General features: G+C 44.4%; 2 protein-coding genes and 2 pseudogenes across 4 annotated transcripts in view; 2 read left to right on the top strand and 2 right to left on the bottom strand.

Annotated features, from left to right (window-relative positions):
* Window positions 1–15,923: 15,923 nt before the first annotated feature.
* On the top strand, window positions 15,924–78,974 carry MUC16 (mucin 16, cell surface associated). 2 transcript variants are annotated; one of them, XM_081504406.1, is made up of 39 exons: window positions 15,924–16,093; window positions 16,521–18,239; window positions 19,953–20,077; window positions 20,171–20,238; window positions 23,792–23,964; window positions 26,761–26,796; window positions 27,018–27,083; window positions 29,966–30,096; window positions 30,193–30,260; window positions 31,361–31,533; window positions 34,587–34,622; window positions 35,274–35,339; window positions 38,198–38,322; window positions 38,405–38,472; window positions 40,425–40,597; window positions 43,284–43,319; window positions 43,542–43,607; window positions 47,131–47,255; window positions 47,347–47,414; window positions 48,289–48,461; window positions 50,158–50,193; window positions 52,916–53,040; window positions 53,134–53,201; window positions 56,229–56,401; window positions 60,475–60,510; window positions 61,427–61,492; window positions 62,636–62,757; window positions 62,859–62,926; window positions 63,085–63,257; window positions 65,377–65,507; window positions 66,210–66,277; window positions 67,296–67,444; window positions 70,182–70,345; window positions 71,278–71,345; window positions 72,822–72,988; window positions 75,157–75,198; window positions 75,414–75,490; window positions 78,206–78,577; window positions 78,774–78,974. In XM_081504406.1, exons 2-38 carry the CDS (start codon window positions 16,532–16,534, stop codon window positions 78,371–78,373), a joined length of 5,385 nt encoding a protein of 1,794 aa, XP_081360532.1. In that variant the 5' UTR covers window positions 15,924–16,093; window positions 16,521–16,531; the 3' UTR covers window positions 78,374–78,577; window positions 78,774–78,974. The 2 variants fall into 2 exon arrangements, with proteins under 2 accessions (XP_081360532.1, XP_081360533.1); XM_081504407.1 differs by lacking the exon at window positions 15,924–16,093 and having other exon boundaries at window positions 17,650–18,239; window positions 20,176–20,238.
* Window positions 78,975–79,554: 580 nt separating this feature from the next.
* Window positions 79,555–89,123, bottom strand: LOC145511360 (uncharacterized; annotated as a pseudogene). The gene is made up of 5 exons (XR_014057824.1): window positions 88,976–89,123; window positions 84,924–85,086; window positions 84,114–84,174; window positions 83,305–83,688; window positions 79,555–82,890 (listed from the first exon to the last, which is right to left on the bottom strand). The product of XR_014057824.1 is annotated as an uncharacterized LOC145511360 (transcript).
* Window positions 89,124–110,072: 20,949 nt separating this feature from the next.
* LOC145510841 (transcription factor E2F3 pseudogene) lies at window positions 110,073–111,998 on the bottom strand (annotated as a pseudogene).
* A 1,772-nt stretch (window positions 111,999–113,770) lies between these two features.
* The window catches only part of LOC145508755 (uncharacterized), a 9,335-nt gene continuing 8,270 nt past the window's right edge, over window positions 113,771–114,835 (top strand). The window contains exon 1 of the mRNA XM_081496056.1: window positions 113,771–113,884. Within this exon, the coding sequence (XP_081352182.1) occupies window positions 113,882–113,884 (3 nt within the window). The 5' untranslated portion in view covers window positions 113,771–113,881. The remainder of the gene's footprint in view (window positions 113,885–114,835) is intronic.

Below are 114,835 nucleotides of genomic sequence, written 5' to 3'. Positions count from 1 at the left end.
TGGGAGAACAAAGCTCAAGCACATCTCTGATCCATGAGGTCTCTTTTGTCTCAGGAGGGACTATCAAGGAGGTTACTGACTCCCCAGGCTCCTTAAGGATCACAGATCTACTGGGCATAAGCATGGAATCTGGGACAACTTCATCTCCAATTTGGAAAAACCACCCATCTGAGAGAAGAGCAACTTCTGAACCTACCACCGACAAAGAGGTAATTCACCCATCTACAAACACAGTAGATACAACAGTATGGCCCTCGAGTTCTGAGCATCATCTTCATTCCACTGTCCCCACTCACTCAGAGTCATCCATGGGCACATACCTAATGAACACTACCTCCATCATGGGGAATAACATTGTTTCGGCACCAGCAACCACCTGGCCAGAATCCACAGGGGCTGGAAGAGAGCTTGATTACCCTCTGACCACTGAACTGAGGGAGTCCAGTACTTTCATGGATACCAACTCAACCACAGATATTGGCACTGTCCATTCCCCAGGTCATTTTGCTACTACTGGGGGGTCCAGGACAGAAGTCACTACCTCTGACAGAATTTTCATCCCAGATCTAACTCAGTCCACAAGGTCATCAGACATCACCAGGCCCTCTACCTTCCCTGACATGATGGAATCTGAAAGGACCATCACCATGCAAACAAGTCTTTCTAGGGCTACATCACTGGGTACACCTACCTTGGACACATTAGCCACAGCTTCCTCATCAGGGACTCACTTGGCTGTGACTCAGGGATTTCCACAGTCAAAGATGACCACTCTAATGAGCCAAGGTCCTGAAGATGTATCACAAACAAATCCTCCTTCTGTGGAAGAAACCACATCTTTGTCTTCTGTGACACCTATCTCTGCCACAACCTCATCCTCTCATGTTGTGTTGACATTACAAAGGCAAAGTACCTCCTCTCCTCTACCTGTAACCTCACATGTCTTCCCTGAGAACTCTGGCTTGGGAAAGATCACAGACACATTGAGGCCCAGCCTGGAACCTCACGCCACTTTGCCACCAAATTTGAGCAGCAGCTCACTTGAGATGCTGGTCACCACAGAAACAAAAGCAATGTATCCTTCCACAAACACAGCAATGACACCTGTAGGGACTACCAGTTCTGGACGTGAATCACACTCTCCTGTCCTGGCCCCCACACAGCCATCCAAATCTACATCTTCAATGGTTACCTCCTCTACCATGGGGGACATAACTGCTTTCACATCAATATCTGGCTCATCTGAGACTATAAAGATTGAGAGAGAGTCAGTGTCCTCTCTGAATACTGGGTTTAGGGAAACAAGTACCTACCAGAAGAACATCTCTGCTACAGAAATAAGCACTGCCATTTCTAATGTGTCTACAAATGATGCTACTACTGAGGTCACCAGGACACAAGCTACCTCATCTAGCAGGATATTCATTCCAAGTCCTTCTCACTTCAAAACTTTTCCAAACACACCTACAGAAAGCAGAACCAGCCCCTCTACATCCATGTTCATGACAGAATCTTCAGAAATGACCAACACCACCCAAACAGGTCCTCCAAGCATGACAATACAAAGTACCCTGACCTTGGACACATCAACTCCGGCCTCCAGGGAAGGAACCCACTTAGCTGTGACTCAGAAATTTCCACAATCAGAGATGACCACTGTCATGAGCAAAGGTCCTGAAGATACATCTTGGACAAGCCCTGCCTCCATGGGGGAGACCAACTCTCCATCTTACCTAGAACCCATTTTTGCCACAACCTCACCTTCTGTACCTTTCATGTTACAAAGGAACAGTACCTTCTCTCCTGTGTCCACAACCTCAGTTCTCAACTCTGACTTGGGAAAAGCCACAGAAGTTTTGGGCACAAGCTTGGAACCTGTGACCAGTATACCTGAAAGTGTGAACAGCATCTCACAGGAAATACTAACCACTTCAGAAGCTACCAGAGATACAGAAACAACTCATTCTTCAAGAATCACAGCAGTAACTGATATGGGGATCACTAGTTCAGCACACAAATCACAATTCACAGTCCCAGCCAACACAAAGGCACACAAAGCCACATCTGAAATGGTTACCTCTTCTATCATAAGAGACACCAGGATCTCCACATCAACTCCAGACTCTTCCAAAACTGCAGAGATTGAGACAGAGCCAACATCCTCCTTGAGGGCTGGACTGAGGGATACCAGCACCCATCAGGAGGAAAGCTTAAGTAGAGATCCTTCCAAAAACACAGCAGTAACCAAAATGAGGACCACCGATGATGAACACGAATCACATTCCTTTGTCTCAGCTGACTCAGAACCATCCAAAACTGTATTCCCAATGAATACAGCCATCACAATAGGGAAAACCACTATTTCCACACAAATGTCTAGCTTCTCTGAGACTCCAAGAATTGAAGTTGAGACAAGTTCCTCCTGGATGTTCGAAATGAGGGAACACAGCACCTCCAAGGAAACCAGCTCATCCGTGGAGAAAACTACTATCCGTCCTGTTATGAACACTGGTTCTGTTACTGAGGTGACAAGGATGGAAGACCTCTCCTCTGGTGGTGTGCTCAGTCCAAGCCGTGCCATTTCTACCGTGTCACCAGTAATCTCCAAAGAAACTATCACAAGGCTTTCTACTTTCCCCACAATGACACAATCAACACAAATAACTGTCACCATTGAACACGGTCCTTCAGCGGATACATCACAGAGTACCCTTGATGGGGACACATCAACCACATCATCCAGGGTGGGAACCCACACAGCTGTGACTCAGGGACTTCAACACGCAGCGCTGATGACTCACATGAGCACAGCTCCTGAGGAGGGGTCTTGGACAAGCCTCGACTCTGTGGAAGAAACCAGTTCTCCATCTTCCCTGACGATTTTATCTGCCATGTTATCACCCTCGTCTCAGTCTTCCACATTACCAAGGAGGAACACCTCCTCTCCTAACCCTGTGACTACACTTTTCACCCATGGTCTGCTTAAGACGACAGACACATTAGGTACAGGTTCGGGACCTGTGACCAGTTCACCTTCAACTGAGATCACCTCCAAAACTGAGATACTGTCAGCTTCTGGAGACTCCCCAAGCACACAGGTGATTCAGCCTTCTGAAAACACAGCTGAGACCCACGGGGCCAACACAAGTTCTGGACATGAAGCCCATTCCTCTACCCCAGCTGACTCAGAGCCATCCAATGTCACTTCTCCAATCGTTAATCTTTCCACCTCTAGAGAGACCACTGTTTCTCACTTGACTGAAACTATGACCATTGAGACAGACTCCACATCTTCTCTGACGCCTGAACTGAGAGAGGCCAGCACCATCCAGCAGAACACTTCAACCACAGAGAACATCACTCTGCTTTCCAACGTGCCCACTGATGCGACTACTGAGCTATCTAAGACACAACCCCCCTCCTCCACCAGCACGTCCGGCCCTGGCCCCACTGATTCCACCATGTCACCAGATACTCCTAAGGGCATCATCACCAGCCTCTCTACCTCTCCTGTGACCACAGAATCTGCAGAAATGACCATCACCACCCGGACAAGTCCCTCTGAGGCTACATCACAGGGCACACTTACCTTGAACACAGGGATCGAAGCCTCTGGGGCAGGGACTCATTCAGCTGTGACTCAGAGCTTCACACACTCAGAGATGAGCACTCTCAAGAGCAGGGGTCCCCAGGATGTGTCTTGGACAAGCCCTGCCTCGGTGGAAGAAATCAGCTCTCCATCCTCCCCAGTGACTTTATCTGCCGTGACATTACCCTCCACTGAGTCTCTCACATTACCAGGAATGAGCCCCTCCTCTCCTACCCCTGTGACTTCACTTTTCACCCATGGTCTGGCGAAGACCACAGACACATTGGGTACTGGTTCGGGACCTGTGACCAGTTCACTTTCAACTGTCATCAGCTCCACCACTGAGATACTGTCCACTTCTGGAGTCTCCACAAGTACAGAGATGATTCAGCCTTCCAAAAGCACGGCCAGGGCCCATGGGGTCAACACAAGTTCTGGACCTGAAACTCATTCCGCTACCCCAACTGACTCAGAGCCATCCAATGTCACGTCCCCAATCGTTCCTCTTTCCACCTCTAGAGAGACTGCTTTTTCCACACCAATGCCTCATTCGACTGAAACTACGATGACTGAGACAAACTCCACATCCTCTCTGAGCCCTGAACTGAGAGAGACCAGCACCATCCAGCAGAACATTTCAGCCACAGAGAACATCACGCTGCTTTCCAACGTGCCCACTGATGTGACTACTGAGCTCTCTAAGACACAACCCCCCTCCCCCACCAGCACGTCCGGCCCTGACCCCACTCATTCCACCATGTCACCAGACACTCCTAAGGGCATCATCACCAGCCTCTCTGCCTCCCCCATGACAATAGAATCTGCAGAAATGCCCATCACCACCCAGACAGGTCCGTCTGAGGCTATATCACAGGGCACACTTACCTTGAACACAGGGACCGAAGCCTCTGGGGCAGGGACTCATCCAGCTGTGACTCAGAGCTTTACACACTCAGTGACGAGCACTCTCATGAGCAGGGGTCCCCAAGATGTGTCTTGGACAAGCCCTGCCTCTGTGGAAGAAACCAGATCTCTCTCTACCCCAATGACTGTATCTGCGATGACATCACCCTCCTCTGAGTCTCTCACATTACCAGGAACGAGCCCCTCCTCTCCTACCCCTGCGACTTCACTTTTCACCCATGGTCTGGTGAAGACCACAAACACATTGGGTACTCGCTTGCGACATGTGACCAGTTCACCTTCAACTGAGATCAACGCCACCCCTGAGATACTGTCCGCTTCTGGAGCCTCCACAAGTACAGAGATGATTCAGCCTTCTGAAAACACAGTGGAGACACATGGGGCCAACACAAGTTCTGCACATGAAGCCCATTCCTCTACCCCAGCTGACTCAGAGCCATCCAATGTCACGTCTCCAATCGTTCCTCTTTCCACCTCTAGAGAGACCACTGTTTCTCACTCAACTGAAACTACAACCATTGAGACAGACTCCACATCTTCTCTGAGCCCAGAACTGAGAGAGACCAGCACCATCCAGCAGAACACTTCAACCACAGAGAACATCACTCTGCTTTCCAACGTGCCCACTGATGCGACTACTGAGCTCTCTAAGACACAACCCCCCTCCTCCACCAGCACGTCCAGCCCTGGCCCCACTCATTCCACCATGTCACCAGACACTCCTAAGGGCGTCATCACCAGCCTCTCTACCTCCCCTGTGACCACAGAATCTGACAAAATGATGATCACCACCCAGACAGGTCCCTCTGAGGATACATCACAGGGCACACTTACCTTGAACACAGGGACCAAGGCCTCTGGGGCAGGGACTCATCCAGCTGTGACTCAGAGCTTTACACACTCAGTGATGAGCACTCTCATGAGCAGGGGTCCCCAGGATGTGTCTTGGACAAACCCTGCCTCGGTGGAAGAAACCAGATCTCCCTCTACCCCAATGACTTTATCTGCGATGACATCACCCTCCTCTGAGTCTCTCACATTACCAGGAACGAGCCCCTCCTCTCCTACCCCTGCGACTTCACTTTTCACCCATGGTCTGGTGAAGACCACAGACACATTGGGTACTCCTTCAGGACCTGTGACCAGTTCACCTTCAACTGAGATCAGCTCCTCCATTGAGATACTGTCCACTTCTGGAGTCTCCACAAGTACAGAGACGATTCATCCTTCCAAAAGCACAGCCAGGGCCCATGGGGTCAACACAAGTTCTGGACCTGAAACTCATTCCTCTACCCCAGCTGACTCAGAGCCATCCAATGTCACATCTCCAATCGTTCCTCTTTCCACCTCTAGAGAGACTGCTTTTTCCACACCAATGCCTCATTCGACTGAAACTACGATGACTGAGACAAACTCCACATCCTCGCTGAGCCCTGAACTGAGAGAGACCAGCACCATCCAGCAGAACACTTCAACCACAGAGAACATCACTCTGCTTTCCAACGTGCCCACTGATGTGACTACTGAGCTCTCTAAGACACAACCCCCCTCCCCCACCAGCACGTCCGGCCCTGGCCCCACTCATTCCACCATGTCACCAGACACTCCTAAGGGCATCATCACCAGCCTCTCTGCCTCCCCCATGACAATAGAATCTGCAGAAATGCCCATCACCACCCAGACAGGTCCGTCTGAGGCTATATCACAGGGCACACTTACCTTGAACACAGGGACCGAAGCCTCTGGGGCAGGGACTCATCCAGCTGTGACTCAGAGCTTTACACACTCAGTGATGAGCACTCTCATGGGCAGGGGTCCCCAAGATGTGTCTTGGACAAGCCCTGCCTCTGTGGAAGAAACCAGATCTCTCTCTACCCCAATGACTGTATCTGCGATGACATCACCCTCCTCTGAGTCTCTCACATTACCAGGAACGAGCCCCTCCTCTCCTACCCCTGCAACTTCACTTTTCACCCATGGTCTGGTGAAGACCACAGACACATTGGGTACTCGCTTGCGACATGTGACCAGTTCACCTTCAACTGAGATCAACGCCACCCCTGAGATACTGTCCGCCTCTGGAGCCTCCACAAGTACAGAGATGATTCAGCCTTCTGAAAATACAGTGGAGACCCATGGGGCCAACACAAGTTCTGCACATGAAGCCCATTCCTCTACCCCAGCTGACTCAGAGCCATCCAATGTCACGTCTCCAATCGTTCCTCTTTCCACCTCTAGAGAGACCACTGTTTCTCACTCGACTGAAACTACGGCCATTGAGACAGACTCCACATCTTCTCTGAGGCCTGAACTGAGAGAGACCACCACCATCCAGCAGAAGAGTTCAACCACGGAGAACATCACTCTTCTTTCCAATGTGGCTACTGATACGACTACTGAAATCTCTAGCATACAACCCATCTCCTTCAGCAGCACATCCATCCCTGGCCCCACTGAGTCCACCGTGTCACCAGATACTCCTAAGGGCATCATCACCAGCCTCTCTACCTCCCCCATGACCACAGAATCTGCAGAAATGACCATCACCAGCCAGACAGGTGTCCATGAGATTACACAGGGCACACTTACCTTGGACATATCAACCAGCTCTCCATCTTCCTCCGTGCCTTCACCTGCCATGATGTCACCCTCTGTTCAGTCCCCCATAGTACCAGGGAAGAGCCCCTCCTCTCCCACCTCTGGAACTTCACTTCTCACCAGTGTTCTCATGAAGACCACAGAGAAATTGGGCACCATATTTGAACCAGTGACCACTTTACCTCCACCTTTGAGTAATCCTACCATGCAGACACTTTACACTTCTGAATTCTCCATAGATACAGTGAAAATTCTTCCTTCCATACACACCACAATGACCACTGAGGGTTCCAGCAGTTCTGGCCATGAACTTAGTTCTTCTGGCTCAATTTTCTCTGAGTCCTCCAGGATCACATATCCTGCTTCCTCCATGGATGGAACAACTCTTTCTACATCAAAGCCTTCCTCCTTTGAGACCACAACATTTGAAACCAAGAAACCTTCCCATCTGACACCTGGACTGAAGGAGACAAGCATGACCCTGGGTTTCAGCTCTAGCACACTCACAAACACACCTTCATTGGCTCTGTCAACTCATGGTTTGAAGAGCCCCAAGACAGATGTTACCTCTTCTGTGACATCATCAGCCCCAGTTCAGTCTCTGTCTACACAGGATACTGACATTCCAGTGGAAACAGTCACACACTTTCATGCTTCTCCCTCTGTAATAGGGTCTGCTGGCATAACTCTCCCAGAATCCAGTCTTTCTATGCCTGTATCAGCAAGTACTCACCACCTACACATAGATATGCTGTCTTCAGCTGAGCCCATTCTTGCTAACACACTGACATCTCCTGTGTCAGAGGCCATGGCTTCCTTTGCCACATCTGGAGTTCCAGGTACCATCTCAGCTACCTCCTCAGATGGTCCATTTTCTAGGACAGAATCAGACCCCAAGGAGGATACCAGGTCCACCGCTGCAGACAGTCTACCTTCTTCAGCTTCAACACCATTCCCGTCTTCAACCTTACATACCACTGATCCTTCAATGAGCTCCCTTTCCCATTGGATTACTTCCTCCCCAGCCACCCCAAGCACAGTAGACACCAACCTTGACACAGAGAGCAGAAGGACTGATAAATTACCCTTGGTTAAAACCAGTACTCTGCAGACTTGGGCCCAGCCATACAGGACTCCTTTGCCACCCATTATGGACACTAGAATGACAGAGAGTGTTGGTTTGGGAACAGTGACAAGTTCTTTTCAAGTTATTCCACACTCAACACAGTCAACAAGTAAGGACCCACAGCTCCTACACTCTCATTATTTGGGGCTTGGCTTCTTTCCTGAGAGGTAAAAAAAAGGAGTTGGGCTTCCCTGGTGGCTCAGATGGTCAAGAATCTGCCTACAATGTAGAAGACCCAGGTTCGGTTCCTGGGTCAGGAAGATCCCCTGGAGAAGGAAATGGCATTAATTAGGAGTGTGATTGTTTGTTGATGTTTAGTTGCTAAATCATGTCTAACTCTTTTGTGACCCCATGGACTGTAGCCCACCAGGCTCCTCTGTCCATGGCATTTCCCAGGCAAGAATACTCAAGTGGCTTTCCATTTTCTTTTCCAAGGGATCTTCCTGACCCAGGGATTGAACCCACGCCTCCTGCATTGGCAGGCAGATTCTTTACCATTGAGCCACCAGGGAAGCCCTAGGAGTCTATTACTGCACCAGAAATTCCTTTAGAAAAACTATATGTTGATCTGTTTTCATTTCCAGGCACTGAGATGGGCATTGGGGAAACAAAACTAAGTAAGCAAGCAGTTGAGTAATTAGAGTACCATGATGGATGTTCTAACATTACTGCTAATGCTAATGATGACAATAATAATAACAGCAACAAATGTTTATAGAACACTTCTTCTGTGTCAAATGTTATTCTAGTAAGTTGTTTAATTCCCATTGGAACACAGTTTAAGAAGGAATTATTATAAACCCGGTTTACAAATGAGTTATATAGATATAGAGAGAGGTTGAGTAATTTGTTCAAGATAATTAAAGCTGGTAAGTAGTAAGAACTCAGACTATATAAGCAAAAGCATAGCACTAGGAACCATGTTCTTAACCATTAGGCTAGGCAGGAATGGTCAGAGAGGTAGGAGAAGAAGCAGGAGATTCCTAGAAGCCAGAAGTGAGAGTTTTAAGAAGTAATGGTTAGTTCTGTCAAATGCTGCACAAGAGCCAAGTTGAAATAAGGTGAGAAGTTCTTTGACAACATGTGGTCCTCAAAAATTCTAATGAAAGGAGCATCACTGAGTTTTAGAGGACTGAAACAACAGGTAAAACAATACATAAATAAAAGGAGAGATTCCCCCTTTAAACTGAGCCTGTTTCTATATTGAGAACAGAATCAGCAAGGGAAAGAAAAAGGAGTGAATGAAAATTGAGGGAACAAAGTATCTGTGGATATAGGGGGACCTTAAAACCTAGGAGGAGAAATACTACATTCAAAAGAACAGAAGATGTGGGAGGAAACTTAGGGAGATTTCATTCTATGGATAAGTTGAGTTCAACCACAGATTTTGTTCTGGACACAAATCCAATGAGGCCCTCCAACTACTCCAGCACCTGTTCACTAGGCAATATGTACAGGAGGGTGACTTATTTCTCAACTAGCTTTAACAATTCACAACCAAGTTAAACACATTGAATGGGATTGATGCATTCTTAAAACATTGCTTGGTAGTTGAGTAATGGGTGTTCAGAAAGCAAATGATGAATGGAATGGTAAAAAGGTAGAACTATGGTTGGGTGGGAAGAAGGAAGAAAGGGAGAGATGAATGAAGAAAAGTGGGTGTATAGAAGGAAGGGTGAATATATAGTGGGAAGGAAGGATCAAAGGAAATAGAGATTGAAGAAATAGGGATGAAAAATTGCAAAGAAAGAAGAGAGAAAATATGAAAAGAAAGATGCATGGTAGGAAGAAAGGATAAAAGGATGGATGGATGAAAGAATAAATGGGTAGCTATAGGGGTAGATGGGTGGATGACTCTCTGGGTGAATGGAGGGATCTATGAACAGATGTGGCCACTGAAGACATATAGCCCTGGTTCCAGTCCATACAGATGGTTGAGAAGAATTGAGTTGTGTAGTCAAATTAAGTGGATCCATTTAGATCATGTTCTCCTCTGGAAGAGATAAGTTACCTTAGGTTTCTTCCCTACCTTCTCCTTCAGGGACTGATGGCAATGTGAAGCGTATTACAGAGATACCCAATGAAGCAGCCCATGGAGGCACTACCATCCATATTCCCCAAGCATCCACATCTGCTAGTCTTACAGGTAGGTTCAACATTTTATTTCCCAATAATCTGACTTATGCTTTTATTTCTTGCTTGAGAAGGATGAAATGTTTCTTTTTAAAAAATTTAAACTATTTAAAAATTTTTTCTTTCTTTCTTTTATTCATTTATTTTTGGCTCTGTTGGGTCTTTGTTACTGCGCATGCTTTTCTCTGGTTGCAGAGAGCAGGGGATATTCTCTAGTTGTGGTTCTCAGGCTTCTCATCACTGTGACTTCTCTTATAACGGAGTACTGGCTTTAGGGCATGCAGGCTTCAGTAGTTGCCACACAGGGGCTCAGTAGTTGTGGTTCCTGGGCTCTAGAGCACAGGGTCAATAGTTGTGACACAAAGGCTTAGTTGCTCTGCAACATGTGGGATCTTCCAGATCAGGGATGGAACTTGTATCTCCTGCACTGACAGGTGGACTCTTCACCAATGGACTAGGTAAGCCCTGTTTCTTTGGACAAAAAACTATATGGAGTTGCCATGGGCTTCCCTGTCCCAGTTGGATCTTTGTCAAGTAGTTACCAGGTAGATGTTACTTTTCCTTCCCTCCTAAGATGGCTGAGTGAGTTTAGTTCAAGGTTGAATGTGTCAGTTTCACATATTCACTTAATTCTAAAAATGCTTGTTATTAATTTACTGTGTGTTAGAGACTGTGACATAAACTGAGGATACATAGATGAAAATACTTTGACACTGCATCCATGGAGCTCTCTCAGTCCAGTAGAGGAGACAGCAAAGGAACAAAATAATGATGATGTAACTTTTTTCAACTTTTATTGGAGGATAGTTGGTTTACAATGTTGTGTTAGCTTCATACAGCAAAGTGAATGTTTCACGTATCATATACATATATCCACTCTTTAAAAAAACTATTTATTTATCTGTGTCAGGTCTTAGTTGCAGCATGCAAACTCTTAGTCATGGCATGTGGGATCTAGTTCCTGACTAGGGATCAAACTCAGGTCCTCTACACTGGGAGCATGGAGTCTTAGCCATTGGACCACCATGGAAGTCCCTATCCACTCTTTTTCAGATTCTTTTTCCATATAGGCCACTACATAGTATGGACTAGAGTGCCCCCTGCTATAGAATAAGTCCTCATTAGGAGTTTTTTGGCTATGCCATGTAGCATGTGGGATCTTAGTTCCCCAACTAGTGATCAAATCCGCATCCCCAGCATTGGAAGTGCAGCATCTTAACCACAGCTACAGGGCCCAGTCAAAAACAGAAAAAAACAGTGATCTAATTTCCATACCTTTCCTCTCTTCCTTTTTCTACCTTCACTCATTTTAGATTAGAGATTATTCCAATATGGTCCTGAGTTATTTATACTCTCTGGAATTTGGGCAACATGGCTGCCACCTGTGTCTATATTTAATAAAAAGAGCAATTAGATTTATTTGGCTTTCAGAGAGCTCTTTCATTTTATGTGCATGGTTCTTTGTTAAGGAGAATTCATTATGTTTTTAAATTTTGTTTCTGTTTTTTTCTGATTTCTACCTGAGTGGGGGAAAAAAAAAACTTATGTTGGTTTCCATTTTCAATTTTTCATTGTTCTCTTTTTTATTTTCACACCCTTAATATTTATAATTAACTCAGAAACTGATTTTTTTAAATTATGTTCCTACTTTAAATAAATACTTTCAAAAAAACCCACAACAACAAAAAAAGAATTCATGGAGGAGGTGCAGCCCAAGGTGAGTCAGGCAAAGAACATGTATGCTAAGTCGATTCAGTCATAACCAACTCTGCGACCCCATGGACTGAAGCCCGCCAGGGTCCTCTGTCCATGGGATTCTCCAGGCAAGAATATGGGAGTGGGTTGTCATGCTCTCCTCCAGGGGATCTTCCAGACCCAGGAATCAAACCTGCATCTCTTACATCTCCTGCATTGGCAGCCAGGTTCTTTATCACTAGCATCACCTGGGAAGCCCCAGGTAAGGTGAGGGCATTTTCCCATTCCAGAAGGATCTCAGCACATACCAGGCAGAGACATTTCTCTCCCTTTCCTGACGTGGAGACAAAATAAGCAATTTCCAACCCAGTAAATAGTAATCATGTTGTCCCAATTTTGTGTCCATCCTACACTTCACAGGATTATCAACAGTAAGGACAGAGAGGACAGAGATCACTGCCACAGCTCTGAAGACCACCACCATAGTGACAGTGACGACCAGAGTGTCTACTCCCACTTCAGGAAAGCTGCCTCTCCTCAGGACATCAGATAAAAAGGCCAGCACAAGCACAATAGGAACGATCATCACAACCCCAGATAGTCCAAAGATGACAGCCTCTTTCACCACCAGACCTAGAGATGAGACCAGCACCACAGTTCCTATGACAGCCTCATCTATTTTCAGTAGAGGACCAGAGACTATACCCTCACTGGCCCCTAGTTCTGGGGCAGAGACCAGCACTGCAGTTCCCATGATAACTTCATCTATTTTCAGTAGAGGACCAGAGACTGCACCCTCACTGGTCCCTAGTTCTGGGACAGAAACCAGTGCAGTTTTTCCAACTCTGACTGTTTCCTCGGATGAACCAGAGACCACAACCTCATGGGTCACCCATCCTGCAGAGACCAGTCCAACTGTTTCCAGGACAATCTTGAATGTTTCTCATAGTGAATCAGACAGCACACCCCCAACAACTACAAGTTCTGGGAAAGAAGTCAGTACAGCTGTTCCAACTCCAACTGTCTCCCCTGAGGTACTGGGGATGGTGACCTCACTGGTTGCTAGTCATGGGACAGAGACCAGCTCAGCTGATCAAACTCTGGCTGTTTTCCCTGGTAAGTCAGAAACAACAGTCTCCTTGATTACCCATCCTGGGGCACAGGCCAATTTAAGTGTTCCAACTCCAACTATCTCCCCTGTTGTATCAAGGGTGGAAATATCACCTACCAGCAGTTCTGGGGCAGAGACCACCACAACTTTTCCAACTATGACTGATTTCACACATAGACAAGAGACAACAGCCTCATGGGTCACCAACCATGGGATAGAAGCCAGTTCCATTTTCTCAACTTCGATTGTCCCCCCTGATGAACAAGATACAACAACCTCATGGCTCCATTCCACAGAGACCAGCACACATGATTCCAAAACAACTCTGAATTTTTCCCCTAGAGAATTAGATACCACATCTTCAGCAACCACCAGTCCTGGGGCAGAAGCCAGTTCAGCCACTCCAGTGATGACTATCTCACCTAGCAAACCAGTGATGGTGACCTCACTGGTCATTAATTCTGGGACAGACACCAGTACAACATTGCCAACTTTGACTGGGCTCCTGCATGAATCAGAGTCAACAGTGTCCTTGGTCACCCAGCCTCCAGAGTCCGACCCAACTCTTCCCAAGACAATGCCTATTTCCCATAATGGATCATACACCATGCTCTCAGTGGTCACCAGTCTTGGGGAAAAAGTCAGTTCTGCTATGCCAACTATGACTGTTTTCCCTGAGAAGTCAGAAACAACAGTCTCTTTGGTCACCCACCCTGAAGAGACCGGCCCAACTGTTCCCAGGAAAACCTCCAATGTTTCCCATAGTGAATCAGACACCACATTCTCAGTGGCTACAAGTCCTGGGGAAGAATTCAGTTCAGCTGTCCCAGCTACAACTGTCTCACCTGCTGTATCAGGGATAGTGACCTCACAGGTTACCAGTTCTGTGGCACAGACCAGTACAACTTTTCCAACTGTGACTGATTCTATGTACAAATCAGAGACAACAGCCTCAGGGGCCACCCATACTGAGACAGAAGCAAGTTCAGCAATTCCAACCATGACTATTTCCCCTGGGAAGCCAGACACAGCAGTCTCACTGGTCACCCCTCCTGAAGAGACCAGCCAAAGTATTCCCAGGACAACCCCCAATGTTTCCCAGAATGAATTTGACACCACACCTTCAATAGCCACTAGTCCTGGGGCAGAAGGCAGTTCAGCTGTCCCAGTTATGACTATCTCACCTGGTGTACCAGAGATGATGACCTCACTGATTACCAGTTCTGTTGCAGAGGCTAGTACAACTTTCCCAACTTTGACTGATTCCACACACAAACCAGAGACAACAGCCTCAGGGATCATCCACTCTGGGACTGAAACAAGTCCAGCTGTTCCAACTACGACTGTTTCACCTGGGAAGCCAAATACAACAGTCTCAGTGGCCACCCATCCTGAAGAGACAAGTCCAACTTTACCCAGGACAACCCCTAATGTTTCCCATACTGAAACAGACACCACATTCTCAACAGCCACCAGTCCTGGGACAGAATCTAGTTCAGCTGTCCCAGCTACAACTGTCTCACCTAGTGTATCCAAGTTGGTGACCTCTCTGGTTACTAGTTCTGGGGAAGAAATTAGTACCACTCTTCCAACTCTGACTGCTTCTCCAGGTCAAATGGAAACCACAGCCTCATGGGTGACTCATTCTGAGCCAAAAGCCAGTCCAGCTATTCTAACTCCAACTGTTTCCACTAGTGTACCACATACAGTGAACACACAAGCCACCAGTTCTGAGACAAATGCTAGGATTCCAGCTCTGACACTTTCTCCTGTTGAGCCAAAGACCACAGCCTCATTGGTCACTCATCCTGGGGTGCAGGCTAGTTCAGCTACTACAGTTGTCTTTTCTACTATGCCACGGCTGGTGACCTCACTTTTCACAAGTTCTGGGACAGAGACAAGTACAGCTTTTACAATTCCAACTGATTCTTCACATAAACCAGAGACAACAGCCTCATGGGTCATGCATTCTGTGGAGACCAATGCTCCTATTTCTAGAACAACTCCAAGTTTTCCTCATAGTAAATCAGACATCACACCTTCAATGGCTACAAGTTCTGAGGAAGAAGCCATTTCAGCCATTACAACTACAACTATCTCCCCGAGTGTACCAGATGTTATGACTTCTCTGATCACTAGTTCTAGGGCAGAGATCAGTACAACTTTTAGAACTATGACTGATTCTACACACAAACCAGAGGCAACAGCCTTAGCAGTCACCCACTCTGGGACAAAAACAAATTCAGCTATTCTAACTATGACTGTTTCCCCTGGGAAGCCAAATACAACAGTCTCACTGGTCACCCATTCTGAAGAGACCAGCCACACTGTTCCAAGGACAACCTCCAGTGTTTCCCAGAGTGAATCAGACTCCATGCCCTCAGTGACTACCAGTCCTGTTGCAGAAGTCAGTTCAGCTGTCCCACCTACAACTGTCTCATCTGGTGTACCAGGAATGGTGACTTCACTGGTTACTAGTTCCACAGCAGAGACCAGTACAGCTTTTCCAACTCTGACTGATTCCATGAACAAACCAAAGACAACAGCCTCAGGAGTCACTCACACAGAAACAAGTTCAGCTACTCTAACTATGACTGTTTCCCATGGGAAGCCAGATACAACAGTCTCACTGGTCACCCATCCTGAAGAGACCAGCCCAACTGTTCCCAGGACAACCTCCAATGTTTCCCAGAGTGCATCAAACACCACACCCTCAATGACTACCAGTCCTGCAGCAGAAGTCAGTTCAGCTGTCCCAGCTATGACTGTCTCACCCAGTATACCAGGAATGGTGACCTCACTGGTTGCCAGTTCTGAGGCAGAGACCAGTACCACTTTTCCAACTCTGACTGATTCCTTATATGAACCAAAGACCACAACCTCATGGGTCACCCATTCTGAGACAAAAGCCAGTTCAGCTGTTCCAACTTTTCCAATTCTGACTGATCCTACTCACAAACCAGAGACAACAGCCTCAGAGGTCACCCATTCTGGGAAAGAAACAAGTTCAGCTGTTCCAACTATGACTGTTTCCCATGGGAAGTCAGATACAACAGTCTCACTGGTCACCCATCCTGAAGAGACCAGCCCAACTGTTCCCAGGACAACCCCCAGTGTTTCCCATAGTGAATCAAGCACAACACCCTCAACAAACACTAGTCCTGAGGCAGAAACCAGTTCAACTGTCCCAGCTACAACTGTCTCACTTGGTGTACCAGGGCTGGTGACCTCAATGGTTACCAGTTCCATGGCAGAGACCAGTATAGTTTTTCCAACTCTGACTGATTCCATGAACAAACCAGAGACAATAGCCTCAGGGGTCACTGACACAGAAACAAGTTCAGCTGTTCCAACTATGGCTGTTTCCCATGGGAAGCCAGATACAACAGTCTCACTGGTTACTCATCCTGAAGAGACCAGCCCAACTGTTCCCAGGACAACCTCCAATATTTCCCAGAGTGAATCAGATGCCATACCCTCAACAGCCACCAGTCCTAGGGCAGAAACCAGTCCAGCTGTCCCAGCTACAACTGTCTCACCTGGTGTGCCAGGGATGGTGACTTCACTGGTTACCAGTTCTGGGACAGAGACCAGTACAGCTTTTCCAGCTCTGACTGATTCCCTACATGAATCAGAGACCACAACCTCATGGGTCACCCATTCTGAGACAAAAGCCAGTTCAACTGTTGAAGCTATGACTGTTTCTGCTGGGAAGCCAGATACAACAGTCTCACTGGTCACCCATCCTGAAGAAACCAGCCCAACTGTTCCCAGGACAACCTCCAAAATTTTCCAGAGTGAATCAGACACCACACCTTCAACAGCCACCAGTCCTGGGACAGAAACCAGTTCAACTGTCCCAGCTACAACTGTCTCACCTGGTGTATCAGGGCTGGTGACTTCGCTGGTTACCAATTCTGTGACAGAGATCAGTACAACTTTTCCAACTCAGACTAATTCCACACTGAAACCAGAGACTACAGCCTCAGGGGTCACCCACACTGAAACAAGTTCAGCTGTTCAAATTCTGATTGTTTCTCGTGGAAAGCCAGATACAACAGTCTCACTTGTCACCCATCCTGAAGAGACCAGTCCAACTGTTTCCAGGACAACCCCCAGTGTTTCCCATAGTGAATCTGACACCACACCCTCAACGGCCACCAGACCTGGGACAGAAACCAGTTCAGCTGTCCCAGCTACAACTGTCTCCCCTAGTTTACCAGATACAGTGAACTCTGAGACAGACACCACTATGGCTATTCTACCTCTGACTCTTTCTCCTGGTGAACCAGCAACCACAGCCACCTCTTCCAGTGCAGAGACGAGCACCAATTCTCCTGCATCAACTGTTATTCCTCATTTACCAGAAACCACAGCCTCACCACCCATCTTGCCTGAGTTGGAGACTAGTACAGCTCTTACATCTCAGACTGTTTCTCTCAGTCCACCAGAAACATTCTCTCTCTTCACCATACCTGTGACCATGACAGCCAGAGTTGATCTAAATCCAACCGTTTCACTTGGTGTTACTGCAGAAACAGCCTCAGTCTCCACTGAGGAGACAGAACTCAGCACAACTATTGCAATGTCAGCTATTTTCCATGGTTTACCAGAGACCACAGGTTTACTGGCCACCAGTCCTGAAGCCAAGGCCAGTACAAGCCTCCCTGCTCTGACTCTTTCCCCTGGTGGTCTTGGGCCTTCCAGGACCCCTGCAACAACCATTGAGCTTTATACTGTAACTTCTGGGAACACAGAAACCTCACCACCTGCAACCTCAGTTGAACTCTCAGAATTTCCCAAAACTGTGACAGGGGACACTGTGACCTTGAGATCATCAGAGACCACAACGCGACCTAAAACCAGTCATGTGGAAGGATTAAGTACAACCACTATCCTGAAAACCACCACTGTTGAGACCACCCATCTAGCTGCCACAGGTTCGGGCCCCACTGTGGCCGAGACCACAACCACCTTCAACACACTGGCTGGAAATCCTTTTGCCCATGTGACCACACCTGGAACATCTACCTTGGCCTCTGTGACTGTGACTTCAGGAACAAGTAAGAATAGTGTTTTTATTGTGATAAAATATAATATATATGAAATAATATATATATATAATATATACATATATATATATGAAATAATTGGAGTATTATTACCCACTCCAGTATTCTTGCCTGGAAAATCCCATGGGCAGAGGAGCCTGGCAGACTACAGTCCATAGAGTCACAAAGAGTTGGACACGACTAAGCAACTGGGCATATATAAAATAGTATATACATTTACCAATCATATGTAAATGGATAATTCAGCAGCATGAGTTACATTGACACTGTTGTGCAAACATTTCTTCTACCTGTTTTCAAAATTTTTTATCACCCTGAATATGGTCTGTGAACTCATTAGGCAAAAATTCCCCCTTTCCCACTCCTTCCAGCCCATGGTAACATCTAATCTATTCATGGTCTATATGAATTTGCCTATTATAGGTATTTCATGTAAGAGGGATCATACAATGTATGTTTCCTTTTGTGTCTGGCTTATTTTGTTTAGCATGATATCTTCAAGGTTCATCCATGTTGTAGTGTTTATCAGAACTTCATTCCTGTTTGTTGTTGCTGTTTTAGTCACTAAGCCATGTCAGATTCTTTTGAGACCCCATGGACTGTAGCACTCCAGGCTCCTCTTTCCATGAAATTTTCCAGGCAAGAATATTGGAGTGGGTTGACATTTCCTTCTCCAGGGATCTTCTTGACCCAAGGATTGAACTCGCATCTTCTTCATTGGCAGGCAGATTCTTTACCACTGAGCCACCAGATGAATAATATTCCATTTGTATGGATGGACCACATTTTGTCCAGCCATCTGTTGGACACTCAAGCTGCGTTCATCTTTTGGCTATGATGAATAATGCTGCTATGAACTTGGGTGTGCACTGATTTGTCTGAGTCCCTCTTTCCATTCCCTTTGGGTATACACCTAGAATAGAAATTGTTAAGTCGTTTGGTGAATTAGCTTGTTAGGGCTGCCTTCACAAAGTACAACAAACTGAGTGGCTTAAGCAGCAGAAATTTATTGTCTCACAGTTCTGGAGGCTGGAGGGGGACCCTAGGAGAATGCACAAAACATGAGCTGTGGAATTAACCCATCTTGGGTGGGGAGGGAGTTAGGATATTTATCCACCAACTCCCAAGAATCATTGCTACAGGGATGCTCCCTGGGCCTAAGTTCCCTAAGACAAAGACATGCAGGTACTGGTACGTGCTGAAATGGTAAGAGCAAAGGGGAGGCGGAAATAAGGTGATTAATTCTGCATCCCAAGAACCTACATATTGTTGCTGTTGCTTTTGTAGTCACTAAGTCATGTCCGACTCTTCGCGACAACATAGACTATAGCCCACCAGTCTCCTCTGTCCATGAGATTTCCCAGGCAAGAATACTGGAGTGGGTTGCCATATCCTCCTCCAGGGAATCTTCCTGACCCAGGGATTGAACCTATGTCTCCTGCATTGGCAGGCAGGTTCTTTACCACTGAGCCACTAGGGATGCCCTAAGAATCCACGTAATCCCAAGCAAACTGGGATGGTTGGTCAGCTGATATGGGAGGGTCTTGGACAAGGACTGCTGCATGAGGTGTCTCAGGTGGGACAGCCTATGCCAGACCCTCATTTGGGCAATGGAGTTAAGGTGTGTCCTCAGAGCCTTAGCTCCCACCCTCAGCCCAGGCTTGACTCAGGACTGGCCTCATTTTACTTTCCCTGCCATTGCAGCTGCAGTTCCTTTCTTGATGCCTTTTACTGTCAACTTCACCATCACTAACCTGCACTACACAGAGGACCTGGGAAACTCGGACTCTAAGATATTCAAAGCCACTGAGAGACACCTGCAGCTGCTGGTGAGAGACCCGCACCAAAGCCCACCTTGCCTCGACCTCCCAACACCCTGCTCTCTTGTTCCCTCTCACTCATCTCCCTCTCATTCTTCCCAGCTCAGGCCTTTGTTCAGAGACAGCAGCATTGGTTCCCGGTACTCCGGCTGTAGACTGACCTTGCTCAGGTGAGATGTCTTCCAAAACCACTTCCCAGGGAACTAAGATCCCACATGCTACGTGGCATGGCCAGAAGATTAAAAAAGAAGAAGAAGGAGGAGTGAATAATAGCCATATTTCTCCTACCCCCAACCCCCGCCAAAAGAAAAGCATAATGAGGAAGGGGTCATTGTTTCTATTTTTCCACAATATTACTGTCTGGCTTTAGTGGAAGACACAGCAGAATATATGCTTCTGCATTCCATATTTTACAATATTTCACCTTGTGGCCTCTGGAGAAAAAAATACCATTGTATACACTTGGAAGAGTAAAAGTGAAAATAATATGTTAGTATTACTATGAAAATATTTTTCACTTGGTGGATGCCCTGTAAGGTTGAGGAACTCTAGAGGTGTCTGGGCTGCACTTCGAGAACTACTGTACTATGCTATAGGGACATGTGATGGGAATACGTTGGAGAGCATGGATAATAGCAAGCCGAATTCCCAGACAAGAGAGGAATAGGATCTTTCCTCCTTTCTGAAAAAGCTGCTGCTTTGGGTGAATCACCGTAGGGTCAGCTTAAATTCAAGACAAAGATATTTTTTCCCTTTATTTATTTATTTAAAATATGTTTTCATGGAACTAGTTCTTTTTATATGTAACATTTTTAAATTGGAGTATAATTGCTTTTGGAGTAGGAAATGGCAACCCACTCCAGTATTCTTGCCTAGAATATTCCAGGGACAGAGGGGCCTGGCAGGTTCGCAAAGAGTCAGACACGAATGAAACAATTTAGCATGCACACATGCACGAGCAACTCAACACATAATTGCTTTACAATACTGTGTTAGTTTCTGCTGTACAGCAAAGTGAATCAGGTATATGTATACATCTATCCCCTCCCTCTAGGGCCTCCCTCCCACCCCCACCCCCATCCCACCCCTCTAGGTTGTCACAGAACACCAAGCTGAGCTCCCTGTGATATACAGTAGCTTCCCACTAGCTATCTGTTTTACACATGGTAGTGTATACATCAGAGAAGGCAATGGCACCCCACTCCAATGTTCTTGCCTGGAGAACCCCAGGGATGGCGGAGCCTGGTGGGCTGCCATCTATGGGGTCGCACAGAGTCAGACACGACTGAAGTGACTTAGCAGCAGCAGCAGCAGTGTATACATGTCAGTGCTATGCTCTCCATTCATCCTACCCTCCTCTTTCTCCCCTATGTCCGCATGTCCTTTCTCTACATATGCATCTCTATTCCTCCCCTGCAAATAGGTTCATCTATGCCATTTTTCTAAATTCCATATATTAAATTCCCTGCATTAATATATGATAATTTGTTTTTCTCTTTCTGACTTACTTCACTCTACATGACAGACTCTAGGTCCATCCACATGACTACAAATGATCCAATTTTGTTCCTTTTTATGACTGAGTAATATTTCATTGTTTCTATGTACCACATCTTCATTATCCATTCATCTGTCGATGGACATCTAAGTTGCTTCCATAAGACAAAGACATTAAAATATTTTTGAACCATCTTTCCCTTTATTTCTTAACTCATTTTCTCTGTTTTTCTCCAAACTTGGTTGCCCACCCAACATGTGTTCCCAAAGAGGTGACCTCAGCCTTTGGATTTGCCCATGTGAAAATACCCCCCCCCCTTTCAGGCTCCATGAAGATTGTTACACAATGTCACAGCCAGCCATGGGGTGATTCATTCACATTCTCCAAGGTCTGTAATCCTCTTGGGTTTCCCTTCCACATGCTGTTGTTGTTCAGTTGGTAAGTCATGTCCAACTCTTTGGGACCCCATGGACTACAGTACGCTAGGCTCCTCTGTCCTTCAGTATCTCCTGGAGTTTTCTCAGATTTATGTCCATTGAGTCACTGATGCTATCTAACCACCTCAACCTCTGCTGTCCCCTTCTCCTCCTGCCTTCAATCTTTCCCAGCATCAGGGTCTTTTTCCAATGAGTCTGCTCTTCACATCAGGTGGTCAAAGTATTGGAACTCTGGCATCTGTCCTCCCAATGAATATTCAAGGTTGGTTTCCTTTAGAATTAACTGGTTTGATCACCTTGCAGTCCAAGGGACTCTCAGGAGTCTTTTTCAGCACCACAATCCCACATGCTCCCTGTCCTAGGAATCTCTGTTGTCCTCCCTAAGATCTTTACAACCCCAAGGCCCAACCAGGACTCAATGGTTACTGGAGTGGTCACTATCTGTATTTACCTTCATGAGTAGACAGGGAGTATACTAGGGGTTAGTAGGTGAAACAATGAGCTTGAATCAATTAATAAAAAGAATGAGGATAATATTACTGAGCCATAAAAAGGAACAAAATTGGGTCATTTGCAGACATGTGGATGGACCTTGAGAGCATCATACAGAGCGAATAAGTCATAAAGAGAAAAGCAAATATCATAAATTAACACATACGTGGAATCTAGAAAAATGGTATAGATGATTTTATTTGCAAAGCAGAAATACAGACACTGATATAAAGAACAAATAAATGGATACCAAGACAGAAGGAGGGATGGAAGGAATTGAAAGATTCTGATTGACATATATACACTACTGATTTACTATGTATAAAATAGACAACTGATGGGAACATACTGTATAGCACAGGGAACTCTACTTAATGCACTCTGGTGACCTGAATGAGAAGGAAGTCCAAAAGGGAGGGTGCATATGTAAACATATGGCTAATTCACTTTTCTCTCAGTAGAAACTAACAAACGTTGTAAAGCAGCTATACTCCAATAAAAATTAATTTAAAAAATTAAAACTTAAAAAAAAGAATGGGGATGAAAAGAAGAAATTGAGCTAAGGAGTAGCCCTGCAGAGTATTGCACTTAGGAGCTGGAGGGATCTGGAGCCCCACATAAGGTGGAAAAAGATGTGTTTGAAAAAGCAGATGAAACCCAGGGGAGAGTGCTGACCTAGGGACTTCCCTGGTGGTCCAGTGGCTAAAACTCCATACTCCCAATGCAGGGGAGCTGGGTTCCATCCCTGGTCAGGGAACTAGAGCCCACACATGTTTCAATGAAGACCTGGCACAGCCAAAACAATAAAATAAAACAAATCAATATTTTTTTAAAAAACAGCGAAGTGATCTTAAAAAGGGTAAAAATTAACTTATCTACAAAATGAAAATAGAGTTACAGATGTAGAGAACAAACTTATGGTTACCAGCAGGTAAGGTGCAGGGAGGGATAAATTGGGAGATTGGGACTGATATATACACACTACTCTATATAAAACAGATAACTCATTTATATAGATAACTAAGGACCTACTCTATACCACAGGGAACTCTACTCAATACTCTGTAATGGCCTAGGTCTATATGGGAAAAGAATCTTAAAAAGAGTGGATACATGTCTAACTAATTCACTTTGCTGTACAGCAGAAACTAACACAACATTGTAAATCAACTATCCTCCAATAAGAATTTTTTAAAAATAAAAACCAAGGAGTGCAATTGAAGGGGAAGCACTGTTAAGAGCATCCTGCCCTTAAGTGTCCTTCATGTTCCTGTTCCTGTGTCCCTTCTTCCCCAGGGCCGATAAGGATGAAAGAAGCACCAGGATGGATGCGATCTGCACCTACCGCTCAGATCCCACAGGCTTCAGGCTGGACACGGAACGTCTGTATTGGGAACTAAGCCAGCAGACCCAGGGTGTCACTCGGCTGGACCACTACACCCTGGACAGGAACAGTCTCTATGTCAATGGTGAGTAGCTCTGCGCTAGCTGGGGTCTCATCCTGCTCCCCGGATAGGGTCTCCTTGCAGTGTGATTGCTCTGTACTCACTTTCATAGTTCTGGAACAACCTAGAATTTCCATAGGGACTCAGTTCTCTCCCCTCAGAACAACTTAAAAGGAACTTTTCAGGTCTGGAAATAAAGGTTCCCTCCAAAGTCGTCTTCATTCCAATGACCTTTCACAGAAGCCCAAATGGAACATGCAGACATCTAGGAAGAAAACAAGCCCGTGGCGGTCACTGGGGTTAACTCTTCCCTGAGAAACAATGAGTTTACAATGCAGTGACTAATCCTCACGTTTTTATTTTCCCAGTAACAGTTTGTGGTCCTTTACTCACTCCAAGGGCCTGCTGGAACTACACCCCACCCAAGAAACAAAAAACGAAGCTGTTAGTAATGTTTTTAGCAACAAATTCCTTTGCAATTTTGCTCTTAGCAACAATATCTACAATAACACTTGTACTAAAGGCTAGTATTTATTGAGGGACCCATGTTCTAGAGCATTATATGTATTATGCCTTGGTAATCCTGCCTAACATGGAATTTTATGTATATTTGGAGTTTTATGTATATTTTTGAAGTTTTATGTATATTTTACAGAGGAACAAACAAGGCTCAGGAAGAGAAATCCATTTTTCCAAGACCAGATGGACTAATACAAGTGGTAGAATTGGGACTCAAACCTAAATTGACTCTAAAATCTAAGCCTGCCTGATTACTAGGCTACACTGCAGACTAACCCAGCTAAATACCAAGCCTCAAATATTAGGATGGAAAAGCATATTAAAGGACTTCTAGGGACTTCCCTGGTGATCCGGTGGCTAAGACTCCCAACACAGGGGACCAAGGTTCGATCTCTGGTCAGGGAACTAGATCCCACATGCTGCAATTAAGAGTTCACATGCCACAAGTAAAGACCCCATGTGACACAACTAAGCCCCAACACAGCCAAATAAATAAGTAAATAGAAACAAATATTCAAAAAATAAAGGACCTCTAATATGACAATTTAAACTAATTAATTATGTCCTCACTCTACCACCTTGGACAATTTCTTTCTTCTTGGATTAAAATCTGTTTTGTATTTCAATAGTCCTTAAGAGTTACCTAAAAGCAGTAGTTAACTACTATGGGTTTTGGTGAATTACAGGTCTTGCTTCAGTTAAGCCCTGGTCCTGTCTGTGGCCCTGGGCAAGTCATGACCTCTCTAGAATTTTGTGCATTTTTTAGAATGAAGTTCTTTTTTAAAGTCACCTAAGATTAGTGTGAGGGTCAAATGAGATAAAACCTGAATAACTCAAGTTAACTGGGTGCCATGTGGCCCAGTCTCAGAGAGGAGTTTTATTTCAATAAACCCATTCGAACCATCAAATACAAAATAAGTTTCAATTACATTTCTTGGTTGTTGTTGTTTGTTCTCTAAGTCATTTCCGACTTATTTGCAACTCCATGGACTGTAGCCCACCAGGTTCCTCAGTCCATGGAATTTCCCAGGCAGGAATATTAGAGTGGATTGCCATTTCCTTCTCCAGGGGATCTTTCCTACCCAGGGATCAAACTCATGTCTCCTGCGTAGGTGGACAAATTCTTAACCAGTGAGTCACCAAAGAGGATCCTAGCCATGATCCAGAACCATACTTATTCAAATCCTCTTTCTCCCATTTTCTCTTATTCTCCAACTTTATACTCTCTGGCTGACCCCTAAGTCTCTCTCTCTCTTCCTCTCCCTCACTATCTCAATCCCAACATCACAGAAGTCCAAGAACTATGCTGTTAAAGCTCAAGCTTTGTCTTTGGAGAGTTGGGGAGTGGGAGAAACTCAAAGAGCAAGGACAAAATTATATATCATGGATGAAGAAACACAAATAAGGCTGAAAACACTCACAGGAAATTGTTGTCCTTATTGTTCATTTGATAAAGCCCAAGTGGCTCAGAAGGTAAAGAAGATGCCTGCAATGTGGGAGACCCGAGTTCAGCCCCTGGGTCAGGAAGACCCCCTGGAGAAGGGAATGGCAACCCACTCCATTGAGATAGTGACAGAGAGGAAGAGAGAGAGAGATTTGGGAGTCAGCCAGAGAGTATAAAGTTGGAGAATAAGGGAAAATGGGGGACAGAGGATTTGAATAAGTACGGTTCTGGATCATGGATAGGGTCCTCTTTGGTGGTTCAGTGGTAAAGAATCCATCTACCTATGCAGGAGACATGGGTTCAATCCCTGGGTTGGGAAGATCTCCTGGAGAAGGGAATGGCAACCCACTCCTGTTTTCTTGCTTAGAAAATTCCATGGACAGGTCCATGGGATTGCAAAGAGTTGGACATGACTGAGAGACTAACACATTCATTTGGTGAGGTTGATAATATCCCAGGCAGCTGATAAATTCCCAACAATACTGAGAGTGATCTGATCATTGTTTTCTTTGAGGTTAATGGTTATGAGGATGAAATTAATCAGAAGGACCAGAGTACGAGGCAGTTCACTCACAAAGAGTAACCATCAGGACCTCCCCAGTGGTCAAGTGATTAAGACTCTGCCCTCCCAATGCAGGGGGCACAGGTTTGATCTATAGTCAGGGACCTAAGATCCCACATGCTGCACTGTGTGGCCAAAAATAAAAATTTTTTTAAAAAGAACCATCATTATTTATTGGTGAATCTCAAAGAAAATACTCAGGAAGGTCTGTGAGTTTGTGTTTCTAGTTCAACACTTCACTCCTTTCTTAATGTTCTCTCATCATCTTATGCTTTCTTCCTGCCTCTCCTTGCAGGTTACAACCATCGGTACTGGATCCCCACCACCAGCAGTGAGTAATGAGGGCTCAGATGTTTCCATGACCCTGGGACCCTTCCACCCTAAGCCTGCTCCCTGGGAGGAAGGCACGCCCCATTCCCCAAATCCTCAGCCCCACAATAGCCTCAGATCAGCAAAAGTCTCAGGTTAAGCCAAGGAACAGATGCAAGTTTCCATCAACCACTGTAGCCTCTCATAGCTTTATGAAAGGCCCCAACAATTTTATTCTTTCAGCTCCAGTGACCTCCACCTTCTCTCTAGGACCTCCAGCACCTCCGACTTCCATCCCCAGCTCTACCGGTAGGAATCTAATCTTTGGATCTCATGAAACTTCAACTTCCATTCAATGGCTGATGGATTCTTGCATGGTCTGGACCTTGATGCCCACACAGCCTCAGTCCATCCCACTTTCTACCCTGCTCCCTAGTCCAGCCTCATTTCTGTTCCTGTAGGGCCCAAACATCTGCCCATCCTTACTGTTCTTGGAACTCATCTGTGCTTGGTTCTTCCTTGTTCTCCGGATCTCATCTCAGCATGTTCTTGCTCAGACACCACCTTCTAGAACATAGCTTTTCCCTAGCTGATCTCTGTTCTATTTCTATGAACAGTTCCTTCCTGGAAATCACTGCTAATCTGTTACCGAGAATGTGGAGAAAAGGGAACCCTTGTACACTGTTAGTGGGAATGTAAATTGATGTAGCCACTGAGCAAAACAGTATGGAGGTTTCTCAAAAAACTAAAAGTAGAACCACTATATGATCCAGCAGTTTAACTATTGGGTATATATAGCCAAAGAAAACAAAAACACTGATTCGAAAAGACACTGCACCCCTAATGTTCCAGAACAGCACTATGTATAATTGTCAAGTTATGAATGCAACCTAAGTGTCCATCAACAGATGAATGAATAAAGATCTGACAACACACACACACACACACCATGGAATACTACTCCATCTTAAAAAAGAATGAAATTTTTCCATTTGTTAGCAACCTGGATGGACTTGAAGGGCATTATGCTTAGTAAAATAAATCAGACAGAGAAAGACAAGTACTGTATGATATCACTTATATGTGGAATTTAAAAAAATACAACAAACTAGTTTATATAACAAAAAAGAAGCTGACTCACAGGTATAGAGAACAAAGTAGTAGTTATCAGTGGGAGTTGGGGAAGGGCGATACAGAGGTGGAGTGGCGGAGATACAAACTATTGGGTGTAAGATAGATTCAAGGATGTATTGTACAACACAGGGAATGTAGCCAATATTCTGTAATAGCTGTAAATGGAAATAGTTGCAAATTTAAAACTGTATAAAATTTTTTAACTCATTCAAAAAAATTTTAATAAGTGGAGACTTGTCAATGAAATATATAAGATGAACTTTTTTTCAGTTTTTATTAGGATATGTTGTGTTAGTTTCAGGTGTACAGCAAAGTTCTACATATATCTATATCCACTCTTTTTTTAGATTCTTTTCCCGTATAGACCATGTAATGACCCATATAGGTCATTAGAGAGTGCTGAGTTCCCTGTGATATACAGTAGGTCCTTATTTGTGATCTATTTTATATATAGTAGTGTATATATGGCAATTTCAATCTCCCAGTTTATTTCTCCCTCCCTCCTTCCCCCTCTGGTAACCATAAGTTAGGATTAATAGAATATATATAATGCACATTTTAAGAAGTTACTGCTATTTTGATTTTCTTGACTTTTTTCAAGTATTTGTGGCCTAAAGCTTGAGCTCAAAAGGTCGTGGTACCTCCTGTTCCTGCAAAATTGCTCACAGCATGTTAGCCCTTTGGACACTCTGGGTTAAGAGAGTTGAGGTTCCCTTTCTTTTTTTCTTTTTTTTTTGTAAGTCCAAGGCTGCTTTTATTCTTGAAATTTTCACTAATGTGTTTTTATAAATTTTAGAAAGTGGCAAAAATTGAGCAAATACATGTTTAGTATTATCATGAAAATGGTTTGACCTTGTAGACCCTCAAAGGAACTTTGGGGTCCTCAGATACTTTGTGAATCATTTCTGTGACAGTGATGATCTTCTTGGTTGATTAATAGCATTACGGATAGCCTATTATATACTTCATCTTCACCTTACTTGTTTTTCTTTTTTTTTTTTTTTTAATAAATTTATTTATTTTAGTTGGGGGCTAATTACTTTACAATATTGTAATAGTTTTTGCCATACATTGACATGAATCAGCCATGAGTTTACATGTGTTCCCCTTCCTGGATCCCCCACCCACCTCCCTCCCCATCCCATCCCTCTGGGTCATCCCATTGCCCCGGCCCTGAGCCTTTGTCTCATGCATCGAACATGGAATGGTGTTCTGTTTCACATATGATAATATACATGTTTCAATGCTATTCTCCCAGAACGTCCCACCCTCACCTTCTCCCTCAGAGTCCATAAAATTGTTCTATGCATCTGTCTCTTATTCTGTCTCGCATATAGGGTTATCGTTACCATCTTTCAAATTCCACATATATGCATTAGTATACTGTATTGTTTTTCTTTCTGGCTTACTTCACTCTGTATAATGGGCTCCAGTTTCATCCATCTCAGTAGAACCGATTCAAATGTATTTTTTTTAATGGCTGAGTAATATTCCATTGTGTATATGTACCACAGCTTCCTTATCCATTCATCTGCTGATGGACATCTAGGTTGCTTCCATGTCCTGGCTATTGTAAACAGTGCTGCGATGAACATTGGGGTACACGCGTCTCTTTCAATTCTGGTTTCTTCGGTGTGTATGCCCAGCAGTGGGGTTGCTGGATCATATGGCAGTTCTATTCTCAGTTTTTTAAGGAATCTCCACACTGTTCTCCATAGTGGCTGTACTAGTTTGCATTCCCACCAACAGTGTAAGAGGGTTCCCTTTTCTCCACACCCTCTCCAGCATTTATTGCTTGTAGACTTTTGGATAGCAGCCATTCTGACTGGTGTGAAAAGGTTCCCTTTCAAGTTGATGTCACACTTCTAAGACAAAGGTCCCTTCTCCTCCTCTGGCTGACTGAGGAGTGGGAGGGCATCCCAGTGGGCTATCTCAGTCTGACTCACCTACTATACACTATGCCCAGAGAGATGCCACTAGTCCCCCCACACACACACACTCCTTGAACAGCTCAGACCTAAGACTGACAGTTCTCCTCTCTCTCTTTCTCCCTCCAGTTGCAGACACCGGCCCAGCCCTGGTGCCGTTCACCCTTAATTTCACCATCACCAACCTGTTCTATACCCCAGACATGGGGCACCGAGGATCCGAGAAGTTCAACTTCACTGAGAAGGTTCTGAATCACCTGGTAAGAGCCCTGCAGTCCCTGCACTGGCCTGCCTCGTCCTCACCCCACCTAGCACCTCGGCTCCTCCCACTCATCTCCCTCTCACCTCCTCCTCAGCTTGGTCCTCTGCTCAAGAACACCAGTGTCGGCCCACTCTACTCTAACTGCAGACTGACCCTGCTCAGGTAAGGCAAGGCTCCTCGCGCCCCCCCCCCCGCCCCAGAACCTGAAGGGCTGTACTGTTACAGGCCAGCTCACCTGGAGGGGAAGACCTGTGGTTTATGATGTGGTGGGGCCGCTGTTGTTTAGTCGCTCAATCATATCCAACTCTTTGAGACACCATGGACAGTAACCCACCAGGCCCCTCTGTCCATGGGAGTCTCCAGGCAAGAACACTGGAATGGGGAATGGGTTGCCATTTCCTCCCCCAGGGGCTCTTCCCAACCAAGGGATCAAATCTGTACCTCCTCTGTCTCCTGCATTGGCAGGAGGATTCATTAAGAAAGAGACTCTTACCCACCAGGGTTCTTGTCCTTCTTAATAGAAATTGATCAGATGCCAGACAGGAAATTCAGGCAAGGCTTTATTGGAGTTCCCACTGAAGCAGTGGGGGAGTGAGAACAAGCAACAGTTCCCTTGTCTGTTTGCTCCCTGAGGGGTAGAGCAAACCGGTCCCTTATATGTGGTGAGGATAGGGGTGCTTCCAGGGGTCAGGCCAGAGGGGTGACTTGGTGGTCTGCCCACCCGTTTGGTGGTGCTGTGTGCAAGATGCATGTGTAGTACCCTATTTTTGCTCCCAGACCCCTGTTTTTGTTAAGTGGCAGTTGGTTGTTTTTTTTTGTTCTCTTTGTATTATGTTGTCCATAATTTGCCCCAACAGCTGGGGCAGTGGCAGTGGTAAAGAATCTGCCTGCCAATGTAGGAGATGCAAGAAATGTGGGTTCAATCCCTGGGTCAAGAAGATCCCCTGAAGAAGGAAATGACAACCACACCCGTATTCTTGCCTGGGAAATACCATGAACAGAGGAGCCTGGCAGGCTACAATCCATGGGGTCACAGATAGTCAGACACAACTGAGCAACTGAGCACACGTGCACATACACTCAGTTATTCTTAGCCCATTATATTTTCTTCATATTTTGTTGCTGGAGGACACATTTGTCCAAGAGCAAGCCCTGCATCAAAGAGTCTTACATCCCAGGTCCCAGCCTATTTCAAGATGAACAAAGTATGTAACTCACCCACATCTCTGAATGCCCCTATTCCTCTGCTCCTGCCACCCTAGGGCTGAAAAGGATGGAGCAGCAACTGGAGTGGATGCCATCTGCACCTACCATCCTGACCCCACGCGTCCTGGGCTGGACAGAGAAAAGTTGTACCGGGAGCTGAGTCAGCTGACTCATGGTGTCACCAGGATGGGCTACTACACTCTGGACAGTAACAGCCTCTATGTCAATGGTGAGTGTCCGTGTTGCAGCCAGGGTCTCCTACAGTCCCATGTCTCTCTATACCAATAGTTCTCGACCTGGGAAGATTCTGCATCCCAGGGGATATTTGACAATGTCTGGAGACGTTTTCAAGTCATCACTGGAGGGGTGCTAGTGACATCTAGTGGTTAGAGGCCAGAAGTGCTACTAAACATTTCTTGTTCAGTTGCTAAGTCGTGTCTGACTCTTCTCAACCCCATGGACTGCTGCATGCCAGGCTTTCCTGTCCATCACCATCTTCTGGAGTTTGCTCAAGTTCATGTCCATTGAATCAGTGATGCCATCCAACCATCTCATTCTCTGTCGCCCTCTTCTCCTTCTGCCTTCAATCTTTCCCAGCATCAGGGTCTTACTAAACATCCCACAATGCAAAAGGCAGCCTCCCCACCATGAAGAACTCTCTAGACCAGTGGTCCTCAGCCTTTTTGACATCTGGGACTGGTTTTGTGAAGGAAAATTTTTCCACAAACCGGAGTGGAGGTGGAGGGGGGATTGTTTGGGAATGATTCAAGCACATTACATTTATTGTGTACTTTATTTCTATTAATTGTGATATGTAATGAAATATATACCTGGGCTTCCCAGGTAGCTCAGTGGTAAAGAAGTTTCCTGCCAATGCAGGAGATTCGAGTTTGATTCCTGAGTTGGGAAGGTCCCCTGGAGGAGGAAATAGCAACCCACTCCAGTATTCTTGCCTGGAAAATTCCATGGACAGAGGAGCCTGGTGGGCTACAGTCCATGGGGTTGCAAAGAATAGAACATGATAGAGCATGTACGCACACAACACACCACAACAACATTGGCAACAGTGCCCCACCAAGACTAATAACTGCAACCATAGCTAATTCTTACCAAAAGTTTCTTACGTGCCAGGAATTATGATAAGGACTTTATTTATGTAATCTCATATTAATTTTATCCCAAACTCTGTGACTTATTCCACTCATTTTTACAGACAGCCATCATGCATTCAGGCAGGAAATCATTTGCCCCAGATAATCCATCCATAATGCAAAGGAGAGTCAAGACTCAAACGGAAGGTTAAGTCTAAATTCCAAGTTCTGAACCACAAGGCAACACTGTAGACCATCCAGTGCAAGCCTGTCAGGACAGGAAGAGAGAGGGTTTGATGATCTCTAGCCAACAATCCAACCTGATGCTTGATTAGTTATTTCCCTTCTGTGTCAGCTTGGAAATGTCCTTTATATATCGTTTGGAATATACGTTTTACTGGATTGACAGTAGTACATCCTGTTTGGTGTCTATAGAATGTTTAACTCCAGGATTGGGACTAACTGAAAGCATATTAATAGTATGGAGATTGATGAGTGACAGATCTCTGTTTTATGTGATGCTGGACAAGCCATGTGACCTCTCCAGGCTCTAAGGTCCCATCTACAGAATAGACTAAACACACATGCCACAGAGGATTGTCCTGACAATCAAATGAGATGATCTAGCAACAATCCTGGTAAATCACAGAGCTCCCCTTAGTCCACTCTTCACTCGCATCCCTCAGAGTATCAAAGACATGCAATCCATGATGGAAAGAACATCATAAAAAATTCTCTTCTCGACGCACAGACTTAGAGAATGAACTTACGGTTGCCAGGGCGGGGTCAGAGGATGGGTGAAAGGGACAGCCACGGAGTTTGGGATGGACATATACCCTCTGCTATATTTAAAATGGATAACCAACAGGGACCTACTGTATAGCACAGGGAACTCTGCTCAATGTTACCTTGCAGCCTAGATGGGAGGGGAGTTAGGGGGAGAATGGATCCATGTATATGTATGGCTGAGTCCCTTCACTGCTTGCCTGAAACTATCATAACATTGTTAATCCAACATACTCCAATACAAAATAAAAAGTTAAAAAAATAAAATGCATCATCATTGGGGAAAAAAAGAAAGTCTCTTTTCCCCAGTTTCTTTCAGGCTTCAATCTTTATACCATTCATCTGATCTTTGAATCTATTCTCTTTCTCACTGCCCAACCCCAGATGCAAATTTTCTCTATTTTGAACCACATGCATCTCCTTTCTTCCATCTCATTGTACCTTTATCTCCACATACCACTCTCCCCACCTGCCACAATTTTGTCAATTCTACATCACACACACACACACACTCTCAAAGAAAAAACCAGAAACTAAGCCAGAAATGATCATACTATCATAAAAATTTTGTAGTGCCAGAGAAAGTGAAAGAGCAAGGACAAAATTATCTTTAGAGATTGAGAGAGCATGGATAAGGCTTGGAACACACACTCATTCATAAATTTGTCCCATTATCTTTGTAGTGTTGAGCATTATTTCTGATGCATTCTCGATAGAGCCAGATATTATTAATGTGTTTTAATTTTGGCAATAATTTCTACCGTACAACAAAATGAATCAGCAATACGTATTCATGTATCCCCTCCTTTTTGGACCTCCTTCCCATTCAGGTCACCACAGCACCTTGAGTAGAGTTCTCTGTGCTATAAAGTAGGTTCTTATTAGTTATCTATTTTATACATAGTATCAATAGTGTATACATGTCAATCCCTATCTCCCAATTCCTCCCACTCTGCCTTTCCCCCTTGGTGTCCATACACTGGCTGGATGGCATTACTGACTTAATGGACATGTGTCTGAGCAAACTCTGGGAGATAGTGAAGGACAGGAAAGCCTAACGTGCTGCAGTCTGTGCGGCTGCAAAGAGTCAGACACAACTTAGTGACTGAACAACATCTATACATTTGTTTTCTGTATCTGTATACAGTAGAAGCTAACACAACATTGTAAAGCAACTATATTCCAATAAAAAATTAATTTAAAACACTTTGGCAATAACAATAGTGATGATGTTCATTGTTATTTTCAAAAGACAAGGCACAGAAGGGCACAGAATAAGATGTAACCATTATTGTTTACGTGGATCTCAGAAAATTTGTTAATTTCATTTCTAGGTCTGCCATCCAACTCCTTAACTCTAACCCATCTTAACAGTCCTTCTGTACTCTTTTCTCCCTTTCTGCAGGTTATAACCGTCAGTACTGGATGCCCACCACCAGCAGTGAGTATTTCAAACTGCGCCTCTTCAATGCCCACTGGACCCTTATTCCCCAGAGCACATCTTTCAAGAGAGAAGTTCCCAATGCCTCCTCCCTAAATGCCCAGCCATAGCCTCAGAGCAGCTCCTAACCTACCCAAGTTCTTGTCCTGAGTTGAGATAGAAGCACAGGGACTTCCCTCTTGGTCCAGCGGTCAAGACTTCACCTTCCAGTGTAGAGGGTGTGGGTTTGATTCCTGGTCGGGGAGCCTGCATGCTCACTCAGTTGTGTCGAACTCTTTGTGACCCTGTGGACTGTAGCCCACCAGGCTCCTCTGTCCATGGGATTCTCCAGGTGAGGATACTGGAGTGGGTTGTTTTGCCCTTCTCCAGGGGATCTTCCCAACCCAAGGACTGAACCTGCATCTCCTATGTTTCCGGCACTGGCAAGTGGATTCTTTATCACTGAACCACCTGTAGAAGATCCCATATGCCTCATGACCAAAATACTAAAGCAGAAGCAATATTGTAACAAATTCAATAAAGACTTCAAAAATGGTCCACATCAAAAAAAATATTTTTTTTAAGATAGAAATCCAAATTCCAATGAAAAATTTCTGCTTCTACAATCTGTTCCAGATGGAACTCAATTATTTTCCCCATATTTTTCCTCAGCTCCAGTGACTTCTACATTCTCTCTGGAATCTTCCACATCTCTGTCCCCCATTCTCAGCTCTACAGGTAGGACCTGCTCTCTGGGACCTAGGAAACTTCAACTCTGCACTGTCTGGTCCCTATTGGCCACCCGACCTCATCCTGTCCCACATTTTCTCTCACACTTTCTAAGCTTTGGCCACATCAGAGACTTGTCTGTTCTTCTACTGTCCTAACCTCTGTCTTGCCTTTTTAGCAGCCCTTTCTGGAGATCAGGTATGCCTAGCAACTTATTTAACTTTCACATCTCAGCTTGATCATCACCTTCACCAAAAGACCTTCCAAAATCACTGAAATGATACAGCATTTCTCCTGAATCTGTACCTGGCTGATGGGTTTTTCTCTATCATATCACCTTGAGTATTTCTTTCACGGAGTTTACTCCAGTTTGCTTTATTCAGTCTTTGTGTATTTGTCACCCTGGAGCTTAACATCTGATCAGCATTCACTTTATATTTATTGATTGGATGAATGTAGCAACCTTTCTATAGGTTCGAATTTGTGGATTGTATTTGAACATCCAGAAAATCATTTAGGATCTTAGTCTTGAGTTGATTCTTGCTCCATATCCTCGTCTGAGGGCTCCTGAATCTCCTGGTACAGGGACTTGGTTTATACCATAAAACCTGTCTTACCCCAGCCCTTAAGTTTTTGGGTTTTTTTTTTCACTGCCCTGGATCTTCGTTGCTGCATGCGGGCTTTCTTGCGTTGCAGTGCGCAAGCTTCTCATTGCAATGGCTTCTCTTGTTGCAGAGTAAAAGCTCTAGGTGCATGGGCTCGGGAGTTGTGGCACACAGGCTTAGTTGCTCCAAGGCATGTGGAATCTTCGCAGACCAGGAATTGAACCTGTGTCCCCTACACTGACAGGTGGATTCTTAAACCAGGAAAGTCTCAAGATTTTTTTTTATTTGAGTCTTTGGGTCGTTATCATGCTTACATCATGGCCCAGGATGAGCATTGTTATTCAGTCGCTAAATAGCGTCTGACTCTTTGCAACCCCGTGGAATGCAGCACATCAGGCTTCCCTGTCCTTCACCATCTCCCAGAGTTTACTCAAACTCATGTCCATTGAGTCAGTAATGTCATCCAACCATCTCATCCTCTGTTGCCCACTTCTCCTCCTGCCTTCAATATTTCCCAGCATCAAGGTCTTTTCCAATGAGTCAGCACTTCTCATCAGGTGGCCAAAGTATTGGAGCTTCAGTTTCAGTATCAGTCCTTCCAATGAATATTCAGGAATGATTTCCTTTAAGATTGACTGTTTTGAGTCGCTGCAAGCATCTCCTTGCCGTCCAAGGGACTCTCAGGAGTCTTATCTAGCACCACAGTTTGAAAGCATCAATTCTCCGGTGCTGAGCCTTCTTTATGGTCCAACTTTTACATGACAAAACCATAGCTTTGACTATACAGGTCATGGTGGAGGGTGAGCATCCTTGAACCTTAATCCCATCATGTGAATCCAGAGTTAAGAGATACAAACTAATGGTTTGTAATTTGAATTCTGCCTTCAGGAATTCTGTGTTTTGCAAGTCAAGACACTGCAAACTTTTTACACATTTTAGGTGGGATGCATACTTTCTACTTCCTCACTGCTCCACCCTGATCAACTTAACTGTTTATATAACATGTCTAGTTCCTGCAGCCTTTTGAAAATGTGACATATGCTATAAATCAAGTCACTCCATGATTGAGGCTGTCATTTGTCTCTAGATGTATCCACAATTTGTTGTTCATCTTTGGTGTTCAACAGTTTGATCATGATGCATCTGAGCATGGTTTTCTTTGAGTTTCTCCTCTTTGGGATTTTATAAAATTTCCTGAAACTGAAAATGTATGTTTTAAAGAAGTTTGGGAAAGTTTCAGCCACCATGGCTTCAACTTTTTCACTTTGCTGTACAGCAGAAATTCACACAACATTGTAAATAACTGTACTTCAGCTTGAAACTATTGATTAAAAAAATAAAATAAAAAGCACTCTTCAACGATGGTTATTGACACTGAAGGAGGGGTCTTTTTCATGGGGGGAACAGTCTTGACCATTCAGTAACTGCACATTCTCTCCTGATGAAGTCAGAGACTGTGGGAGGTCTCTGCCGCTGGGGGGTGGTCGAGTGACTTTGCTTCTCTTCCTCCCACAGAAATATCTAATAGCTGTTTATCGACACATCAGGCTGAAAAGAGTTGAGGTTCTTTTTCCAGCTAAAATTATCCTTCCAGTATGGAGGCCCCTCGCCTTCTCTAAGTCTGGCTGGATGCAAGGGTGACATGGGTTGGGTATCTTAAGCCTGACTCACTGGATGCTGAGGCTAAGGTGACAACACTGGACCCACCGTTTATAGCCATCCCAGCCAGAAGTCATAATGAGAGAGTCATTTCCTAGGCAAGTTGATAAGAAGTCCAGGGGTCCCCAAGGAGAGAGGGGTCTGGAATTCTCAAGGAGGAAGAAAGGACAAACTTTTTTTCCTTACATTCCTTAGGATTATATAACAATAATGTGTCCTGCTTGAGGACAGTCTCTGGAAAAAACCTTCTGGCTAATCCTGTTATCTTAAAATGTAAATTATGGGAGTAGGTCTAGTGAGGTCTTTACAACCTCGAGACATTCTTTTGATTCAGTGTAATAACTAATTGGAGAGTATATAACTTCACTGCTAACACTAGCAAGGGGGTACTCTTTCTGCCCCCTTCTGATATCTAGATCAGAAGCTTTCTGTATCTCCTTTATACTTTAATAAAACTTTATTACACAAAAGCTCTGAGCAATCAAGCCTCGTCTCTGGCCCCAGATTGAATTCTTCTCCTCTGGAGGCCAAGAATCCCGATGTCTTTTCGTGGTTCAGCAACAACCTTTCAATAATGAACCTCTCTCTCCCTTTCCACTGCAGGCATGAGCCCTTCTCTGGTACCTTTCACTCTTAACTTCACCATCACCAACCTGCACTACACAGAGGACATGAGTCCCCCAGGATCTGAGCTATTCAGCACCACGGAAAGGATCTTCAATCGCCTGGTGAGAACCCCTCCAGTGCCTACCCATGTCCTGCCCAGACCCTTGGGCATCATATGCTCACTTCCCTTTCTTTCATCCCCAGCTCAAACCCTTGTTCCAGAGTAGCAGTATTGGACTCCTGTATTCTGGCTGCCGACTGACCTTGCTCAGGTGAGAATGCCAGAGTAGACACCTGGGTAATGAGGGGAAGAGGGTGGGGTGATGACCAAAACCTAGACCCTCACATCTTATACCCACTATCCCAGGGACAGCTGACCACCAGCTCTCATCCTGCCTCACACTGTGTTTCTGACCAGAAAATGCAAAATCTTCTTAGATTCTCCTTCCCAGGAGATAGGGTAGAACTTTTCAGAAAGACCTTTCTTATGGAACTCATCAAGGAAACAAATAATCATGTCAGCTTCACCACTAGAGAGCAGTAGTTTTCAACCAAGAGTGATTTCACTCCCAGGGGATATCTGGCAATATCTGGAGACATTTTAAAAATCATTTTACGTATTTATTTCTTTTTGGCTGTGCTGGGTCTTCGTTGTTTTGTGCAGGCTTTTCTGTAGTTGCAGTGAGTGGGGGCTACTCGCTAATGGCGGTGCAAAGGCTTCTCACTGAAGTGGCTTCTCTTGTTGTGGAGCACAGGCTCTATGTGCAAGGGTTTCAGTGGTTGCAGCACTCAGGCTCAGTAGTTATGGCTCTTGGGCACTAGAGCACTGGCTTAGCAGTTGTAGTCCACGGGTTTAGGTGCCCTGCAATAGGTGAAATCTTTCCCAACCAGGGATCAAACCCATGTCCCCTGCATTGGCAGGCAGATTCCTATCCACTGTGCCACCAGGGAAGTCCAAGACATTTTTTTGGTTGTCACAATTCAAGAGTGGAGGTTACTACTGGGGGTATCTAGTGAATGAGGCCAGGGATGCTGCTAAATATCCTACCATGCACAGAACAGTCTCCCAAAGCAAAGAATTACCTGACCTGAAATGTTCATGGTGCCAAAGTTAAGAAAGCTTGCTCTAGAGGGTGCATCGTTATACCTATACATGCAATAAATTATTCAAAAATCTTTGTTAATAATTGTATTTATTTATTTTTGGCTATGCTGGATCTTTGTTGCTGTGTATGGGCTTTCTCTGGTTGTGGCAAGTGGGGGTTACTCTCTAGAGCACAGGCTCAGTAGTTGTGGTGCACGGACTTAGTTGCTTCACGACATGCGCAATCTTACTGTATCAGGGATCAAACGAACCTTGACTCCTGCATTAGCAGGCGGATTCCTTACCCCTGAGCCACCAGGGAAGCTCTACAATCTTTTATATATTCAAGTACTGAGAGTAAATTCAGCATGTGGAAGCCCCCATATGTACACTCAGGGTACCTACTTCCTTGTGTGACATCTCCCAGTCACTGACCTTTTGTCAGAGAATGGAATGCCCCCAGCTCCAAAGATAGTCACTCTTGCCCTCCAGACATGATTCTAGGTCTTCCCATTTCCACTGATTCCACTGATCCACTGAGATATTTTTGGCTCTGCGATACCATCCCCCATCCCACCTCCACCCTAGACTGGCAGCTTGACCTCACTGTTTCTTTCAAAAAACTCAGTCTCTCTCATCACAGGGTCCATTCACCAAGAACACTGGCCCTATTAATATGTAGTAAACTTGGCTGCCTTTTATTGAGCTAAATGCTAAGTACTGTGAGGTCTATACTATTACCTCATTTAATGAACGAAAAAAGTTGAGCCACAGAGAGGTTTAGAGACTTAGCCAGAGTCACTCAGCAGTTGAGTGGCAAGGCTGGGATTTAAGGAATTGAACATTGCCTTTTTTAACCTTGTTGAACCCTCAGATTCCTTCCTTCCATCCCTTCTGTCCTGCTTTCGTTTTTACAGTGTGTGATGCCTTGTTATGAGTGCCAGCTTAGCACAAATATCAGCATTTCTAGACACTACATCCTCTGTGTTCAGGGACCTTGGCTGGCATAGTCATTTCCAATTCTCCCCCAACACCAAAACCATTCCAGTTTTCCCTCCTCAGTTCCTTCCCTCAGTGAGGCTTTTCAGAGCCCTTTTCTGGAATTCCCACCTCCCTATGCTTGTGTCCTACCCTACCCAGGCCTGAAAAAAACAGAAGAGCCACTGGAGTTGATGCTGTCTGTACTCACCGACCTGACCCCATGGGCCTTAAACTAGACCGAGAGAGGCTGTACCGGGAACTGAGCCAAAAGACTCACGGTGTCACCCAGCTGGGATCCTTCACTTTGGACAAGGACAGCCTCTATGTCAATGGTGAGCATCTTTTTTTTTAGAAGACAAACCAATGTATTACTCCACCTAAATAATGTTAACATATTTTAAAAGTTTTTTGTTTTAATGCATATCAGACATTTTCAATAGTGTTATCTTTCTTAGGTTGTTATGGTTGTTTTAGTAGCTAAGTTGTGTTGGACTCTTTGCAACCCCATGGACTGTATGTAGCCTACCAGGCTCCTCTGTCCATAGAATTTCCCAGGCAAGAATACTGGAGTGGGTTTCCATTTCCTCCTCCAGGGATCTTCCCAACCCAGGGCTCGAACCCTTGTCTCCTGCATTGGCAGAAGGATTCTTTACCACTGAGCCACCTGGGAAGCCCTTCTTAGGTTTTTATGAATAGTTCTAAGTGGGCTTTCCTGGTAGCTCAGCTGGTAAAGAATCTGCCTGCAATGCAGGAGACCCTGGTTTGATTCCTGGTTGGGAAGATCAGCTGGAGAGGACCCACTCCAGTATTCTTGGGCTTCCCTGGTGGTTCAGCTGGTAAAGAATCCGCCTGCAATGTGGGAGACCTGGGTTTGATCCCTGAGTTGGGAAGATCCCCTGGAGAAGGGAAAGGCTACCCCTTCCAGTATTCTGACCTGGAGAATTCCATTGACTGTATAGTCCATGGGGTCGAAAAGAGTTGGACACGACTGAGTAGTTCTAAGGTAAAGGATGGTGTGAAAGAAGAAATGGAACTCCACAGATTTGGGGTAAAATCAGTCTTGTGACTTAGGATAATTTATTTAATCCCTCTAAGCCTCAGTTTCTTTGTCAGTAAAACTGGGATAAAAGTTTCATATAGAGGGATTAAATTTTGCACACAGAAAATGTCCAGTTAAACACTTATGCAAAAAAAATGAGAGGATGGATAAATTAGAAGTCTGGAGTTAACATACACATACTACTATATAAAAAAATAGAAAGTCAACAAGGACCCACTGTACAGCCCAGGGAACTCCACTCAATACTCTGTGATGATCCATATGGGAAAAGAATCTAAAAAAAGAGTGGATATATATATATGTGTGTGTGTGTAACTGAATCACCCCCACTGCACACCCAAAACCAACACAACATTGCAAATCAACTACACTCATATGGGTTTCCTTGGTGGCTCAGGTGGTAAAGAATCCGCCTGCAATGTGGGAGACCTGGGTTCAGTTCCTGGGTTGGGAAGATCCCCTGGAGAAGGGAAAGGCTATCCACTCCAGTATTCTGGCCTGGAGAATTCCATGGACTGTATGGTCCATGGGGTCACAAAGAATCGGACATGACTGAGCGACTTCACATTTTCACACCAATATAAAATACAAATTTAAAAATACCTTATACATACACATAGGTCACTTACGGAGTGCCTTTGCATTCTAACTGTATGCCAGCTGTCCTGCCGTTTAATGGTCAAAACTCTAGAAAGAATCATTTTCTCCACCTTAGACATAATAGAGGACAGACACTCAAAAATGCTTTCACTGTCAGAGATGGGCAAAATCTGAGTGTCTTTTTTGTAACCACACGTTGAAGCTGAGACTCTGCCCTCCTGGAAGGGATGGGATTCTCCAGTTTGCCACAGGACCCATCTTGTGAATCATTTCCCACTTGAGCAATCTCCCTTGATGACTCAAGAGAGCCCATGGGCTCTTCCGTTTGCATTCCTGCATTCCAGGACTTTGATTTATAAACTTGTCTGAGGCACAGAACCTTTCTCCAGAAGATGAAAGAGACTTGGAACTTCCCTGGTGACCCAGTGGCTGCGACTCTGCATTCCCAATGCAAGGGCCCCAGGTTTGATCCCTGGTCAAGAAACTTCCCTGGTGGTTCAGATGATAAAGAAACTGCCTGCAATGCAGGAGACCCAGCTTCCATCCCTGGGTTGGGAAGATCCCCTGGAGAAGGAAATGGCAACCCACTCCAGTATTCTTGCCTGGAGAATCCCATGGACAGAGGAGCCTGGCTGGCTACAGTCCATGGTAATTGCAAAGAGTTGGACACAATGGAGCAACTAACACTGCTCCTAACAGGGAACTTCATCCCAAATGCTACAACTAAGACCTGGTGCAACCAAATAAATAAATTTAGAAAAAAAAAAAGAAGATGACACACACTATCAATCTGCCTATAGCCAATGGGGACCCAAGAGTCTGACCATTCATCTTCCCCCCGGCAATATCTCAAAATCTCCTCTAGAAAAGCACAAATTTAGAGCCCATGTTCTAGAAATGTCAGTGTATTTATCTTCCCAAATAAATTACAGGGCTCCCCTTGTGCCTCAATGGTAAAGAATCCACCGCAGATTTCATCTCTTCAGGGAAGATCCCCTGGAGCAGGAAATGGCAACTCACTCTCATATTCTAGCCTGGGAAATCCCATGGACAGAGGAGCTTGGCGGACTACAGTCCATGGGGTTGCAAAGAGTTGGACATGACTTAGTAATTAAAAAAACAACAGTAAATTGTGAACCCATGAAGACACATACTGGGTCTTTGATTTCTCAGCCTGGTGGACTATAGTCCATGGGGTCACAAGCCTTTTAAGAACAAGATACAGTTGTTCCTCCATCATAACTGTTGTTTTGTAACTTGAAGTCTCAGTTGAGGGTGGGGCGTGTTGGTCCTTGAGCTCTATCTTGGCCATCTCGTTCCTGCTTGCATCCCAATCCTGTCTCCGTTTCTCATTGCAGGTTACACCCAACGGACCTCAGCCTCCACCCCCAGTGGTGAGTACTCAAGACCTTGATAACCGTGTGCTCCAGGCCCCTGGTGGACAGACACTGATCCCCTCCTTCCAGAGTCTCAGGGAGTAGAAATATGGGAGGACCTGGGTGTCTCATCCAATGCCCGCTAGGTACAGTGGCTCCAAATGGACAGGAAAGATGCACGTGGTGGCATGCGTGCCCCGCTTGGAATCCCTATTCTCACTCCAGACCATTTTTCCTCAGCTTCTGGGACCTCCACACCCTTCCCGGGGACCTCCATGGTGCCAACCCACTTCCCCAGCTCCACAGGTGGGTGACTTCTTTCTCCAGATCTTTCTGTTGCTGTATGCGCTTAGTCACTCAGTCATGTCCGACTCTTTGCAACCCCATGGACTGTAGCCCGCCAGGCTCCTCTGTCCATGGGATTCTCCAGGCAAGAAGACTGGAGTGGGTGGCCATGCCCTCCTCCAGGGATTTTCCCACCCCAAGGACCGAACCCAGGTCTCCCACATTGCAGGTGAATTCTTTACTGTCTGAGCTACCAGGGAAGCCCCCAGATCCTTCTAGGAAGCCTCAAAGCTAGGACCCATGGGTTTCAGAGACAAGTTGCCATGAGACAATCAGAACTACCATGGGCTGACCCTGCACTGTTCTAAATTCCTCAAGGGCATGGAATATGAATTCTTCATCCATACAGCTCTGTTGACCATGGGTAATTTACTTATCCTCTCAGTGCCTCAGTTTCCTCACCTGCCAAGTAAGAATAATAATACTTGGTAGTCATTGTAAAAGTGAAATGAAAATGTACATCAACTATATGCCAATAAAAACAATTAATTTAAAAAGAAAGAAAATGTACATAAAACACCTACCACAGGGAGTACCAAGGATTTTAGTGTGACAAATACTCATCAGATATGTGTTTTGTGCTAGGCAGAGGGGATAAGATTTTAGTCCCCTGCCCCCTCCACTAAGGGCTTTCCTTGTGACTCCGATGGTAAAGAATCTGCCTGCAATGCAGGAAACCTGGGTTTGACCCCTGGGTCAGGAGGCTCCCCTGGAGAAGGAAATGGCTACCCACTCTAGTATTCTTGCCTGGAGAATCCCAAGGACAGAGGAGCCTGGCGGGCTACAGTCCATGGGGTGTCAAACAGTCAGACACGACAAACAACAATCTTTCCCAGTCAAACCCTTGGCAACTACTAATCTGTTTTCCATCTCTATAATTTTGTTATTTTGAGAGTGTTATATAAGTACATGTAACCTTTGAGGACTGGCTCCTTTCATTCAGCATAATATCCTTGAAATGTGTTAACTCTTTTAACAAACAGTCACTTAACCTTCATAATTTCTCTACAATGCATAATTCTCCCCATTTTACAGATAAAGAAATGGAGATAGGCAGACAAGTTCAGTAACATGCCCCTGGTCACATGACTGATGAGGGGCTGAGAGGATTTACTATAGAACCAATAGAATTTACTATTTAAAATTTTTTTAATTTACCATTTTTAAATGTTTATTCACAATGTTGTATAGTCATCACCACCATCCATTTCCAGAAAATTTGCAGCATCCCAAACAGAAACTCCAAGCCCATTAAACATTAAATCCCCTTAACCCCCATGCCCAGCCCTGGTAACCTTTATTCTCTCTTCTGCCTCTGTGAATTAACCTAATCTAGGTAACTTTATGTGAGGAGAATCATACAGTATTTGTCTTTTCATGTTTGATTTATTTCACTTAGCATAATATTTTTAAGATTCATCCATGTTGTAGAAGTATTAGAAGTTCATTCCTTTTATCAGTTCAGTTCAGTCGCTCAGTTGTGTCCGACTCTTTGCAACTCCATGGACTGCAGAACACCAGGCCCCCCTGACTATCACCAACTCCCGGAGCTTGCTCAAACTCATGTCCATCAAGTCAGTGATGCCATCCAACTATCTCATCTTCTGTCATCCCCTTCTCCTGTCTTCAATCTTTCCCAGCATCAGGGTCTTTTCCAATGAGTCAGTTCTTCGCATCAGATGGCCAAAGTATTGGAGCTTCAGCTTCAGTATCAGTCCTTCCAATGAATATTCAGGACTGATTTCCTTTAGGATGGACTGATTGGATCTCCTTTCAGTCCAAGGGACTCTCGAGAGTCTTCTCCAACACCACAGTTCAAAAGCATCAGTTCTTTGGTGCTCAGCTTTCTTTATAGTCCAACACTCACATCCATGCATGACTACTGGAAAAACTATAGCTTTGACTTGAGGGACATTTGTTGGCAAAGTAATGTCTCTCCTTTTTAATATGCTGTCTAGGTTGGTCATAGCTTTCCTTCCAAGGAGCAAGCGTCTTTTAATTTCATGGCTGCAGTCACCATCTGCAGTGATTTTGGAACCCAAAAAATAAAGTCTGTCACTGTTTCCACTGTTTCCCCATCTATTTGCCATGAAGTGATGGGACTGGATGCCATGATCTTAGTTTTCTGAATGTTGAGTTTTAAGCCAGGTCTTTCATTCTTCTCTTTCACTTTCATCAAGAGGCTCTTTAGTTCTTAGCTTTCTTCCATAAGGGTGGTGCCAGCTGGGTATCTGAGGTTATTGATATTTCTCCCAGCAGTCTTGATTCCAGCTTTTGCTTCATCCAGCCCAGCACTTCGCATTGGCAGGTGGCGGACTTTTAACCACTGGACCACCAGGGGAGTCCTAATTCCTCTCATGTAGACAATCTTTGGATGACCCCATCTGGTCTACAAATCAAGGCCAGACCCTTGTCCTGCATAGTCACTGCCTCAGTTTTCTGGGCTCAGAGGATCCCTCCAGTCTCACGTCTACATTCCCCCATGGCCAATGCACTTCATTCTGAGTGTAATTGTTCTGCCCTCCTGCCAGGACTATAGCCACGCTGTTCCCTCTGCTTAACACTTGCTCTGTTCCTATTCACCTCACTCTCACTCATAGGTTTGGTTACACTTAAAATGATGCTTCCTCTAAGAATCTTTCCTCAGTCACTGGCTGGGCGCCCATCCTGGAAATGCACACCATCCCCCATCCCCAGCTTCCCCTGCAGCATAATGACCTGATCACTCCACTGGCCACATTGAGAAACTATGCCCTATTCATCCTTTTTTTTAATATTTTATTTATTTGGCTGCATCAGGTCTTAGTTGTAGCATGTGAACTCTCAGTTGTGGCACACCCGATCTAGTTTCCTGATCAGGGATTGAACCCGGTCCCCCTGCATCGGTAGCGCTGAATCTTAACCACTAGACCACCAGGGAAGTCCCATGCCCTCTTCATCTTTGGGCTACCAGAGTCCAACACAGAACCTCACACACACTAGGTATTCAATAAGTGCTCACGGAATGAATGAACGAAGGTTCCTAATGTCTTGGCAATTCCAGAATGTTCTCTCCTTCAGCTTGAGAAGCCTACAGCTTTCCTTAGTCTGCTTCTGGTGCCTTGAGTAGAGGTCCCTCTGCTGTACAGCTGGTTCTCATTAATTTTCTGTTTTATACGCAGTAGTGTATATATGGGCTTCCCAGGTGGCACTAGTGGTAAAGAACCTGCCTGCCAATGAGGGAGATGTAAGAGATGTGGGTTTGATCCCTGGGTCAGGAAGATCTCCTGGAGGAGGGCATGGTAACCCACTCCAGTATTCTTATGTGGAGGATCCCATGGACAGAGGATTCTGGTGGGCTACAGCCCATAGGGTCTCAAAGAATTAGACATGACTGAAGCAACTTAGCACGCACAGTGTGTATATGTCAGTCTCAGTCTCCCAGGAAACCTTGGCCATGACTGTGGCCCAAACTGGACATCCTTCTCTTCCTCCCTCACTGCAGCCACTGACCTTCACCTGGTGTCCTTCACCCTGAACTTCACCATCACCAGCATGCACTACACGGAGGACATGGGGAGCCCATCTTCTCTGAAGTTCAGCGCCACCGAAAGGAGCTTACAGCATCGAGTGAGAGCCCTTGAACAGCCTCTGTTAGGTCCACCTTGTCCCTGTGTATCCTCTCATCCCTTCTGCTCACCTCCCTCTCTTTCCCCACCAGCTCAGGGTCTTGCTCAGTAAGACCAGTGTCGGCCCCCTCTATGCTGGCTGCAGGCTGGAGTTGCTCAGGTGAGATTCCCCCAGATGGAATGATTCATCTGATCAGTGGACCTTCTTGCACTGGGCACAGGACTCAGCAGCTAGGCATGTCCCTGGAAGTACTGAGCTCCAGTGCCCACCATGACCCCTCATGCCTTCTTCATGCCCAGATGGTGCTATGCTCAATGCTTGGAAACAAGGCATCATGTTATTCACAGAATCTGTATGATATTTTGTTTCAAATGAGAGCTCTCCTCTGCAAAGAAATGGGATAATCAGTGCAAATTCCTATCTGCAAATTCCTTTTTTTAAAGAAATCAATTTATTTATGCTTTCATTTATTTTTGGTTGTGCTGGGTCTTTGTTGCTGTGCGGGCTTTCTCTAGCTGTGGCTAGCTGCTCTCTAGTTGTGGTGCGTGGGCTTCTCTTTGTGGTGGCTTCTCTGGCTGTGGAGCACGGGTTCTAGGGTGCTCTGGCTTCAGTAGTTGTGGCACACGGGCTTAGTTGCTTTGCAGCATGTGAGATCTTCTGAGACCAGGGATCAAACCCACGTCCCCTGCACTGGCAGGCAGATTCTTAACCACTGGATCACCAGAGAAGTCCCTCTATTTTTTTGTCACATCGCATGCATGATTTTAGTTCCTCCACCAGGGATTGAACCCAGGCAGGGCAGTGAAAGCACCAAGTCTTAACCCCTGGACCACCAGGGAATGCCCCTGCAAATTTCTAATTAAAATGTTTTCTGTCCTTAGTTGCTAGGGGCTCGTCTCAGATGAAGGACACTTAGGAGAAACCCTGCAAGCTTCCAAGCTAATGCCTTCAGCAACTCCCTTAGCCTCCTCCCTTTCACACCTAGACGGACTCCTCCTTAGTACTCCACGTTCCTACATCTTTTCTTCTCTAGGTCTGAAAAGAGGGGAGCAGCCACTGGAGTGAATGTAGTCTGCAGCCTCCACTCTGACCCCACAAGACCCGCACTGAACAAACAGCGGCTGTACTGGGAACTGAGCCGTGAGACAGACGGCATCACCCAACTGGGCTCCTTCAGTTTGGACAGAGATAGCCTCTATGTGAATGGTGAGGGACTATATTATAGCCATGGTCTCTCAAGAGGAGGGGGACTTGAGTTGCCATTGTTTTCATTCTTCTTAAGGGAGCTCTGATCTGTCTTTTTCTCCTTCTGGTCTGGGTTGTCTTCATTATGATGAAGTAATAACTTGGTTCCGCCCAATCTTGTTGCCTGCTTGCTTCTTCTTGAACATCCCTCCACCACCTCTTCTCCTCTGCTTTCCCCACATAGGTCCCTAAATCCTCCCTCTTCTTCAATCTTTTTTTTATGTATAATATTTTTTATTTTATTTTTTATATGAAAGTGAAAGTGTCAGTTGTTCAGTCATGTCTGACTCTTCGCAACCCCACGGACTGTAGCCTGCCAGGCTTCTCTGTCCATGGAATCCTCCAGGCAAGAATACTGGAGTGGGTTGCCATTCTCTTCTTCAGGGGATCCTCCCAACCTAGGGATCGAACCCAGGTCTCCTGCATTGCAGGCAGATTCTTTACCATCTGAGACACTACTTTTGCTTAATTTTATTGTTATAATAATAATGACATCAATCCATTAAAATGCTTCAAATTCTCGATAACACGTTTTCAATTTTTCCTTGAAATAACTTCCTTCATTTTTTTTTTTTAATTGGGGTTTCCCTGGTGGTTCAGTGATAAAGAATCTGCCTGGCAATGCAGGAGATACAGAAGAGAGGGTTCAATCCCTGGGTCAGGAAGATTCCCTGGAGAAGGGAATGGCAACCAACTCCAGTATTCTCGCCTATTCCCATAGAGGCCTGGCAAATCTCAGAGGGGCCTGGCAGGCTGTAAAATCCTGTAAAATCCCAGAGGGGCCCGGCAGGCTACAGCCCATGGGGTCACAAAGAGTCAGACATAATTGAGCATGCATGCACATAATTGCTTTACAATGTTGTGTTAGTTTCTGCTGTACAACAATGTGAATCAGCTATAAGTATACATACCCCTCCTCCTTCCAGCCTCCCAGCCCTCCCCCATCCCACCCATCTAGGTCATCACAGAACACTGAGCTGAACTCCCTATGCTATATAGTAGCTTCCCAGTTCAGTTCAGTTGCTCAGTTGTGTCCGACTCTTTGCAACCCCATGGACTGCAGCATGTCAGGCTTCCCTGTCCATCACCAACTCTCTCGGAGCTTGCTAGCTAGCTATTTTACACATAGCAGAGTATATAAGGGCTTCCCAGGTGGCGCTAGTGGTAAAGAACCTGCCTGCCAATGCAGAAGACATAAGAGATGTGGGTTCTATCCCTGAATCAGGAAGATCTCCCGGAGGAGGGCATGGCAACCCACTCCAGTATTCTTGCCTGGAGAATCCCATGGGCAGAGGAACTTGGCTGGCTACAGTCCATAGGGTCACACAGAGTCAGATGAGACTGAAGCAACTCAGCACACACACACAGTGTATAGATGTCAATGCTAATCTCCCAATTCATCCCACCCTGTCCTTCCCAGCTGTGTCCACATGTCTGTTCTCTATGTCTGTGTCTCTATTCCTGCCCTGCAAATAGGTTTTTCAGGACCATTTGCTAGACTCCCCATATATGTGTTTATATACAATATTTGTTTTTCTCTTTTTGACTTACTTAATTTTGTATGACAGTCTGAAAGAGAAGAACAAATTCCATATATCCCTTAATCTTTTATGTTCACCCCAATGCTGATTCAGCTTCTCTCATCTTCTCTCCGCAGGTTACACCTATGCAGCCCTGGCCCCCACTACCACCAGTGAGTATGCCTGGCCTGGATTTCCTGGCCTGCCTCCACTTTGGGGTTGGAAAGCAGTTTTTCTCCTTCACCCTCTGTCCTCCATGAGGGAAGCTTCTGGAAGGTCCCTCCCTCATCCCTTCTCTCTCTTCTGGATCCTGGTGGGACGTTCTTATGTTCTCCCACCTGGCTTCCCTGGTGGCCCAGCAGCAAAGAATCTGCCCACAACGCAGAACTCGTGAATTCAATCCCTGGGTCAGGAATATCCCCTGGAGAATGAAATGGCAACCCACTCCACTGTTCTTTCCTGGAGAATTCCACGGACAGAGGAGCCTGGTGGGTTACAGTCTATGGGGTCACAAAGAGTCGGACATGACTGAGTGGCTGAAAAACAACAACAACGTTATCTACATTCTGATATCAACGTTATCTACGTTACTACATTCTGACCTTCATATGGCTTGCATTTTAATTCTCCTAAAATCATGCCCTTGGTACTCTTTTTTTAATATTTTATTTATTTATTTGACTGCTTCAGGTCCTGGTTATGGCATGCAGGATCTTTAGTTGTGGCATTCAGGACCTTTTTTTAAGTTGCATATGCAGGATCTTTTTTTAGTTGTGGCATGCAGACTCCTAGTTTCGGCATGTGAGATCTTAGTTCCCTGACAAGGGCTCGAACCCGGGTCCCATGCATTGGGAATCTAGCCACTGGACCACCAGGGAGGTCTCCAGTCACCTTCTGAGAAAACTAAGAGTTCAACATATGAATGGGGGGACAATTGATTAAAGTATATAGACTCTATACTTTAATTCTCCTTACAGTCATGTGATTTTGCTCCATTTTACAGTTGAGGAAACTCAGACTCAGAATACCAAGCTACACAGCAGATAAATAAGAAAACCAAGAGTTTGTGCAATTCCAAAACTCATGTTGTCACTTCTTGCTATTTATAGTGAGCTTATCTCAAAAGACATGCTGATTTTTGGTGCACACCTATTATGTTCTAGTTCATGGACCAGACATGATAGGTGTTCACCAAAATGCATTCCCAGCAAATCCTGTAATGAGAACCTCGTAGGTTTTCAAGAATCTACTGCCCTTGTCTTTCTCAGTCACTAAGTCATGTCCAACTTTATGTGCCCCATGGACTGTAGCCCGACAGCCTCCTCTGTCCATGAGACTTTCCAGGCAAGAATACCAGAGTGGATTGTCATTTTCTCCTCCAGGAGATCTTCCCAACCCAGGGATCAAACCCACATATTCTGCATCAGCTGCATGGCAGGCAGACTCTTTACCATTAACGCATCAGGAAAACTCACCCTTGCCATAGGAGTGTGTTATTTCAACACTCTCAAACTGTCCTTGGGCCCATCACTGATCAAAGAAGTGATGAGTGGAAGGAGAGAGAGAGAGAAGATGGATGAGCTGATGAAAGGCAGAAAGATGAATGGAAGAAGGGAAAGTGAAGGGAAGGAGGGAGGATGTATAAACAGATGTGAGGAGGGAAATAAGAATGAATGGAATGAAAGGAGGATGGATGGATGGAAGAAAGGATATGATGGAGGGAGGGAGGGAGCAAGGAAAGATGGATGAATGAAAGCAGGGAATGAAGGAAAGAGGGACAGAAGGATCATAGAGGGAGAGAAGAATGGGAAGAAGGAAGGGAAAGAGTGAGCTAGGAAAGAAGGATGAGTGGATGGATGGATAAGTGGGTAGATAGAAGAAAGAAAAGATAAATGGATAGATGTATGGATAGGTGGGTGAAAAAAGGAGAAAGGATAGAAGGAAGAAGAAAAGACAAATGCTTGGGAAGAAATATGGAAGGATGGAAGGAAAGGTGAACAGAAGGAAACCTGGACGTAGTGATAACATAGAAAGGAGTAAAGGGAAAGGAGGAGAGAGAAGAGATAAACTTTTATCCCAGAGAAAAGTTTTTGCTTAATCACTTAGCTCCTGCTGTGCTTATCTAGTCTGGAATCAAGTCAAGGGGTCTCTGGTCTCACTTGCATCATACATTCATTTATTCTACTTCTCTAGGGAACTATACAAGTCACCCCAACTATTGATCCATCTGTTCCCAGAACTGTGCTTAAATGTCTTACAAAAAGTAACTTGTTGAAACTTCAAAACAACCTTTGAAGCAGAAGTCATTATTTTATTATCTTACACATCAGTTCACTGAGATGAAAGGTTGGTTATAGCTGCTAGATTGTTGGGTTTTTTTAACCAATGCATAAAAGATTGGCACACCTGGCTGTAAGGGGAAGAGAAAGAAAAAGAAACACACACACACACAAACATATATATATATATATATATATATGAAGATATGTATATTTATTTATATATTACATAATATATAAATTACATGTTTATATAGTATACATTCACTTATAAATTTATATTTAAATATAAATAAATGTGCATAGAGAGAGACAGAGACAGAGAGATGGGGAGCGGAGAGACTGTGACAGATGTCTGGAGTCATCAGTGCCCTTTTCTCCTGGGAAAGGACAAAGCCACCAGTGTTTTCACAGAGCCCTCCACACCTACATCAGGGTGCAAAAAACGAGTCCCCAAATCATTAAGCCAACCCTCACTGGTTGCTGGAGCCGTCACATCAGCAAGTGACCTTCAGGTTGATCGGGAAGAGGATACAGGACCCTTGGATGCCCCGCCTGGGTGGACACTGGGACCCAAGCTCCCAGTGAGCCTGGACTCTCTCTCTACCTACTGTAGCTGGGGAGGCCAGTGAGGAGCCCTTCACGCTGAACTTCACCATCAACAACCTGCGCTACTCTGCAGACATGGGTCACCCAGGCTCCCACAAGTTCAACATCACAGACACCCTCATGCAGCACCTGGTGAGATGCCTGCTTCCCCCGCTCACCCCGTCGTGCCCCTCCTTGGACCGATGCCCACATGTAACCACCAATGGCTCTCTCCTTCCTCTCCAGCTCAGCCCATTGTTCCAGAGGAGCAGCCTGGGTGCCCGGTATGCGGGCTGCAGGGTCATCTCCCTAAGGTGAGAACACCCCCACTACCGGCACACCGCCTAAGGACGTGGACTCCTGGCTGTGGGAGCTGCCCCCAGAGGCAGTAGGCTATCCTTGGAGGGTCCTATTCTACATCCATTTTTTTCACATTACATTATTAATTGTTTTAAATTGTTATAACATATTTTTGTTTGTTGTTGTTATTATTGTTTTAGTCCCTAAGCCATGTCCAACTCTTTCATGACCTCATGGACCATAGCCCTCCAGGCTCCTTTGTCCATGGGATCCTCCAGGCAAGACTACCGGAGTGGGTTGTCATTTCCTTCTCCAGAGGATCCTCCCGACCCTGGGATGGAACCCATGTCTCGTGCATTGGCAGGCAGGTTCTTTACCACTGAGCCACTGGGGAAGCCCAATAACATAAATAATATAGATGTAAAATTAGCCTTTTTAGCCATCTTTAAGTGTACGATTCAGTGATATTAATTACGTGCACAATGGTGTGCTAACATCATCACCGTCTACTCCCAAAATTTCTCATCACTCTGAGCAGAAACTCCGTGTCCACTGAGCAGTTAATCTCACTTCTCCTGGTCAGTCTGTAAACTGTTGGTATGGGTGAAGCACTTTTCACTCATATTTTCATTCAACTGACACTGATGGTACAGCCTCTGAGGCAGGTGGTGCTCTGGGTGGCAGGCAGTAGAACTGCCCACAACTAGTCAATAAAACTGATACCTAATAGCAGAATAAATATCTAAGTAAAGTGATTTCAAGGGCAGTGAGAGCATATAGAAATAGAAATGGGAGAGCAGTTTCCCAGGTGGCTCAGTGGTAAAGAGCCCTCCTGCCAATGCAGGAGACATCGGTTCAATCCCTGGGTTGGGAAGATCCCCTGGAGCATGAAATGGCAACCCACTCCAATATTCTTGCCTGGAAACTCCCATGGACAGAGGAGTCTTGCAGGCTGCGATCCATAGGGTCGCAAAGAGTCGGACACGACTAAAGCAACTTAGCACACAAGCACACACATGAATTTATACTGTCCTTTTAAGGAAGACGAATTTTTTCTTTCCTTTTTTCCTTTTGTGTGTCATTTTCATCTTTTCTAGTTTTATTGAGTTGTAATTGACATATAGCATTGTATTATTAACAGTTTAAAGTGTACAACATAAAGATTTGATATATTTGTATATTGTAAAATAATTATTACCACAATACATTTAGTTAACACCCATCAACACATAATTACATTTTTTTCTTGTAATAGGAACATTTTATTAGCATGTCTTTCTTTAGCACTAGACACCTAGTTCTTCTCAGCATTTGTGGAGGTGTAAATGCCACTGCAGGCATGCATTTTTTTAAAAAAGTTTGTTTTTAATTGAAGGATAATTGCTTTACAATATTGCATTGGTTTCTGCCATACATCAACATGAATCAGCCATACATAGGTATACATATACGTACGTATACATGCATAGGTATAGGTATATATATATGTATACATACATAGGTATAGGTATACATATGTCCCTTCTAGGTAGTCACAGAACACGGGTTTGAGCTCCCTGAGTCATACAGAAAATTTCCACTGGCTATCTGTTTTACACATTGTAATGTGTATGTTTCCATGTTACTCTTTCCAGTCATCCCACCCTCTCCTTCCCGCCCTATGTCCACAGGTTTATTCTCTATGTCTGCATCTCCATTGCTGCCCTGCAAGTAGGTTCATCAGCACCATCTTTCTAGATTCCATGTATACATGCATGCATTTTTGAAGTGCTGCTTTTGCAAGAACCTTTTTTAGAGTCTATTGTATCACATTTTGTAGGATTGGTCTCATCAAGGATCAAGGGATTCAGGGGCTAAACAACTCTAAACCCTTCTAATCTCTCCCTACCATAGAGTTCCTAGTAAATGAATATCTACCCTATGTCAAATTGATTTTTTTAATTGTAAAATACACATCACATGAAACTTACATCTGAACCATTTTTAAATGTATAGTTCAGTCGTTGTTTAGTTGATAAGTCATGTCCGACTCTTTTGCAACCCCATGGACTGCAGCCCACCAGGTTCCTTTGCCCATGGGATTTCCTAGGCAAGAATACTGGAGTGGGTTGCCATTTCCCTCTCCAGGGGATCTTCCCAAACCAGGGGTTGAACCTGCATCTCCTGCATTGGCAGGTGGATTCTTAACTGCTCAGCCACCAGGGAAGCCCATATAGCTCAGTGGTGTTACATACATTCACATTTCTGTGCAACTAGGCTCCAGAACTCACAAAACTGAAATTATGCCCATTAAACATTAAACAACAGCTCCTCATTTCCATCTACCCCTAAATGTTGACAACCACCATCCTATTTTCTGTCTCTATGAACTTGACGACTCTGGATACCTCATAGAAGTGTACATTATACAGTATTTTTGTGTGTGTGACTGGCTTAATTCATTTAACATAATGTTCTCAAGGTCCATCTGTGCTGCAGCTTTTGCCATAATTTCCTTCTTTTTAAGGCCAAATAACATCCCACTGTATGGATGAACCACATTTTAAAATCCATTCATCAGGACTTGGGTTTTTACACAGAGCAGGCAGTGTGCTAGGTACGGGTGTTCAACATGAAAAGAGTGAACTAGACTGTCCTATTCCCTGACCTCACGGAGGTCACCATCTGGAGGGAACAGAGACAAATAACATATGCTCACATAGAAGATAACCAGGGTTGTGATTCGACAAGCATGGGATACTGTGGGAACCTGAATGGAACCTGACCCAGTCTGGGAGACTTCTTGGAGGAGGAGGAGGAGGTATGTAAGTGGCGACCTGAAGGATGATCAGGAGATTACATAAGTAAAGAAAGAAGGGGAGAAACTTACAGGCAGAAGTGACTGCATGTGCAAAGATCCTAGGGTAAGAGTATGACTAGGTGAAGAAACTAAGGATGGTTCAATAAGGCTGGAACACAGGAAGTGAGGTATATGTGGTGGCCACAGGTAAAGAAGTGCCAAGTGGACTGCATCTCCCAAAGGTCAACCTCTCCTTCGCCAGGTCTGTGAAGAATGGTGCCAAGACAGGTGTGAACATCCTCTGCACCTACTGGCAGTCCCCCAGTGGCCCCGGTCTGCTGGCCAAGCAGATGTTCCATGAGCTGAGCAGACAGACCCATGGCATCACCCGGCTGGGTCCCTATTCTCTGGACAAGGACAGTCTCTACCTCAATGGTGAGTGGTTCTCAGCCCACCTCACTGGGTCCACACCCTAACTCCAGAAGAGTCTCTATTAGCTAGTCAGTTCTCTAAGGGAATTCCGCCTTGAGACAGACTCCGGTGTGAATCTTGACTCCACACTGAACTCACACAGCCACCCTGCAAAGCTGATCCTTGATCAAACCCATTTTACAGACAAAGAAATCAAGGTTCTGAAAGATTATGTAATTTGCCCAAGTGGGTGTGGCTTGAGAGTGGTAGAGTCAGGGTATAAGACTGGTTTCAGGATCCAACATTATGCTCCATTCTATGCATTTAACTCATAGAAGAATCTTTCTAGGGACTTCCCTAGTGGTCCAGTGGTTAAGACTGCATGCTTCCAATGCAGGGGGCATGGGTTCCATCCCTGGTCAGGGAACTAAAATCCCACATGCTGAGGGGCATGGCCAAAAAAAAAAATCTTTCTAGGGGAGACTTAGGGAAAGAATAGCTCATATTTGTCTCCTTTCTCCACTTCTCACTTTCTTTTTTTAATACACCATGCTTCAGTTCAGTTCAGTTCAGTCGCTCAGTCGTGTCCGACTCTCTGCGACCCCATGAATTGCAGCACGCCAGGCCTCTCTGTCCATCACCAACTCCCGGAGTCTACCCAAACCCATGTTCATCAAGTCGGTGATGCCATCCAACCATCTCATCCTCTGTCGTCCCCTTCTCCTCCCGCCCCCAATCCTACCCAGCATTAGGGTCTTTTCCAATGAGTCAACCCTTCGCATGAGGTGGCCAAAGTATTGGAGCTTCAGCTTCAACATCAGACCTTCCAATGAACACCCAGGATTGATTTCCTTTAGGATGGATTGATTGGATCTCCTTGCAGTCCAAGGGACTCTCAAGAGTCTTCTCCAACACCACAGTTCAAAAGCATCAATTCTGCGGCGCTCAGCTTTCTTCACCGTCCAACTCTCACATCCATACATGACCACTGGAAAAACCATAGTCTTGACTAGACGGACTTTTGTTGGCAAAGTAATGTCTCTGCTTTTAAACATGCTATCTAGGTTGGCCATAACCTTCCTTCCAAGTAGTAAGCGTCTTTTAATTTCATGGCTGCAGTCACCATCAGCAGTGATTCTGGAGCCCAAAAAAGTAAAGTCTGACACTGTTTCCACTGTTTCCCCATCTATTTCCCATGGAGTGATGGGACCAGATGCCATGATCTTAGTTTTCTGAACGTTGAGCTTTAAGCCAACTTTTTCACTCTCCTCCTTCACCTTCATCAAGAGGCTCTTTAGTTCTTCTTCACTTTCTGCCATAAGGGTGGTGTCATCCGCATATCTGAGGTTATTGATATTTCTCCTGGCAATCTTGATTCCAGCTTGTGTTTCTTCCAGCCCAGCGTTTCTCATGATGTACTCTGCATATAAGTTAAATAAGCAGGGTGACAATATACAGCCTTGACGTACTCCTTTTCCTATTTGGAACCAGTCTGTTGTTCCATGTCCAGTTCTAACTGTTGGTTTCTGACCTGCATACAGGTTTCTCAAGAGACAGGTCAGATGGTCTGGTATGCCCATCTCTTTCAGAATTTTCCACAGTTTATTGTGATCCACACAGTCAAAGGCTTTGGCATAGTCAATAAAGCAGAAATAGATGTTTTTCTGGAACTCTCTTGCTTTTTCGATGATCCAGCGGATATCGGCAATTTGATCTCTGGTTCCTCTGCCTTTTCTAAAACCAGCTTGAACATCTGGAAGTTCACGGTTCACGTATTGCTGAAGCCTGGCTTGGAGAATTTTGAGCATTACTTTACTAGCATGTGAGATGAGTGCAATTGTGCAGTAGTTTGAGCATTCTTTGGCATTGCCTTTCTTTGGGATTGGAACGAAGACTGACCTCTTCCAGTCCTGTGGCCACTGCTGAGTTTTCCAAATTTGCTGGCATATCGAGTGCAGCACTTTCACAGCATCACCTTTGAGGATTTGAAATAGCTCAACTGGAATTCCATCACCTCCACTAGCTTTGTTCGTAGTGATGCTTTCTAAGGCCCACTTGACTTCACATTCCAAGATGTCTGGCTCTAGGTGAGTGATCACACCATCGTGATTATCTGTGTTGTGAAGATCTTTTTTGTACAGTTCTTCTGTGTATTCTTGCCACCTCTTCTTAATATCTTCTGCTTCTGTTAGGTCCATACCATTTCTGTCCTTTATCGAGCCTATCTTTGCATGAAATGTTCCCTTGGTATCTCTAATTTTCTTGAAGAGGTCTCTAGTCTTTCCCAATCTGTTGTTTTCCACTATTTGTTTGCACTGATTGCTGAGGAAGGCTTTCTTATCTCTCCTTGCTATTCTTTGGAACTCTGCATTCAGATGAGAATATCTTTCCTTTTCTCCTTTGCTTTTCGCTTCTCTTCTCTTCTCAGCTATCTGTAAGGCCTCTTCAGACAGCCATTTTGCTTTTTTGCATTTCTTTTCCATGGGGATTTTCTTGATCCCTGTCTCCTGTACAATGTCATGAACCTCTGTCCATAGTTCATCAGGCATTCTGTCTATCAGGTCTAGTCCCTTAAATCTATTTGTCACTTCCACTGTATACTCATAAGGGATTTGATCTAGGTCATACCTGAATGGTCTAGTGGTTTTCCCTACTTTCTTCAATTTAAGTCTGAATTTGGCAATAAGCAGTTCATGATCTGAGCCACAGTCTGCTCCCGGTCTTGTTTTTGCTGACTGTATAGAGCTTCTCCATCTTTGGCTGCAAAGAATATAATCACACCATGCTTAAGTAAGGTCAATTCCAGGAATACAAAGATGGTCCAACATATACAAATCAATCAACGTAATACAACATACCAACAAAGGAAGGATAAAAATCACATGACCAATTCATGATCAAAGATGCAGAAAAGGCATTCAACAAAATTCAATGCCCATTCACAACTGAAGCCGCCATCAAAGGTGGTACAGAGGGAACACATCCCAACACAACAAACCCATCTATGACTAACCCATAGCCAACATCACACTCAATGGTGAAGAGCTAAAAGCCCTTCCCCCAGTACCAGAAACAAGGCAAGGATGCCCACCCTCACCACCTGTACCCAACATAGCACTGGAATTCCTGGCCACAGCAATCAGACAAGAAAAAGAAACCAAAGACACACAAACCAGCAAGGAAGAAGCAAAACCATCACTACTCACAAATGACATAGCATCTAATTCTAAATTCTACATCAGTTTGGGGTAATTTTTTTAAGTCATTGACCTCCTTTATTTCTTCCTTTTATTTAGTGATTTAAAATGCCATCATTTTATTTAAATGTGCAACTGGAATGATTAAAAATTTTGCTTATATTTTTTATGTATACATATGTCCACTTTTTAAAAAATTCTTTCCCCGTATAGACCATTCTAGAGTATTGAGTAGAGTTTCCTGTGTCCCACTTCTCGCTTTTGACCAGGATGGGCCTCTCTCTCAGATGGGGCCTCTAGCCAGGAAGGAAGGCAGGCACTCTGAACATCTAGGAGGTCCAAGCTTCAGACACACTGGGAATGAGCCTCAAATCCAGAAAGAAACAGCATTTGAAAGGGTGACCCTTAAGGGGGTCCCTGCTGGTCAGTGCACAGCTGTGATGAAGTTGACTGAAATTATACTCTGGTTCCCTTGTCTGTCCCCAGCCTGGGAATAGAGTTTGACAGCTCACACTTTCTTATCACCATTGCCCCATCAGGTGGGCAGGGGAGACATCCTGGTCCTTTATGATGCCCATTTTATTCTTTTCTTTTTGGCCATACTGTGCAGTATGTGGGATCTTGGTTCCCCAACCAGGAATCAAACCTGCACCCCCTGCATTGGAAGCATGGAGTCTTAACCACTGGACCACCAGTGAAGTCCCACAATTAATTTCTAATCCAAAGGTCAGGAAAGCCTTAATCGTGGAGATGACATTTGAGTCTGATCCTAGAAGATGCATAGATGCTCACCTGGTACAGAGGGGATGACATCCAGAAAGGAATCCCACGTGGACAAAGGCAGGGATATCTGGGCTTGTTCCTCCACCTCCCCTTAATGTGTGGCTTTTTTGCTTCCAGGTTATAATGAACGTGGTCCAGATGAGCCTCCTACAAGTAGGTATCTTTTCATCCACTGTCCATTTCAGCCTCCAGTAGTCTTGAGCCTAACTTTTCTTCTCACTGACAAAGGGAGCTTGCCTCAAACTCAGGTTGTTTCTCCTGAGTGCAGACAAAGTGTCAGTGGGAGAAAGGATGATGAGTCCTTGGTCTCTTTTTGGGACCCACAGTCGTGGTATTGGCTTTCCAAATTATCCACACCCTTCTGGGTTGGAGGAAGAAATTTGAATGAGTATTCCCTACAGTAATAAGGGTTGAGGTCATATAATGACCTTGTAGTCTCTGCCTCCTGATAACAAAATCTTTAATAGGAGAGGCAGAAGGGGTCATAGTGTCAAGTTGCAAGCTCTAGTGGCTACTCAGCAGTTTGGTCATATTTGTCCATTCACGCTTGTAATGATCAGTTTACCTCAGTCCTTTCTTCCTTCCTCCCAGTTATACCTGCTCTCAGACCTCTTCCTCCCTTGCCCCTTCCCTCCCTTTCTTCCTTCCATCCATCCATCCATCTATCTATTCATCCATCCAACCATCCTTCTGCCTATACACCTGTTTTTCCTTCTGCACTTTCATCTATCTCTCAACTTTTCTTCCTTGTGTTTATCCTTCCTTCCTTCTCTTTGACCCTCCTTTTGTCCATTCTTCTTCTGATCCATCCAGGTATCCCATCTGTCTGTCCATATTTCTGCCCTTCCATCTGTTTGTCCTCTTTGTTCAGTCTCTCTCTTGTTTACCCACTCTCTTGGGTTCATTTCATTCACAGGTTTGTTCATCCCTCTACTTACACAATGATTCCTCTGCTCTCACTCATTAATGGTAAACCTGTGAGTGGTTGTCCTTGGACAACTATTGATACAGCCCAGGTGAGCCCGGGGGACTTCTCCAAGTCTGTCCCTAATACCTCCCCTTTCCACAGCTCCCGCACCAGCTACCATGTTCCTTCCTACTTCACCATCACCTGTGCAACCAGAATCCACCACAGGTATCGGAGGCCCCTTTTCCTTCCCAAGAGAAGCTCTCCAGCCCCACACATCCACCAGCCAATTGTAACATAGGAGCTGGGAGGCCAGGGTGTGCAGTTCTGGCTTTAGGGCAACCATGCTTATCTCAAAGATTGTACCAACAATTCAATCTGATGCTGGCCCTCATGGAGCCCCCACTCTTGTGAGACTAACAGACTATTATAATGTATGTCTTGGGGAAGGGCACCTGGCACCATTTAGAAGGGAAAGGCTTTCTGGAGAAACTTTCATATGACCCAAGTCTTTAAGTAAAAGTAAGAGCCATCCAGGCAAATAGGGAATGAAAAGTTTTCCTGGCTGGTGGGATTCCATGAGCAAAAATGTCAGTGGTCAAAAACAGAATAGCGTATGGGGAGAACTGAGAGGAATTTGGTTTGCATGAAGTTTAAAGCTTAACCTGGAGTAGATGGATCCCTTAGCTGCTCAGTCATGTCTGACTCTCTGTGACCCCATGGACTGTAGCCCACCAGGCTCCTCTGTCCGTGGAATTCTCCAGGCAAGAATACTGGAGTGGGTAGCTGTCCCTTCTCCAGGGGTTATTCCAGACTCAAGGACTGAACCTGGGTTTCCTGCATTGCAGGCAGATTCTTTACTGTCTGAGCCACCAGGGAAGCCCTGGTGTAGATGAAGTAAAGGGACACATTAATCTAAAAGGTTGGCAAGAACCAGATTAAGAAGGACTTTGAGTGCAAGATCAAAAAAGTTGAACTTAGTGCTGAAGGCCATAGGGAGCCACAAGTGGTCCTAGAACAGTGGTGACAATAGTCAGGTTTTTATCTAAGAAAATTTCTTCTAATTTCAGTGTAGAGAACATCCTTTAGTAAGGGCATCCAGTGAGGCTGCTGGGGTGTCAGTCCAGGTCAGAGAAGAAAAGACCTGAGCTGGGACAGGGATGGAGAGAGGGGATGTGTGTAGGAACCATTCTGCAAGTACAACTGGTATTAACTGGAGATGAGGGAGGAGGAGCTGAACAGATAGCACTGGTTTTGACTTGGTGGGTGGTAGTGCTACTGGAAGACAACCAATTACAGTGAATATGGAACTCTGATGTGATTCCAGGTCAGCTCTCAGTGATAACCATCTACCCCCCTGTCTTATTGCAGCTATGCAATACAACCTGAAGACCCTCACACTTAACTTCACCATCTCCAACCTTCCATACTCATCAGATATGAACAATGGCTCTGCCATGTTCAACTCCACCAAGATGATCCTGCATCGCCTGGTGAGATGCTGGTCTCAGCAACCACTGGTGGGATCATTCCCATGTATCCTCTGCCCTAGTGCTTGTCCTTTCTGCTCATCATCTTTCTCCTACCTCCCCAGCTTGGATCCTTGTTCCAGAAGAGCAGCCTGGGCCCCTTCTACTCAGGTTGCAGACTGATCTCCCTCAAGTAAGACCTTTTCCTGAGTATTTGCCAGTAAAGACCACTTTTGGTGTCCACCCCTTTCTCAGTCTTCCCACTGACCTCTCATTTGCTTCTCCCTCTTCTTGGCCCCACGCCCGGAGCTTTCAAGACCTCTCTCTTGAGCTCCCACTCTCTCTCCCTAGACCTGAGAAGGATGGTGCAGCCACAGGTGTGGATGTTGTCTGCACCTACCAACCAGACACCATGGGCCACAGGCTGGCCATAGAGCAGCTTTACTGGGAGCTGAGCCAACTGACCCATGGTGTCACCCAGCTGGGCTTCTACACTCTGGTCAAGGACAGCCTCTTCATCAATAGTGAGTGTTTATGCTGAACTTGGATTAACAGCAATCACTACTTGTCCCTGTTCTATTTTATTTCCTCTTGAATAAGTCAGCCCACATTCTATCTGGGGAGCACCTTCCAAACCTCCATGGGATTGGTCTTTCTTGTCAGTTCAGGAAAATAGCATGAAATTATTTGACCAAATGAATGTCAATGAATTTTCATTAAAAACCAAAATGTCTAACCCATGGGATCTCTTGGGACTGAAGTTCAATGCAAGGTTCTTCCATGGCAGTGGTTCTTACCTGGGGGTGATCTGCCCCACTGAGAGATACTCAGCAGTGTCTGGAGACATTTTTGATTATCACAGTAGGGGAGGTTGCTCCTGGCATCTAGTGGATAAAAGCCAAGAAGGTAACCAATATCCTTCAATGCACAGGAGACCTTCACCACCAAGAATTATATAGCCTCAAATTTCAGTAGTTCTGAGGATGAGAAACCATGCTGAACATGGTCCCATTGTTCCTAGCTGAGCACCAGACCAACACTTATCACATGCATGTGTCGTAAGTTGCTTCAGTCATGTCCAACTCTTTGCGACCCTATGGATTGTAGCCTGCCAGGCTCTTCCATATGGGCTTCTCCCGGCAAGAATATTGGAGTGGGTTGCCATGCACTCCTCCAGGGGATCTTCCCGACTCAGGGATTGAACCCAGGTCTCTTATGCATTGGCAGGCGGGTTCATTGACTAGCACCACCTGGGAAGCCCAACACTTATCACACTTCACAGCAATTATTTAATGGTCCAACTCTACAGAATTAGTGTTTGTTTAACATGACACTGGATCCTGTTCTTAATATGTTGGTACATTGTAATACCAAATGAATGAGTAAACAAATGAAAGTTGAGTATCTCAGCCCTAGTATTTATGGATCCATTGCAATTCACATTCATTCATTCAACAAACTCATATGCGTGACCATTCTATACCAAGCCATATTCTGGGCATGTAGATAGAATACACAAGTTCTATTCCTGAAAAAGTCATAATCAAGGGAATTAAAGATTACTTAGGGACACAAGTAAAGTAAGTCAGAAAGACAAAGGCAAATACCACATGATATAACTTGTATGTGAAATCTAAAATAGGACACAAATGAAACTATCTATGAAACAGAGACAGACTCACAGAGAACAGATTTGTGGTTGCCAAGGGGGAGAAGAATGGGGGAGAGATCCAGTGGGAGTTTGGTTAGCAGATGCAAACTATCGTGTACAGAATGGGTAAATAACAACGTCCTAGTTTATACCACAGGGAACTATATTCAATATCCTGGGATAAACCATAATGGAAAAGAATATGAAAGATATATATATAACTGAACTACTGTGTGGTACAGTAGAAATTGGGCTCCCCTGGTGGCTCAGCAGTAAAGAATCTGCCTGTAATGCGGGAGACCTGTGATCCCTGGGTCAGGAAGATCCTCTGGAGGAGGGCATGGCAACCCAGTATTCTTGCCTGGAGAATCCCATGGACAGAGCCTGGTGGGCTACAGTTCACAGGGTTGCAAAAAGTCAGACACAACTGAGGCAACTGAACACGCACGCATGCACAGTAGAAATTAACACAATATTGTAAATCAACTGCACTTCAATAAAATAAGCTTAAAAAAATACTACTTGGGGACACAGAAAAGGCAGAGACACTGTTATTAACAGGGTGCCATGGGAGTGCAGAGGCAGGGCAAGTTAAGGAGTGCTTCCTGGAGTAGGATATTATGTGCCTGAAACTATACTAGGAACTGGACATGACAAGAACAAGACAGATGTGTGCCTGCTGTTATTGAGCTCCATCTCAATGGGCTCCTGAAATAGGAATAGGAGTTTTCCTGGAAAAGAGGAGGATGGAAGAGCATTCCAGGACGCAGGAACTGCATAAGCTCAAGCAGAAAAGCTCAGCTCAGGAGATTTCTTATAAAATTCCAGTTTTCCTCCTCTACGGGGTGACTTTCCATTCAAGAGCCCCTAAATTCTCCAACACATGGACCTGATTTTGATTATGATGGTAGGTAGGGTGTCCCCTGGGCCACCATGTCTCTATGCTAAAAGCTGAGTCTTTGTCTGTCTTTTCTTCCTCTCTGTGGCTTCAGGCTATGGACCCCAGAGTTTTTCTATCCAGAGGGAATACCAGCTAAATTTCCACATCATCAACTGGAATCTCAGCAACCCAGACCCCAGGTCACCAGAGTACATTGCCCTGCTGTGGGACATTAACAACAAGGTGGGGGTCTTTCTCGCCCCTCCCATCTCTCCTTACCCTGACTGCCCCTCTGATTCCTCAGTCTGACATGCATCTATTTTTCTAAGCTAGTCCCCTTCCATTTTTATTATTATTATTATATTTTATTTTTGGTTGTGCTAGGTCTTCATTGCTGCACTCGGGCTTTCTCGGCAAGTGGTCGTGGTGCACGGGTTTTCATTGCAGTGGCTTCTCTTGTTGTGGAGCACAGGCTCTCGGTGTACAGGCTTCAGTAGTTGTGGCTCCTGGGCTCCAGAGCAAGGGTTCAGTAGTTGTGACGTAGTCTTAGCTGCTCTGCAGCATGTGGAATCTTCCCTAACCAGGGATCGAATCCATATCCCTTGCATTGGCAGGTGAATTCTTATCCACTGTACCACCAGAGAAGTCCTGCCCTGCATCTATTAAGTGACTGTTTCAACTCTTCCCTTTACCTACATGTTCTAGGTTACTTCAGACTCCAGAGTTGGTACCCTAGCTGCCTCACCACTTTTCAGATGGGAAAATTGAGGCTCAGAAAAGGGAACATTGTGCCTAAGGGCACACAGTGGAGTTAAGGGCAGAACCAGGATCAGAACTCAGGTCTCCCTTGCTTCAAGACCTATGTTTGTTCCTCTCTGGCTCCAGTGGCCCCCTCCAGCCCCAAGAGACCTCCATCTCACCCAGCCTCTCTCCCCTTTATTCCAGGTCACCAAACTCTACAGAAGCAGCCAGCTACAAGACGTATTCCACTACTGCCTGGTCACCAACTTGACGTAAGTTGAGACTAGAAGCATTGGCTGAGATGGCAGCTCAAGGCTCTGAGCACTGGCTGGCACATCCTTGGACTGGAAGTCATTTACATGGTGCCCATTCTTCCCCACATCCCTGACAGCTAATCTTACCATTTCCTTCCATAAGACTTTGGGGTACAGGAAAAGGGTTACCCTCATGGACCCACCCTCTCCCTGCACCCACCTCCTTCTTGGGAAATACAACTTTCAGCTAATATACTATTAGCTGAATAATAATATTTACCATGGCCAGGCTTCCTGCTGAGTACTTTCATGCATGATCATCTCATTTCATTCTCATAACATCCTCGCATGAGAGATGCAATATGTGCATCCCCCATGTTCACATGGGAAAACTGAGGCACAGAATTTGGGTTTGAACCCACATCTCTGAAGGATGAGTAGAGGACTAGGACATCTATACTAGAGAGAGGGAGGATCATGGGACATGGTGCTGACTTTGAATGTTAGTAATTTCAGTTCCTTTGTCTTTAATATGGGGATAATTATAAAAATAGGCTTCCCTGGTGGCTCAGTGGTAAAGAATCCACCTGCCAATGCAGGAGACTTGGGTTCGATCTCTGGGTCAGGAAGAGCCGCTGGAGAAGGAAATGGCAACCCACTCCAGTATTCTTGCCTGGAACATCCCACAGAGGAGCCTACTGGGCTGCAGTCCATGGGGGTCACAAAGAGTTGGAGAGGACTTAGTGACTAAACAACAAATTGTAATTATAGCTTCTACCAGAGTGATAGGGAAGGAATGTGGAAGTCAATTCTTAAAGGTCCACAAAAGACATACATTATTGTTACTGTTACTGCTTCTCTTCCTAACTCCTAGAAGCTTTTCCCTTTTTGGTCAGGGTCTCTTCTCTTGCCTGGAGCAAGAAGGCAGTCAGATACTGCGGTGCTTACCCTTAGGTCTTTGACTCTACAAAGCAGGAACTCAGGACACACTGCTGGGGTTGGGTGCTGGCTGAGATCCCATGGTCTCTATTCCCAGGTTGGATCCCATATCGGTCACCATAAAGGCCCAGTTCTCCTCCAGTGTGGACTCCAGCATGGTGAAGCAAGTATTTCTAGACAAGACCCTGAACGCCTCATCCCACTGGCTGGGTGCCACCTACCAGCTGACAGATGTGCACGTGACAGGTGGGACATAGAGTGGGGGATATGTTAGTGGCTGGAAAAGGTGTTTTTTAAAAATTCTTTTGTTATTGTTCAGTCGCTAAGTCATGTCTGACTGACTTTTTATGACCCCATAAATGGCAGCATGCCAGGCTTCCCTATCCTTCACCATCTCCCAGAGTTTGCTCAAACTCATGCCCATTGAGTCAATGATGCCATTCAACCATCTCATCCTCTGTTGCCCCCTTCTCCTCTTGCCCTCAATCTTTCCCAGCATCAAGGGTCTCTTCCAATGAGTCGGCTTTTCATATCAGGTGGCCAAAGTGTTGGAGCTTCAGCATCAGTTCTTCCAATGAATATTCAGGGTTGATTTCCTTTAGGGTTGACTGGTTTGATTTCCTTGATGTCCAGAGGACTCTCAAGATCCTTCTCCAGCACCGCAATTTGAAAGCATCAATTCTTTGGTGCTCAGCCTTCTTTATGGTCCAATTCTTCCATCCGTACATGACTACTGTATATTCTTGGTCTTTTTAAAAATTTTATTTATTTTTGGCTGCGCTGGGTCTTCATTGCTAAGTGGGCTATCTCTAGTTGCAGCGAGCGGGGGCTACTCTCTAGTGGCAATGTGCAGGCTTCTCATTGTGGTGGCTTCTCTTGTTATGAAGCACATGCTCTAGGCACTTGGACTTCAGTAGTTGTAGCTGTCAGGCTCCAGAGCATGGGCTCAGTAGTTGTGATGTGTGCATGGGCTCAGTTGCCCCATGGCATGTGGGATCTTCCCAGACCAGGGGCCCTGCTTTGGCAGGCAGAATCTTAACCACTGGACCATGAGGGAAGTCCAAAAGATGGTTTTATGAAGAAGGATAGGGCTTCTGGGTATGAGCGACATGGATAGAGACTGCAGAGGAAAAAGGAGAGGCTTCCTGGAAGCCCATGCCGATGATTCATGGCAATGTCGTCCAACAGGAGACAGGAAGAGAAAATCCAGCGATTACAACCAACAGAATGGTTATTTTACATGTCAGTTTTTCTAACCCAGAATGGGAAGGATCTTGGGTTTCCTTCTTAGGCTGCAGTTATGAGTCATATATTGGTTGATTCATTCATTTACTCATTAAATGTATATGCCATGAAAATAAATAGGCACTGATGATACATTGTGATTGCTGCTGTGACAGAGGAATTTCAAAAGTCTGTGAGAATTCCAAAGAGGGATTACACAGCTCTCTCTTGGAAAGTTTTCTAGAGGAAGTAATGAAGAAACAGATCTGAAGGAGAATAGGACTTAGCTGAAGGAAGAGATAGGGAGTTGAGCTACATGTGTCTGTAACCTAGAAGATAGAGCATGTTATTGAAGGAGGCTATAAGGAGTTTGGTGTGGCTTGACATAAGGTGGGTGACAAACGTGGCTAAAGATGTGGGCAGAGACTTTCCTGGGCACTGGAATGGTTTGGGGAGGAACATGGCACACTCAAGAGTTCTACTTTAGAAAGCTCATCCTCTGGTGATTGTCCTCTACCAGGACAATGATTGGGGAGGGGGAGAAAGACACATTAGGGACCTATATCAGCAAAGATGATGGATGCCCACTGGAATGGTCAGCATCTGCCGACTGCCCCAGAGAAATCCAATCTCCTCTTCCCCACAACCTAGTGAACTCTCACAATGCTTAGCGGACAGCTGGACAGGGAGACAGATGAATGGATTCAAGATGGACAGATGGTCTTCAGTAGCCAATTTTTTAAAAAAATTTCCTTGAAGTGCAGTTGATTTACCCTCTTCAATACAGTAAAACAATTCAGTTATACATATATATGGGCTTTCCAAGTAGCCGAGTGGTAAAGAATCTGCCTGCCAATGCAGGAGACAAGGGTTTGATCCCTAGGTTAGGAAGATCCCCTGGAGAAGGAAATGAAAACCCACTCCAGTATTCCTGCCTGGGATATCCCATGGACAGAGGAGCCTAGAAGGCTGCAGTCCATGGTGTCGCAAAAGAATCGGACATGACATAGCAATTAAACAACAAGAACATACACGCATATGTATTTTTCTTTTTCATATTCTTTTCCATTAGAGTCTGTCACAGACAATTGAATATATTAACAGTTCCCTGTGTTATACAGTAGGACCTTGTGGTTTATCCATTTTATATATAATTAGCTTGCCTCTGCTAATCCCAAACTCCCATTCCCACCCTCCTCCATCTCCTTTCCCCCTTGGCAACTACTAGTCTGTTTTCTATGTCTGTGAGTCTGGTTTTGTTTAATAGATAAGTTGATTTATATCATATTTTAGATTCCACATATAAGTAATATATGGTATCTGTCTTTCTTTTTCTGACTTACTTCACTTAATATGATAATCTCTATGTCCATCCATGTTGCTGCAAATGGTATTATTTCATTCTTTTTGATTGTAGCCTACTTTTTGGGCGGGGGGGGGGGCGGTGCAGGGCTGCCCTGGGTCTTCTTCAATGCACACACAGGCTTTCTCTAGTTGCAGCATACTGGCTTCTCTTTGGCATCAAATGGGCTTAGTTGCCCCATGGGATGTGAGCTCTTAGTTCCCAGACCAGGGGTCAAATCCCCATCCCCTGCATTGCAAGGCAGATCTTTAACCCCTGGGGGACCAGAGAAGTCCCTGTAACCTACTTTTAAAAACCCAGCTCAGTCCACAGTGCCAGGAATAAGTAGACTGACTCTAATGACTTCTTTGTTGAAAACTTCCCCTGATGGGAACTTTCACTTTCTTTTTATTCTAGAAGCGGAGCCATTAATTCATCTACCAACAGACCAACCAACGATCAGTCCCAGTTTCGAGAATGTCCCGCTGAATTTCACTGTCACCAACCTATTCTATTCTCAGGACATGAAGCAGCCAGACACTCCCAAATACCAGAGAAACAAGAGAAATATTGAGGATGCGGTAAGAATGGGCTTCTGTGCCTACTCTGTTCCTCTGCAGATACTGACCTGTGGACACTGAATAGTCAGAGGGTGACCTTTTTTTTTAGTGTGCACATTTACCTTTTTTTTTTTTTCAGTTTAGCAATCTGGACATTTTTAAATTTTATTTATTTTTTATTATTTTATTTTGGTGGCGCTTCGTTGCAGCACACAGACGTCTGTAGTTGTGGCACATGGGCTCCAGAGTGCATGGGCTCAGTGATTGCAGCCTGTAGGCTTTGTTGCCCTGCAGCATATGGAATCTTAGTTCCCCATCCAGGGATCAAAACTGTATCCCCTGCATTGGAAGGCAATTCTTAACCACTGGACCACCAGGGGAAGTCCCCTGGACATTTTTTTTTAATTGAAGTATAGTTGATTTACAATATTGGGTTACTTCCAGATGTACAGCATAGCAATTCATGTATATATATATATATATATATATCCTTCTTCAGATTATCTTCAATTGTAGGTTATTATAAAATTTTATGTATAGTTCCTGCGCTATACAGTAGATGCTTGTTGGTTATCCAGAAGGTGACTTCTTTTTTTAATAGTTCATAAAGACAGGTTTTTATTCTCATTTTACAAAAGAAGAGACAGCCATAGAAGGGTTCCATTACTAGCCCAAGTAATATCCTGGAACAGGACATGCTTTGGTGTATATACCTGGGCTGGTTTTTCTTTTCTTTTTTGTTTTCTTGGTTGCACTGTGCAGCATGCAGGATCTTTGTTCCCTTACCAAGGATTGAACCCATGCACTCTGCAGTGGGAGTGGGGATTCTTTACCATTTGACCGACAGAAAAAAAAAAAAAATAGATGGGGCAGTGTACTCATTGGCTAATTGGCATTCTCCAGTGCCACAGAGTCATGGCTTCTGACCAAGGAAATGTTGCCCTATCTTTCAGCTCAACCAGCTCTTCCGAAACAGCAGCATCAAGACGTACTTTTCTGACTGTGAAGTTTCAGCATTCAGGTGAGTTCCAGCTCAGGACCTGATCACTTTGGAGACTCGTACTGTCCTTTAAAAGTGTCCCCACTGCTGCAGTCTTTCAGTTCCTAGCTGTTATGGAAGAGAGCCCGTGGAATATAGAGCTGGTACCTAAACACTGGGGCTTCCCTGGTGGCTCAGTGGTCAAGAATCTGTCTACCAATGCAAGAGCTGTAGGAGACACCGGTTTGATCTCTGGAGGAGGAAATGGCAACCTATTCCAGTATTCTTGCCTGGGAAATCCCATGGGCAGAGGAGCCTGGTGGCTACAGTCCATGGTGTCGCAAAGAGTTGGACATGACTGAGCAACTAACGATTTCAGTTTTCTGCCGTATAACAATGCAAATTAGTCATAATTATACATATATCACCTTCCTCTTAAGAACACTATTCTAATGAAGGAGATCAGTCACAAAAGACCACACAGTGTGTGCTTCTATTTACATACATTTCATATAAAGGGAAGGCCTATTGTCCAGAAGAGTAAATCCCCAGAGGGAGAAAGGAAATTGTTTGCTAGGGGATGGGGGTGAGGGAAGAGTGAGGAGGACCCATGCTAATGAGTTATCTGGTTCTAACCTTGCAGTTTTCACAGTTACTGAGCCCTTTGTGAGAGTGGAATGAGAACTGTGCAAGCTATAATGCCATAACGTGGACTCCATTTACCAAGATACAAACATTTTTTTCTTACCTGAATGCTGCTTGGCTTGTTGCCAGCCTGTGGTTCATTTCTAGACTTCTGAAAAAGTTGATTTTGGCCATGTTTACCAGTATTCTCATTGTTTTTACAGATTTTCGGGAGTCCTTACTCCAGCATTTCAAAATGTTTTCCTTGCGCTTATTTATTTATAAATTAATCCAATTAAATAAAATGAGACATTCAGTTTCTCACTTAACACTAGCCATGTTTCTTTTTGAGGCAAATTTGATTTTTTTCTTTCTAGTTTGCTTTCATAATGTGCAGATTAACCCCCCCCCTTTTTTTTTTAATATTTATTATTTAACTGTCCATGGAATTCTCCAGGCAAGAATACTGGAGTGGGTTGCCATTCCCTTCTCCAGGGGATCTTCCCGACCCAGGGGTTGAACCTGGGTCTCCCACATTGCAAGCAGATTCTTTACTGTCTGAGCCACTGCCGTGTCTTAATTGCAGCGTGCGGAATCTGTTTTAGTTGTGGCATGCAGACTCTGAGTTGTGGCATATGGGATCTGATTCCCTGACCCGGGATTGAACTCAGGCCCCCTACATTGGGAGCACACAGTCTTAGCCACTGGACCACCAGGGAAGTCCCACACTGGCCATATTTTAAGTGCTCAATAACAAGGGGCAAATAATGACTGCACTGGAAACTGCAGACACAAATGTTTGCATCATTGCAGAAAGTTCTGGTCAGGACCAGCAGAGAACCTAGAATTGGGATAGAACTCCAGGTACCTTGTTCATCCCTGATGTCCTTCCAGGTCTGTCCCTCCAAGCAACCACACTGGGGTAGACGCTCAGTGTAACTTTGCACCATTGGCTCGGAGTTCATACCGATTTGTCATCTATAAGGAATTCCTGCGTCTGACCAAGAATGGTACTCAGCTGCAGAATTTCACCCTGGACAGGAACAGTCTCCTTGTGGATGGTAAGACCCCCTGATCATTGGGGCAGGAGTGAGGGCTTCCAACTTCCTCACATGGGGGCTTTCCTGGGAGTCTGGAGACCTGAGGATGAGTCAGCATTGAACTTTCCCAGGCTGGCAGAGGTGGCACAGTCTCCCAGACTTTACCCATCACTGAGGGAGAAGAAACGATTCCCAGTGGGACACAGGAGACACTTGCCATCTCTCCTGGACAGCATAATGCAGTAGAAGTTTCTTAATGATAGAAATGTCCTATATCTGTGCTGCCCAGAGCATACATCACATGAGACTCCTGAGTATATTTGAAGTATGGTTATTGTGACCGAGGACTTCCCTGATAGCTCAGTTGGTAAAGAATCTGCCTGCAACGCAGAAGACCCTGGTTTGATTCCCCGGTCGGGAAGATCTGCTGGAGAAGGGGTAAGGTAGACTACCCACTCCAGTATTCTTGAACTTCCCTGGTGGCTCAGCTGGTAAAGAATCCGCCTGCAATGCAGGAGACCTGGGTTGGAAAGATCCCTTGGAGAAGGGAAAGGCTACCCACTCCAGTGTTCTGGCCTGGAGAATTCCATGGACTATATAGGCCATGGAGTCACAAAGAGTCAGACACGACTGAGCGACTTTCACTTTCACTTATTATGACTGGCTTTTATAGGTTACTGAATTTTAATAGTATAGAGTACCAGATTTTTTTTAACTTTACTTAATTAAAATTAATTTTAATTTAAAAAGGCACTTGTCACTGCTTATATCAGACAGCATATCTTAAGAATTTGCCTGGGGAGGAGAGATGGAAAGGAAGATCCAAGAGGGAAGGGGCTATATACATATATTTATGGTCGATTCATTTCATTGTAAGGCAGAAACTAATACAACATTGCAAAGCAATTTTACTTCAATAAAAAAAAGAATACTCCAATTAAAATCAGAAATAAATAAAAAGAAAAAAGATTTTGGCTAGGGAGAGATTGTACAAGCAAGGGGGGCCTACAACCCTCCCCCAATCAGTGCTTATCAGTTCTCATATAGTTTATGTTGCAGTTGGAAATAACAAGAATAGGCAGTTGAAAACAATGAATTATTTGATGTGAACCAACCCACACTTAGGAGTGGTAATCAGACTTCCCGGAGGAAATTACAGTCTAGGTGAATCCTGGAAAATAAGTATTAAAAAAAAACTCAGTAAAGGGAAAAGGAAATGAATGTGTTCATAGGCAGAGGGCTTTTGAGTAGGAATTTATAAATTTAGAGAGATCCCATGGTCTTATCAACTCCTATGACCCATTCTCCCCTCCACTAGCATAAGATGGTTCAGTCCATCACCAGTCATCCATCCATTCCCAGAGGTATGATTAGAAATATCACACTCTTGTAGTGTGATTGTGGCTTTGTTATTATTATGTAGTAAAGTATACTCATTTTCCAGTGATGCAAACTAAAATGGGGTGAAACATTATTATGTCTACATGACTTTACTATTTCAATGGAATTATGGGATGAAACAAATGTGGCAAGTGTTAATAAGTTATACATACGTGCGTGCATATGAAGTCATTTCAGTCATGTCCGACTCTGTGACTCTATGGATTATAGCCCACCAGGCTCCTCTGTCAATGGGATTCTCCAGGCAAGAATACTGGAGTGGGTTGTCATACCCCTCTCCAGGGGATCTTTCTGACCCAGGAATTGAACCCCATCTCTTCCATCTTCCGCATTGGCAGGTGGGTTCTTTACCACTAACGTCACCTGGGAAGCCAAATAGTTGTACACTAGGTATGATATTGTTTGGAGCTTCCTTGGTAGCTTAGTGGTAAAGAATCTGTCTGCCAATGGAAGAGACTCAGGTTCAATTCCTGGGTGAGGAAGATCCCCTGGAGAAGGAAATGGCAAACCACTCCAGTATTCTTGCCTAGAAAATCCCATGGACTATAGCCCACCAGGCTTCTCTGTCCATAGGAGCCTGGCGGGCTACAGTCCATGAGGTCGCAAAGAGTCGGACAGGACTTAGTGACTAAACAACAAATAATATTGTTTTAACTGAGTGAAAGAAATATTGTCACTTCTAGATGATGGATGTTTATGACGTGATTCTATTTGTCTGTGTATTTGAAAAGTTTTATTTAAAAAAGTAAAACACACTGACACGTGTTCTCCATTTCATTCACTTTCAGGGTATTCTCCCAACAGAAACGATGTCGTGACTGAGAATTCTGGTAAGCCTCAAAGACGCTGTAGCCCAGGGTGGACAGAGAATATTCTGCTTCTCTGCCTCATTGAAAAGAACCACATACCAAGGGTATTGGATGATGACGAAAGTTGGTCAACCCAAGACTGGGATTTCTGAGGCACAGTTGGGGTCAGTGCGGGGGGAAACAGGAGCTCTGGAGGAATGATAGATGGTGTCTCACACCAAGACTTGTCTCCCCAGACCTCCCCTTCTGGGCCATCATTCTCATCTGCCTGGCAGGACTCCTGGTGCTCATGGGCCTGATCAGCTTTTTCCTGGTAAGCTTTTTCCTGGTAAGGTGTTGTCGTCTTACTATCAGGTTGTAAGAGCTTTTTATATATTATAAGGACATGTTCTCTGCTGGGGATGTGTTTTGCAGATATTTTCTCCTAGTCTGTGAGGGGTTTGCCTTTTCCTTTTCTTAGCAACATTTGTCATTGGGGAAATGTAAATGAAAGTCCTAATGAGATACCACTATGCATGAGAAGGGTTAAAATCAAAATGACGATAACAAGTGTCGGTGAAGATATGAAGCAACTGGAACTCTCCTATAGTGCTGGCGAAAAATAGCTTGGACGCATCTTTAAAGTTACATTGGGTGATCTGTAGTGACCTAAATGGGAAAGTGAAAGTGTTAGTCACTCAGTCGTGTCTGATTCTTTGTGACCCCATGGACTGTAGCCCCGGCAAGCTCCTCTCTCCATGGAATTCTCCAGGCAAGAATACTGGAGTGGGTTGCCATTCCCTTCTCCACTAAATGGGAAGGAAATCTAAAAAAGAGTGGATATATGTATACATGTAGTTGATTCACTTTGCTGCATGCCTGAAACTTACATAACACTGTAGAGCAACTATAATAAAAATAAGTAAATGTCCATTGGGGTTAGTAGTCACACAGCATTACATATAGAATGGATAAACAACAAACTCCTACTGTTTAACACAGGGAACTATATCCAGTATCCTGGGATAAACCATAATATAGAAAAGAATATTTTTCAAGTATATATATGTGTATAACTAAGTCACTTTACTGTACAGCAGAAACAAATACAACATTGTAAATCAACTATACTTCAATTTAAAAAAATTTTTCAAAGTTACATATATCTGTGCAACCATTCCCTCCTAGGAATTTGTCTAAGAGAAATTAAAACACATATCTATAAAAAGACTTGTATACAAATGTTCACAATAATATTTGCACTAGCCAAAAGCTAAAAAACAAACCCAGAAGTCCATCAACAGGTGAATGGGTAAACAAAGTGTGGTATATTCACACAATTCAATACTATTTAGCAATAATACTGGATTATTAACATATACAATGATAAATCTGAAAATAATTTGAATTTGAATATGCTGAATGAAAGAAGTTAGATGAAAAAGGATACTTATTGTAGGATTCCATGTAAAAACAAACTCTGGAAAATACTAATTAATCTCTGAGGATAGAAATCAGATCAGTGGTTGTCTGGGAATAAGAATGTGTAAACAGCAGGGGAGGAAGAATTACAAAAGAACATGAGGGAAACTGGGAGAATAATGAGCATTCTTTATTTTGATTACAGGGATGGTTCAATAAGTTTATAATCCAAACTTATCAAATCATTCACTTTAAATGTATGCAGTTTACCTAAGAATAGGATCCTTCTCAGGGCCTCCATCATCTTATATATCCCAGTCTAGTAACATTATTTCTTCTCCAAAGGTTTCAAATAGGCATTTTTACATTCTGTCTAAGTTTTCTAGCTATCTTTATAAGAAATTTAGTCCAAATTACTCAGTGATGTATTACTAGAAGCTGAAGTCTATATAATCTTTACAATAATAGAAAATATTGAATAATACAATGTTTCATAATAATGTAAAAGCTTACATGATTTTATTCAAAAGCTAAAATATTTAGCATTTACATTTTCTTTAGTAAAGTAAGTTGATTAAAAAAGTAATGCTGCTGGACTTTCCTGGTGGTCCAGTGGTTAAGAATCCACCTGCCAATGCAGGGGACATGGGTCCAACCCCTGGTTGGGGAAGATCCCACATGCTGCAGAGCAACTAAGCCAACGTACCACAACTCCTCAGTCTGTGCTCTAGAGCTCAAGAGCTGCAACGAGAAGCCACCGCAATGAGAAACCCATGCACTGCAATTAGAGAGTAGCCCTAACTCCCACTTACCGCAATTAGAGAAATCCCATGCACAGCAACAAAGACCAAGCACAGCCATAAATAAATAATTTTTTTAAAGTACTGTCACATATTACTAAATGATCAGAGTACGAAAAAAGGTAAAGGAAATTTTTAAAGACTATTAATATTAACCCACTCCAGTATTCTTGCCTGGAGAATACCACGGACAGAGGAGCCTGGCAGGCTATAGTCCATGGGGTCGCAAGAGTCAGACACGACTTAGCAGCTAGACCACCATGATCCAATAATTTAAAACGTATATATATAACTTGGAATATACATTCCTTCTGTTATTTGATTCCAAGTTTACAAGCAGATGCTGAAAGCTAATGAACCCACCATGCACACTACTGATCACATTTCAAGTAAATGGCCAAAAAAAAAAAAAAAAAAAAACACACTACATACTCATTCTTTGAAAGATGTCTAAATCTAATAAACTTTAAACATTTTTAAAAAATAAATATATGCAGTTTACTGTATATCAGTTAAGCTGGGGTTAGGGGAAGAAGACAAGGTATGAAGGGGATATCAGAAAAAAGAAACAAAAAACCAAAATTTTTTTAAAAGATAAAAAAATGAAGGGGCTATCAGAGAGAAAATGGTAGGAAAAAAATGGAGAGTTAAAGGGAAGAAAGAAGAAAAAGAGGTGAAAGAGGGGAAAAGGAGAGGCTGAGAGAAAATGGGAAGAGAGACACACAGGAACAGCAGGTCTCTGTGGCTGTGGCCATATCCTTCACCTGTAGCCTACCATACTTGGGTAGATGACTGGTCCATTCTGAGCCCTCTGTTCACTCTCGCAGGTCACTGTCCACCAGCGGAAGAAGGAGGCAGACTATGAGGTTCAGCAACAACAGCCCAATAGCATGGTATTACTTGCCACACCTGGACCTGAGGGAGTTGCAGTGACACCTGCTCAAGGCCCCTTTTCCCAGACAGTTTCCAAAGGAGGTTGGCTGGAACAGAAATAAACCACGTTGGTCGGACACAACCTCCAAGCTTTTCTTGGCTTGGCCCCTACCTGGTTCACAGTGGACTGAGAGAAAAGGTCTCCCCTTCGTTATGTCTTGAAGACAAGTGCAACTTCTGTCTGATGGTTTCACACCCTCAGGGACACCAGGATTGGTGAAATAGGCACAGACGTGGCTAACGAACAAAATCAACATCCCACTTAAGTGAGGTTTACCTTCCTAGTCACCCCCTGAACACATCTCTCCTTGACTTCTGGGCAGCCATCACCCCATCTCTATTACTTCATGTTCTGCACCCCCTTCCCCGAAGCCCTGGCAGTCTCAAGTTCCTTGTGAACTACTTTATTCTCTGATGTTCAGATTCACCAGGATGTTCACTGACTCCTCTCCTTCATCACAGGTCCTCCAAGGTGGGAAATAGACTAAGAGGAATGAGTGAGTCAGCCACGATTCTGCAGTCAGCCCTGGGACTTGGTATCTGGGAAGACTGAATCCCAGAGTGGCAGCAAACTCTAGAGAGAGAGAGTCTACTTTAGATTTAAAGATGAATAAAACTCAGGGGAAGATCTAAGAGAAAAAATAAAGACAGACTCTTTTTTCATTTTTTTCTGTACTGACTCTAACTGAATTGTTAAAGCAGAGACTCCCCAACACGCAACTTGCCTGGTGGTCCAGTGACTAGGACTCCATGCTCCTAGTGCAGAAGGCCCAGGTTCAATCTCTGGTCCAGGAACTAAGATCCTGCATGCTGTACAACACAGCCAAAAAACAAACAAACAAAAAACCCCACATGATTTAACTTCTGGGTATTAAGAACAATTAAGAAATTAGCTACATGATCAAAATTAAAATTAAAAAAAAAAAAGAAAAATTTCCTGGCAGAAAAAACACCTGGATTCATATGTACATAATCTTGACTCATAAAATATAATGAACAAAGGAAGAAAATTACAAAGTTTACCTGAAAATTGATAATTATAATGGGTCATTTTCATATATCCTTTCAAGAAATTAAAAACACAGTGTTTGTTAGCACGTGACAGTTTAGAGAATAGTTAATAAAATGTTTCCATGAAACAACTACCAAAGCATTCCTGTGGCAAAAAAACTCGCATACTTCTTACATGGAAACATAATTTAGAACATATCAAGAGATTACAGTCAACTACAAGAACAGGACATACCAACACAAGGAAGGAGTTTATTTTCACACGGAAAGATCAGGAGAAGGCAGCCAGTGTACAATGCAGTAGAGAAACAAACTCCCTTGTTTTTTTACTGCACCACTGTAGATGTCATGCTGCTGCTGCTGCTGCTGAGTTTCGTCAGTCGTGTCCGACTCTGTGCGACTCCATAGATGGCAGCCCAACAGGCTCCGCTGTTCCTGGGATTCTCCAGGCAAGAACACCAGAGTGGGTTGCCAGTTCCTTCTCCAATGCATGAAAGTAAAAAGTGAAAGTAAAGTCACTCAGTCGTGTCCGACTCTTAGCTACCCCATGGACTGCAGCCTACCAGGATCCTCCATCCATGGGATTTTCCAGGCAAGAGTACTGGAGAGGGATGCCATTGGCTTCTCCAGTAGATGTCATGGTGAATCAGGAAAACACACTCACTAGCACCATTAACAGTATAAGGTGTTTGTTAAGCACTTTAGACTTTAAATGGATATAATCTAGAGAAGAGGGGAATCAGACAATACTCTCAAACAGTAAAATCCAAAGTAGCTTCTTGGTGGACACAAGAGGCCTGACAGAAAAATCCCAACTCCGATGGATCTTTGATGTGGATCTTGGGAAGACATCAGTGGAAACCTACAGCTCTACAAAAATGGAAACCAAACACTGGTGGTGGTTTTGAGGTACTCTTGATTGGAAGGTCAAAGAATCCAAAATGATGGGCTGAAAGATGGTATCCTTAAGTGAAAGTCCCTCAGTTGTATGCAACTCTTTGCGACCCCATGGACTATACAGTCCACGGAATTCTCCAGGCCAGAATACTGGAGTGGGTAGCTGTTCCCTTCTCCAGGGGCTCTTCCCAACCCAGGGATTGAACCCAGGTCTCCCGCATTGCAGGAGGATTCTTTACCAGCTGAGCCACAAGGGAAGCCCATATATGGGCTTCTCTCTTCATGTATGGTGCCTCCGACCTCTGACTAATGCCTTGTTTGCTCCTGCTTTCCAAATCCCATGCAAGTAAGGCTATCAGTGAATTCTAACCTGGAACCATAAATGGGATGGATGCTAGAAAATTTTGTTTCTAACATTACACAGAGAATCAGATATCTGTCCCACCACAGGTGTCTCTTCTCAAAATCCATTCACCAAATACCAGTCAGACAAAGGACAACAGGCAAAGGTCCAAATATAAAAACAATTATTCACATGAAACTCCCAAAAAAGGAGCTTTGTTGTTAAAGATAAAACACAGAAAACAGACGATAAAGACATCCAGGAATTTTACAGAATCCAGATAGCCTGTAGGAAAATCCCAACAAATGACCACATTTTCCAATTGCTTCTTAATGCAGAATAAAATTATAAAAAATGAAACCTGACTACACACGCATCAGATATACCTTTCAATTCACCCATGGATCCAATAGACTTCCAAATGGAGAGAGAAAATATTAACTGAGTCAAAGGAAAAGCACTGCCTTTTAATCTTATGTACTACTCTTCACTGGCTTCCCTGGTGGCCCTGTGGTAAAGAATGCACCTGCCAATGCAGGAGTCACAGCAGACATGGATTCGATCACTGGGTCGGGAAGATCCCCTGAAGGAAGAAGTAGCAACATGCTCCAGTATTCTTGCCTAGGAAATTCCAAAGACAGAGGAGCCTAGTGGGCTACAGTCACAAAGAATTGGACATGACTGAGGAACTGAACAACTACTGTTGAAAGATGACTTGCAGAAGTATATCACCCCAATACTCTTGTATAAAACTAACTAGTAGAAACTCACACTCTGGTGATGTAGTTTAAGAAAGAGGCTTGTTAAACTCAATATATTTACAACCTGTTAAAAACAATTCTTTGGTGGTTGACAGTTTTCTGGAACATTCAGCTCAGTTCAGTTGCTCAGTCATGTCCGACTCTTTGCGACCTCATGAACCGCAGCACGCCAGGCCTTCCTGTCCATCACCAACTCCCGGAGCCCACCCAAACCCATGTCCATTGAGTCAGTGATGCCATCCAACCATCTTATCCTCTGCTGTCCCCTTCTCCTCCTGCCCTCAATCTTTCCCAGCATCAAGAGTCTTTTCAAATGAGTCAGCTCTTCGCAACAGGTGGCCAAAGTATTGGAGTTTCAGCTTCAGCATTAGTCCTTCCAAGGAACACCCAGGACTAATCTCCTTTAGGATGGACTGGTTGGATCTCCTTGCAGTTCAAGGGACTCTCAAGAGTCTTCTCCAACACCACAGTTCAAAAGCATCAATTCTTCAGCGCTCTGGAACATTATACCCAGATTAATTTTCATCAAGCTATGAGTTCTCTTGTTACTCACATTTGTAATTATTTCCGGTGGGAGTTTTAACATTTAACAATGAAGACCAACTGAAGTCTTTCCCACACTCTTTACAGTCAAAAGGTTTTACCCCTTGAGGTGAGTCCTTTCATGCTTTCAGAAGGAAGTGGGATGACTGAAGGCTTTCCAGCATTCTTTACATTCATAGGGTTTCTCTCTAGTGTGAGGTCTCTCATGTCTTCGAAAACTCTGATACCACCTGAAAGTTTTTCCACATTCCGTACATGCATAGGGTTTCTCTCCTGTGTGAGTCCTTTCATGGGTTTGTAAGGAAGTGTATCCTCTGTAGCCTTTACTGCATTGTTTACATTCATAGGGTTTTTCTCTAGTGTGAGTTCTTTCATGTGTTTGAAGATAACTGGGACACATGGATGCTTTATGACATTCTTTATACTCGTAGGGTTTTTCTGCAGTGTGATTTCTCTCATGTCTTCGAAAACTTTGACAACGTCTGAGGGCTTTTCCACATTGTTTACATTTGTAGGGTGTCTCTCCAATATGAATTCTTCTGTTCGTTTCTAAGGAAGTATAATCTCTGCAGGTTTTTCCACACTGGTTACATTCATAGAGTTTCTCTCCAGTGTGTTCTTTCATGTATTCGAAGTGAGGTTGAACAAATAAAAGCGCCTCCACACTCCCTATATTCATAGGGTTTCTCTCCAGTGTGGGTTCTTTCATGTTTTTGAAAGGAGGGGTAATACCTGAAGGTTTTGCCATACTGTTTACATTCATATGGTCTCTCTCCAGTGTGACTCCTTTGGTGTATTTCAAATGAACTGGGGGAAATCAATGCTTTCACACACTGCTTACACTTATAAGGTCCAACTCCAGTGTGAGTGATCATGTGCATGTGAAGGCTTGCAAGAGCTCTAAAGGCTTTTCCACATTCCTTACATTCATAAGGTTTTTCCCCAGTATGAATTCTTTGATGTTTCCAAAAAGAACTGGGACAGTTGAAGGCTTTACCACATTTTTCGCATTGGTGCGGTTTTTCTCCATTGTGATTTCTTTTATGTATTTGGAAACCTATGTTAGAACTGAGTTTTACCAGATGACTTACATTCATAGAGTTTCTCTCTAGTGTGAACTCTTTTGTGTTTTGAAGGAGGGGTAATATCTGAAGGTTTTACCACATTGTTTACAGTCATGAGGTTTCTTTCGGTATGAGTCTTTTCATGTATTCAGAGTGAACTAGGACAACTGAATGCTTTACTACATTTTCTATGTTCATAGGACTTTTCTCCTGTGTGAGTCCTCTTTTGTGTATGGAAAGGTTGATAATATCTATAGGCTTTTCCACAATGTTTACATTTATAAGATTCTCCCCAGTGTGGGTTCTTTCATGTATCTGAAGTGAAGCTGAAGAACTATAAGTTTTCCCACAGCCTTTACACTTATAAGAGGCACCCCCACTATGTGTTAGCATGTGTCTTTGCAAAGTTTTGAGCCATGTGAAGGCTTTTCCACATTTCTTACATTTATAGTTTTTTTTCTCCACTGTGATTTCTTTTATGTTTTTCAAAACAGTGCAGGTAGCTAAAGACTTTCCCACATACATTGCATTTATTCTCTCCATTTTCGTGATACTCATATGGCTTGTGTCCAGTGTGACTTCTGGTGGACCTGTTATGGGAGGAATGATGCATGAGGTCTTTTCCACATACTTTGTGTTCCCGTGGTCTTACTCTGATAATAGTTTTCTTGTTCAGATTGCAATTTGGAATAAGGTTGACATTTTCTCTGCAGGGACTATCCTCTTTACCTTCACAGATTCTCTCTGCCTTATGACTTCTGCAAAAAAACAAGAAGGAAGTATTAATGATCTCTTTGTTAATGATTTCACATTTATTAAAAATTCTTCAGCTACACTTTCACAATTTATAGCAAAAGCATACGGTTTTTTTCTATCATGTGTGAATTGTTCAAAATTGAATATACTGAATACTCCACAAGAGGGCTCATCCTTGCTCACCAAAACGGTGATATTTATATATACGGCTTATTATATATACGGCTTATTTATATAAACGGTTCACTGTTTCCAAGTGAACTATTTTGCAAATGCAGAACATTATATCATATATAAGAAAGTAATTCGGTGGAAATTTTGAGGAGCAATACATTTGAAGCATGGGTTACCTTGTTTCTTTTTAAAATCTGGTACAAAAACATAATTCTCATGTGAAATACTGCTTTCTACTGTGAATGCCACTCACCTTAGTTTTCTCCCCTGGTTTCTGTACTGATCTTCAATGTCATGATCTTTCCATTTTGTTCCTAAAATACACATAAAAATGATTCCAAAGTATTAGAAGTTATAGAAAAATCAGACTCTAGTTCTATAATGAGCTGTGACAATACCTAATTTATTTATTTACCAATGTCCTCCCTTTACACATTCCACCTCTTAGAAAAATACTGATGGGCAGAAAAACTTGTCCTTTGACAAGGTGGAGGTCAGTTGTCGTCCTTACCTACTGAGGCCAGGTTCCTAAAGGTTTCCCCCATCACATCTCTGTAGTTTCTTCTGCGAAAAGTCTAGTAAAGCCCACTCTTCCAGGGTGAAGTTCACAATCACATCCTCAAAGACCACTGAGTCCTAAAACATCCCAAATATATGTACAGTAGGATGAGTGAGACTGACAGCTCTGTACATCCATACTCCACTTATAGGAGGGTTACTTATGACTCTGTTATTTCCCATTTATTTATTTTTTGACTTGTTCATCAGAAACTCTGTCCACGCTTACTTCCTCATAAATTTAACAGCATCATAAACATGTGACAATTACTCACATAGTTTTACTGTGATCACATTACAAATCTGTTTTATTTATTTTTGCCTACACTAGGTCTTCGTTGCTATGTGGGCTTTTCTCTAGTTGTGGCAAGTGGAGGCTACTCTCTAGTTACAGTGCTCAGGCTTGTCACTGCGGTGGCTGCTCTTATTGTGGAGCACAGGTTCTAGGGCCATGGGCTTCAGTAGTTGCTGCACATGGGCTCAGCGTGGTGGTACATGGGCTTACCTGCTTCGAGGCATGTGGGATCTTCCCGCATCAGAGATCAAACTTGTGTCTCCTGCTTTGGCAGCCGGATTGTTCACCACTGAGCCACCAGGGAAGCCCCGCATTACAAATCTATTGCTCTCTAGTGGCAGGGTCCACAGTATGTTGAGAAATGGCAGAAATGCTATACAAATGAAACAAATATTATCAATTCAAGATCACCCACTTCTTGAGAGAAAAACTGCTTTCTCTCCTTTACTATCCACCATTTACACATCCCATGAGAGAGGCTCAAGTCTGCATGAGGGTAAAATGAATAAAAACATAGCGTTCTATTCCCATCACCAAATATGAGAGTTCAGGAGGCCTGTGGCATCCAACTGTTAACAAGGTCCAGCTGGCCATTTTGTCCTAAAGTATTTCAAGCCCTTAGAAGTAATCAGATGCTGCTAACTTAGAATGAAAATATTCTAGCAGAAAAACACAGCTTCTACCTTGTATAATATTGATCACAAACCCAGTTCTTTCTTTTTCTCTCTGTTCAATTTGACAGGTTAGAAAGTTATTTGTAACTTAGAGCTCAGACATGAGGAAGAAGGCATAAAAACTTAAGATTATAATCTCCCTATGCTTGTGCACATCAAGACTGTTTCCAGCCAATTTTTGGTACACACACACACACAGATAATAACATACCAAAAAAGTGTTTTCCCACAGAACCACAATAATCTCTCCTGGGCCCTGCTGACACTTTTTCAAAAATTAATGAGACTCCCCTGGTGGTCCAGTGATTGACAGTCCATCTTGCAATGCAAGGGATGTGGGTTCAATCCCTGGTCAGGGAACTAGAATCCCACAGGCTGCAAAGCAACTGGGCTCACACCGTAACTACTCAGCCTGTGTGCTCTGGAGCCCAAATGCCACAAGAGAGGCCCTGCACAGCAGCGAAGCATCCTGCATGACTCAACGAGGGTCTCGCATGCCACATCTGAGACCCGATGCAGCCAATTTTTTCTTTTAAAGTTAAGAAGCTGAAGATTGCAAGGGAGCTTCTTCTAGTCCATAACGGTCGGATGGTGGATTTGTCCATGATACGTTATATAAAGGTGTCAGCAGTACTTTCCTCCAAAAGAACAAAAAATCATTTTCCAATCAGGAGGAAGTTGTTTCCTGAGTAGCCACTCTAGAGGCTGCCCTCGTACATACAGTTACATCCAAGCTCCCCTAGGGAGTAAAGGAGCATGACAGCTCAATCCCTGGGCTTCCCTATGGCTCAGTGGTAAAGAATCCACCTGCAATGCAGGAGACACAGGAGTCTTGGATTCAATCCCTGGGTCAGGAAAATCCCCTGGAGAAGGAAATGGCAACCCACTCCAGTATTCCTGCCTGGAAATCCCATGGACAGAGGAGCCTGGCAGGCTACAGTCCACCAGGTCACAAAGAGTTGGACACGACTGAGCACCAAAGTGCAGCACAGCACCTAAATCCCTGAGCACAGGAATTCCTCAGCTGATGGCATCACATGCTCCCAAGAGACTATGAAAAGGTTTACTCCTCCAATACAGCAATCTCCACACACTATGGAGTAACTAAGCCCGTGAGCCACAACTACTGAAGCCCGTACACCTAGATCCCATGCTCGGCAACAAGAGAAGCCACCACAATGAGAAGCCTGTGCACTGCAGTTGGTTTTCTGGTTCTCTGACATGATTAGTGAAACTGATAAATATCTTGTGATCATTACTAACGTGAGAGAGAGAAGTCCTCAGGTGGTCCAGTAGGTTAAGAACCTGCCTGCCAATGCAAGGGACACAGGTCCGATCCCTGGTCTGGGAAGATTCCACAGGCCACAGAGTAACTAAGCCCCTGCACAACAATTTCTGAAGCCCATGCACCCTAGAGCCTGTGCTCCACAAGAGAAGGCACTGCAATGAGAAGCGTGACCACTGCAACTAGAGAGTAACCCCCATTTGCCACAACCACTTATGCAGCAATGAAGACCCAGTGCAGCCAAAAATAAATACATAAAATTAAAAAAAGAGAGAGAGACAGAAATTACAATGTAAGGCATCATGGGTAACCAGGAGGTATATGAGGTAGGTACTGAAGCCCCTGTGGTGTGCCTTTTGTAAGGCAAATTAAACAATCTAGAGCCTTCTATAGTAGGGGATTTCCATTCAAGGTGGCCCAATTTGCAAGTAACAGCATAAATGTGCTCCACTAAACTTGTAAACAAGGGATTTGTTGCCTCCAAAACATCGAGGCAATCTAGACAATGTTGTGGGTGCTGAGAGGGACTACTGCTATTTCTTCATGGTATCAGGAAGGGGGCGGCCTTCTGTTTATTATTTTTTTTAATGCATCCATTAAAGGATGTCCAGGCCTCATAAGTTTGGAGCAATGCCCATCCACTTTTTACAAACCCCCCTTTTTCAATATCGTATGTCCTAAATCTCAAACGAACTTCCTCAGAAGAGATGTCATTAATGCCATGACACCCCTCTGCTCATGGCACAAAGTGGATGCAGGACAGACCCTGCCTGCTGAGGCTACCTGCAGTGGCAATGGTGCTGAGGTTCCCGCAGGGTAACCAGGTAAAGCTACCCATGTCCCTTCAGAGGTGCAGGCCAAATGCAGATGAGGGGCTGCTGAAATAGACACTGAACAGAACAGACTTAGCCAAATCTGTGAAAGCAGAATGTTCAGCAGCTGCTGAGTGGATGGAGTCAGTCGTTTCCACAACGTTGGAGACTGGGAATAAGGGATTTACTTGGTAGGACAACAGCCTCAAGACGGTGGCATTCCACTGTGAGGTGTCTGTAACTCTTTCTAGGCTTAAGAATAGGTCAAATGAGGCTGTTCAAAGTAGAAGCACTGGGAATAATTGCAAATTTATATAATCCCCAAATTACAGGTTTCTAACAACAATTTTCAATCCTCAAAGGCCCTTTTTAACTTGTACTGGACCATACCACTAATTTAACTAAGGCATAAGGACCATGATTCTAAACCTAAGTTGTAGGGACATGCCTGGTGGTCCAGTGGTTAAGACTGCGATCCCAATGCAAGGGTATGGGTTTGATCCCTGGTGGGGGAACTAAGATCTTGCAGGCTGCAGCTAAAATACATAATAAAACCAAACAAACAAAGGAAAAAAACAAACAAAAATCCCCTACATTCTAGAGGTCCAAAAGGCAAGGACTGTCCTTTTTATCTTTTTAGCTGTGTAAATTCTTATTAAAAAAAGAAAAAGAAAAATCTGTTTGGCTATGCAGGGTCTTAGTTGTGACACGCAGGATCTACTTCTCTGACCAGGGGTCGAACCCAGCCCACCCCTCCCCAATACACACACACATATTGGGAGCACATTCTTAACCACTGTGCCACCAGGGAAACTCCTGTAAATTCTTTTAGTACATTTTGTATTTCCAACTGGAAAATTGTGGACCTTTTTCAACATCTTTTTCCTTTTGTTCCTTCTCCCCTGTTCTTCCCTAGATTACATGTTAACACATTATTGACCAGAGAAGTATTAACGCCACAGGTGTTAGTTTCTGCGAGAATACCCTGGTCAATAACGTGTTGTGCTGCGTGTCCTGCTGTGCTTAGTTGCTCAGTCGTGTCCGACACTTTGAGACCCAGTGGACTACAGCCTGCTGGGCTCCCCTGTCCATGGGGATTCTTCAAGCAAGAATACTAGAGTGGGTTCCCATGCCCTCCTCCAGGGGATCTTCCCAACCCAGGGACTGAACCCAGGTCTCCCACGTTGCAGGCAGATTCTTTACCAGCTGAGGTACCAGGGAAGCCCCAATAATGTGTTAAGTCCCAAGATATACTTAGAAAAGAGTGTGTCCTCTCTACCCTGGCATTCATAAATGTTTGCTTCCAGAGAGGTGCACACTAGTGTCATCAGGATCAGAGACCTCCTCCACAATAACTGGTTATTTTATAGTTTAAGCACCCCAGGCTTAAACTGGTTTGAACTAATCCCTTTGCTGTGTATGTGTTTTGTCCCTCAACTCAGAGGGTCAGGAGCTTTGTTGCAGTAGAGGCAGGGGCAGTAGCAGAGGTACCTAAAGGTCCTGGTGAAGGGCTTCCCCAGTGGCTCAAAGGTAAAGAATCCGCCTGCAAAGCAGAAGACACAGGAGATGCAGGTACGATTCCTGGCTCAGGAAGACTCCCTGGGGGAGAAAATGGCAACCCACTCCAGTATTCTTGTCTGGAGAATCTCATGGACAGAGGAGCCTGGCAGGCTACAGTCCATGAGGTCACAAAGAGTCCCACACGACAGTGACTGTGACTGACTGACTGAGCCCTCTGCTATTTGGCGTGGACTCAGCCTGCCACCTAGTGGCCACCTTTTCCAATTGTTTTTTCTCTGAAATAACTGCTCTTGAAGCAGTGACCATCTGAAGGGCTCACCTCATTCACAGGGTGTAATCAGGCTTTTGGAGAAGGCAATGGCACCCCACTCCGGTACTCTTGCCTGGAAAATCCCATGGACGGAGGAGCCTGGTGGGCTACAGTCCATGGGGTCGCTAAGAGTCGGACGACTGAACGACTTCACTTTCACTTTTCCCTTTCATGCACTGGAGAAGGAAACGGCAACCCACTCCAGTATTCCTGCCTGGAGAATCCCACGGACGGCGGAGCCTGGTGGGCTGCCGTCTATGGGGTCGCACAGAGTCGGACACGACTGAAGCGACTTAGCAGTAGCAGCAATCAGGCTTTTCCTCTCCTAACAGCAGGCAATCCCAGCCTCAGTTACATTTTTACTTAAAGACACAGGCAGGTTCCAGCCAACACATCGACTGAGTACCATTTTAACAAAGGCCTAATTCCCATACTCCTACTCAGAAAAGATAAGGAATTACCAAAACTTCCAACTCGGTGTCCTCTGTATATAGAACTCGGGCTTGGTGGGGTCAACCATGCTACACAGGAGCACCCAGCACAGGGCATAGGAAAAGCTCCCCAGCAAACAGCAGGTCACAAAGCAAGAGCCTCCAGGCTTTCTTATCAGCCTGTCCAGGTAAGAAGCACTAGGGTAAAAGGGAGGGATGAAGCTTAACTTTTAGTACTAGGCAAACATCAAATATGTGAACCCCTGACAGCTCATTATAAGAACAAACCCAGTAAGCATTCGCATTGGTTTGTTTTTATACAAAGAAACACTAACAAAATGAAAGCAGGAAGTAATCAAAACTGCTTATTTCAAAGGGATATTCGCTCAGTCGTCTCCAGCTCTTTGCGACCCCATGGACTGTAGCCCACCAGGATCCTCTGTCTATGGAATTATCCAAGCAAGAATACTGGAGTGGGTTGCCATTTCCTACTCCAGGGTGGCTGGAATAAGAGCAAAGTAGAGCAGGATATGTAGGTTAGTTTCCTATCTTCAGTTCAGTTCAGTGACTGAGTCGTGTCCGACTCTTTGCGACCCCATGGACTGCAGCACGCCAGGCCTCCCTGTCCATCACCAACTCCTGGAGTTTACTTATGTCCACTGAGTCGGTGATGCCATCCAACCATCTCATCCTTTGTCATTCCCTTCTTCTCCCGCCTTCAATCTTTCCCAGCATCAGGATCTTTTCAAATGAGTCAGTTCTTTGCATCAGGTAGCCAAAGTATTGGAGTTTCAGCTTCAGCATCAGTCCTTGCAATGAATATTCAGGACTGATTTCCTTTAGGATGGACTGGTTGAATCTCCTTGAAGTCCAAAGGACTCTCAAGAGTCTTCTCCAACACCACAAGTTTCCTATCTTAGGAAATTAAAAAAAAGTTTTTTTTGATTCAACCTTCCCATGCATTACTTAGTGAAAATAAGAAGAGAAATTTACATAGGCTGATTTTCATATGATTAATCATTATTTTTAATCAGCTTTTGTTTTTTATTTTAATTTTTTAAAATATTTATTTATTTGGCTGCACTGGGTCTTAGTTGTGGCATGTGCCATCTGGGCTTGAACCCAGACCCCCTGCATTGGAAACTCAAAGTCTTAGCCCCTGGATTACTAGGGAAGTTCCTAGTTTTTGCTTTTTGCTTTTTGAAATTAAACTTTTCTACATAGGAAATCACTTCAAGATTTAATCCTTTAAACATTTAACATATATAAACCCACAGACTATAAAAAAATTTACAAATTCCTTTCTAACAAAAACAACAAGGGGGAAATTTTTTAAAAAAGGCTTCTATCAACTGCCCCCAACTTATGATGCTTCAACTTATAATTTTTCAACTTTATAATGGTATGAAAGCAATATGAATTAAGTAGAAATCATACTTCAAAGTTTGAATTTTGATCTTTTCCCAGGAGAGTGATATGTTTTATGATGCGTACTCAGTTGCTCAGTTATGTCTGACACTGCATGACCTGTAACCTGCCAGGCTCCTCTGTCCAAAGGATTTCCCAGGCAAGAATACTGCAGTGGGTTTCCTCCTCCAGGGGGTATTTCCAGCCAGGGATCAAACCCAAGTCTCCTGCATTGGCAGGTGGATTCTTTACCACTGCACCACCAGGGAAGCCTGCCTTCCCCTATATTTAACACAAATATTTTACAGAATGAGTAGTATATTATAATACATTAGGTGTTTCAATGAAGCCCTGAAATATATTAGGAATTTCTAAGATTTCCATAAGCTCTGAGGTGTTTTCCTCATATCAGTGAAAACAAATTCAACTGTCTTTTCCCCACATCCATTAAAATAGGAATTCATTTGCCTTAGGAATAGTATAGCCTCTTAGAAGTCAAAGTTCTCCAGAGACAAGGATAAACACTGACCTAAAAATGGAAAAAGCACCTGAGAACTTTAAAATACCCATATCTCTCACATCTTGAGATTCTCTTGCCTAAATGGAACCAAAATTCTACTTAGTTCCACAATTTTCTTATCTTACACTGTAAGTGTCAATCAACTTACATCGTATAACCCCCAAAGCCAATACAAAGTAATTTCAAAAGATGCAAAATTCAATGATAAAGGAATCAAAAGGAAAGAAACACAAATACTGGAATCAACACAGATATGTAGCATGCTTTCCTACAATTCAGAAGGAAAAAAACAAAAAACACACCGTCCCCTCCAGGACTCCCCTGGTGGTCCACTGACTTCACCCTCCAGTGCAGGGGGTGTGGGTTCAATTCCTGGTCGGGGAGCTAAGATCCCGCATGCCAGGGCCAAAAAATTAAAAACCTAAAACAGAAGCAATACTGTAATGAATTCAATAAAGGCTTTTATGGCCCATATTATTAAAAAAAAAAAAATCTTAAAAAAAAACACCCCCCACATTCAGAAAGGTTCTAAACACTTTTGGTTGAGGTGCATGTGTCACATCTGCAGCGTGTCAGTCCCTGGTGAAGAAGGGCAGGGACAGCTGAGCAGCCGCAAGCCCTCTCCTTCCCCGGAAGCATGGAGGATCCCTCTCCCTCAGGCTTCTATTCTCACAAGTGAGGAAACGGTGAGCCTGATTCTGTTTAAGGTTCTCACACAAATGAACTCCCAAATTCATCAACCCTTTGTCCATGAGACAGAACATCTGACCTTCAGACTTTCTTAACATGCATCAATTACATTCTGAGTGCAAAACTTTGCAAAACTTCAACATAGAACTTAAAAATGTCTAGACCTCAGGAAGCACTACAAACTCAGGAACTCAATCATGCCCCACCCACCTCCAATCCGAGTGCTGCTGTGTCCCCAACGTTCCAGGGTTCAAGAGCTTTTCTCAGTATAAAGTCCTGTGGTGGGTGTGGACACCAGCAGAAGAAGGTTCTCTAGGAAGGATCCAACAGGCCTTGATGCACTTCCCTGTGCAGGCAAAGGGAGCCATAGCTTGGCTCAGCAACCACAGGCCTCTGCTCCATGCTGCAGTTGCTTTGGAAAAGGGTTGATATTACTTTAAATGTCACAAACCCAGTGTGTGAACAGTCCAGAAGGTCACTCAAACCCAGCATTTACATAGAAAGGAGGGGAAAAAATTGTAAGGCATTTGATGGGCTTCCCTTGTGGCTCAGCTGGTAAAGAATCCGCCTGCAATGCGGGAGACTTGGGTTCCATCCCTGGGTTGGGAAGATCCCCCGGAGAAGGGAAAGGCTACCCACTCCAGTATTTTGGCCTGGAGAATTCCATGGACTTAATAGTCATGGGGTCGCAAAGAGCTGAACGTGACTGAGCAACTTTTATACTGATGAGTTCAAACAGAAAACCCCAAATATTTATTCCTTTCAGAAAAAGGTGTCAGGTTTTTGTTTCCAGGGAAAGAAATCGGTTCATAAATAACTAATCATACTGGAACACTCACTTCTGCTCTGCAAAATCTAAGCCCTGGATATTTACTTGAAAACGTCCAAAAGTACTGAACAGACCTCAAATACTTCCTGTACATGCTTGGGAATAAAGAGTGAAAGAATCCTATACAAATGTAATGTGAAATACTGGAATATAGTATTTTCTTCTAAAATGCACCTCCTTGTTTGCCTCTTTGAAACTAGTTTATACTGTCTTTCAAGCTCTATTTATTAACTACATTTTACCTCTATTGAAAACCCCAGACAAATAAGTGAAAAAATCTTTCCGAGGTGACAAATCCAGGGAGGGGCCATGCTGACAAGACAAAACGCCCAGGAAAATTTCCAAAAAGACCCTCCACCCAAAGCACTTCCCATAGGATGTTGTATCCAGGAGAGATTAGGGGGAGAGGCTAGAGATTTGATGCAACCTAGTTCTAAGTGGTTATTCTCACTTTCCTCTCATGAAAACAGCTACAGACAAATATAAATCTTTTCAAAATAGCATTCCATGGCTCTGGCAAAAAAAGATAAAAATATTGGGTTTGTTTGACATGCAGCCGGAACGCAAATAGTTAATTGATTATAACGCTGTGAATTAGACAGAAGTTGGTGTGGGGGAGGAGGTGAGGGATCTGAACATTTAAGAATCTGTTATCATCCCAGGAAGTGAAGGGGACAGGAGCATGGGTTTGAGACTCTGCTTCCCAAATATCTGGAGAACTCTGGAGAAAACAGGTGAACCCCTGGGAGAAAGGAGGGACCGGGCATACCACAGTCTACAGCTCCTCCCATTCACGAACCCCAGCAACCCAGGCCTGACTGTCACTAATGACCCGCCCCTGGTTACCGCACAATCTGGGGATACGTGGGAATGCCGGCTCAGCCCTGCCCGGGGAAGCTCTGGGGCCGGGACTAAAAGCCGCGCGAAGTGATGGACAGGACGCCCGGGGTCCGGTCGCAAGTCCACCGCCCAAGCTGCGCGTCAGAGGCGACTGGGATCCGAGAGACGCTCCGTCCCGATTCCGTACTGAGGGGCAGCACACTCACCATTTTTAGGCTTCCCGGGTCCCGCTGAGGCCTTCCCACGGATCCCACGACCAGTGCTGAGTCACAGCGCAACACACACCAGGGCCGACTCCACCAGGAAGCGTGAACCACAGACACACCATTCCCCAGTGAGGCGGAGAATGTAGGGTGGTCTTCTCCTGAGAGGCACGTCGCTCCACCCACCTGCACAGCGACGCCCTCTGATTGGATAGTTCGGACGGCACGCCCCTCTGCTTGAGTGACAGCTGGAGGAAGGCGGCCAGGCTTAGGGAAACCAACTTCTGCCAGTCGGTAGGAACATGACCCAACCACGATTATTTGCATTGAGCCTTTGCAGTTTTCTGCCAGCTCTTTGCGAACATGTGGGCACAGTTTACAGGGACTCTTTTTAAATTAATTTACTTTTTGACCTTGTCCTGCGGCATATAGGAGCCTAGTTCCCTGACCAGGGATGGAACTCAGGCCCCCTGCACTAGTGGAGCGGAGTCTTAACCACTGGACCCCCAAGGAAGTCCCTACAGGGAATTCTTAACTGAGTTTCTGTGAAACAAGCACACAGCAATGAGGATGGTCCAGACTACACTGGGAGGAGAGGATCTTATGTCTCTAGGAGTCAAAGGTTTGCCTAGGACTGTCGGGCCACTCAGGGAACTGGGAACCTTGTTCAGAAACACAAGACACTAAATGTGACCTCACTGTTTATAAGAAAGAACCCGGTTGCGTTTGATCTTTGATCCTTGCAATGGTTGAGCCTTCCACCCATCCGTTTCCCACCTCCATCTGTTGTTATTCAGTCCCTCAGTCTGGTTTGACTCTTTGAGACCCCAGGGACTGCAGCACACCCTGTCCTTCACCATCTCCCAGAGCTTGCTCAAACTCATGTCCATTGAGTCACTGATGCCATCCAACTATCTCATCCTCTGTCGACCCCGTATTCCTCCTGCCCTCAATCTTTCCCAGCTTCAGGGTCTTTTCCAGAGTCAGCTCTTCGAATCAGGTGGCCAAAGTATTGGAGTTTCAGCTTCAGCATCAGTCCTTCCAACGCACCCTCACTTATTTGGTACTTAAATGAAAGAAACCCTGGGGCATTTGGATCTGCAGGAAGTCTGAACCCAATAGCCTCAACCCGGGTGCAAGGGCTCAGTCTAAGCACAGAGCGTGAGATGTTTCATTAAACTGTCAGATGATGAAATAAAAATTAGTATTCTAAGGCAAGTCAAGGAGAACTTAAACATGAAAAATTTTCTCTGCCCTTTGGCCTCCTCTCTCCCCTCTACTCTGTTCTTTGTATCAGCATTACGCATCAGCCAAACCTCCCCACCGACAGAAATACCTGATCAGTCATAGAGCACTATTCTCCTAGTCTCAAGATAACTCCATAAGAGCTAGCCTTCTTGCTTAATCTTGTAAGGGGCCACGAATACCCATGATCCATATTCGTACTTACTTTGTGCATGTAGACTTGGACTATGTAAACTGTCAATAATCCATCATTTAATGTACAGTCCTCTGTCTCAAAATCTTATATAACTGTGCTTTGACATCTAATAGGCAGAACAATCCTTGGAGCTTTCTGAGGGGCTATTCCCAGGTTATAATCCTCAATGTGGCTCAAATAAAATTAACCATTTTTTTCTTAGATTAATTTTTTCATCAACACAGTTTTCACTAAATTCACACTTAACATGAGAAGGAAATTTTATTTTTTTAACTTTTTATTTTATATTGGAATAGGCTTCCCTGGTGGCTCAGACAGTAAAGAATCTGCCTACAATGCAAGAGACCTTGGTTTGATCCCTGGGTTGGGAAGATCCCCTGGAGAAGGGAATGGTTACCCACTCCAGTATTCTTGCCTGGAGAATTCCATGGACAGAGAAGTCTGATGGGCTATAGTCCATGGAGTCACAAAGAGTCGGACATGACTGAGCAACTAACACTAACATAGTCAATTAACAATGCAGTGATAGTTTCAGGTGGACAGCAAATGGACTCAGCCATACATATGTGTATCCAGTCTCCCCCAGTCTCCCTTCTCTTGGAAAGAAATCTATTTTAGATCAGATTTTGCCTGCATTTCTATAAAACTTCAAAACGTAAATGACTCTAATGTCCCTAGGGCAACTAATTTCGATTTTCTCTGATAGAAGAAAAACAGTCTTTATGTAAACAGGAAATATCTGGAAATCTGCTCCCACCAGCTTTACTGAGGTATGACTAATAATATTGTCTGTATTTAAAGATTACAATGTGATGATTTACTATATGGAATTCTACACTGTACACTTGAAATCAGCTAAGACAGTAGATTAACACTTAATCCTCTACCTGCAGGATCTAATGCCTGATGATCTGAGCTGGAGCTGATGGTAATAATAATGGAAATTAAGTACATCCCTGGTGCCTAAAGGTTTGGGGAACACTGGATTAATTGATACCACTACACACACAAAAAGTAACCATGTGTGGTGATGGATGTGTTAATTAATCTGGAAACTCTAATATGCCTAGAAGATTGAATCGTAGAACTCTTCTGTATTTAATTTATATGAACACCTTTATTGAGATATAATATACATGCCATACAATGCATCACATTAAACAATTCAAAGGTTTCAGTATATTCCCAGATATATGCAATGACTCCCACAGTCAATGTTTGAAGATTTTCACCATCTCAAAAAGAAATGTCTCTATACTTTTTCACTCTAAATATCCCATCTTCATCTTTCAGTGCCCAGCCTTAGAAAATCTTAATCTACTATCTGTCTTTACACATGTCCTTATTCAGGGCTTGCAAATGAATAAAATTAAGTAACATATGGTTTTTTTTGATTGATTTCCTTTATTATTTTTCCAAGGTACATCCATGTGGTAGCATTGATCAATACTTCATTTTATGGCCAAATAATACTTCACTAGATGGATAAAATGTTTTGTTTACCCTCTTATCTCTCATCTGTTAATAGACATTTAGATTATTTTCATTTTTTTGGCTACTGTGAGTAACATTGATGTAACTTTCATCTACAAATTTCTGTTTGACATATGTTTTCATTTTTCATAGGCATATAGCTGAGAAAGGAACTGTGGGGTCATATGACAATTATAGGTTTAATTTTTGAGAAACTGCCAGACAGTTGACCAAGTGGCTGCACTATTTGTGAATCAAATATTTAAAGTGTTGATTTTTTAAAAAAGGATCTAACTAGAATTATGTGTTGAGCAAAATTATCCTTCCAGGGTAGGGGAGAGATAAAGACTTTGAGACAAACACATTAGGGAATTTGTCACCAGTACACTGGCTTTGCAAGAAATAGTAACGAAAATTCTTCCAAAGGGAGGCAAATGATAAAGAGAGAGATTTGGAGAAAAAATGAAGGGAAATTTCACTTTTTAAAGTTCTTAAATAATCTGACAGATAACACTAGTTCAAAATAATAACAGAAATAATTCATTTGGTAATTATAACTTATGCAGAAGTAAAATGAATGACAGCAACATTGAAAGGGACAGGGAGAGAGAAACTGGGAATACTCTGTCAGGAGGAATTTATACAACCAGTGAAGTGGTTTGGTGATACTTGAAGGTCAACTTGGGTTAACTGTAAATGTATACTACAAAAGCAACCAATAATAAAGTAAATAAATAGAGGATAACTGATATGCTAGGAGCTCCTCCATTCATTGGATTTTCCAGGCAAGAATACTGGAGTGGGTTGCCATTTCCTGTCCCAGGGCATCTTCCCAACCCAGGGATCGAACCCAGGTCTCCTGCACTGCAGGCAGACACTTTACCCTCTGAGCCACCAGGGAAGTTCAAGTCTGCCAGTAGGGAAGTCCTCCTATCATAACTTTTGTGGTTTCTATTTGTTGCCTTTTTTTAAATCCCCTTTTGTCTTCTGCTTTTTTCCCTGTCTTCTCTAGTTTTGAGAATCTTACCTGATCCTATTTTTTCTTCTCCTAGCATATCAGGCAGAGGAACCAGAGATCAAATTGCCAACATCTGATGGATTATCGAAAAAGCAAGAGAGTACCAGAAAAACATCTATTTCTGCTTCATTGACTATGCCAAAGCCTTTGACTGTGTAGATCACAATGAACTGTGGAAAATTCTTCAAGAGATGGGAATACCAGACCACCTGACCTGCCTCTTGAGAAACCTGTATGCAGGTCAGAAACCAACAGTTAGAACTGGACATGGAACAACAGACTGGTTCCAAATAGGAAAAGGAGTACGTCAAGGCTGTATATTGTCATCCTGCTTATTTAATTTATATGCAGAGTACATCATGAGAAATCCTGGGCTGGAGGAAGCACAAGCTTGAATCAAGATTGCCAGGAGAAATATCAATAACTTCAGATATGCAGATGACACCACCCTTACGACAGAAAGTGAAGAAGACCTAAAGAGCCTCTTGATGAAAGTGAAAGAGGAGAGTGAAAAAGTTGGCTTAAAGCTCAACATTCAGAAAACTAAGATCATGGCATCTGGTCCCATCACTTCATGGCAAATAGATGGGGAAACAGTGGCTGACTTTATTTTTCTGGGCTCCAAAATCACTGCAGATGGTGACTGCAGCCATGAAATTGAAAGACGCTTACTCCTTGGAAGGAAAGTTATGACCAACCTAGATAGCATCTTAAAAAGCAGAGACATTACTTTGCCAATAAAGGTCCATCTAGTCAAGGCTACTGTTTCCCCAGTGGTCATGTATGGATGTGAGAGTTTGACTATAAAGAAAGCTGAGTGCCACAGAATTGATGATTTTGAACTGTGGTATTGGAGAAGACTCTTTGGAGAAGGCAATGGCACCCCACTCCAGTACTCTTGCTTGGAAAATCCCATGGATGGAGGAGCCTGGTAGGCTGCAGTCCATGGGGTCTCTAAGAGTTGGACACAACTGAGCAACTTTACTTTCACTTTTCACTTTCATGCACTGGAGAAGGAAATGGCAACCCACTCCAGTATTCTTGCCTGGAGAATCCTAGGGATGGCAGAGCCTGGTGGGCTGCCGTCTATGGGGTCGCACAGAGTCGGACACGACTGAAGCGACTTAGCAGCTTGAGAGTCCCTTGGACTGCAAGGAGATCCAACCAGTCCATCCTAAAGGAGATCAGTCCTGGGTGTTCATTGGAAGGACTGATGTTGAAGCTGAAACTCCAATACTTTGGCCACCTGATGGGAAGAGCTGATTCATTGGAAAAGACCCTGAAGCTGGGAAAGATTGAGGGCAGGAGGAGAAGGGAATGACAGAGGATGAGATGGCTGGATGGCATCACCGACTCGATGGACATGAGTTTCGGTGGACTTAGGGAGTTAGTGATGGACAGGGAGGCCTGGCGTGCTGCAGTTCATGGGGTCGCAAAGAGTCGGACATGACTGAGTGACTTAACTGAACTGACTGAACTAGCATATCAGTTATCCTCTATTTACTTTATTATTGGTTGCTCTTGAATTTGTAGTATACATTTACAGTTAACCCAAGTTGACCTTCAAGTATCACTAAACCATTTCACTGGTTGTATAAACTCCTCCTGACAGAGTGTTCCCAGTTTCTCTCTCCCTGTCCCTTTCAATGTTGCTGTCATTCATTTTACTTCTGCGTAAGTTATAATTACCAAATGGAGGCTGATGCAGGCTACAGTCCATAGGGTCGCAAAGAGTCGGACATGACTGAGTGACTTCACTTTCTTTCACTTTCTTACCTGCTGGTCCAGTAGTTAAGACTTCACCTTCCTATGCAGGGAGTATGGGTTCAATCCCTGGTCTGGGAGCTAAGATCCCACATATCTCTTGGCCAAAAAAACAAAACATAAAACAGAAACAAATTCAATAAAAACTTTAAAAGTGGGCCACTTAAAAAAACGAGTCTAAAGAAGTTATGATAGATATTAATGCAATTGTATCAATAATCACCTTGAAAGTTAATGGTCTGTAGTGGCAGTGGAGACTCAGACATAGAAAACAGACTTGTGGACACAGTTGGGGAAGGAGAGGGTGGGATCAATCGAGAAAGTAGCAAGGAAACGTATATATTGTTGCTGTTGCTGTTGTTGTTGTTCAGCCACTGGACTCCCTGCGACCGCATAAACTGCAGCACACCAGGCTTCTCTGTCCATCATGATCTCCTTGAGTCTCCTCAAACTCATGTCCACTGAGTCATTGATGCCATCCCACCATCCTCTGTCATCCCCTTCTTCTCTTGCCCTCAATCTTTCCCAGCATCAGCATCTTTTCCAATGAGTCAGCTCTTCGCATCAGGTGGCCAAAGTATTGGAGCTTCAGCTCCAGCCTCAGTCTTTCCAATGAATATTCAGAACGTATACATTACCATATGCAAAAATATAGCCAGTGGAAATTTTCTGTATAATGCAAGGAGCTCAAATCAGGTGCTCTGTGACAATCTAGAGGGGTGGGAAGGGGTGGGAGGTGGGATGGAGGTTCAAGAGGAAGGGGACATATGTATACCTAATGGCTTCCCTGGTAGCTCAGTTGGTAAAGATTCCCCCAGCAATGCAGGAGACCCTGGGTAGACTCCTGGGTCAGGAAGATCCCCTGGAGAAGGGATAGGCTACCCACTCCAGTATTCTTGCCTGGAGAATCCCCATGGACAGAGGAGCCTGGCGGGCTACAGTCCATGGGGTCTCAAAGAGTCGGACACGACTGAGAGATTAAGCATAGCATTGCTGATTCATGTTGATGTATGGCAGAGACCAACACAGTATTGTAAGGCAATTATCCTCCAATTAAAAATAAATTTTAAAAAAGCAGCATATAAAACACATCCTGAAAAAAGAGTCAATGGTCTGAATACAACAACTGAAAGACAGATACTGCCAAAGTGAATTAAAAAAAACATCCAAAACTATGTGTTGTCTGTAACAAACCAACATTAACATCAAAGACAGATGGAATAAGACTAAGATATGGAAAGATATATCATGTTAACATTAAACAATAGTTCAAATACCTAATTTCAGATATAGTACAAGGATAAAATAAGGCATTACATAATGATAAAGGGGTCAAATCTCTAAGGAGACAAGGCAATCCCTGTGCTTTTGTACACAATAAAGTGGCAAAATACGTTAGGGAAAAATGGATAGAACTGCAAGGAGAAACAGATGGCTTCACTATTATTACTGCAGACTTAAACACTCCTCTATCAATAATTATGAGAACCAGCAGGGAAAAAATCAGGAAAGCCTCAGTTGAATTGCACAGCATTCTCAAACAACTGGATTTAACTGAAAACCATTTAATTTAATGGAATAACTCCATTAAACAACAACAGAATATACATTCTTCCCAAGTGCATATGGAAAATTCATGAAGACAACACACATTGTTGAACATAAAACACAGCTTAAACAAATCTGAAGGAAGAGAAATCGTATATGCTTTGAGACTACAAAGGCATTAATCTAGAAATCAATAATAGGCATTGGGAACTCCTCAAATATTTTGAGATTAAACAACACTTCTTTTTTTAATGTATTTATTTATTTGGCTGTGCCAGGTCTTAGTTGCAGCATATGGGATCTAGTTTCCTGACTAGGGATTGAACCTGGGCTCCCTGCTTTGAGACCGTCTTTGCCACTGGACCAGAGAAGTCCCAACAATACACTTCTAAATAATTCACTGATCAAAAGAGAGTCAAGAGCAATTAAAAATTACTTTGAATTAAACAAAATCAAAATACAATTTATCAAATTTGTGGGATCTAGCAAAAACAGTGCTTACAGGAAATTTATAACATTGAAGGCATATACCTGAAAAGAGATCTGTATTAATTATCTCAGCCTCAATCTTACAAATGAAGAAGGCACTGGTGACCCACTCCAGTACTCTTGCCTGGAAAATCCCATGGACAGAGGAGCCTGGTAGGCTGCAGTCCATGGGGTCGCTAGGAGTCAGACACGAGTGAGCGACTTCACTTTCACTTTTCACTTTCATGCATTGGAGAAGGAAATGGCCACCCACTCCAGTGCTCTTGCCTGGAGAATCCCAGGGACGGGGGAGCCTGGTGGGCTGCCGTCTTTGGGGTGGCACAGAGTCGGACACAGCTGACATGACTTAGCAGCAGCAGCAGCAATCTTACAAAACTAGAAAAAGAAGAACAAATTACACCAAAACTAAGCACAAGAAGAAAAATTATAAAAATTGGAGAAGAAATCAATGCAATTACAGGAAGCCAATGGAGAAAAATCAACAAAACCAAAAACTAGCTCTTTGAGAATATTAATAAAATTGAGGTACATCAATGCAAGCTGAGAGGAAAATAGAGACTATTAATATCAGGAACAAAAAGGGAGAAAATAAAACTGTAAAAGCATTTGACAAAATACATTCATAACAGCAAACTACAAACAGAAGGGAAGTTCCTCTCCCTGGAAAAGACTACCTACAAAAAACCTGTGGTCAATATTAAGTGTAATGGTGAGAAACTAGATACTTTCCTGGTAAGATTGGGAAGAAGGCAATGATGTCCCCTTTCTCTCCAGGCCTAGTCAACCCTGTACCAGAAGTCTAAGCTAATCCAATAAAAGGAAATACAAGGAAAGGAAATAAAAGGTGTACAGAATGTGAAGTAGTAAATAAAACTGTCTTTTGTCACATACGACATGATTATGGAGGAAAAACTCAAAGAATCAACAATAACAAAGAAAACTCTTTGAACTAAAATGAGAGTAGATTAAGGTTGAAGGATAAATGGTTACACAAAAGTCAATACTTTCCCACAAATCATAAACAGTTAATATACAAAAGTTCGTGTTTTGCTATAGATCCAAACAAATATACTCAACTTATCTTTGACAGAGGATCGAAAGCAATTTAATGGGGAAAAAAAAAACACAGTCTTTTCAAGAAATAGTGCCAGGAAAAACTAGAAAGCCACTTCTAGGAACAACTGCTACTGCTACTGCTAAGTCGCTTCAGTCGTGTCCGACTCTGTGCGACCCCGTAGACGGCAGCCCACCAGGCTCCGCCGTCCGTGGGATTCTCCAGGCAGGAATACTGGAGTGGGTTGCCATTTCCTTCTCCAGTGCATGAAAGGGAAAAGTGAAAGTGAAGTCGCTCAGTTGTGTCCGACTCTTAGCGACCCCATGGACTGTAGCCTACCAGGCTCCTCCGTCCATGGGATTTTCCAAGCAAGAGTACTGGAGTGGGGTGCCATTGCCTTCTCCGGCTAGGAACAAAGGTAACAACAACAACAACAACAACAAAAAAAACCCTACCGCCCCGCCGGAGTCCAGCTCCAGCAGATCCAGGAGTTCCCTCAGGATGGACGGCGTCGGCGATGCGAATGAGAAGACACAGCGAGTCTCGGTGTTTCCAAGTGTCTCCCCACTTTATTATTTTTAAGACAGCTTTTATATTTTTTGTGGTATATAGAAACAAATGTAAAGCATAGAGTCATACCAATTCAGCTTAGTGGGCATACCAATTTAACTTAATGGGCATATGAATTCAGCTTAATGGGCCTATCAATTCAGCTCAATAGGCCAGCAGTTTTGACCTTCATCGAAACTGTTTGCATGTTTTTAGTTACCAAAAGCCTCATTTTGTTTACATCATCTTCTGGCCTGGTGGCCTGCTAACACCTTGTGACTCTCTATTGATAAAGGTCGATCAATCAGAATACTTTTGTATAGGGCACATCAGGAAAGAATTCATCAACAGGAAGTTTCAAGGTAAAACCTGTTTTTGGTAATTTACTCTATGCCTTGAGCTTAACAGAAAAGAATGCAGTTCCATAAAGTCAAAGAACAGCAAGCTGAAGGTCAGCTCTAAGTAAGAATCATCAGTTAAATCAACAATTGTCTTATTATTTGTATTAAAGCTAAACTTCTACTTATATAAATCTCTAACTATTATGCTTTTATTATATAGGCTAAATACGTTAAGAGTAAAAACATAGTGAGTAAATATAGATTAAATAACAGTTTCATAAAGCAATATTTCTTATATTTCCTAACAAGCCTTTTTTCCTGTGAAGGGTTTTGTGCTCATAGGGGCTTTCTGTGTGGAGGCTCTCAATGTTGTTTTATTATTAAGGAGCAGTTATGCATATTAGCTCTAAAGGCACAGGCTTATTTATTAAACAAATTAATATGTTAGCAAAAGGAATTTAGATCAGCATACTCTATATCCCAGATAATTTTATTTAGGGTGCTACCATTTAGGGGCCTTGTTGATTTGAGGTTTCAGAATGATCTATTTTAGAAGGGAATCAGGAAAGGCCTTTTGCCTAAGTCATAGAAAATAAGAAGAGGTTTATTATAGTAAACATCAGAAAGACAGATATCTTTAAGGTGAGCGCTGAGGCAGCCTTCCGAGAATCCCTGAGGCCTGAGAAGCTGTGCTCAATCATTCCTCTTTCCCATGACTCTGTCATGGGTGGGATATTGTGGGCTGGCTCCCGGCACCGCATAATCAATCAATGTACTTACACAAATTATAAACCTTCCACAGAAATTAACTGAAGTGGATTATAGATCTTATGTAAGATGAAAAACTACAAAATTCCTAGAACAAAATATAGGAGAAAATCTAGGTGACCTTGGCTATGGTGATTAATTTTTGGAAACAACACCAAGAGCAAGCTCAAGGAAAGAAAAAATTTGTTAAGTTTGACTTCACTAAAATGAAAACTTGTTCTGTGAAACCCAGTGTTAAGAGATTAAAAACACAAGCTGAAGTCTGGGAGAAAATCTTTGTAAAACAAATCAATAAATCAAACAAACAAAAATGGACAACATATCTGAACACACACCTCACCAAAGGAGATATATGAATGATAAAGAAGCATAAGAAAAGATGCTCAACATCATATGTAAGTAGTAGTTGCAAATAAAAGAAAAATGAGATATGACTAGATACTTACTATTATGGCTCAAGTCAAATCATCAAGAGCAAACACCGAACAATAGAGAAGATGTACAGTAACAGGAACCCTCACTCACTATTGGTGGAAATGTAAAATGATATGCCTAGTTTCGGCCATGAAATTAAAAGATGCTTACTCCTTGGAAGAAAAGTTATGACCAACCTAGACAGCATATTAAAAAGCAGAGACATTACTTTGCTAACAAAGTCCGTTTAGTCAAGGTTTTTCCAGTAGTCGTGTATGGATGTGAGAGTTGGACTATAAAGAAAGCTGAGTGTTGAAGAATTGATGCTTTTGAACTGTGGTGTTGGAGAAGACTCCCGATAGTCCCTTGGACTGCAAGGAGCTCCAACCAGTCCATCCTCAAGGAAATCAGTCTTGAATATTCACTGGAAGGACTGATGTTGAAGCTGAAATTCTAATCTTTTGGCCACCTGATGAGAAGAACTGACTCATTTGAAAAGACCCTGATTGGGAAAGATTGCTGGGAAAGATTGAAGGTGGGAGGAGAAGGGGACAAAAGACGATGAGAAGGTTGGATTGCATCACCGACTCAATGGACATGAGTTTGAGTAAACTCCAGGAGTTGGGATCGACAGGGAGGCCTGGCATCCATTCAATGAAATATTGTTCAGCGATAAAAGGATATGAGGTATCAAGCCAAAAAGACATGGAGAAACCTTAAAATAAGATTGCTAAGTGATTATATCTTTCTGGAAATGACAAAACTATGAGAAAGTGAAAGATCTTTGGTTGCCAATGATTTGGGGTGGGAGGGAGAAAATAAGAGGTGGAGCACAAGGGATTTTTAGAAGAGCGAAAGTACAAGATATGGAAATGAAAGACAATGTTATTTCCTAACATCAAAGTCCAGACAGTTTATTCGGTGGGTCAAAAGTTCATTTGGATTTTTTGTGACATTTTATGGAAAACCCCAAAGGAACTTTTTGGCCAACCCCATAAAACACAGAATCAAAGCAATTTTACATGTAGATTTTAATGCATCAATATTAGCTCATTGAATGTAACAAACATACCACAGTCATACAAATTATTAAAAATAGGGCAAACTGTCCAGAGGCACAGAGGTTATGTGGGAATTCTGTTTAATTTCTCATCAAGTTTTCTGTAAACCTAAAACTGCCATAAATAAGTCTGTTAGAAAAAAAAGATAAAGACAGATGTATTAATATTCATTTCGGATGATGACTGATAACTGGAAAAGGTCATCTTTCATTCAACTGATTTGAATTTATTTCAATGAGCCATTATGGTGCTCTTATGAGGCCTGAACCCTGAGACTTGGAAGAGAGGGTGAAACTCCACTGAATGGTGTGTTCCACCGGATGTCATGAGAAGTGAAATGAGTGCCTTGGTTACTATCAGCAGTACCTGGGGCTCTGATGTGGATAAGAGTGTCCTGGCAAGGCCTCAGACAAGTGTTACCTTGATGTACAACATGGGTATCTGGTAGGGAAGAGATTCCCAGAATTCTTTTATCATCAACTCTTAGACAATCGATCGCCCAGGGGTTTGTAAACACATGCTGTCCAAGCCAACTGCTCGTCAGGGCTAAGACGACAGGCTGATGTTGGGTCTGTTGTGAACCCTTGAGTCCCTTCCTTCAGCAGGATGTCCCAATTAAGGCGTGAAGAGCTCGATCACATATGAATGTGGAGATACGTTCTGAAGTCTATGAACTCTCCTTGCTCTTCACTCAGGGAATCCTAAGGATCCCACAGGGAGACTAGGGGTGTGGGAAGGGGTGACCTCCTTCATCACCTGGCACCTGGCAAGAGACCCAGGGGAGGGGAGGCTCCCCCTCCTGCAAGTAGGTTATGGTGGGGGTCCCAGAATCAGCTGTATCTTGTCTCAGGGGGATCTCTACAGCTGTGCTGAGCTCTTGGAGTGCTGCTTACAGGCTCCAAATCATAACGGGAATCTGAATGAGAGGGGTCCTATGTTCAGGGCTATCTGTTTTCAGCACAGCTCCGTCAGGAGACGTAACTGCAGCTCAAGTGGCCTACAGTGCAGGGCCAAGGCAGGACCTTAGTGAGAAGCCTGTGGACAGCTTCAGGCCTGACAGGAAACTCCAGAGGCAGGAGCAGAGGTCCCTGAAGCCTCTACTGTGACTCAGGGTCTGACGGCATTGAGGGGAGTGCCTGTCATTGGCTTGGGCTTTTGTGGGTTTGTTTTGTACTTTCTCTAAGGGATATAAGTAAGGGATATTCTGTAAGATGGTATGGAAAAGCCCAAATGAACGTTTTGGCCAACCCCATCCTGTTGAATTGAGTGCCTACCATGCACCTCCCACTGTGTCGGACACAACAGTGATTCAACTCAACTGTTCTTAGTGTTTGAGGTTTATTTATTTTTTTTTTTCTGATGACTCCCTCATTCCCACAGTTGTTAGCATCCAAGGAATGGATGTGAGGTGCTCTGCCACATTCCCAGCAGGAGATGGCCATCTCCCCCTTGTCCAATGGGAAAGCCATTCTTGGACTCAACTGGTAGGATTTTGCTGCTGTCAGGAAGCCTCTGACTTAGGATGCCATTCCTGAAGAGCTAAGTGGGAGATGCCCTGGCATCACTGCCCTATATTTTTTTCTACTGAAGGAGGAAACAGACAGAGCTGGACTCCATCTTAGGCCAGGCTGCGAACATTAGGCTACACGCTCGGTCACCCTCCCAATGGACTCTGAACTTTGTGCCCAGTGTCTATAGAAACGGCATACCAATGGAAAACCAGACCCTCCCGGATAAAACAGCCTTAGGACTTGTACTTTGACTCTCCGTTACCTAAAAGAATATGCTAATTATCTCTGTAACAGAGCAAAGTCATAAATTCCATTATGTTTATCAGCATATGACCACAGGCCTATTGATAAATGTCCACTGTTTATCTAGTCTTATAACACATGAATGATGGAGTTATTGTGATTGTATTTACCCTTCCTTTGTTTATGTAAGTCTCAAGGAATTTGGGGTGGTGGGTTCAGACATGTACACATGAGGTATAAAATATTTTCACAAATGCTGGTTGGGGTCCTTGGCTAAGAGAAGCCTCTGCCTTGGGCCCGCCGGTGTAATAAACTGCACTCCATTACCTGCATTGTCCTTCTGACTGAGTTTGTTTCCCAGAACGCGTGACTACAACACTACAGCCTCAGCTTTCCTTGGTCCAACCTGCTCCTTCACAGTGGAACGGGGAACAGGGAGCTCTGGCCAGGACTCCTGTCACCCCTGACACAGTGGGAGCTCCCTCCCCTCAAGGGCTGAAGCGAAGTGCCCCTGATAGCATGCTACTCACGACGAGGGATGTCCTTCTCCCCAAAGACCTCTCCATCCAACCCCATCCTGAGAAGTGGTCTCCCTGAATGCAGTATAAGAGCCTTTTCCCCGGTCAGAGGGGGCCCGGGAAGCCCAAGGGACGAAGAGATCCATCCACGACCTGCTGCTCCTTGGGGCTGCGGCGTCATCTGACCTGGTTCTCTCCAATGGGCCTTCCCCCTGTCAGTGAGCTCCACTCACTCCGAGCACCTCCTCCTGGGGAAGAAAGCGAGATGGGGTGAAGATTCTCCTTGAGGCTGTTAAGCATTAGATCACACACGCTCTGATCAGTAGAGGTTCTCTACCTCTGTTTAAGATAATTTGAATTAGCAAAAAACGCTTCAAAGTAAACAATTAAATTGAAATGGTTGATGGTTGCACAGGAATGCTTAAATGCCAGCTAAAAAAAGAAAAGAAAAAAAAAACCTAAAACAATCCACAAAGAACTCCTAAGTAGGCGTTTGCTACAAACTTCAAACTTACAAATACATCGGGGGTGTTAGGTAGTTAGAATAGGAATAAGGAGTCCAGAATGGCAGTGGCTAAAAGACAAGGAAGGGAAAAGCCCACTAAAATAGAACAAAGGAAGGTCGGAAGATCGGAGAGAGAACCTCAGGTAAAACAAACAGCGCCCCCTGGCTAGACCAATTTACATAGGGCAGGCTCAGGGGGAGGAGAAAAGACATAAAAAGTGGAGCCAAAATTGGGCCAAGGGGCCTCTTCTTCTCTTCGGGTCTTTTGGGTCGGCATTCCCTCAGGACTGGAGGATGTATTTTCCTTTACTTTCTAAATAAAGCTGAGTTGTAACATGGAGCTGTAAAACTGGTCCGTCTGTTGCTTCAAATTTTTTTGTGACAAGACAGAACCAAGGAAATAACAAACTTCCCCGACAGGGGCAAGAGAGTGGGAGGAGTTTATGGAGACAGGAAACTCCAGAACAGCTTAGAGGGGCAGAACTCTGTATCTGCGATGAATATTCGAGAACAGTTTCTTCATCCAAAAGGATGTGGAAGATCTCTTGGCCTGGGAGTGGTACACGCAGTCCATGGCTTAAACTGAGTATGAGAGTAATTTAAATATTCCTGAGAAGAGCTGAAGAAATCCATTTCATACTTTTGCATGACTTCAAGTTTACAGTTCCTGCAGTTTCCATCCCAAATCAGCAGACCCCAAAGACATGCATTCTGCGGAGAAGGCACGGCTTGAAATGCTATTAAAGGTATATTGCTGTTTTTGAATGGGCCAGGTGGCCAGACCCCATTCTACAGCCCATCATCCCTCAGACACAGCAAGCCAATCCAGGAGGCAGGGAAGGAGGGAGGCCGAGGACCTGTGAGAGACACCTGATTGCACATTTTCTCACTTGCTGACTCATCCAGGAGATTTTGGAGCCTGGGGCAAGGCAGGGCTTTCCAAAGGGAGCCTGTAACTGCGTTGATAGTTTGTTTGTTTGTTTAATTCATTAAAATGTCAGCTTTGTTCTGAAGTCTGTAGTTTACTTCAAGATACTATCTTGGAGGAAGAAAGGAGGAAGGGACAACACTGCATGACACATGTTCTGGTTTCATAATAAAAAAGTATTGGTTTATAAAGGGAGTTCACACAAAGGATAATCAACTACACAAAAAGTCTTCCACCAGCAGAAACTTTACAAATCTTAAGCATCAAAGAGATCGTTGATGCCTTCTTCCTCCCCGAGGCTTAGGAGATAGTCTTCTTGGAGAAAGGAGGCAGTAAGTTCTCAAATGGTCCTTCTAGGTTGGAAGAAATTTGGTCCTCAGTCTGCTGTAAAAGGTTGGCCGGGGAGGCCAGAAGAGAAAGGTTTGTCATAGAAATCAAGCAATCACTATGCCCTGAGTTGGTTGAAGCCAAGTCTTTGGAAGTGGGCTTAGGGATATTCCCTTTGTGGTCCTGGTTGTTTGCTTTCATTGGACTGTGTGTTTCAGTCTCTTCTGGACACAAATAAACCTCAATGGGTCCTTGGATACTTGTCAAATGTATTTGTAGGCTCTCTGTTGGGTCAGGCACTTCAAGTTATGTTTCCGGAGGGGCTTTCACAACTATTAACAGTTTGGTCTTTAAGGCCACTAATTTTTCAAATATCTTGATATGTAACATAAGCTAACCTTTGATTCTCTGAATTCTCGGTTAACAGTTTGAGGTCCAGGGTGCAGCTTTGGATCAGTTCATCAAATTTCTTCTCTTTCTGACTGAGCTCGGTCACTTTTGACAGGATTTGACACTGAACCAGAATACCCCTGTCCTCAAATAGACTGCAGCCCATCCACTGAATGTTGTTTTTAGACTTCTTAATGAGGTGGATGCCTTTCAGGACGTTGGTGATGTCATAAATTCTTCTCTTTTGCACCTTCAGCACCTCTGCTGCTTTGTTCAAATCTGAGACCCCATCAGCTGATTGGCTCAGTAGTTGAATGAACTTCTTGGTGAGCAGACCAAGGGATGTATCATACCGTGTTTTTTCTGAGGGAGATTTTGGAGTTTGGGGGCTATCTGGACTTCGGAGTGCAGCTCTTCCTTTGCTCTGGGGGGTTTTTAAACCATGTGAGAATACTGCTGACCGCTTTCTCCTAGCTCCAGCCTGCCGCTCTGCCTGCTGCTGTAAGGGCGTTTCCGAAACCAGCCTGGCTCCGGGGGGGAGGTGGGGGGTGCCGGCTGGAGAGGGGGCCGGGAGGGCTGAGCGGACCCGCGGCGCCGGGCGAGGGCGGGCGCCCGCGGAGGGGGGCGGGGGTGCTGGGGAGAGGAGAGGGAGGGTGGCCCCGCCGGGGGCGGGTGCGAGGACGCCGGGACGGTTCCAGGCCAGGGAGCCGGTGAGCAGGAGGAAGTGGGTGCCCCTCTCCCCCTCCAGCGCCTCCTCCCGCCGCCCCCGCCGCCGCCGCCGCCTCCTCCCCAGTCACAAGCGCGTCCTCCGCGAAACTTCACCGGCAGGTCCCGGGGAGAGGGACAGACCCAGGAGGCGGGAGGGGAACACGGCTGCCCCGCCCTCCGTTGCTGGGGGGCGGAGAGAGGGACAGGGCGGGGGAAGGAAGGGGCAAGGGGAGAGGCGGGTCAAGGGCAGGCCCCGGCCGGCGAGGAAAGCTCAGGCGCTCCGGCTACCGGGGCACCGCCGCTGCCACCGCCGGGATGCTCCCAGGCCGGCCGCCAGCCCACAGGCTCCTCACCCCCAGACAGCCCACAACCCGGCCCGCTGAAGAAGACTCTTGAGAGTCTCATGGACAGCAAAGAGATCAAACCAGTCAATCCTAAAGGAAATCAACCCTGAATATTCATTGGAAGGACTGATGCTGAAGCTGAAACTCCAATACTTTGGCCACCTGATGCAAAGAGCGGACTCACTGGAAAAGACCCTGATGCTGGGAAAGATGAGGGCAAGAGGAGAAGGGGGTGACAAAGGATGAGATGATTGGATGGCATCACTGACTCAATGAACATGAGTTTGAGCAAGCTCCGGGAGATAGTGAAGCACCAGGAAGCCTGGCCGTGCTGCAGCCCGTGGGTTCGCAAAGAGACAGACACGACATAGTAACTGAACAACTGCTGCTGCTGCTGCTGCTAAGTCGCTTCAGTCGTGTCCGACTCTGTGCGACCCCATAGACGGCAGCCTACCAGGCTCCTCCGTCCCTGGGATCCTCCAGGCAAGAACACTGGAGTGGGTTGCCATGTCCTTCTCCAATGCGTGAAAGTGAAAAGTGAAAGTGAAGTCGCTCAGTCGCGTCCGACTCTTCGAGACCCCATGGACTACAGCCTACCAGGCTCCTCCGTCCATGGGATTTTCCAGGCAAGAGTACTGGAGTGGGTCACCATTGCCTTCTCCAACTGAACAACAACAATATGTAAAATAGATAGCCAGTGGGAATCTGCTGTGTGATACAGGGAGCTCAATCCCTGTGTTGAGTGTTCTGTGTTGTGCTCAGTGTTACCTAGAGGGGTGAGATAGGGGTGAGAGATAGGAGAAAGGTTCAAGAGGGAGGGCACATATGTATACCTGTGGCTGATTCATGTTGATGTATGGCAGAAACCAGCACAATATTGTAAAGCAATTATCCTCCAATTAAAATTTAAAAAAACAACAAAAGGCCAGAATAGAGAGGGAGAGGCAATGAGGAAGTAAAGCAAAAAGGGCCATCAGTCTTGCAAAACATCTCAGGGAATGGCTAGCCTTTGGAAGAGATGTGTCAATCTCTTCTTTTCACAGGGGACAGAGTCAGATTATCTCCCTGTGATCTGAACAAATGCCTTTTGGCAGGGTCTTCTTCTGAGGCAGGTCATTGAAAGTGAAAGCGTTAGTCACTCAGTGTCGGACTGTTTGTGACCCCATGGACTGCAGCCAACCAGGCTCCTTTGTCCATGGAATTCTCCAGGCAAGAATACCGGAGTAAGTTGCCATTTCCTTCTCCAGGGGATCTTCCCCACCCAAGGATGGAACCTGGGTCTCTGACATTGCAGGCAGACTGTACCAACTGAGCCATCAGGGAAGCTTATGTATTAGTTTGAAGAAAGAGCAAGTACAGATAAGAGGATGGCTCAGGGCAGACCTGCCAGGAACAAGGTTTTTGAGTCCACCAGGGGTCAAGGGCTTGTCATATGTATGACTATAATAACAAAAGCAATGAAAAGCAAGTCAAAGAAACAGTTTTAACATGGAGTCAGAATTGGCTTCTCCTGCAACATTGGCACCAGCAAAGGTTGAGTGATTCAGACCTCCTAACAGAGAGCCAACTGCTCTAGGATTCTTCAGCTTAAGTACCTAATGAGTGGGGGTGGTGCAGGGCTGGGTAGAAGGCTCAGAGCAGTCAAGGACCAAAGATGAAAATGCACCAGGCCCCTTTACTGCAGAGGGGAGTTCACATTTAAGTGTCTGCTTTTCTTAAAAAGAACCACATTCCATGCCTGGCCACACAGCCTTACACCAAGCCCTTGACCCCTGGTGGACTCAAAAACCTTGTTTCTGGCAGGTCTGGCCTGGGCCATCCTCTTATCTGTACTTGTTCCTTCCTCAAACTGAATCAGGAATCCCAGTGCAGGAGAAGCTGCAGAAGACACTAAAAGCAATCTTAGCCAGGAAAAAGTCTTCTATCATGGGGTCGCAAAGAGTTGGACACAACTAAGTGACTAAGCACAACAACATCAAGGCAGCAAAAGTGACAGGCAAGGGGCTGGTCCCCCCTCACCTCCCACAAGTTGTCACTTAGGCACAAGGGGCGGGGCTTTGGGATCTGTCCAACCAGGAGGACGCTGAGGCAGATGGGCGGGGCGATGTCCCGCTACGTGGACTTCCTTTCTTTTTCGCATTGCGCAGGTTTTGTGTTCTGTCTGGTTCACTGGCCTGGTCATTCTCCTGCATCTTCTGTCGCTCTGGTGGTTGTCTTTGGGAGGGACTCAGACAGTCCCAGGTGACCTGGAAATGGTGAGTGTGCTGACCAGGGCATCGGACGCCGCGGTGGGACTAGTGGGAATCGGCGGAAACCCGCCATTTTGACCTGCCCCCTCGTGTTCACCCCCAGAGTGTGCAGATACGCGTTGTCTGAGGCTCCGCTCGGATCTCAGTCCCCTCAGGTTCTCAGTGGGGTTGTTGGCCGGCAGCCGGGTCCCCTGGCGTCCAATCTTGTCACTTCCGGAAGGAACTTCCGCCCCGGAGCCTCTGCCCGCTGGCTCTGCGCCTGCAGCCCCTCTTCTCCCCTAGATTATGCGCTGGCCACGTGCACGGTCTTCAGGGGACAATCGGGACTTGTTCTCCAGGGTTCTGTCGTGGGATTAGCTGTTGTATGAGGGGTCCCAGACCATCTTTTCTGCAGGAAGGAGAGGGGGAGCGCCGGGTTTCCTCAGTTTTCCGAGTATTTGGGAAGTGGACTCTTAAAATTGAAAACCTTAACCCTCTAGAGCAGCTTTGTAGGACTGGCAATGAATCATTAAATTTGCAGATCGCTCCCTTCATTCTCAAAGTCGATTTCGCCTATCCGATTCAAATTACTTATCAGCTGTTTGTCTCTGCGGTGCATTTAAACACAAGCAATGTTCTAACTGTTCATCCTGTTTGCGCGGTCTTGGCGCAGAGTCGTGGATGGCATATTCGCTAGAGGCGGGGCGGGGTGGGGGGCGGTCTGTGGCTATTTTACCTGAGCGGCAAGCCGCGAAAATAACCACTGGGAAGTAGGTGGTATGAAATCCTGGGAAGTAGGTTGTATGAAATCCTTTCCGTTCCCGATTTTTTTGTTTGTTTGTTTGTTTTTGTTTTTGTTTTTAAACTGAGAACAGATATCCTAGAAGTTCTTTCCTGGAGGATTTTTTTTTTAATTTATTTATTCATTTTTGGCTGTGCTGGGCCTTTGCCTCTGCGCGGGCCCTTCTCCAGTCGCGG

The sequence above is a fragment of the Giraffa tippelskirchi genome, chromosome 6, assembly GCF_054371585.1.
Source record: "Giraffa tippelskirchi isolate mGirTip1 chromosome 6, T2T-mGirTip1v1.2.pri, whole genome shotgun sequence".
NCBI lineage: Eukaryota > Metazoa > Chordata > Mammalia > Artiodactyla > Giraffidae > Giraffa > Giraffa tippelskirchi.
This window is presented reverse-complemented; position numbering and strand designations above follow the sequence as displayed.

Excerpts from the sequence above, each read along its gene's own strand:
- MUC16 (XM_081504406.1), top strand. The coding sequence starts at position 16,532 with ATGGCTGTTTCCCATGGGAAGCCAGATACAACAGTCTCACTGGTTACT. Across the intron at positions 61,493-62,635 it reads GCAACCAGAATCCACCACAG|CTATGCAATACAACCTGAAG; the intron begins GTATCGGAGGCC and ends GTCTTATTGCAG. Across the intron at positions 66,278-67,295 it reads TGCCTGGTCACCAACTTGAC|GTTGGATCCCATATCGGTCA; the intron begins GTAAGTTGAGAC and ends CTCTATTCCCAG.